Here is a 144,179-nt window from a genome sequence, read left to right on the forward strand (position 1 = left end):
TCTTGGTGACCTTCAACTGTGCAGAAATGTTTGTGCACTGGTACACTTCCCCAGATCTGTGCCTCGACACAATCCTGTCTCGGAGCTCTACGGAAAATTCCTTTGACCTCATGGCTTCGTTTTTGCTCTGACATGCACTGTCAACTGTGGGACCTTACCTAGACAGGTGTGTGCCTTTAGAAACAATTTCCAATCAATTGAATTTACCACAGGTGGACTCCAATCAAGTTGTAGAAACATCTCAATTATGATCAAGGTAAACAGGATGTACCTGAGCTCAATTTAGAGCCTTATAGCAAAAGATCTGAATAGTTTTGTAAATAAGGTATTTCTGTTTTTTATTTTTTTATACATTTGCAAACATTTCTAAAAACCTGTTTTTGCTTTGTCATTATGGGGTATTCTGTGTAGATTGCTGAAGATGTTTTATTTATTTAATCAATTTCAGGATAAAGCTGTAACGTAACAAAATGTGATAAGGTAAAGGGGTCTGAATACTTTACGAAGGCACTGTAACCGATAATAGGAGCAGAATTTTTGTAAACCTCCCACGCTTCTTCACGAGTATTCCTTTAGATTAATAACAGTATAACAGTATACCATAACAAACATATTTTTCACAAGGTCACTCCTTATTATGATTAGCATATGTTGTAGGCTATAGTTTTACATTACTTGTTCTGTTCGTGCAATGTATTTTTGTAGCTCACCTTCTTGACCCTGTAATTATGACAATACTGTACACAGAGCAAATGGACAAGATTCTAGTCAACATTCTGCTCATGGAACTTGTTTGTTTGGAGAGGATTTGAAACCAGGGGGGATGCCTAACCAAGAATTCTTTTGCTTCGCCAAGAAAACAAAATGTCAGAACCCACAAACACGCGTCCCCTTTGGTCAGTGTGTTTTCCCAAAGGATGGAGTTACAGTTGGACGGCTAGCTAATCCACGGTGGCTAGCGCCGTAGCGCAGAGAGCCAGGCCACAGGCCCAGGTCACGCGAGTTCTCAACCTTCGCCACTTCTCCTATTATCCCTCCAATGGAGCAGTTGCTGTTTCAGTCGACCGACAGAGGAAGTCTAAGGTCACGTGCCACCTTCAAACAAACACATGAATCCACAATAACATTGCTAATGTTAGCATTAGCATGGTACATGGTGTTAATTAACCTAGCATAGTCTAATGTCACCTAGCCTTAACATGGCAGTTGTTGTTGACTTGTTTTGTCTGGTTCGTTCTGTCCTTGAGTTCTGTCTGGTGGGGCTAGAGTTGTTTTGATAGGTGAAATGAAAGCATAATGTTGATTCATTAAAAAAAAGGAAAAATAAAGGCGGTCAAGTGTTTACTTCCATGGTGTTGTAGCCTACATGTCCTTGGTGTGCACTGTTTCTGAAGTGTGTGCATGTAGAGATGTATTAATGTGCTTGTGTGGGTGCATGTGTGTGCGACCAAGTCAAGCTTTATCCTTCGTAATCCATAACCAGAGCACCACTGAGGATCATCTGCAGTAGTATTCATATTCCTACATTAACTTCCTACATTTCCTCAGTTGCCTCTCTGAAAGTATTTTTACTCTCAGTTTGAAGCAAAGATGTATTTATAAACCAATAATTTCAGCAATTCCAGGTCCAACCACTACTTAAAGCTCTGAATCTCCTCCTGCCTCAATTGTTTTTTCCATATCACCCACATCCTCCCCATTTTCCTATCATTAACTTCCACTCAAGCTGAAATCGAATCAGTGAAAAATGTCGGTTTGTGTTTGTGATTACAGAGAATGGCCCATTTGTGTCTTTACACTGCCACTGTACACTGTTACCATAGTAACATTGCATTTCAGAAAGCAGGATCAATAAGCTAGCCAGCTAACTTTGATAAACACTTAATTAAACTAAAGTTGAACGTGGGTTATACAGAGTCAGTTAGGCCATGCCATGTCCATATTAATTTAATATTTCTCTGTGAACTAGGACAGATCAGGCTTTTCAGAAATGATCTGGTTAGCTTATTGGCAAATCCAGCTGTGCATTGCCCACCAAAGCCTCCCTCCCAGACACATTCTATGTTCGCTTCGAGGCAGACAATACTGAGCCATCCAGGAAGACTCTTGCTGCTCCGGGCGACCAGGTGCTTTCGCTGTCTGAGGCTGATGTGAGGATAACTCTCAAAAGAGTGAATACTTGGGACTTCCGGCGATAACAAAGCTCTAACAAGACGCGTCTGCATATCGTCCTTGAACTTTTGACATTTTTTTAAGGCATTTTGACTTAAGGCATGGTTTTAAGGCATGGTTGACCTGTTTGTTAATAGTGAGTTGGAAGTTAATATGTCTCTTTTATCACCAAAACAAATTATGCTCAATCTTGCAAAGACTCAGATGAGGCATGGAAAGGTTCCCCCTCTGTCCGCCCTTCATCAGCCTCAGTGGATGCTAGCTCGGGAAGAAGCACCAGCATGGTTCAGAATGGAGATGGACAAGGGTATAAAAAACATTGAAGAGACACTTTCTGAACGCCTCATCAAAATGTATGTTCTGGTCGATAAACTCCACGAAGACCAGAAAGTCACAAAGGGACGAGTGACAAAGTTAGAAAAATAACATGCTGACCACCATGCTGCCATCCTGGACGTCCACGAGGATGTGGATCAAAAGTACAAGATGTTGGAAGATGCCATTTATAAACACGAGGAGCAATAAATAAAAATGTTGCTCGAATTTGAGCGCATTTGTACAGGAATGGATTCCCAAAATCCTGGATCTACCCCTTCCGCGCACCCACTGGAAATTGAGAGGGCCAATCACACACCACGGAGGCGGCTGCCTGGCCAGGTTGCACCCAGGGCAATTGTCATTAAATTGCTACGGTCCCAGGACACTGTCCGCATCCTATCTGCTGCCCGAGCAAAGGGAGAGTTCAAGTACGGAGATGCCAGAATCATGACCTTTCCGGGTCTTTCATCCATACTTCACAAGAGGAGGATGGCTTTCTCCCCACTCAAGAGGCTACTGCGGCAGGCTGGCTTGGTATACGGTCTGCGCTAGACAGCGACTTTGTGGATCGAAATCAAGAATGGTGAGTGCACATTTGAGGGTGAACTCAGGACGATGCTGATTGTTTAACTTATTGTCCCTATTTCATATTTGAGGGATGATAGTTATTGTCTGGAAAAGGTTTCCATTTATTCATCGCAGCTTGATGTCTTTTTTCCTGTGCTGCTTGGGTGCGTTTGTGGTCATCACTTTTGTTGCTTGCGTGGCACACGTTTCAGGGCGCATTGGGGAATGTCGATTGGTTGACACGGCGCGGCTGGTGACCGTGAACGCATCCTCTGTGTTTTTGGGGGGTTTTAATGGAGACATGCTCATGTGGGGATAAATAGTCCGGTCATTTTTGTTTCCAATGTTTGTCACTTTTTTGTTTCCATTTTTGTTTCCATTTTTGTTTCCATTTTTGTTTCCAATGTTTGTCGCTTTGATTCACATTTTATTTTGTGACTCGACTGACAACATTTTCATGTCATAGGGAACAGTCAATGCACTTTTATGCACTATACGTATCATTTAGAATGAACCTAATTTGGGTGATGCTATGCATAACAAGTACATGTAGCTTAAAGACTGGCATCTAATGGTATGTTTTTTTTAAACTCCCTCATTTGGGGAGGGGTTTGTAATAACTATACATTTATGACACTTAACATTAGGGGTACTAAATTCCCAGTCAAGCGCAAGTGCATTCTGATTCATCTAAAGCAGCATAAGGTTGATATAGCTCTTTTTCAGGAGACACACCTGACTGACTCTGAGCCTGATAAACTGAAGAGAGAGTGGGTGGGTCAAGTGTACTGTTCATCTATCACCTCTCGGGCAAGAGGGGTGGCCATTCTCATTAATAAGCATTGCCCCTTTCAGATACAATCTCAGATTAAAGACAAAGGGGGGTAGGTTTGTGGTCATTCAAGGTTTCATTAACACTGAGCCCACAACCATTGTGAATGTGTATGGGCCTAACCATGATCCTACATTTTACCAACACATCTTACTGAAGTTAACGTGCCCTTCATCAGAGATAATAATGGCAGAGGGTTTTAACTTGGTACTGGACTCTTCCAATGATATATCTTCCTATAATAGTATCAACCTCACACAAGTAGCTAAAATGTTAAAAGATTTTAGACTCGAAGACATATGGAGATTTCACAACCAAAAGGTTAAAGAATACTAATTTTACTCCTCAGTCCATAACAGTTACTCTAGAATTGATTTATTTCTTGTTCCTGCAGGCAAGGGAAGTTTAACTACGGGTTGTAAGTATTTACCAAAACCAATATCAGATTATTCTGCCATGCCGGCTTCATTACCAGCCAGTTAACTAACCACCAGACGAGCTTCAATGCCATACAACTCTACTCCTGTGGCCTCCAACTGCTCTTACAGTTTTTTCCAACTGCTTACACAAGTTTTCAAAACGGTCTCCTTTTTTTCAAAACTCTACACACAATTCCCAAAACTGCACACACAAAATGCTAAATGCCTTACATCTCCTTCAAAATGTAACACTGCATTCAAAATGCCACAAACACATGTCAGAATGAAGCATTTGCATCAAATGGCAAACACTGCTTTCATAATACTACATTTTTGGATATACCATGTAAACACTGTTGTTCTAAATCTAAAGCTCTTTGGTCTTTCATAGGCTTATAACTACATTTCAATACAATGTTCTACAGTGAAAGTAATCGGCTGAGAGGGGTAACAAGTACACTGTAAACACCAATGCAATGTAGAAACAGAAAATATTTATTAGGCCAAACATTACTACTGTATACAGTAGCATACAACAAAACCATAAACATATGCAAACCAAAAGTATATTCTTTAGAATACAGTAAAGAACACAATTGTGTGTGTGGCCTCCCAAGGGGGCAGTACAGGAATTGGTAGGGGTGGGGGGGGCAGTCACCAGTGCTAAGCTACGCTTCATCTCTTCTCCGGCCTGAGTCTGGCCACGATACTTCGTCCACATCACAAGATAGGTTTTCTCTTGCCAAACATTGAGGGAAGAATCTTCTAGCATGGCGTATCCAACCTTGGACAGAGGCAACCTCTAGACCATATTTATAATTGCAGTTTCTTGTACATCTGTAAACAAGCATCCTCGTCCTCCATGATGTCTTTGCCTTTCCACTCTGTACAGAATTCAAACACAGTATGTGTTCAGCATAGGAACTGTAAACAATGTACAAAACAATGTAGTACAGCATGATAACCAACCTTATTCATTCAATGCAGTGCAGTAAATGGATGGCTTAGAGTTACAAATGTTTATGCAATACTATGAAGTCATACGTATTTTACAGTACATTACTCTAATGCTAAAATAGTCATTAGATAGTTGCATACCTGTTCTCATTTCTGAAGGTTCGAATTATGGACGCCACTGTAAATCGACTCAAATTGGGCTGGACTCTCAGTCCAGCCTCTCTCATGGTCAAACCGTGGTTGATCACATGATCAACAAATTTAGCCCTAATCTCATTAGAGATGCCTCTCCTTCCTTCTCTTCTTTGCCCTCATCCTCTTCCTCTCCCTCCTACTCCTCTTGCTCTCCGTCCATTGTTGAGATCCATTGTTCAAAACAGGTCATCTGACCTTTGACCTATTTATAGGCCTATACTACAGTAAAGCAGTGATTGGTTAGTCATCAGTTAAGCTATTAGTGTTTGCACATGTGAGGAGTGTGTGTGTGACCTGGTGAATAAGTGTAGCATTTTGATTGGTTGTGTTTGGAAAAGGAAAGCAAGTCACTTCCTGTTAGATTTTTGTGTTTTAGGTTGAGAATTGTGTGTAGTATTTTGAAAAAAGTGTTTTATGCAATTGACAACTGAGTCAAAGGCTGAGAAATAGCTTATGGTTTTTCACATTTGGTGTGTAGTTTTGCACTTTGAGTGAGAGGTTTCAAAAATCGTGTGACATGAAAAGATTTTGTGTGTAAGCAGTTGGAAAAAACTGTAAATGCAAGTAAAGCTAAATGCATGCTATTCAATCGATCACTGCCTGCACCTGCTCGCCCGTCCAGCATCACTACTCTGGACGGCTCTGGCGTAGAATACAAATACCTGGGTGTCTGGTTAGACTGTAAACTCTCCTTCCAGAGTCACATTAAGCATCTCCAATCCAGAATTAAATCTAGAATCAGCTTCCTATATCGCAACAAAGCATCCTTCACTCATGCTGCCAAACATACCCTCGCAAAACTGACCATCCTACCGACCCTCGACTTCGGTGATGTCATCTATAAAATAGCATCCAACACTCTACTCAACAAACTGGATGCAGTATATCACAGTGCCATCCGTTTTGTCACCAAAGCCCCATATGCTACCCACCACCGCCACCTGTATGCTCTTGTTGCGACCTGTACGCTCTCGTTGGTTGGCCTCACTTCATACTCGTCGCCAAACCCACTGGCTATAGGTTATCTACAAGTCTCTGCCAGGTAAAGCCCCGCCTTATCTCAGGTCCCTGGTCACCATAGCAGCACCCACTCGTAGCACGCGCTCCAGCAGGTATATCTCACTGGTCACCCCCAAAGCCAATTCCTCCTTTGGTCGTCTTTCCTTCCAGTTCTATGCTGCCAATGACTGGAACGAACTGCAAAAATCTCTGAAGCTGGAGACTCATATCTCCCTCACTAGCTTTAAGCACCAGCTGTCAGAGCAGCTCACAGATCACTGCACCTGCATGTAGCCCATCTGTAAACAGCCCATCTATCTACCTACCTCATCCCCATACTGTATTTATTTATTTATCTTGCTCCTTTGCACAACAGTATCTCTACTTGCAAATTCATCTTCTGTACATCTAATATTTCAGTGTTTAATTGCTGTATTGTAATTACTTCGCCACCATGGCCTATTTATTGCCTTAACATACCTCATTTGCACTCACTGTATATAGACTTTTGTTTTCTTTTGTTCTACTGTATTATTGAGTGTACGTTTTGTTTATTCCATGTGTAACTCTGCTACGCTTTATCTTGGCCAGGTCGCAGTTGCCAATGAGAACTTGTTCTCAACTAGCCTACCTGGTTAAATAAAGGTGATTTTTTTTTTAAAACACCCTCAAGAAGGTGGAGGTTTGGCACATACTAAATAATCTCACATTTGTAACATTTCTGAACACTCATATCAACATCTTTTTTTAGCACCAATAGCAACTCTGCCCCCCCCCCCCTAAAGTAGGTGTAAGATGTATAAGGCTCAAGTAGATTTGTTGGAGAAAGACATTTGAGATCTGGAAAATGAACATAGTATAACATTTGACAACTCAACTCTACAAAAAAATTGACTCAAAGCAATTGGAATATAACATGCACTTAGGAGAACAAAACAAAACTACTATGAACATGGAGATACAGCAGGAAAGTTGCTTGCTGGGAAGATAAGGCGAGATGAAGCTAGTAAGGCTATTAGTTCTATTAAAGCTGCCCAATAACACAGTTGTTCAGGGCCTTGAGGAAATTAATTTAGTCTTTAGGGAGTTTCATGAAACATTGTACAAATCTGAAGGGGATGCCCCTGCCACAATGCATGTGTTTTTGAACAAACTCAATTTACAAGCTATAACTGATGGCGATAGACAGTACTTGGAGAAAGAGATTACATCTGAGGAAGTTAGAGATTAAATTTTCAAAACTGTTGGGGGGAAATCACCAGGGTTAGATGGATTCCCTATTGAATTCTATAGATCCTTTTTACCCAAACTAATTGAGGCTCTTTGCAATATGTCTATTCATGCCATAGACACAGAAAAGCTCCCAGGCACACTTGAACAAGCACTGGTCACAGTTTTGTTAAAAACCTGGGAAAGATCATCTGCTTTGTGGGTTGAATAGACCAATATCTTTATTGAACATATAAGATTCTTGCGAAACTCGTAGCTCTTTGACTAGACAAGTTTCATCCTGATTTGGTTGGTATGGACCAAACAGGCTTTGTAAGAAACCACTCATCTCCTGATAACATCAGAAGATTAATTAATAGTATGCATTATGTAGAGAATGACCAAGAATGTGTGGTGGCGGCCTCATTTGATGCGGAAAAAGCTTTTGACTGCATAGAATGGAACTGCCTGTTTGAAGTTTTACAGATGATGAATATTGGACCTAAGTATGTAGGTCTGATTAGATTACTGTACAAATGTCCGGTAGCTCAGATCCTGACTAATGGAAACGTTTCCTCCCAGTTCTCTCTATCACGTGGCACAAGACAGGGTTGTCCCGCTAGTCCTCTCTTTTTTTCTTTGGCTATCGAGCCATTGGCGGAAGCTTTTAGAGCTCATCCATTCATCCATGGGGCTCGTATAGGTGGGCGCAGACATTTGGTCTCGCTATACGCCGATGACATTTTGCTTTACCTCACTAAACCAGAAATTTCACTCTGAGCATTAGTTGACCTCCTGAAAGAGTACGGGACCTTTTCAGGATATAAAATAAACATATGAAAGAGTATAATCATGCCTTTTAACAGGGCATTTATGCAGAACCCAATTCTAGACCAGCCGTTTCCTTGGAGACATCCGAAAATGACATATCTGGGATTGCAAATTCCTTCTGAACATATTAAGACAAATCAACTCCACTTCTCAAAAAAGGTTGGGGAAGAATTGGATAGATGACAGGATTTACCCATTTCTCTTATTGGGCGGGTCAATTCTGTAAAGATGAATATATTACCACAATTTCTGTACCTTTTTCAAACCTTGGCCTTTCCTACTCCCAAAGTTTTCTACAAACAACTTAATAGGAAGGTATTTGAAACACACAGCTTTATGCAAACCATACTCGGAAGGAGGTCTTACTCTACCTGACTTCCAGTTGTATTACTGGGAATCTCAGTTAAAGGCTGTGGCTATGGCAAGATACAACATGTTCACCCTCTTGGAGACAGATAGAGGAATAGTCTTTCCCCTGTTTCATTGGCATCTATACCTTATATTAGCCAATTATTGGGATGACATTATTCAGATCTTATCACAGGTCACTAGTATGACTACCACTAGATCCTTCCCTTATTATTTTTGGAGATGACTCTGTTCTTCCAGTTAATATTGGTAAATTGGCAGACATTGCAGCCAATAAATACACAACTGTTACCCATCCAGGACATGAAGGATCTACTCGAAATGGGGCCCGAGGAAGGAACGCAGCTTCATCAAGGAAACCCACACCCCCCAGGCCACGAGCTGTTCCTTCACTTACCGTCGGTTAGACGGCATCAAAGCATGAGGTCTGATACCAACCGTCTCCGAGACAGTTTCTATCTGCAAGCCATCAGACTGCTAAACATTTGAACTGGACAGACCACCTGCTCTGTATGTCCGCACCTTACCACACATTCACTCACTCATGCACACATCCAAACAGACATACAGTACACACACACACACACACACACACACACACACACACACACACACACACACACACACACACACACACACACATATTTGTACACTTGCCCCCCCCCTTCCCCAATACCGTTGTAAATATTGGACTATAAATTGTGCCTTCCTGTATTATACTAAAATGTATTATTCTACTGCCATTTACTTTATGTTCGTATTCTTTTCTTTTCTTATTTATTATTGTTGTTGCATTGTCGAGAAGGAACCTGCGAGTAAGAATTTTGTTGGAAAATGAATTCCATGCGTATCCCGTATATATGACTAATAACACATTCAACTTATTGATCATGGTTTGTGAGATACCTCCCTGAACCAGTGACTATCAATAAATAATCATTTGCAGTAAAAGCCCTCTACAAGATACATTGTTATGGCCCGAGGGATATTGCATTGTAATGCCAGGTTAAAAACGTACAGTAACTGTCAAAACACTACCTTCCTAAAGGATATTTTGAGTACAATGTGTTTTTAAGTTGTTTTTATGGGTGTTATTTGATTTTACTGTTTGTATTTTCATACAGTGCATCCTGATACAACATTTCCTGCCATTGTCAATGTCTGCCACAGCCTCTCTCTCTCTCTCTCTCTCTCTTTCTCTCTTTCTCTCTCTCGCTCTCTCTCACACTCTCGCTCTCTCTCTCACACTCTCGCTCTCTCTCTCACACTCCTGCTCTCTCTCTCTCGCTCTTACTTTCTCTCTGACACACACACACACACACACACACACACACACACACACACACACACACACACACACACACTCTCTCTCTTTCTCTCTCTCTCTCTTTCTCTCTCTCTCTCTTTCTCTCTCTCGCTCTCTCACACTCTCTCTCTCTCACTCTTACTTTCTCTCTGACACACACACACACACACACACACACACACACACACACACACACACACACACACACACAGTGTTGGAAAAAGTACATTTTTTTGTACATTGTTTACAGTTCCTATGCTGAACACATACTGTGTTTCAATTCTGTACAGAGTGGAAAGGCAAAGACATCATGGAGGACGAGGACGCTTGTTTACAGATGTACAAGAGACTGCAATTATAAATATGGTTTTGGCCAACAATGCAATTAGGATTCGAGATATAAGAGAGCATATCTTGAATAATGACACCATATTTAACAACATCAATGCTGTAAGCCTGTCGACCATACAACACCTCCTCCAACGGCACCGAGTGACGATGAAACAACTTTACAAGGTGCCATTTGAGAGCAACTCTGACAGAGTCAAGAATATGCAACATGACTTTGTAGAGGTATGTATGCAACACTACTTCCAGTACTTCGACATACCATATTTACTCATCTGCATATCCTTTTGTCTGTTACAGAGAGTATTGGAGCTGGATGCCCATGTAATTCGCCTGCTATATTTATGCTTTTATGGGACAATGTTAGTTTTCATCGGGCAGTTCTGGTCCAAAACTGGTTTGCCACCCAGCCACAATTTGTAGTTGCATGCGGGCATATGGTTGATTGCCATCCATATGCCCGCATGCCGCTTCTTCAGGTAATGGAGGACGCAGGTGGGGACATAGAGGTTGCCTCTGTCCAAGGTTGGATACGCCACGCTATAGGAGATACTTCCCTCGATGTTTGGCAAGAGAAAACGTATCTTGTGATGTGGATGAAGTATTGTGGCCAGACCCAGGCCGGAGAAGAGATGAAGCCCCCCTCACCAATTCCTGGACTGACCCCCCGGGACCCCACACACACAATTGTGTTCTTTACTGTATTCTAAAGAATATACTTTTGGTTTACATATGTTTATGGTTTTGTTGTATGCTACTGTATACAACAGTAATGTTTGGCCTAATAAATATTTTCTGTTTCTACATTGCATTGGTGTTTACAGTGTACTTGTTACCCCTCTCAGTAGATTACTTTCACTGTAGAACATTGTATTGAAATGTAGATATAAGCCTATGAAAGACCAAAGAGCTTTAGATTTAAAACAACAGTGTTTACATGGTATATCCAAAAATGTAGTATTATGAAAGCAGTGTTTGCCATTTGATGCAAATGCTTCATTCTGACATGTGTTTATTGCATTTTGAATGCAGTGTTACATTTTGAAGGAGATGTGAGACATTTTGCATTTTGTGTGTGCAGTTTTGGGAATTGTGTGTAGAGTTTTGAAAAAAGGAGACAGTTTTGAAAACGTGTGTAAGCAGTTGGAAAAAACTGTAAGCAAACCGTACAGTGCCATTTTCTTGTTATTTTAATTTATGGATAGCCAGGGGCACACTCCAACACTCAGACATCATTTACAAACAAAGCATTTGTGTTTAGTGAGTCCGCCAGATCAGAGGAAGACGGCATGACCAGGGATGTTCTCTTGATAAATGCGTGAAATCCATTATTTTCCTGCCATGCTAAGCATTCGAAATGTATAGAGTATTTTGGGTGTCAGGGAAAAATATATGGAGTAAACGTACATTATTTTCTTCTTTTGGAATGTAGTGGAGTAAAATATAGAAATAGTAAAGTAAAGTACAGATACCCCAAAAAACGACTTAAGTAGTACTTTAAAGTATTTTTACTTTTAAGTACTTTACACCACTGCTCACAAACACTTTCCATATTTTTTTCTCTTACTATCCCCGTGGCTTCTGGTTCGGGGGTTGCACTGACAAAACCTACATCACACTGATAGAGCTGAGCAACTGTGTGAGCCTGAGAGAGAGGAGAGAGAGAGAGAGAGAGAGAGAGAGAGAGAGAGAGAGAGAGAGAGCGAGAGCGAGAGAGAGAGAGAGAGAGAGAGAGCGGAAGTGAGAGTGGCTCAAAAGGCAGAGCAAGACCCTTGTCTCAAGCACTTCTTCTCTCTCTCTCTCCTTGAACGTACACACTTGCTCTCTACCCACCCCGCTGTCCAGCAAGTATCTAACCCACCCACCCACTTCAACCCGTCCGTCCCTCTGAGATTGACCTGCTTGCTGACTGCTGTATGAGGGACAAGAAAGCACCTAACACTGGCTGTCCAAATCTAATACTGGTAAGAAAATAAAATAGTTTTACTGTTCTGTATCAGATGGGTACTTTTGTATCACTCTGCAATCTGGTTTCTCAGGGGTTCTATGCGATTAGAGATGGGCTGACAAGAGAATGAGATGTCACTTTACACTTCACTTCAACTCCACTGTACTTGACATGCTCACGTTAGAGAGTAAGGGTAACACGTGTGCAGATGAGGAGATATGTTGTTTATTCAAGTTGGTAAAGACGGGGTTTTGTTGATTCATCGTTGTTGTCATCTTGTTTGAGTCAAACTCCCGGGCAGATGTTCATGTGTCAAGTATCTCATTGTGCGTTTCTGGAGAACAGCTTTAGCTTTGGTTCTTCCTCGCTTTGTGATGTAGCTTCCCACACTCGCTTTGTTGTTCATGTTAAATGATACCACACTAATATCACATGCGGAAAAACTCTGGGCATTCAGAGGAAAATATGATTATTGTACCTACAGTAGGTTTTTCCTTTTGTCGTTGAATTCGGAGGTGATGTTGCTTGGGACTCGGGACGGGGAGAGGGTCGAAAATTGGAAACAGACCCCACCCACCCCTGAGACTTAGTCAGTCCGCTCAGAAGAAGGGAACACAAAACAACAGTCCCACCACCAGTGTCAGAGTGTGTGTGTGCATGTGTGTGTGTTTGTGCGTGCAAGCGTGTGTGTGTGTGTGTGTGTGTGTGCATGTGTGTGTGTTTGTGCGTGCAAGCGTGTGTGTGTGTGTGTGTGTGTGTGTGTGTGTGTGTGTGTGTGTGTGTGTGTGTGTGTGTGTGTGTGTGTGTGTGTGTGTGTGTGGAGAGAGACACACATAGAAACAGAGAGAGTAGACAGGGTAAGGGGAAATTTCCTAATGGTTCGTTTTGTTTTGATCATTCTGATGTGCTACTTTCTCCCCATACGATGAATAGAGCTCGCAGAGTGAGAAGGAGGAGAGATAGCTAGGAGCGTTGAGAGTGAATTGGCCTGCTTTCATTATCTGACCAATGTATTTCCATGTGTCCCACAGCACTGATCACTGCCCTACAGGTCCCTAAGCAGGGAAAAAGAACAAATCATCTAAATGTGCTTGCAATTTGTCCATCTCATTTCCCCCCTCTCTCCCTTCCTGTCCATTGGCACACGTCTTCTTATTCCTTTGAAAAACTGCCTTTATGATAGCGACAGCGCAATTTGAAATGTCAACATACAAACATTTTCTTAGTTGTATGGCTACAAAAGCTGTCCTAGCTGTAGAGTTCGACATTTGTGTACTTTACCACTGATTGTATTTCTACGGCGTGGGACAATCTTCAGGCAACCAAAATTTGAAAACATAAAGTCATTATCAGAGACTAGATCAAAACTAGTCGTCATAAGACACAAAAAAAAACAGAGTGCAGGGCATTCCCAGATCTTGATTTCTTGATCCTCCTCATCTTGAACTTACAGTGCACCACACTTAAATCTAGTTTGATTAAAAAAAACACGACTGAACTCATGGCTCAGCCTTTTGCTCACTCTCTTGCCCAAAACACTAAAGTTCCTCTCTATTTTTAATCTTCCCAGGGCTACTCCACATATATATATAGTTGTGTATGTGTGGTTTGTTGAGCTCCTAAATCAGGAGTTTTATGCCCTTTTTGACAATAATGGTCCATAATGAGGACATTCCCAAGCTATTTTGCTCCGACTTGGAGGTGACAAACTCAAATTACAGTCCAAGGAGTTCTTGTTGGTTTGAGAGTTGAAAGCGCTTCATATAGAGGTTTAGGACTGATGTCATCTACACCTAAATAAATCTCTACTGTTAAGCAGAACAATTCGATGAATTCATATTGTAGATGTGCACTGTTTCATAGATGCTCACCATTGAAGTTATACGAGACGTAGATGAGAATATCTGTTGTAAATAACACACAAATTAAGTATTTCCATAATAGAGATGGTATCTCACTCCAGACCAACTCTTGTTGAGAGTTACAGCGTGACATCGCAAAACAGTGATATTTCACAAAATGCCCTCGGTACCTAGTTATGAAAAGTTCAAATCGGTCATATTTGCATAGTAACCACTATGATTGCACCCTGTGTTATGCTTCTTGGACCAATGGTATGAGTTCTCTGATTATTACATGAATTTGAAATTCAATCAAATGAATTTCATTTTTAGCACAGAAACCCTTTCTGTGAAATGCCAGATTGGGTAATCAGCCTCCGTTTAATTACTTATGGCCAGTATTTCTGTTGCGGTGATAAATCTTCCAGCACAGACTGTGTTTAGCCTGTGGAGGTCACTAGGTCAAGACGTCAAAAGGTCACTGTCAGACAGAAGTAGCCCATTGGGACATAACACTCTCTCTGGGACAGTAGTTGACTTTCAGTCTTAGTAGAGGAGTGACCGAGACCATAGGTCAAGTGCAGAGAGGAAATTATTGTGCATAATGGGTAAAGAGGATGTGTGATGGGTGATTTTGTTCATGGTAAGACTCCCTTGGGCTTTAGCCAATGTTGAGATTCAATGAGAAGTACTGTAGCCTCAGGGTGGTCAAATGGTTCGTTAACTGCCACCCCCTGCTGGACAAGTTGAGTCATTGCATGACTCTCAGTATATTTCTGTAACAATACAACAAAAATGGATGTTTTATTATCACATACACCAGATAGGTGCAGTGAAACGTGTTGTTTTTACAGGATCAGACATAGTAGTACTGCACCCCTGGAGTAAATTAGCGTTAAGTGCCTTGCACAGAGGCACATCTGCCGATTTTTCACCTTGTCGGCTCTGGTATTATGCAACAGCGACCTTTCGGGTTACTGGGCCCAACGCTCTAACCGCTAGGCTACCTGCTGCCCAAAATTATAACTGCAAAACTATATACCATATAATGACCAACCATCACTAGTTGTTGTTGTCACTTTGAAAGGTAGCTTTTGAAAGGGGCACAGACACTGGGTGATGGAAAGGGAGATTTGCAGGTATGTGCAAAAGGAGAAGTGGTAGCCTTTTTCGGCAGTCAGTGACCAAAAGCACCCTCTTTAGCCTCATGGATGGAATATTATTCATATTTTTCATAATTGTATCATTAATACATTTAAAAAAAATGTTTTTATACGGTTTTGTTATATTTCAGTCTTCTCTGATGTATATAGTGCAATATTGGGATGCAAACTAAAAATGAAATACATTTCAACTCTATATCTGACATGGTACAGGTGTCTTATTTTTTTAAACCCATAACCATGCCTGTGAGGTGTATAATTTTGTTTCGAAATAGATTTGTTTAAGAAACACTCTGTTTGACCCTGATTTAGCCCACTGCAGTAAAAGGTGATGCTGGATGTATGATGACTAACAACTTTTCTCAATTCTCACTTGGAGGTGGAAGGAAAACCCACTAATAGCAAGACAGACAGAAAGGGAAAATGCTGTACTGTCTATTTCTATCCATTATTCATGGCCTCCCTCGTCTTTTCAATTTGTTGTCATCAATGAGGTGTGTTCATTTGATGTCATTAATTTCAAGTTGTTGCCTGCAGAGAGCAAGACATAAGACAAGAAATGTACAATCCTTTGAGGTTACAGTACATGCGCAAACACACACACACACACACACACACATACGCGCGCGCGCACACACACACAGAGGAGTGTGTGAGGGCGTCATATCACTGCGCTTTCCAGCATCTCTGTTTCCAGTGAAACGAAGTGAGTGTGTTTTATCTGTCTTCTCTGTGGCTTAGCGTAACATAGCATCTCTACCAGGAATGGAAAGGCTGAAAGGCAACCCATTTTCGCTAGCATCTCAACACCTTCACAGTCACCACACCACTGCTAGCTAGAGACAGTCGAGTCTGAGGTTTGTTACAAGACGTTGACTAGAGTGATCTGATAGAAAACACACTACCCTGATATGAAAGGGAATTGATGTAATGGCAGAAAGAGACAGTAAATAGAATATCAGTCAATGGATTATACCATAACTATATACCCCCAAAAAGATATAAGACCTTCCAAGTGTCAAAGATAAATGTCACCACATCTTTCACATGTGCCTGGGAAAGGCTGGAACACAACAATGATCCATCACATTCATTCTCTCAGTTCTTTCACGCTTCCTGCTCTGCCTTGCCAGTGGAAAGGACAGTTTTGCTCAGTGACACACAGCAGTCATAGCTCAGCCGGTGTGTCTCACAATCAGAGAAAGAGACCGTCAGACAGACAGACAGACAGAACAGAGCAGAGCCACAGAACAGAGAGACTGAAATAAATAGATGGAGGGTGGTGAACACACCCTGTGCCCCCCACCAGAGATTGAATAACAGATGAGTGTTTGCCCAGGGATATACCCTCAGGCCTCCACCCAGTACCAGGAAATCTGTGACTGAGATAATATGACATATTCCAGGAATCATAACACTGCATGAAGCTACAGTAGGACTCCTCATAATAATAATAATCTCTATCAAATATTCTACATCTAATATTTACTTATGCCATATACATGTACATGTTGAACACTGTGATCGGTCGCAGTATGTATCTATCTATCTTTCTTTCTGTCTTTTTTTCTTTTTGGCAATCTGCCCTGTGTGTACGGTAACTTCTGTTCCCTCCATCACTGCATTGCCTGACTGCATTCCTTTCATTCCTATTGGCTTCCTGTGCCTGGGAGCGGAGCTGGCACCCCACTGGTCATAGAGCTCAGAGCTGTACATTTCAGTATTACTGAGGCATGTGTGCATGGTATCTCTCTCTCCCTCTCTGTTTCTCTCTGTACCTCTCCACCTCACTTGTCCTCCTCCCCATCTCTCTCAGCTCTACCCGTCCTCACCCACAGACACCTCAGCATTTATCTCTCTGACAGAACACAATGTGTGGTACAGGAGGGCATGGAAATGTGAGTTTCGACGGCTTACGAAGGGGGTCCTCCAGGGTTCAGTTTTAGGGCCTATTATTTTTACGCTGTATATTTATTATATTGGAAGCAATGTAAAATCTACTGAACTCCATCTGTATGGTGACAACATTCTGTAAGACACAACAGCAGTAGCAGTCTGGCCCATTTGCCACAGTCACAGCTGAACTCTTAGTTCTCACAATCCTGGTCATTCTGGGTCAGATCAGCAGCCACTCCTCAACTCACTCTCCTAGATAATAGGATTATTCCCTTTTAAATGAGACTAAACGTTCTCCATTCGGCCAAATCCACCCTATGTCTACAATATGTCGTTGAGCACGGCCCATGGAGATAACTCTAACCTGATTTGGGATGGTCAAATAGATTCAGTCAGTTCATCTTTTGGAATTGTCTGAACCAGTCTGGCACTGTTTACACTTTGGCTCTCTTCAGTTCATTTAAGGTGAAATTACAATTCCACTCAAAACAAACTGATATCAACAAGTTTATCAGAACCATAATACAACACAGCTAGTGTCTCTCTGGTACTTATGGCAAGAGTAATCAGCCAACAAGTCATGGGTATGACTGTGGGGTGGACCCAATCCTAACTTGGGATACGTGCTTGTAGCTTGAATTTAAACTCGGCACTCCCATGGATCAATACACAATTTATATTAATGTTGTGGCCCGGGGACCGTTTGCGGTCCATCCTTGATTAATTGTGGCCCCAATTTGTACTCTCATAATTTAGATTCATGTTTGATTCTTTGAAAATATGTTAGGAACATATCATTTTACATTAAGCCGTACATGATTTCAAAGCAAATGCTGTTGAGGTAAACTGCTATACAGCCACTTCCCTTCTGATGTTTGACTTCACAGAGGCACACAGCACAGACTGAAAAGGGAAAATCCTTTTGGCATACCTGCCGAACACTAAAAGTAATTGCCATTTTTTTCCCCTATTACTTCACACCGCAATGTTTTACAACTGTAAGCTGAATAGAAGGAGTTTATCCCTCTTCTTTGCTCAACAGAGAAAACATTGTGTCCAGTTTTGAATTTGCAGTGACAAGGTCATTACCTATTTTCAATCAAGTTTTGTTGGAGTGTGTTGTGTGTGTGTTTGGCACCTCATGTTTTTGTCTACTCCGGCAGGGTGAGGCTGGCACTGTACATTGTCTGCACTCATCTCGTCTCTCCCTCCCTGCCATGTTCCTTATCTTACCCTCACACTCTGAAGAGTCTGTCTATGGACACTACTGGATGTGAACATCAGGGCAGTGCACTAGTATTGTCTGTGTTTGTTTGTGGGTTTCTGTCTGTTTGTTTATTTGTGTTCATTTGCTAATTGCTACTCTACATTCATGCACATACATACAGTACAATTAACACCATATTGTTTACTATAATGCCTTTGCATGTATTTTCTACATGTCTCTTGCTGTTTGTGGTTTTTCATCGGGCACTTGCATATGCCTTTCTGTTTGTGTGTGTGAACTCGAAATCCTCTATAACAACACAATATACCACATCCTTTCTATACTCGTTATTATCCTTGCAGCAATCTCTATAGAGAAATGCAGCATTTACAGCGCGATTGAAAGTTAAAGGCAATGTTCCTGTCAGCCGAGCGGTCAATGCTGCAAATTTCGGCTCAATCTGAAATCACCTTTTACATTTCTTGGGCAGAATCTGTAAGGCCCATAACGCCTCACCGTTACAGATTGAATAAAGCCCTGCATTTCGAGTGAGCTGTTTCAATGTTATTGTGCGATTGTGTGGTCTCCACTTTTAGCTCAAATGGACATGATTCAGACAGGCTGATAAAATGGGTGCGCGCCCTCGCACACGCAAAGAGTATTTTGAGTTCAGCAGGTGGAGCCCTGAGACCGAACTGGCTCATTTTACTGTTCCTCAAAGGAGATGAACGTTAGACTAACAGATCAACTCAACAGAAACGTCGCAGAAATTATAGCTTCAACAATGCGAAAATTAGACAGATTATGTCAACACCTTTCGCTTAGTTTTTTGTTGCGCGTTTGACGAAAGGAAGTAGGCTCGTCAATTTCTTTTGGAGTTGTCAAGATATTTCATTCGCTACATTTACAGTAGCCTAATATTACAGACGGCCTACATGTATCGCAAAATTGGACCACATGTTGCTCCCCTGTTGAATTTCATTCGCTAATTAATATCAGCGTTGAAGACGTCAATAAATTAGAAAACTGTTCTCAAATTAATGTGTCAAATAGTAACCACGGAGGTAGGCTACTTATTATTTGGTCTACTCTTGAATAGTCTGTACAATATCTTTTACATTTAAAATCTTCAATTCTTCGTTTGCATTATGTTGGGAGAATTGAGGCAGAGTTTAGCGCGTGTGAAAGGTCATCACGCTTTTGCATTTACCCACGTATTTGATTAGATATTTATTGAAACAATCAATTCTCTCGCGTCATCTGGTTGCCCATCAGAAAGTGATGATGCACTTAAATGGTGCACCTCAAAACTCACTCAGTGCTGAATGTATGTTGTACTCACGATTGTTTTCCTTTACTTCCTAACAGATGGACAGATAGAATCTGGACCTCAAATAGAGACAGGCGGATTGGAAAGACGCGTTTCGACAGTGACGGGTATGATTCCATATTTCACTCATATCAAGGTTGTCTGGAAACCAGGTGTAGTGTAACCTGAGGTAGATTCAGGTGCGTCTGTAAACTAATGAAGGCTACATTTCCTGTTGAAAGGAGTGCGCTAACTGCATGGTGGTGTGGTTGTATTCTACACCATGTATTTATTGTAGGTTAAGGTTGCCTCAATTACTAGAAAAGGTGATATAGATCATTGGTAATCGTGTAATTGTGCAACTAAGGCATACGCTTGGACAGAATAGCCTTATTGTCAGTGAAGGTATTACATTTACAAGAGGCTCAAATACGACCTATAAAGTCATTGAAAAGTTTGACTCATGCAATGGGCAAAACACTTGGTTCTTTGATGTACTGTAGGCTACAGTAGTTTATGAGTATGGCTGATGTTTTGTAGCAATGGGAGAGCAGCTGTGTTTGTGTGTGCGTGTGTGTGCGTGTGTGTGCGTGCGTGTGTGTGTGTGTGTGTGCATGAGAAAATGAAAAAACCTGGACACATGAGACTAGCTCACACACACACACACACACACACACACACACACACACACACACACACACACACACACACACATACACTAGTCAGGATGAGGTCATAGTCATAGTAATGTGAGGATATAGTTACGCCAGTTTCACGTGTGCCACGCCAGAGGAATCGACACCACTCTCCGTTTGTATAGCCTTTTAGATCTCTTTCTCTCCGTCTTGTTCTCCTCTTTCCCTCTTTCTCTCCATCCCTCTCCGATAACCAACTTAGTTCATTGTGTGAGTGTACGAGCCTACCTGCCTCTCATGTCTGTCTGCATGCCTGTGTGTGTGTGCGTGCGTGCCTGCATAGATGCGCTAAAAACATTTTTAGTATCACTTTACCTGAAAGTGTCATTACACAGGGATAGTCACAGCCTCAGGCTGACTCCAGTTGTTGTGACTGCCATTTGTTTAGTTGTTGCAAGTGTTATAACAAACACAATGTAAAGGAGACTGTGATTGCGGGTTCAAGTGAAATGTTATAACCTTACCTTGGAGGTTTCTGTGCCATTGCCATGTGTGCAGGGTTTGAACTACACTTTTACTCATGGGGTGGTATCACGAAACTACAGTTTCCATAGGAAGAAGGAAAACACGATGCAAACTAAACTCTTGGGGGTGGTTTCCTGGACACAGATTAAGCCTAGTTCTGGATTTAAGAGCATGCTCGATGGGAAATCTCCATTCAAAAATCTTTTTAGACCAGGTCTGGGTTTAATCTCAGTCTGGGACACCAGCCCATAGTCCTTTAGGAACTTGCTTTATGTAACATAGTGTGTGCTATAACTTGGGGAAAGTGTGACAGTATGACAACATAGTCCATGCGACATGCATCGTGCCAAGTTGCTCATTTGGCCGAACAATGCATTATTCATGCTTATCAAATGGCTAGCTAGCCATTACCTCTTCCCCTTAACAAGAAGACCCTGCTGAAACACTGGTTGCTAGTAATTTGATATGTATCAATGAAGTGATTGTTCACTCAATAATATGCTTGTTGCTATTTTTGTGTGTGCTCAGTTGGTAGAGCATGGTGCTCGTAACATAAAGGTTGTGGGTTCGAGTCCCACGGGGGACAGTACTGGGGGGGGGGGAGTATGAAAATGTATGTACTCTGGATAAGAGCGTCTGCTAAATGACAAAAATGTCAAATGTGAACAGAATGTGTTAACATGACTATATCTTAGCAGACTCTTTGAGGTAAGCGAAGAAAGTAATATAACTTGGTTGGTACTTGGGTTAAGTGGATGTTCTGGACAGGGAATTGGCTGCTCTACCTCTGTGTATTTTTTATTTTCTACTGAAAAAACACACTTAAAAACCCCAAGTATGAGAGAGCAGTGCTGACAATATGGATAGTGTTGTGGCTGGACAGGACTAGACGTGAAGATCATGTTGTTGCCTCTTCCTGGTTTTAAACCAGCTCAGCTAACCGCACACACACTCCCTCAAAATATAGCAGTACTGCAGTGTGTGTGTGTGTTTGCATACATGCATGTGTGAGCTACCAAACTAACATCACAGTTGTCTACACAGATCGCATTTGAACCAAAAAAACATGACATGTGCACACATACAGTTGAAGTCGGGAGTTTGCATACACCTTAGCCAAATACATTTAAACTTAGTTTTTCACAATTCCTGACATTAAATCTGAGTACAAATCCCCTGTCTTAGGTCAGTTTGGATCACCACTTTATTTTAAGAATGTGAAATGTCAGAATAGTAGTAGAGAGAATGATTTATTTCAGCTTTTATTTCTTTCATCACATCCCCAGTGGGTCAGAGGTTAACATACACTCAATTAATATTTGGTAGCATTGCCTTTAAATTGATTAACTTGGGTCAAACGTTTCGGTTAGCCTTCCACAAGCTTCCCACAATAAGTTGGGTGAATTTTGGCCCATTCCTCCTGACAGAGCAACTGAGTGTAACTGAGAGTGTAACTGAGTCAGGTTTGTAGGCCTCCTTGCTCGCACACGCTTTTTCAGTTCTGCCCACACATTTTCTATGGGATTGAGGTCAGGGCTTTGTGATGGCCACTCCAGTATTTTGACTTTGCTGTCCTTAATGTCCTTAAGCCATTTTTCCACAACTTAGGAAGTATGCTTGGGGTCATTGTCCATTTGGAAGACAAATTTGCGACCAAGCTTTAACTTTCTGACTGATGTCTTGAGATGTTGCTTCAATATATCCACATAATTTCCCTCCTCGTGATGCCATCTATTTTGTGAAGTGCACAATCTCTCCTGCAGCAAAGCACCCCCACAACAAGTGCTGCGACTCCTGCATTTCACGGTTGGGATGGTGTTCTTCGGCTTGCAAGCCTCCCCCTTTTTCCTCCAAACATAACGATGGTCATTATGGCCAAACAGTTCTATTTTTGTTTCATCAGACCAGAGGCCATTTCTCCAAAAAGTACGATATTTGTCCCCATGTACAGTTACTAACCGTAGTTTGTCTTTTTTATGGTGGTTTTGGAGCAGTGGCTTCATCCTTGCTGAGCGGTGTTTCAGGTTCTGTCGATATAGGACTCATTTTACTGTGGATATAGATACTTTTGTACCTGTTTCCTCCAGCATCTTCACAAGGTCCTTTGTTGTTGTTCTGGGATTGATTTGCACTTTTCGCTCCAAAGTACGTTCATCTCTTGGAGAGCGGTATGACGGCTGCGTGGTCCCATGGTGTTTATACTTGAGTACTATTGTTTGTACAGATGAACGTGGTACTTTCAGGCGTTTGGAAATTGGTCCCAAGGATGAATCAGACTTGTGGAGGTCTACAATTTTCTTTCTAATGTCTTGGCTGATTGCTTTTGATTTTCCCATGATGTCAAGCAAAGAGGCACAGAGTTTGAAGGTAGGCCTTGAAGTACATCCACAGGTACACCTCCAATTGACTCAAATGATGTTAATTAGCCTATCAGAAACTTCTAAAGCCATGACATAATTTTCTGGATTTTTCAAGCTGTTTAAAGGCACAGTCAACTTAGTGTATGTTAACTTCTGACCCACTGGAATTGCTATACAGTGAATTCTAAGTGAAATGATCTGTCCGTAAACAATTTTTGGAAAATGACTTGTGTCATGCATAAAGTAGATGTCCTAAACAACTTGCCAAAACTATAGTTTGTTAACAAGGAATTTGTGGAGTGGTTGAAAAACCATTTTTAATGACTCCAACCTAGTGTAGGTAAACTTCCGACTTAAACTGTAACCTTATAGGCTCCCATCCTAAATTTTAATTTTTGTGTATGTTACGTTTGGTTTTATACACTAGCTTCAAACAGCTGAAAATACTATATTTTTTGGTTATTGAAAACATTTTACAGCAGTTTAGGTGGTACAATAACAAGGAACCTTGTTTTTTTCACGAAATCTGAAATTAGGCAAACTATTAGAATTTTAGCATCCAGGAAATGGAGGAGTGATTTCTGCATATCGCACCAGTGGCGGTGCCATTTAAGATGAGGGAGGATGATTATTTTTGTATGAGCATGGCCTTATTTCTATTACAGCATATTGGATGACTGTCACATCGATAGGTTTGATGATGATACTCAATTTTTTCTCTATTCCCTATATCCATCATAAGGTTGCTACAACCTAGCCTATGAATTAAAGTTTACAACATAGTTGCACAGGTTGAGAGAAATTTGAATAATCAAGGTGACAGATACACACAGCCTAAACACAGCCTACATTGTTGTCACCATATTCGAATCAAATCAAATGTGTTACATGCTCTGAATACAACAGGTGTAGACCTTATAGAGAAATGCTTACTTACAAGCCCTTAACCAACAATGCTTTTAGAAAAAAAAGTGTAGAAAATAAAAGTGACTAATAATTAATTAAACAGCAGCAGTAAAATAACAATAGCGAGGCTGTATGCAGGGTGTACCGGTACAGAGTCAATGTGCGGGGGCACCGGTTAGTCGAGGTAATTGAGGTAATCAGTACATGTAGGTAGAGTTATTAAAGTGACTATGCATAGATAATAAACAGACAGTAGCAGCAGAGTAAAGGAGCGGTCAGGGTAGCCCTTTGATTAGCTGTTCCGGAGTCTGATAGCTTGGTGATAAAAGCGGTTAAGAAGCCTCTTGGACCTAGACTTGCCGCTCTGGTACCGCTTGCCGTGCGGTGGCAGAGAGAACAGTCTATGACTAGGGTGGCTGGAGTCTTTGACAATTTTTAGGGCCTTCCTCTGACACCGCCTGGTATAGAGGTCCTGGATGACAGGAAGATTGGCCCGAGTACTGGGCTGTATGCACTACCCTCTGTAGTGCCTTGTGGTCGGAGGCCGAGCAGTTGCCATACCAGGCAGTGATGCAACCATGCTCTCGATGGTGCAGCTGTAGAACCTTTTGAGGATCTGAGGACCCATGCCAAATCTTTTCAATCTCCTGAGGGGGAATAGACTTTATCGTGCCTTCTTCACAACTGTCTTAGTGTGTTTGGACCATGATAGTTTGTTGGTGATGTGGACACCAAGGACCTTGACGCTCTCAAACCTGCTCCACTACATTTCCTGTAGTCCACAATCATCTCCTTTATCTTGATCACGTTGAGGAAGAGGTTGTTGTCCTGGCACCACACGGCCAGGTCTCTGACCTCCTCCCTATAAGGCGGTCTCGTCGTTGTCGGTGATCAGGCCTACCACTGTTGTGTGACTCCAACACATGCAGTCATGAGTGAACAGGGATTACAGGAAGGGACTTAGCAGGCACCCCTGAGGGGCCCCCGTTGAGGATCAGCGTGGCAGATGTGTTATTACCTACCCTTACCACCTGGGGGCGGCCCTTCAGGAAGTCCAGGATCCAGTTGCAGAGGGAGGTGTTTAGTCCCAGGGTCCTTAGCTTAGTGATGGGCTTTGAGGGCACTATGCTGTTGAAGTTTGAGCTGTAGTCAATGAATAGCATTTTCACATAGGTGTTCCTTTTATCCAGGTGGGAAAGGGCAGTGTTGAGTGCAGTAGAGATTTTATCATCTGTGGATCTGTTTGGGGCGGTATGCAAATTGAAGTGGGTCTAGGGTTTCTGGGAGAATGGTGTTGATGTGAGCCATTACCAGCCTTTCAAAGCACTTCATGGCGACAGACGTGAGTGCTACGGGTTAGTAGTCATTTAGACAGTTTATTTTACTGTTCTTGGACACAGGGACTATGGTGGTCTGCTTGAAACATGTGGGTATTACAGACTCAATAAAGGACAGGTTGAAAATGTCAGTGAAGACACTTGCCAGTTGGTCAGCGCATGCTCAGAGTACACATCCTGGTACTCCGTCTGGCCTTGTGAATGTTGACCTGTTTAAAGGTCTTACTCACATCGGCTACGGAGAGCATGATCACACAGTCATCTGGAACAGCGATTTCTCTCATGCATGCTTCAGTGTTACTTTCCTCGAAGCGAGCATAGATGTAACGGTTCTCTTGTGGTGAAGGAGAGTCGGACCAAAATGCGGCGTGTAGATTGCGATCCATGTTTATTAAACTGAAGCAACACAAATCTAAATACAAACACTACAAAACAATAAACGTAACGAAAACCGAAACAGCCTAATACTGGTGCACATACACACAGAACAAGGACATCAAGACACTAAGGACAATCACCCACAAAACCCAACACAAAACAGGCTACCTAAATATGGTTCCCAATCAGAGACAATGACTAACACCTGCCTCTGTTTGAGAACCATATCAGGCCAAACATAGAAATAGACAAACCAGACACACAACATAGAATGCCCACCCAGCTCACGTCCTGACCAACACTAAACAAGGAAAACACATACGAACGATGGTCAGAACGTGACAATAGAAGTTATTTAGCTCATCTGGTAGGCTCGTGTCACTAGGCAGCTCACGGCTGTGCTTCCCTTTGTAGTCTGTAATAGTTTGCAAACCCAGCCACATGCGACGAGTGTCGGTGCCAGTGTAGTACGATTCAATCTTAGTCCTGTATTGACGCTCTGCCTGTTTGATGGTTCGTCGGAGGGAATAGCGGGATTTCTTATAAGCTTCCGGTTTAGATTCCCACTCATTGAAAGCTAAAAGCTCTACCTTTTAGCTCAGTGCGGATGTTGCCTGTAATACATGGCTTCTGGTTGGGGTATGTATTATGGGATAGTCATAGCCAGCTAGCAAACATAGCATCCCTCTCTGTTTGAGCCGGGTGTTTGAGTAGGCTAAACTAGATAGCTGCATTCACTGGCTAAGTAAGTGAAGGTAAAAAAGAATTCAACAAAATATAGCTATCTCTCGCTCTCTTTCTCGCTCTCTTGATTCTCCTTTATTTTTAAATAAATACATTTGTTCAAAACTGTTAAACTGTTGTCTTTCTCTCTCTTTGACTCAACTGCTCACCACATGTTATGCACTGCAGTACTAGCTGGCTGTAGCTTATGCTTTCAGTATCTAATTCATTCTGCTTCTACACCTGCATTGCTTGCTGTTTGGGGTTTTAGGCTGGGTTTCTGTACAGCACTTTGAGATTTTGATTTGATTCTCTTATCCTTTGATTGGGTGGACCACATGTCAGTTAATGCTGCAAGAGTTCTGATAGGTTGGAGGATGTCCTCCAGAAGTTGTCATAGTTACTGTGTAAGTCTTAAGGTATGGGATGATAACCACGAGCCTCCTAGGTTTTGTATTGAAGTCAATGTACAGAAACTAGCTGTCCTCGGTCTACACCATGGTGCAACCCTGTTAAAGCTACTGTAGTCTTTCATTGCAAAACAGTGTGTTTTAATAAATTATTTAATATATTTATACCATGTTATACCAGTGTTATACCGTATCTATTGTCAAGTTAGCACAGGCATCAAGTCAATCTCATGACATTGTTATGAGCCTCTACTTCTGAGAATGTTACCTCCGTTTTTTACACTTTACACTTTTTTTACACTTGTTTTTCATAGCCCAAAACCTGGCTCTCTTGACCCTTTGAACTGCGTTTAACAATTGTGAGTCTGTTTTAGCCGTGAGAAATGTTGAGCAGCATGCTTAGGAACTGGTGGGCTTGTGACTCTCTCTCTTTCTTTTTCTCACACATCTTTCTCCTTTTCTCTATCTAATGTCTCTCTCGTCTCTCAACTATGAGTCAGCGACCCCTCACCTTAGCCCTGAGGGGATCGGCTTCGTGAAAAGACTTGACACACCCATGACTTTGACCTCTGACCTTTTGATTGATCGGCCATTGTTCCAACACAGTTACAGTGGAGTGGAGCCATTGGGAAGGATGAAGTACAAAATTAACAAAGAGAGAGAAAGAGAGATAAAGTGAAAAAGAGTTGTGAAAGAGAGAGAGAGAGAGAGAGAGAGAGAGAGGGGAAAAGAGAGGAAGACTGCTTGAAATGAGAGTGCAAGACAGTGAGTGAGTGGTGAGTGAGTGAGTGGTGAGTGAGTGAGTGAGTGAGTGAGTGAGTGAGTGAGTGAGTGAGTGAGTGAGTGAGTGAGTGAGTGAGTGAGTGAGTGAGTGAGTGAGTGGGAGAGAGAGAAAGTGCCTCTTTTGCACAAAGTGTCTTTTTGTGCCACCCAGTTAAATTGGTATAGTCAAGTAAGAGGAAGTGTTACTTTTGCGGTGGCAAAGTTAGTTGTTACTTCATCATGCTGGCTTTTGAAAATATCTGTAGTGAACTACATTTTGAAAGTAACTTTAGTATTTGTATTAAGGGTAGCTTTAGTGTAGCTTAACTTCTTCCAGGTTGAATTCATTGGTAGCTTGGTAACTATATTTTCAGAGTAGCTTCCCCAACACTGGTCATTACCTAATGTTTTCATAGGAATGTTCCAGTGACGTGCAAGGACTGTTTCCAAGAAACCATTCCCTTACTGTCAAACAGAACTTACCCAGAACGTGGTTACCATATTCTCTGAATATTCTATATTCATTTTCTAGACTCATTTCATGTGAACGTTTTAAGAACATTCCTGTGTCCAGGTTTCTAAGGGTTAAGAGAATATTCCATCAACGTCCCACCAAACATACACAGAATATGGTTGCCATGTTTTCAGTATACAAGATCTTTTTTTAAATCTTAATTTTTTAAAAATTGAACCTTTACTTAACTAGGCAATTCAGTTAAGAACTAATTCTTATTTACAATGACGGCCTAATCTGGCCAAGCCCTAACCCGGCCAAGCCCTAACCCGGCCAAGCCCTAACCTGGACAACGCTGTGCCAATTGTGCGCCGCCCTATGGGACTCCCAATCATGGCTGGTTGTGATACATCATGGAATCGAACCAGGGTCTGTAGTGACAGCTCTAGCACTGAGATGCAGTGCCTTAGACTGCTGTGCCACTCGGGAGCACTATATTAATGTTCTAGACACATTTTATGAGAACGTTTTCTGTGGACTAAGAGAATATTCCAACAATGTCCCATGAACCATTCACAGCATATGGTGGCCATGTTTCAGAATATAAGATATTAATGTTCTAGGCACGTTTCAGGAGAACGTTGCATGATCATTCATCTGTTCGGTTTCTGAAAACTAGTACCAGAAATCTTTAAAAGGAAAAAGTATCTAACAGGCGAAATGATGAACACGATCTGTTTATCTGTTGCATAGTGCACAAGTTGACTGCAGGTATTTATATAAAACGTACAAATATTCAAATGTATTAAAACAACGGTATTGACACTGTTGGAAAATCATATCGAGGGTATTTCGAAATACCCCGGGATACGGTATATACGGTATACCACCCAACCCTTATAGAATGTTCCCCTAACTAACGGAAAACTGGACACTCAAACATCTGGGGAACGTTACGGGCAACATTACAAAAATGCTCTCTTTACTTAGATTTGTTAGCTGGGTATGTTAGTACAGCATAATATGTCCATGCAATCTAATGCATACAAAGCAGCATAAATATGCATCCACTCTATGCTGCTTTGTATGCATTACATTGCATGGAAGAGCAATGCCAATCGCATGGTTTGTGTAAGTAAACATTCTCTTCCACACACCCTCCATAGGACTCCATACGAGGCTGAACATATTGACAAGCACACACACACACACACACACACACACACACACACACACACACACACACACATACACATACACACAGGACACGAGTGTGTGCATGCAATTCATGACACTATTAATACATTGACATGCATATATACCACACATGCACACACAAACACGCCATACACTCACAAAGAGACAAATGTGTGGCAAGCGGGGTGATGCTATAAATATATATATAAACAGTATATACACACACACACATACACTTGAACATATGCACACACGTGCTTTGCAGGAATATTCACAGTGACACAAGTGTTACCCAACTGGTGACACTATAAATAAACTAGCACGCCTAGTTACCTACGTATACTACTTCAACCCACACAAAGACGTGCTGTGTGCCGTAAAGAGACAAATGTGCACTATTAATACACTGGCACACACACGGACATTCATAAACACACTCGAATGACACACACAGGCATACATAGGCGTACTTAGACACACACACCCACACACTTTTTCTCACACACACACACACACACACACACACACACACACACACACACACACACACACACACACACACACACACACACACACACACACACACACACACACAGTAAGGAAGGGGATGGATTCTCCAGCTGCTTGCAAGCAGGGGGACAGAATGTCCCCAACAGCTGTGGATTCCTCCAGTAGTGAAGGAGAAGGATGGAAGGATGTAGGGAGGAAGGGATGGAGGGAGGGAAAGATGGATGGAGGGGTCCTAGGACAGTGGCTGCTTACCATTTTCAAACTACCATGCCAAACAGTGCTGACTCTGATATTTACAGCTTGGTTCAGCTTAGTTTGGCTCAATGTGTTCCAACTAATTCCATCAGAATGCCAAGTTAGACTGTTGTTATATCTGCAATTGATCTTATACAGATGTACAGTAGGATCTTGATCACCCTGTTGCAGGAGAACTTTCCATCCAAGAAATGTAATACTTGTATTCTATTTGAGGCTTAAAAAGTCTTCTAAAGTTTATAATTTCGACTTAGAAATTTCAGACTGTAGAAGCCTTTTCAAACCTCAAATAGACTACAAGATTTACATTTAATGCGTTGCAGGAAAGTTCTCTTGCAACAGGGTGATCATCCTACTGTTACTGTACAGCGGGTACAACCCCCCCCAGTTGGTTGTACCTGCTGTAAATTCATGACTGGGGCACTGAGTAGGGGGCACTGTGGGGAAGGCAGCTGCTGGGCTGTATTAAAGACTGAGCCTTGGCAACCACAACCGCTCAATCCAAAATGGCCGCTCGATGAACCCGAAATGGTCAGATAGGTGTTAGCAATATGGTGGTATGTTTAAGAGACCAACAAAAGATTTTGCTGTTACATTTATGTGGATAATATTACAAATATTTGTTGGCCTGATGTGATTAATAAGGAGCATCTAGATGCTTCACTTGATGAATTTATGAAATTGCTTCTTCCAATTATTGATAAACATGAACATGTTCAAAAAACTGACTGTTAGAACTGTTAAGTCTCCATGGATTGATGAGGAATTGAAAAACTATATGGTTGAAAGAGATGGATAATAAGTCTGGCTACACATCTGACTGGCTGACTTACTGCAAATTGAGAAATTATGTGACTAAACTCAACAAAAAGAAGAAGAAACTGTATTATGAAGCCAAAAAACTTTGGAGTACTTTAAATGACATTTTGGGCAGAAAGATCGAATCAGATGGCTTATTCATCACAAAACCATTTGATGTTGCCAATTATTTTAATGATTACTTCATTGGCAAAGTGGGAAAACCTAGGCAGGAAATGCCAACAACGAACAATGAGCCGTCATACTCATGCATAAAAACCTAATAATGAAAGAAAAGCATTGCAAGTTTGAATTTTGAAAGTTAGTGTGGGAGAGGTGGAAAACTTATTGTTATCGATCAATAATGACAAACCTCTTGGCATTAACAACTTAAATGGAAAGCTACTGAGGATGGTAGCTGACTCCATATCTACTCCTATCTGTCATATCTTTAATCTGATCCTAGAGGAATATCTTTGTCCTCAGACCTGGAGGGAAGCCAAATTCATTCTGCTACCCAAGAGTGGTAAAGGGGCCTTTACAGCAGACCCATCAGCTTGCTGTCAGCTCTTAGCAAACTGTTGGAAAAAACTGTGTTTGACCAAATAGAATGCTATTTCTCTGTAACCAAATGAACAACACACATTCAGCATGTTTATAGAGAAGGGTACGCAACATGTATTGCACTGACAGAAATGACTGATGGTTGGTTGAAAGAAATTGATAATAAGAAGATTGTGGGAGCTGTACTGTCAGATTTCAGTGCAGCCTTTGATATTATTGACCATAACCTGTTGTTGAGAAAACGTGGCTTTTCGACCTCTGCCATATCGTGGTTTCAGAGCTATATATCTAATAGAACCTAGAGGATTTTCTTTAATGGAAGCTTCTCTAATGTCAAACATGTAATGTGTGGTGTACCACAGGGCAACTCTCTAGGCCCTTTACTCTATTCTATTTTACCAATGACCTGCCACTGGCATTAAACAAAGCATGTGTGTCCATGTATGCTGATGATTCAACTATATATGCATCTGCAGCCACAGCTAATGAAGTCACTGAAACCCTTAAAGAGTTGGAGTCTGTTTTGGAATGGGTGGCCAGTAATAACCTGGTCCTGAACGACTCTAAAACTAAGAGCATTGTATTTGGTACAAATAATTCCTTCTAGACATCAGCTGAATCTGGTAATGAATGGTGTGGATGTTGAACAAGTTGAGGAGACTAAATTACTTGGTGTTACCTTAGATTGTAAACTGTCATATTCAAAATATATAGATTCAATGGTTGTAAAGATGGAGAGAGGTCTGTCCATAATAAAGAAATGCTCTGCATTTTGACACCACACTCCAAAAAGCAAGTCCTACAGGCTCTAGTTTTGTCTTATCTTGATTATTGTCCAGTCATGTGGTCGAGTGTTGCAAGGAAAGACCTAGTTAAGCTGCAGGTGACCCAGAACAGAGTGGCACGTCTTGCTTTTCATTGTAATCAGAGGACTAAAATAGATATGCCAATCTCTCTTGGCTAAGAGTTGAGGAGAGACTGACTGCATCACTTCTTCCTTTTATAAGAAACATGAATGTGTTGGAAATCCTAAAATGTTTGCACTTACGCCACCAGACATGCCACCAAATTCAAGAAAGGGTAATGTATTATATAGAGCCATTATTGCATGGAACTCTGTTCCATCTCCTATTGCTCAAATTAACAGCAAACCTGTTTTTTTAAAAAACAGATAAAGCAACACCTCACCGCACAACGCCTCACCCCCATTTGACGTAGATAGTTTGTCTGAATATATTGATATGTATGATACGTGTGCCTTTTTAAAATTGATGTAGTTCTGGGGGCGCTGTTGGAAGCCAAGAATGTAGAATGCCTTTCGCTATCGCTCCTGTGTTAGTGACCACATTTATATATTTAACCTTGCAAAATGTTATATATTTCTGTTTGGCCAGGCGTCTAAAGGGACCCCTAAACAATTCAGATCAAATTTGAGAAATGTAAGTTTGTAATGTCGTCTACCCGGCCAAAAACGGAGTCTGCAAGAGCAGGCCGCAGCAAGCCCGCACTCTCTCTTGATTCACCCCCGCCACTGGATGCTGCTAATGCCGGCCCCACGGGAACTCTGACTGTGGAGATGCTACAATCCGTGATAGGCACCCTCAAAACCGATATTTTCTGCAAAATTGACTCTCTCTCTACCAATCTCAGGTCAGAGATATCAATGGTCAAAGACAAGCTTAAAATAATCTATCGAGAGTATACAGAATAACCCCGACACACAGGGAGTGGCCTTATCGGAGCTGGAGCGAGGTTATACAGACCACAGAACTCGCATTAGCGAGCTAGAAGTTAACGTTGGCTCATTAGCAACTAGGGTGGCATACCTCGACAATAGATGCGAAGATATGGAAAGTAGAATTCGGAGGAACAACATTCATCTACTGGGAATACTGGAGGGAGTGGAGGGCCCAAGACCCACAGAGTTCATGGCCCAGCTGCTTCAGGAGCTGCCCGGTCTGGAGGAGAAACCACTGCTAGATCGTGCCCACCGCACTCTGCGTAGCCGACCCCAGGATGGAGAACCCCCGCGACCATTTGTCATCAGGGTGCAATTCTTTCACGTCCACAATGACATACTGAGGAGATCGGGAGAAGCATCTTCTCTCCTCTATAAGGATAAAAGAGTCTTGCTATTTGCGAACTACACCACAGCTGTGGCTAAGAAGCGGGCTAGCTTTGGAGCTGTGTAGCGCTAGCTACGCGCCTGCACGGGTGTGAAGTTCGGCCTCATCTACCCTGCGGTTCTGAGACTGACTTTACCGGACAGCTCCGCGCACAGATTTGAGGACCCAGCTTTAACGGCCAATTTCATCAACAAGAATGTGAAAGTGGCTGTTGTACCGCATGGTGTGGAACAAATGGTTGGTTAGTTGGTCATCGAAGGAGGCTAGTTAGCAGGCCGGCCAAGCAGACTGGTTGGCTAGCGAAGCCAACCTTGTCGGGTTTATTGACATTTGAATGTCATTCTCTTTTTTTTTTTTTTTTTTTCCCAACCCAGGTTGCAGCTCTAATGCTAATATCTGGCTGTTTTCATGGTTCAGTCGTAGTTTACTATCTGTATTACTGTTAAACCTCTCTTAACCAGGTTTTTTCCCCCATAGACTCTGCTTGGGACCAATCTATGTATATTTGGCTTACTCTGGTTAAATGGTCACACATTTCAGGCAGCACATAGTAAGAGTTATCATGCTTTGCTCTAAACTTTTTTTGTATTTAGGGTTTTGCTTACATCTCCGTTGGGGAGATGCTTCAGCAAGGGAGGGTGTGAGGGAAGGGGTTTTCCCTCTTTATTTGTATATAGTTTTCATGTGTTTTTGTGCTTCGTCGCTTGTCTTTGTTTTTTAAATTTGCACTTTTAGGTTCAACTAAGATCTTTAGTTTACATTGTACCTTGTCCTCTCTCTCTCTTAAGACATGAGTCAGCCTAGTGTAGCCCATCCTGCTGGAGGGAACGGCTTTAATTTTCTTACTTGGAACTGCAGGGGCATAAATAACCCAGTTAAACGTAGTAAGGTGCTACACCGCCTTCATCAATTGAAAGCTCACATCATCTTTCTCTAAGAAACTCATTTGAAGGTATCACAACACTCAAGTCTTAGGTGCAGATGGGTGGGTCAGGTGTTCCATTCCTCATTTCAGAGTAAGGCAAGAGGGGTGGCTATTTTACTTCATGTGATTTCAAATCCCCATGGTAGATACATAAATGTCAGTGATAAGCTGCTCAATACGAATGCACTTCTTGTTAATATTTATGCTCCTAATTGGGGCAATGGTTTTCTATACAATTCCACATATGTCTTCCCATATGTTGATCTTAACTGTTTGACTTTAACTGTTGGCTAGACCCACATTTGGAGCGATACTCCACTAAATCTACCACCTTATCAACCTCAGCTAGAGTTGTCCGAACCATTATGTCTGAATTCGAAGTCTCATGTCCCTGAAGAATGTTTAATCCATCTGGCAAATAATACTATTTTTTTTCTCACCGGTTCACCACACTTTTACACGCATAGACTACTTCCTTGTAGATGACAGGATTCTCCATTCCATATCTTCATGTTCATATGATCCAATTGTTGTATCTGACCACGCCCCTGTTGCCATGAAAGCAGTCATTCAAACTGTTGACAATCTGCGACTGCCTTGGCGGCTAAATACTCAACTGATCAGTAATGAACACGTTGTCAATTTTGTTTAAAGTCAAATCGACTTTTTCATGATTACAAATAGAATCCCAAACATCTCTGCGTCTACTCTTTGGGAAACTTTGAAAGCTTTACATCAGAGGTGAAATGATTTCCTACACCGCACATGAGAACAAACTGAAAAGGGATAGGCTATATATGTTAACATGCTGTATTTGTACATCGTCTGGGATATCATTAGACCATAGAGGGATCAATGACTCAGGCAACCATATGTCTTATTCTTTAAAAAAAATCAAAGACCCTCTTGACTGTGTATCATACCGTCCAATTAGACTGCTAAATGTTGACTATAAAATTCTAGCCAAACTTCTGGCAACGCGTCTGGAAACAGTCATCCCATCAATTATCTCTCCTTATATCAAACAGGATTTATTAAAAATAGACGTCAATATTCGATGATTATTTAATATTATATATAATCCTTTTGTCACCAATACCTCTGAAGCCATTATATCCCTGGATGTGGAGAAAGCGTTTGACTGGGTGGAATGGAAATACATTTTTTACACTCTAAATAAATTCGTCTTTGGCTCCAAATTGAGGGGATGAGACTTCTGTATTCATCCCCTCAAGCCTCTGTCAGGACCAATAACACTCAATCAGTTTGCTTCCCTTTGCAACGATCGACATGCCAGGGTTGGCCTTTATGTCCCTTACTGTTTGCCCTCGCCATAGATCCACTTGCAATAGCACTTCGCTCCAACCCCCTTATCAAAGGTATAGTCAGATACGGACACAAACACAAACTGTCTTTATATGCAGATGATTTATTATTATACACATCCAACCTTTCTGTCTCTGTTCCTGCTGCCCTTGCCACTTTCGCATCCTTCGGTCACTTATCAGGGTATAAACTGAATCTCAGTAAAAGCCAATTGATGCCGCTTAATATGGCCCAAAAAAAATGGGGGAACATGTCACAATCAGATTTCAAAACCTTTTTCAAGCCAACTTTGCTCCTCTTTTAACCTGTACTATGGATGATTTGGAACGCTGGTCTTTGTTACACCTCTACTTAGTCGCAATAATTAATTATATTAAAATGAATGCTCACCATAAATTCTTATATCTCCATCAGTGCCTTCCGATTGTGCCTTCCCAATACATTTTTCACAACGATCGATGGCCTAATACTACCCTTTATACGGGACAAAAAGCCCCCCAGGCCCAAACCAGTCGGCGGTCTAGATCTACCGGATTTCAGATTATATTATTGGGCCGCTAACCTTAGGATCATTCAGTACCTGTTGCAGAGCAGAGAGATATTCCCACCCCCAATTTGGCTCGAGATGGAGGCCATCTCATCTACACCGGCATCATTGTCTTCCCTCGCTCCCTCCTCCGTTACAGGCCCTTACTACTCCTTCACCATCAATATATGTGTCAAAACAACATTGAAGATGTGGAATCAATTTAGGCGCCACTTTGGGTTTCAGACAACCTCTTATTTGGTAGCCTCAAACCCAGCTTTTCCCCCATCTATGGTTGATGGTTGCTTTCTCAACTTGGTCTAGTCTCGGTATTAAAAGATTCAGGGATCTGTATATTAACAATACATTTTAGTACGTTTGAACAATTATCAGCTAAATTTGGTCTCCCCAGACATAATTTCTTTAGGTTCTTACAAGTCCCGAGTTACGTTCACAGCATAGATCCAGGATTCCCCACCCTTCCTGGTGAAACGCAGTTCGACACATTTTGTATCCCACTTTCTACTCAGAAAGCCACCGTGTCAATAATCTATAGTCAAATTTGCTCACTACAAACCATCTCATTAAACAATATTAAATCCTCATGGGAGGAGGAACTGGGTGAAGAAATATCTGATGAACTATGGGAAGGGGCACTCAAAAAGATGCATAGTTCTTCTATTTGCGCTCGACATGGTTTCATTCAATGCAAACTCATTCATAGGGCCCACTGGACCAAAGCAAGATTATCCAAAATTTACAAGGATGTGAACGCGAATTGTTTACGATGTAATCAGTGTCCTGCTAATCATATACACATGTTTTGGTGTTGCCCATCTCTTGTTGGTTTCTGTAAAGACATCTTTAACACACTCTCAGAATTAAGCTGCACACAGATTGAGCCAGACCCTTTTACTGCACTATTTGGGGTTTCCTTACCCACCATACAATTGACCAAAATGAATAAGGATGTAATTACCTTTGTCACTTTGTTAGCGAGACAATTCATTTTACTTAGATGGAAATCCTCTGCACCCCCTTCTCATGCTCTTTGGATTAAATCAATTTTGAATTGCATAAATTTGGAAAATATTAAAAACACGCTCAATAGGCCTGTAGACAAATTCTTTGAAATGTGGGCTCCCTTTTTTTCTTATGTTAAATGACTACATTTCCCTGCAGTTCCAGAGTGATATATATTTATATATTGGTGATGTAAGAGGCCTGGTATGTGCATACATGACATCTCGGATGTTAATGACTGTATTATCTGTGCTTGTTGACGTAAAACAACTATATCAAAAAATAAATAAATTCTTGTCCTTTAATTCTTGTATTTTTTTATGTCTGTCTCGCTCTCTGTTTTGCTTATTTTCCACCATAATTTCCACCATTTTCCACCATAATTTGCAAATAAATTCATTAAAAATCCTACAATGTGATTTTCTGGATTTTTTTCTCTCATTTTGTCTGTCATAGTTGAAGTGTACCTATGATGAAAATTACAGGCCTCTCATCTTTTTAAGTGGGAGAACTTGCACAATTGGTGGCTGACTAAATACTTTTTTGCCCCACTGTATGTATTCTGTGATAGCAGAATGCAACTCCACTAGCAACTCCACTATGCTACTTTCCGTTCACCTTCACCCAACAATAAACAATATCTTGATTGTGAGGTTGAGTTGTTAAAAATAACAGGAACGCATACACACATTCAACCAAAATAGCAGTGTCTGCTTGCCTAAATGAAAAAGAGGATGTCAATGGTGCAGACTAACTTTAGCAACAGGATGTCACTGTTTCAGTTTCTCTGTGTGTGTGTTTGTATGCATGTATGAGTATGTCTGTCTGTGTGTGTCTGTGTGTGGTGGTAGGCTGTTGCAGCAGCACCCGAAAGAGAAAAACGATGGTTGTGAAAGCTAAGATGTCAACATAGACCAGAAGTTTGCCTTGTGTCTATTTTTAGCAACAGAAAAACGGAAGTGATAACTGTTAATCATGTTAATATTATCATCGTCTTTCCCCCTATTTTTGACACCTTATGATTAAATCTTATGTGTTCCATTTACCACACCAGGGAGAAAAACAATTTGGTGTTGCACACAGGGTGTGACCAAATTTGTGCTCTGTGCTTCAAATAGGACTACGACAACATTTCACTGACTGAGCACGCTACTTTATGTGGTCGTAAGGGTAGCCTACACTTGAAGCACTTTATGAGTGATAGAGATGTCTCCTATATGTGTCTCAAAAAGCACTTCATAACAATGCGGTCATAAAGTGTCCTTAATCAATTCAAAGTAGTGCAATACAGGTATACTTTACACAGACAGCCAAGTTCTACAAAAACTCACAAGTTCTCTGATTTATAAATATGATTGGCTGTATTTCATTTCTGTGGTTGGCATTTTCATGTTGAATGCAAAATGTAGCATACATAACATAAAGTATACTGTCGATAGTTGGTGTAGTGTTTCTGAGCGACATCATGGCTGTGGTTCCATGGTAAGAACACAGCTGGTGGTTGTTTGTTGTTCACTAGAGACTTCCTGATCGTTTCCTATCAGGGCATAATTTAGAGCTGGGAGACAAACACCTTGCTAAGAAAAGACAAACTAACAAGCAGTAGTTTCAGACAGTGAGATACACAAACTAATAGTGTAATTATAGAACGCTTGTGGAAAGCAGCATGTCACCAACATTGTTGCATCCATCTGACCAGACAGAATGAAAGGCAATACATTTCTCAGTGACTCCGTGGTTGAGCAACTGCTCTCTCCTTGAGTGACAGGGGGCAGGGCTTGGCATGGTTAGCGACATAGAGCAGCATGAGAAGGAGTGAGGTTACTCAAGTAGCAAACGAGTAAACTATAAAAACGGACAGAGTTGCGTATCACATTTAACAAACCAAACATTGAAATACCGTTATAGAAGGTAAAGTCAAATTCAAGCCGGTCTGTGAATTAATACCGGTATATAGTATACCGCCCAGCCCTAGCATAAATCAGTGGACTCACGCTTTGTTTATAGTCGTCTGCTGTGTGTGTGTGTGTGTGTGTCCGACCATTTCCTCTGAAAACACACATCTCTTTATGCTGGTAATACACAGTGTTCTCATGCCTTTGGGTAATTCCTGTAGTAGCTGTTTTTGTTCTCAAGCATGAAGAGAAATGGCAACGTCAATAAATGTATCCATACTGAAGTACCACACTGAATCTTGTAGATAAAGTGCCTACTTCTTCAAATACCCAAATCGAGATGGAAAACAAACATGTACTGTAGCTGTTCACACACATAAACACACACACTCACTCATGCACACACTGATGTGAGTTCACAGAAATACCAATGTGTCTGGATGGAATAAGATCAGGTGATGCTGGTCACACCTGGGCATCCTCATCTGTCATCCTGGTTGAGTCTTACCTCACTGACATTTAAGGCAGGGTGCAAGTGACAGCCCAGAGAGAGGGGTATTTGTTTTTGGGGGAATTTTATTAGGATCCCCATTAGCTGTTGCAAAAGCAGCAGATACTCTTCCTGGGGTCCACACAAAACATGAAACATTACATAATACAGAACAGTAATAGACAAGAATAGAACTACGTAGCCTACATATCTATACAGTGGTTCCTCTTTCCTCCTAAAAGTTGCAGCATACTGCGGCACAGCTTGCATGTTGCCGCAGAATTCTATGGTAAGTTGGTGCCATTAATGCTAGTTGGCGCTAGTTTGACCACCAGAGGCCATATTTGAGAAGTATTTGATAGCCTTCAATAATGGCTGTACTAGAGAATGCGGACACGCGGGAGACCGAAGTTCAATTCCCCGATGGGGAGGCAGGAGTAGGCTGTCCTTGTAAATAAGAATTTGACTTGCTGAGTTAAATAAAGGTTACACTAAGAGCATAACTTTTCTGCACCGTCATTTTCTAATTCTAGTCTAACCAATATCCAAATGGAGATTAAGTGAAAATAAAAATCTAATTGATTTATCAAGACCAGTTCCCATGCTTGTCTCAGAGCAGCTCGAATCGGTGCTGAAATAGTTGTAGGCTTTTGCTTCAAATCCTATTGCTTCTAACTTCAATATGCTCTTTAAATAAATAAGACCTACACCACTTTTAACAGCACATTACTCAACACCAGTGAGACACCTCCAGGCTGTGTAAGGCCAAGGAGAGTGATGGAGTGTTGCATCAGATGACCCGGCCTCCAGAATCACCTGACCTCAACCTAATTGAGATTGGAATGAGATTGGAATGAGTTGGACCGCAGAGTGAAGGAAAAGCAGGCAACGAGTGCTCAGCATATGTGGGAACTCTTTCAAGACTGTTGAATAAGCATTCCACATGAAGCTGGTTGAGAGAATGCCAAGAGTGTGCAAAGCTGTCATCAAGGCAAAGGGTGGCTACTTTGAAGAATCTAACATCTAAAATATATGTTAACTTTTTTGGCTACTACATGATTCCATGTCTCCTACGGTAGACCTACAGTATATCGGAAAACATGACGTGACTCTCCACCAATAATTATATATAGAGGATTGGAGGATTCTAAATCAAAATCAAAACCTACCTCATGGGTCTCCCGGTGGCGGCCGGCACGGGTATCGAACCTGTAGCAACCCATTTTGCACTGCGGGAACCCCCATCCACTCCGGAGCCCCCATCCACAAAGTATCAAAATACAGAGAGGTGTTGGTAAAGGTATACAGTATTGTCCTTCTAATAGCCCATAATGGGTTATTATAATACTGTAAATTGTGTCCAGGTCAGAATAACCAAAACATTTCTTTATTAAAGACTGTACGAAAGAATATTGAATGAGTGAGTCATCGAGCCATGAATGGGTGAGTCACTCAGCTTTATGTAGGTGCCTGTCATCAACTTGATAATATATAACGATATTTTGGAGGTTATTTCGAAAGAGAGCGATTGTAATCTGAATGAAGGCCAAAATAATATTTGTAAAGGCCAAAACATGTATTTCTTTTTTTAGAGGGAGAGAAACGCTGGGAGAATTGTGCGCCACCCATAAAGGCCAAAATATAGCCCTGCTAATAGCCATAATGGTGCTGTACAACGTGACCATGTGTTTGAAAGAGTATTTTCCAATAAGCAACCATTTGTTTACCTTCATTAGACAACTTTGTTACAATATTTCTGTAATTCACTGATTTATTCCCATAGTAATTTGTTATGTATCCATAACTAAATAAACATCAGCATTTTGAAAGTGTATTTTTATCATTATTTTATTAACGAAAGCATAAAGATGTTGATGAAGAAATACTGTACTGCTGTTTTGAGTTAGAAATGCAACACTTCAGAGTACTTAAGCATCGAATACATCGCAGGTAGGGGGATGTTCACATCGACAGTAGCCGGGCTATAAAGAGTCTATTGTTCTGCTAATTGGGTGTTTGAAAACCGGTTTTCAAAATGCCACCAGCTGTCCATTACTACTGTAATGATGGAAACCCATCTGGGTTTCTGTCAGGGTGGAATGGAAAATATGGTGCTGTACAACGTGATGGTTGGGAGTGCAGTACTGGGCTATTTAGCTAAAGAATCCAGGGTCCTGCGAGCACACAGGAGACCTGGGTTCAATTTCCCGACAGAGTGGGCTGTCCTTGTAAATAAGAATTTGTTCTTAACTGACTTGCCTTGTTAAATAAAGGTTACACTAAGAGCATAACATTTCTACACCCTAATCTAACCAATACCCAAAAGGAGATTCAGTGAAAATAAAAATAGCATTGATTTATCAAGACCAGTTACCATGCTTATCTCAGAGCAGCTCGAAACGGTGCTGAAAAAGTAGGCTATTGCTTCTAACTTCCAAAATGCTCTTTTAATAAATATGACCTACACCACTTTTAACAGCATATTACTCAACACTAGTGAGACTCATGTTATTGGTGGAGAGTCACGTAATTTCGAAGAAATATGGCATGACTCTCCACCAATAATTACATACAGAGGATTGGAGGATATTTCTGTAATTCAGGGATATTTATTCCCATAGTAATTCGTAATGGATCCATAACTAAATAAACATCAGCATTTTGAAAGAGTATTTTTATCATTATTTTATTAATGAAGCATAAAGATGCCATTATTAGTTACATTGTTTTAGTTTGAATGTGGAGACTTGCACTAAGAACAGAACAGCAGGAATATTTCCCTAGTCGGCGCTATTATTAGTGCAAAGCCCCTTAAATATTTTGGAGATAATTTTGTTTTCAAATAATGTAAAATGAGTGAGAAAAAGGCCATTCTTGAACATGGGGTGAGACATTGTTACTAATTTGTAAATAAAACCAGTTTGTTATTTAGAATGATTTCTGTTTTTGGAGGGAGAAAAACAAAAAACCTACAGTCATCTCTTGGGTCTCCCAGTCGAGGACAGCATGGGTATTGAACCAGACTATGTAGCAACACAGCTTGCACTGCTATGCAGTGTCTTAGACCATTGCACCAGTCAGGCGCTGTACACCGTGACCGGTTGGGAGTGGGCTAAAGTACAACAGTAAGAGCAAAATAATCCTAACAAAATCAAATAAGAAAAACCTTAGTGTAACTACAGTGTTAGTAAGTAATACTGAAGTCGAGCACAATTATCAGTTTCTATTTAGGTTTATGTCGCCCATTTATTGTCAGTTAGAGACACAGTAGGACCCAAAAGCATAATCAGTGCTCTAACTCCGCCTTGCGCTGGTCTGGAGCAATGAAGCGGTGACACAGGGTACCATACAAAACCACACATTACCTCTAAGTCCCAAGGTGTAAGCTCACAACTTCTAAAGGAGGAACCACTGTACATCCACACAAACTATCTAGGTCAAATAGGGGAGAGGCGTTGTGCCATGAGGTGTTGTTTTATCTGTTTTTTGAAACCAGGTTCATTTGAGCAATAATGTGACGCAACGTTATGTGACGCAACGAGTTCCAATGCAATAATGGCTCTAAATAATACTCTATGTTTTCTTGAATTTGTTCTGGATTTGGGGACTGTGAAAAGTCCCCTGGTGGCATGTCTGGTGGAGTAAGTGTGATTGTCAGAGCTGTGTGTAAGTTGACAATGCAAGCAATTCGGGATTTTCAACACATTCATGTTTCTTATTAAAAACATTTGAATTAAAGGGGGTGATAGACGGAGAGAGAGAATGAGACATACACTCGAGATTCAGTACACTCTTACCTCTTTCAATTTCAACCTGGATCCTCTCTCTCTCTTTCATTCTCTCTGTCTCTAAAAAACGCACATGCATGTAAACACACATACAGACACAGAACCAATGTTACCCACACTTAAGACACTCCACACCGTAGCTCTCATGGCTCTTATTAGTTATTATGGCGATGTAATGAGGGTTTATTATACTAAAATGTAATAGTTATTCCAGGTGTTTCAATCTTACTTGCCCCACACCCCATTTCAAGAGTTTTCCAGATGTACTGGAATCTGTTGTTTGGTGATGGGGTTGTGTGTCATGCATATTTGACCTGCAGTAATACGTGTGTGGGTGTGTTTTCCCTCTGAAAGTACTGTTTGACTGAACCGTCTCGCAGACGTCTCTCTCTTAGTCATTTCTCCACTCGGGGGTACATATTCATAAATTGTCTCAGAGTAGGAGTGCTGATCTTGGATCAGTTTTTCCTTTCCGATCATAATGAATACAATTCCATTGACGATTGCATACTGTCATTTTGGACCAATGCTATTTGGGTAACTCTTCTACCCAGTATTATAACGCACCACGAATCTTATTAATAGGTATTTATAAGTGTATTCATACATTATAAACTGGTGGCTCATAGAAAACGATATGGTAAAGATTTAGGAACATTGTTTACTCCTACTATTCACTAATACTGTCTTAATGAACTCCTACTATTCACTAATACTGTCTTAATGAACTCCTACTATTCACTAATACTGTCTTAATGAACTCCTACTATTCACTAATACTGTCTTAATGAACTCCTACTATTCACGAATACTGTCTTAATGAACTCCTACTATTCACTAATACTGTCTTAATGAACTCCTACTGTTCACCAGGTCATAAATGGTAGTGTAAGTGTTATGAAGGTGACTCATGGACTTGTGTCACGGTAAAGAGTGCTGGACATTGTGTAGCAAGCTATACAGATAGTTCACTAAGGTTTTATGATGGAGGATTTCCATTTGTTTTGACAGTGAGCCCCTTAATCCTTACCTGTCCTACCTAGCTGAATGGGGTATGCCAGTGTTAGGACACGGGCCCTCTCTACGGGAAGTATGTGAGTAATGCTGCTGACTAATGTTTGTCATGGCATTCAGAAACCGTGGTACATTTCCATCATATTTCTCTGCTCCCACCCTGAGGGGAAAGGTGTCTCCACCCTCCATTTCTGTCCTTTCTTTCTATCTGCAGTGTTTTTAATGAATCCTTCCATACAAGGACATAGAAACTGCTTGGAGGAAGAGCCAATGTCTCAATCCTTTCGACACCTAAACATGGCTTGGTGTCAGTTGAATCAATAAACGAATCTACACTGAACAAAAATATATACGCAACATGCAACAACTTCAAAAATGTTACTGAGTTACGGTTCATATAAGAAAATCAGTCAATTGAAATGATGTCCTAATCTAGGGATTTCACATGACTGGGAATACAGATGTGCATCTGTTGGTCAAAGATACCTTAACAAAAAAGGTAGGGGCGTGGATCAGAAAACCAGTCAGTATCTGGTGTGACCACCATTTTCCTCATGCAGAGCAACACATCTCCTTTCGCATAGAGTTGTATAAGGCTGTTGATTGTAGCCTGTAGATGTTGTCCCACTCCTCTTCAATGGCTGTGAGAAGTTGCTGGATATTGTCGGGAACTGGAACACACTGTCGTACACGTCAATCCAGAGCATCCCAAACATGGTCAATGGGTGGCATGTCTGGTGAGTATGCAGGCCATGGAAGAACTGGGACATTTTCAGGATCTCGTCATGGTACCTCTGTGCATTCAAATTGCCATCGATAAAATGCAATTGGGTTTGTTGTCCGTACTTTATGCCTGCCCATACCATAACCCTACCGCCACCTTGGGGCACTCTGTTCACAACGCTGATATCAGCAAACCGTTCACTCACACGACGCCATACACAGTATCCGCCATCTGTCCGGGGCAGTTGGCCATCGAAGTGCCAATGGCCATCGAAGGTGAGCATTTACCCACTGAAGTTGGATACAACGCCGAACTGCATTGTATCCAAGGTCATGACCCTGGTGAGGACAAGGAGCATACAGATGAGCTTCCCTGAAACTGTTTCTGACAGCTTGTGCAGAAATACTTCGGTTGTGGAAACCCACAGTTTCATCAGCTGTCCGGATGGCTGGTCTCAGACGATCCCACAGGTGAAGAAGCCAGATGTGGAGGTCCTGTGCTGGGTTACTTACACGTACGTGGTGTAAGGTCGGTTGGATGTACTGCCAAATTATCTAAAACAAGAAATGGTAGCGAAAGAACATTCAATTCTCTGGCAACAGCTTTGGTGGACATTCGTGCAGTCAGCATGTCAATTGCACGCTCCCTCAAAACTTAATGAAATAGTACCCGCAAAACACCAGTCTCAACGTCAACAGTGAAGAGGCCACTCCGGGTTGCTGGCCTTCTAGGCAGAGTTCCTCTGTCCAGTGTCTGTGTACTTTTCTTTTTATTGGCCAGTCTGAGATATGACTTTTTCTTTGCAACTCTGCTTATTAGGCCAGCATCCCGGAGTCGCCTCTTCACTGTAGACGTTGAGATGGGTGTTTTGCGGGTACTTTTTAATGAAGTTGCCAGTTGAGGACTTGTGAGGTGTCTGTTTCTCAAACTAGATACTCTAATGTACTTGTCCTCTTGCTCAGTTGTGCACCGGGGCCTCCCATTGCTCTTTCTATTCTGGTTAGGGACCGTTTGCGCTGTACTGTGAAGGGAATGGTACGCAGCGCTGTACGAGATCTGCAGTTTGTTGGCAATTTCTCGCATGGCATAGCCATCATGTCTCAGAACAAGAATAGACTGACAAGTTTCAGAAGAAAGTTCTTTGTTTCTGGCCATTTTGAGCCTATAATCAAACCCCCAAATGCTGATGCTTAAGATACTCAACAAGTCTAAAGAAAGACAGTTTTAGTTCTTCTTTAATCAGGACAACAGTTTTCAGCTGTGGTAACATAATTGCAAAATGGTTTTCTAATGATCAATTAGCCTTTTAAAATTATAAACTTGGATTAGCTAACACAACGTGCCATTGGAACACAGGAGTGATGGTTGCTGATAATGGGCCTCTGTACGCCTATGTAGATATTCCATAAAAATTCAGCCGTTTCCAGCTACAATAGTCATTTACAACATAAAAAATGTCTACACTGTATTTCTGATCAATTTGATGTTATTTTAAATGGACAAAAAAATGTGCTTTTCTTTAAAAAACAAGGACATTTCTAAGTGACCCCACACTTTTGAAGGGTAGTGTATGTATGTGAAGTGTTATGTGACAAAACTGGACATTTTAGAGTGATCTTTCATTGTCCCCAGCACAAGGTGTACCTGTGTGAAAATCATGCCTTTTAATCAGCTTCTTGATATGCCACACCTATCAGCTCGATGGATTTTCTTGGCACAGGAGAAATGCTCACTAACAAGGATGTCAACAAATTTGTGCACAACATTTTAGAGAAGTAAGCTTTTTGTGCGTTTGGAAAATGTATGGGATCTTTTATTTCATGTTGTGTTGATATTTTTATTGAGTATAATATAATATGGCCCCTTTTTGTCCCGTGAATTTAGCTACCATCATGGGCAATATTTGTTGTGATTTGTCACAGTCAGGTTCTCTTCCATCATTGCACTGTACACATTATATGGTTGATTTACATGATTTATATGCCTACACTAACTACACACAAACGTGTCACTACATAACAAAAATGACACACCTGTGCTTCTGAGGGGCATATCCTTGCGTTGGTCACATAGTGGATGATGGACATCAGAGGTCACCATGTGAGGCTTTGTTGTCATGTCAGGATCTGGGGCCAATTCCTGACTAAAATAAGGAACAGCAGTTCATGAATGGTTCATGATTCGACAAGTAGTTAACTTTGATGCCCACTAAATGTTCATTCAATGACCCGTGACTCAAAATAAGTCAGAAAGACTTCTGGGACGATTGTTGCGGATCATGACACTGAGTTTGGTTTTATTGTCTCGCACTCTCTGGCTAAATTTAGCCTTGTTTCTGGTAAAAGCTCGATAGAGGTGACAAATGCATGCATATGACTCAAATGCCTTTGCCACACATTGTTCTAATCCCCTCTTCTCCCCCTCACTTCCTTAGTTCTTTCGTTATTTTGTGGCAACCTTTCTTTCTTCACTTTCTCTCTTTCCTCTCCTTTCACTGAATGCAATTTTGGGACAGTGGCCAAGTCCCTTAGAGCAGGCTGACGTGAATGAAGTACGACTGTTATTCTAAAGTCAAGTACATAATGCACACACATATGGACAGACTCTCAACACACACACTTTACATACACTGACTCACGTTATCCGACGATGACTGGCCTGTTGTAAGGACTGGACATGCCGTGCTATGCCTAGCTAGTAGATACTCTCTTACACTTGATCATCAGCCCATTGTTGATTGCCCTGGATCATCTAAATACTTGGACAAAGACCAGGTGTTGGATAGGGTTATGGTTGTTGCTATGGTGTGTGTGTGTGTGTGTGTGTGTGTGTGTGTGTGTGTGTGTGTGTGTGTGTGTGTGTGTGTGTGTGTGTGTGTGTGTGTGTGTGTGTGTGTGTGTGTGTGTGTGTGTGTGCGTGTGTGTGTGCGCGTGAGCGTGCGTGTGCGCGTGCGCGTGCGTGTGCGTGTGCGTGTGCGTGTGTGTGTGTGTGTGTGTGCGTGTGCATACCATCTTTGGTATGTTTCTAGACTATTCCATGGGGTCAGTCATCCCTTTTCAAGTGTGGCCCGGTACGGACATCAGCATGGGGGCCTCGACTGGGCGGTGATAAGAAACAACACAAAGGAATGAGAGAGAAAAAGAGAGGACAGAAAGGGAGAGCTTGAGAGTCATGGCAGGGTTTTCTATTTGGGGGATTTTGTCCCAATAGCAGGGACAGTCCGGAGACCAATTGACGTGGTTCAGTCTGGTGCTTAGAATGCAGCACCTCAGCTTCGGTTCATTCCTAGTTTACCCATTCTCCAGTCTAATTGTCCAATCTAACAAAGAAAGCCTTGGATCTTCATCACTAATAATCTCCCTCTTTCTTTTACCTCCTCTCTTCCTCCCTCCCTCCCTCCCTCCCTCCCTCCCTCCCTCCCTCCCTCCCTCCCTCCCTCCCTCCCTCTCTCCATAGTGGATGGGCTAATCCCTCGCGAGGCTTCGTCACCACTCCGGCCGGTGCGGCCCATGGACCTGCGTACCCAGGGGCTGGTGCGACCCGGGCCGGACTCAGCCATGCTGGCCCCCCACCTCCCCCCATTCCTGGGGGCCTTCTCAGCCCAGCACTGTGCCAAGTACTCCCAGCAGCTCCTGCCACAGCACATCCAGGTGAGCATCCCTTCCATAGAGATGGATAGAGAGCACACTTCCAACCTAGCCTGCTTTAAAATGTAAATAGTCCTCAACTGCGCTGTCAAAGCGGCCACAAAAGAAATCAATGGCAAAGATAGGTGTGCCCTCTTTCCATATAATCCCTCTCTTTCCATTGACTGATATCACTTCCTAAATATAGTCTTCACTGCACCCAAATGAATGGGAATGTTAATGGTTTCGTTTCAGTACGAATTTGACAGGGAGCAGAGTCGGCAGGAGAAAGAGCAGGAGAAGAGACAGGAGCTGCAGCAGCTGATGCACAAGGATAAGAGCGAGCAGAGTAAGTTACAGCGCCCCATAGCTGTGTGGAGGAAAAATGGCATGCAATAGAAATGAGTGCAACATTATCAGTATGTCATGTATAAGGATCGCTTACAGTACCATGTAAACTATGATGACCATGAATGTCTTTTTAGAAATGCAATGTATGATGACAGCAGTGCGATCTTGTAGGTAGTTTAGGTGTTTGTGCACATGGTTTTCGGTTGTTTATTTTTGAGGCCCCACTATGATTCTCAGAATGTGGTTGTCTGTAACAGAGGGAGTTCCTTTAGATTAGTCACAGTCTATTTTAACATGAAACCTAAGTCAGAAAAAGGAAACAAGTCACTTAATAATTGTAAATGTCATGTTGTTTGTTGTCTTTTACTTTCGGGAAGGAAGTGCCTACTAAAGAATGCGACCTAGCTATCTGTCAGTCACCAAATTCCTAAGAACCCGCCCTTCAAAGTTCAGCTTCAATAAATTGTCCTTGAATAACTTGCATTATCCAAGTCATAGCAGTCAGATCTGACTAGTAATTACAAGGGAAATGCCTAGCATATTTCCTCTTTATCTAATGTTGAAATCTTAGGTAGGCACATTGAGTACTCAGTCTAGTAGATTATAGATATTTGACTCAGAGTGAAACTGCTTGTCAGCTATTATACAATACAGATAAAATCAGTATATTGGAATATATTGTTTGTGTCCCTCCACTAACCCAAATAGATTGAGATTCAGTCCATTTAGAATGCTGCGCCTAGCTTTGGTTCATTTCCAGGTTCTTGTCTCTGATTGGGTGACTCTGTTGACGGACAGGTGCTGTGGCCAGTCCCCTGGTGAAACAGAAACTCAGAAGCCAAATCCTGAAGAGGAAGGAGCAGGCCGCCCTGGAGAGGACCGCCTCCAACCTCTTCAGCAGCACCACGCCCAGGGGTTACAGGTGAGAGACAAGCCAGGAAAGACGTTGATTAAAGTTTCTACAGAAATGTTGTTTTTTTTGCATTCGATTGAAAAAAAACGTTTTTTTTAAAAGTGACAGCGAGAGAGCTGTGTCCACTCGTGAAAATACACTGTTATTAGACTCCCGTGGCTTTGGTGGGAGTACCATCTTGTTCTTTTCACCTTTCCAATCTTGTCCCACAAATGATCCTCATAAGAGATGGAAGTAAGGAAGATTTACCTCTAAGACAATTTGGATAAGCCCGAGTGACTCATTAGATTAGGTGGTAGGTGAAATAAGCCTGGCTGACTGACTCACTAACTTCTATCAATAGTTGTGCCGCAGGTGAAGCATTATTTCACAATACAATATTTTATATTTTATATAATATTTTTTTATATAATATTTTTTGTCCATTTTCATCAAAATGATTGTTGTGAGGTCACCAGGACATACACAAAATTGATACAGCACAATACAACAAACACTTAACAATGATTGTTCATGGTTTTGGTGGATGACTCTCAACTGGCTGTTTAGGGAATTGGCCCCAGATCCTGACATGACCCCAAAGCCTCGCATGGTGACCCCTGATGTCCATCATCCACTATGTGACCAACGCAAGGACATGCCCCTCAGAAGAACAGGTGAGTCATTTTTTTAATGTAGTTTGTACTTTCTTTGTAGAGACATTTGTACTTTGTACAGTACAGTTAGAACAAGACAATTTCCTGTTCTCACTATGGTGTCATGAGGTGACACTATGGTGTCATGAGGTGACACTATGGTGTCATGAGGTGACACTATGGTGTCATGAGGTGACACTATGGTGTCATGAGGTGACACTATGGTGTCATGAGGTGACACTATGGTGTTATGCAGTTGACTCCTGACAATGGTTTGGGGGTCTGCCATCAATGGCGGGCTAAACTGGAGCACAGGAGTGCTGATCTAAGATCGGTTTTGCCTTTGAGTACGTCATGAATAAGATTACATGGACAGGGGGGGGTGGACCTGATCCTAGCACTCATATACTCACTTTATGAATACCGGCCCAGGTATTCCAGAGCAAATGAAGGTACTACATGCCTTTTAACACAGAGTAGGTAACGCTTGAGAAGGCAATACAGATTCATTTTAAAAGGAGCCATATCACATTACTTCCATTTGTAGTTGTCCGGTGAGTTATGCAGCTCAATGCATGTTAACACACATATACCGAACATTGATGTAGAGAGAGACAGACACAGAAAGAGACAGAGACAAAGTGGGAGTCACCAAGCCTACAAGGAAGGAAAAATAACACTAGAGAGAGAGAGAGAGAGAGAGAGAGAGAGAGACTGAGAAAGACCAAAAGCTATTACGTAACTAAAGTATGTGTAAAATGAACCACGTGTGAGAATCTCAGACATGTCTGTCTGACTGACTGGGCGTGTGAATGACGTGCGGACATAGAGGTGAATAGAGGCCAAACTTTCCACCATGCACAAATGAACTAATAGGATAGAGATAGTCCTCAATGCCATGGTCACAGAGTTGAACAATTGCAAAGGTGTGGCCTCTTTCCATTGTATGCATAAGTACTACTAAGGAGTGGTCCCTACTAAACTATGTCACCTGGAGGACTATTGCAATGCCATTATTTACCTGTGTTACCCTAGCAGCATTGGCCATTTGAGGCTACACAACCCTCTGCCTCTGTATTAAAATCCGACAACAATACCATACTGTCATGGGTGTCTTTTGTCTGTGCTAAGCCGCTGCTGATTGATCGTTTGGTTAGGCCTATTGTGGTCATTGCCAAAGTAAACATGAACCTTTTGGCACTGCTGTCAACTCTTTTGTTATTTGTTCAGCTGGGGTGTAGAAGAGCTTTTGGGTTTTGTTATGTAGAAGGGTATTGCTTTATGCTGGCATAGCACATTATGGATTTGTAGCCATTTTTAGTTTAATACTGTTGGGGTCGGTTATGGAATGGCGAAGGAGGAATTCAGATATTCGGCACAATCAACTTTTTTTTTTTTTTGTGTGTGTGTATTTGCATGTACGTGTGTGTGCGTTAATTAATGCGTGTTTGTGTGCGTCTGCGCATGTTTGCTCGTGTGTGTGTGTGTTCAGCCTCGGAGCCCATCCTGAAGGTGAAGAGTAAACTGAAGAAGCACATCAACTCCAGACAGAACCCTCTCCAACGCAAAACCAGTGCTCCCCCTACTGTCAAGCACAGAACGCCGGACACTCAGGGTAAGATAGTCCTTCCTGCCTTGTTGTGTACACCGTCTATCAAACCAACCTCTATCTCTTCCTGGTGCTGTAGCCACAGTGTCTGAGCACTTTGGCCTCGGCCTAACACTAACATTCCTGGGTCGTATTCATTAGGGCACAAAGTAGAATATATATTTTTTCTCAGCGGTAAATGTAAGCAAGCATTTCCTATTGGACAATTTCAGGTAAATGTAAACAAGCATTTCCTATTGGACAATTTCAGGTAAATATAAACAAGCATTTCCTATTGGACAATTTCAGGTAAATATAAACAAGCATTTCCTATTGGACAATTTCAGGTAAATGTAAACAAGCATTTCCTATTGGACAATTTCAGTGAGTTTACATCCCTTTGGTGCCAAATGAATATGGCCAGGGTCTTGTTGATGAAGTGATTAGTTGAATCAGGTGTGTTAGTGCTGGGCGGACTAGTGTTTGTGTACCGCCACTAACACACACACACACACATCTGTTATCCTATATGTCAGTATCTCTTTAGCTGATTGGCTATCCCTCCCTTCCATCCTGCAGACTATTCCCCCAGCAGCAGTAGCACTCCAGTGTCGGGGTGCAGCTCGCCCAATGACAGCCTCCTCTCGGATAGCCCACTTACTACCGGACTGGCCCACGAGGTGAGCCCCACTCAAACCCCCTCCACCCTTCGCAGCTCTCTCCTCCAACCCCACTGTACTTCCAAGTACAATATAAGTATATTGTAACAATGAGTAATTACAATACTGGTAACTATAAGAATAATTTCACAGTAAAAATGATCACACTAATGTTAAGTGTGACCCAGTTTATGTATATAATATGTTATTGTAATTTTTAAAAAAGAAGCTAAAACTGATTTTAATTCATGAAATCTGTTCCAAAGCATTCCCATGAATAAAAAACGAGACATAAGTGATCGTATCTCGATGTAATCAAGATATTAAATAATTGTTATTTTCAAATACAATTTATTTTTGGGCTTAGTTGTGGTGAATTTGCAGTGTACAAATGATTATAATTATGTTCCGGCCGCACGACCATCCGCTCCAACAATAATTGGCCCGCGACTGAATCTAGTTGCCTACCTCTGCAGTATAGTATGTGCCTGTTCTGCTCAACTCCCCATCTATCCAACAAGCATCAACAGAATTAACACTTCCATACCTGATTGAGCCATTTCGTACCACGCACAATGTCACACGATGTCACATTCACTACCATATTAGAACACACACTAGATACAGTATCACAGTTGCTTCAGAATCTCAGTATAAGAACAACATGAGTGTCAGGGCCAGAATTGGTTATGGATTCCCACGAAGTTTAGTGAGGTGTGTGTGTTCAGGTTTAAAATAACTTTATTAGCTGTAAATGGGGTTCAACCTGTTTCCTCCCGTGGAATTGTATTCATTTACTACAACAGATACAGTGGGGAGAAGTATTTGATACACTGCTGATTTTGCAGGTTTTCCTACTTATAAAGCATGTAGAGGTCTGTAATTTGTATCATAGGTATACTTCAACTGTGAGAGACGGAATCTAAAACAAAAATCCAGAAAATCACATTGTATAATTTTTAAGTAATTAATTTGCATTTTATTGCAAGACTTAAGTATTTGATCACCTACCAAACAGTAAGAATTCCAGCTCTCACAGACCTGTTAGTTTTTCTTTAAGAAGCCCTCCTGTTCTCCACTCATTACCTGTATTAACTGCACCTGTTGGAACTCGTTACCTGTATAAAAGACACCTGTCCACACACTCAATCAAACAGACTCCAACCTCTCCACAATGGCCAAAACCAGAGAGCTGTGTAAGAACATCAGGGATAAAATTGTAGACCTGCACAAGGCTGGGATGGGCTACAGGACAATAGGCAAGCAGCTTGGTGAGAAGGCAACAACTGTTGGTGCAATTATTAGAAAATGGAAGAAGTTCAAGATGACGGTCAATCACCCTCGGTCCGGGGCTCCATGCAAGATCTCACCTCGTGGGGCATCAATGATCATTAGGAAGGTGAGGGATCAGCCCAGAACTACATGGCAGGACCTGGTCAATGACCTGAAGAGAGCTGGGACCACAGTCTCAAAGAAAACCATTAGTAACACACTACGCCGTCATGGATTAAAATCCTGCAGCGCACGCAAGGTCCCCCTGCTCAAGCCAGCGCATGTCCAGGCCCGTCTGAAGTTTGCCAATGACCATCTGGATGATCCAGAGGAGGAATGGGAGAAGGTTATGTGGTCTGATGAGACAAAAATAGAGCTTTTTGGTCTAAACTCCACTCGCCGTGTTTGGAGGAAGAAGAAGGATGAGTACAACAAGAACACAATCCCAACCGTGAAGCATGGAGGTGGAAACATCATTCTTTGGGGATGCTTTTCTGCAAAGGGGACAGGACGACTGCACCGCATTGAGGGGAGGATGGATGGGGCCATGTATTGCGAGATCTTGGCCAACAACCTCCTTCCCTCAGTAAGAGCATTGAAGATGGGTCGTGGCTGGGTCTTCCAGCATGACAATGACCCGAAACACACTGCCAGGGCAACTAAGGAGTGGCTCCGTAAGAAGCATCTCAAGGTCCTGGAGTGGCCTAGCCAGTCTCTCCAGACCTGAAACCAACAGAAAATCTTTTTGGAGGGAGCTGAAAGTCCGTATTGCCCAGCGACAGTCCCGAAACCTGAAGGTCTGTATGGAGGAGTGGGCCAAAATCCCTGCTGCAGTGTGTGCAAACCTGGTCAAGAACTACAGGAAACATATGATCTCTGTAATTTCAAACAAAGGTTTCTGTGCCAAATATTAAGTTCTGCTTTTCTGATGTATCAAATACTTATGTCATGCAATAAAATGCAAATTAATTACTTAAAAATCATACAATGTGATTTTCTGGATTTTCCTGTTAGATTCCGTCTCTCACAGTTGAAGTGTACCTATGATAAAAATTACAAACCTCTACGTGCTTTGTAAGTAGGAAAACCTGCAAAATTGGCAGTGTATCAAATACTTGTTCTCCCCACTGTATGTAATGGGCATCAAAGATATGTCATATCCTTAAAGACTGTACATTTCAAATAAAGAGCACATTTGGGAATGTTTTAATTGAATAAGGGCTGATCGAATAACATGGTAGTACAGTTGTCCGTCTGTTTGTTCCTGTTCTCAGATTCTCTCTCTCTTTAATAGGCCAGTTTAAAACATTTGGCCACCCGACTGTACTGTACCATGACACATTACACATTAACATTGGATTAATGTTCAAATGACATGCCCTTTTCAGTTTCCAAAGATCATGTTGTAAAATGATTTTTCATCACTCAGATTTCAGCAATCTGACATTTTTTCTGCTTACACTTATACTACACACAGTAAATTCTTCAGTGTTAAATCAACACTAAAAGTGTGGACCTGTATAGACACTGGAACAGTGTTAAATTAACACACTGCCTAGTGTAAAGACTTATTTGCATATTTCCCATAGTGCCTTGCTTTCGAGTGATTTGTAGAGTTACTACCAATGACTGTATTTGTCAGTGACAAAGACATGGTTGTTGCATTCATCCATTTTCAGTCCTGTGGAGTTCACCAAGTGAGATCCAAAGCGAATATGTTAACATTAAAATTATATTCTTTAACACAATACAAAACATACAGTATTTCATAAGGCCTTATTTCAAGGGCCTAGTTTTTGTCCTGATACTCATTGTATACAGGCCACAACAGGCCTGTATACCATTATGCTGGCTTGCAAAGTGATGTGTAATTCCTATTGGAATCCAGCCAGAGTGGGGATATTCAACCTTTGGAATGACCTGCAGCTAGGGCTGTTACAGTCATGGAATTTTGGATGATGGTTATTGGCCAGCCAAATCACCCCGGTCACCATAATAAACGTTTGAATATCAACAAAAAAAAACAAAATAAAATTGAAGAGACATTTTCACCTCTCTTCCGCACCTGACTGCATGTGCTGCCATAGAAATAGAATGAATAAAACGGGCGTCCCCATTTCAAGTCTATGATGGCATAATGGGTGGACTGGTGGCTATTGCGAGTGTACCCATAGAAGCAAAGCAGGATGTCACGATCGTTGAATGAGGAGGACCAAAGCGTGGTGAGCGTACATATTCCTTTATTTCGGATGACGCTGACAAAAACAATAACCAATCAAAAACGACCGTGAAGCCTAAGGGCTATAATGCTACAAACAAAGACAACTTCCCACACCCACAGGTGGGGAAAAAGGGTACCTAAGTATGGTTCCCAATCAGAGACAACTATAGACAGCTGTCCCTGATTGAGAACCATACCTGGCCAAACACAAAGAAATAGAAAACATAGAACACAAAACATAGAATGCCCACCCCAACTCATGCCCTGACCAAACCAAAATCGAGACATAAAAAGGATCTCTTAAGGTCAGGGCGTGACACAGGAAGTGTTGATTGAGCCACATTCCATTGCATGAGCCACATCAGTTAACATCATTTGAATGAACATTCTACATTACCAAGGAAATGATTGCATCACAATACCAGGCAACCATTGCAATTGTACCCATGAGTTTACCAGTGAAATTGACAGGGTTAGAGGTTCCAAGTACGTTATATTCATTCTATTTCTATGGAGTGTCTTTTGCAAAAACACCTTGCTTGTTTCAGCAAGGAGCAACAAAGTTTCAGCACGTTTTTAAGAGTCCATGTTACCGCGGAAACGGACTCAACCACACGAAGGCCGGTTATGACTGTTAATTTATTTGTATTACAGTTTTCACAGGTTACACAGTTATACGGTAATTGTGCCAGCCCAAACCGCAATCTACATTCAGAATAACTACAAGGATTGGGAAAACTATGATATGAAACTACCTAAAGCAACTTAACTGGAACAACCATTTCAGTAACAAATGCAATATGTCCAAGTAACATATTGGATAAGTTTAGAAAATGTATGTAATTTATATTTAAGTAGCATAAGATTAATTTATCAATGTACAGGCAAAAACATAGATATTGAAACAACCCATTCTAAAAAATCAACCTGCAATAGAGCATGCTGGGAAATAGGATAATGATGGGCGTGGTTTTGGTTCAACTGTAGTAGTAACACTAGGGTTATTTTACACCAATGAGTGTTAATTAAACACTTACAGTGAAAAACCAACATTAATTAACACTGGCCAATTTGCTGTACAGTAATGAAAGTTTCAAACTATTCTAACAGACATTGAATCACGGAGGACTGAAGTTTGATACCCAGGCAGTTAGTCATTGAGGACATACTACTTAACTGAATCAAGTTCCAATGACTATAGTTGTTTGAGTCAACACCAACTTATTTCAATTGAATCAAATGAAATTGTATTTGACACATGAGCCGAATGCAATGGGTGTAGACTTTACCGTGCAGAGCTAAAAACATGATAATACAAATAAATATAGTAACACGAGGGATAAAACACACAAGAATAGAGCTCTATACAGGGAGTACCAGTACCAGATCAATGTGCAGGGGTGCAAGCTATTATAGATATGTACATGAAGGCAGGGGACTATGACCTATTGTGTCCCCTCCCTCCCTCCATCAGGCTCAGAGGTTGCTGCTCCAGGATGGCACACTGGCCCACTTCTCCTTGCCCTGCTCCACCGCCCTGCCCACCAACAGCGCCAGGCTGCCCGCCCAGGGTGACAGGGAGTCGGGTAGCCACCAGAGAGTGGCCAGGGTACTGCCCCAGGTCTACCTGCCCATGGAGGGCCTCAGTGCTGCCCAGCTGGCTCACCAACACCTCCAGCCCCTGCTCATCCTGGAGCCCTCAGTGCTGCTGCACACACAGCTAGTCACTGGTGAGAAACACACACAGATATGCACGCACGCACACACACACACACACACACACACACAATCACTCCCACTCATAGGGTACATATACTGTACACTGAGTGTACAAAACATTAGGTTCTCTTTCCATGACATAGACTGACCAGGTGAATGTGGTGAATCCAGGTGAAAGCTATGTCACTTAAATGCACTTCATTCACTGTAGATGAAGGGGAGCAGACAGGTTAAAGGAGGATTGTTAATGCTTCAGATAATTGAGACAGGGATTGTGTATGTGTGCCATTCACAATTTGAATGGGCAAGACAAAAGATTTATGTACCTTTGAATGGGGTCTGGTAGTAGGTGCCAGGCGCACCGGTTTGAGTGTGTCAAGAACTGCAACGCACGCTCAACAGTTTCTCATGTGTATCAAGAATGGTCCACCACCCAAAGGACATCCAGCCAACTTGACATGACTGTGTGGAGCATTAGTGTCAACATGGGCCAGCATCCCTGTGGATCGCTTTCGACACCTTGTAGAGTCCATGCCCAAGACAAATTGAGGCTGTTCTGAGGGCAACAAGGGGTGAAACACAATATTAGTAGTTCCTAGTGTTTAATACACTCAGTGTAGATATGTATGCATACTCACACAAACACACACGCCACACCTGCAGTCATCCTGGAGTCCTCAGGACGGCTGCACACAAAGAGAAACACACTCGGAGCGACACTGCCCTCTATTGATCGTTTGACTGAATGCCACTTATCCTACTGATCTAGGAACTTTCCCTAATCTATAATGGATCTGGTTTATCTGGGAGTGACTACACAGACCTAGCCAATCAGAACATTCCACCACACTGCCTGCTTCCTCTCTGGTCGTTTTCACAACGTTTTAGTCAAATATGATGATCCTGACCTCTCTATTTCTCTCAACCCTTTCTTTCTCCCCCCTCCCTATCGCTCTCCATGTTCACCCTCCTTGCTTGCTCTCCCTCCCCCTCGCCTCTTTCTCCCTCCCCTTCTCCCCACCTCTCTCTCCTTCAGTGCGAGGCCTGAGCCCTGGCCCGCTCCAGTACCCCTCCTCCAGACTGGAATGCCTGGCTCCCCCGGGCCCCCACAGAACCCTGGGTCGGACCCGCTCTGAGCCCCCCCTGCACTCTCACCAGCACCAGCACCAGTTAATGCAGCAGTACCACAACGCACTGCTGCTGGAGAGACTCAAACAGAACACACACCTGGGCAAGGTGAGAGAACACACCATTTTTGGACACACACATTTTAGGGACTGTTGAGCAACACACACACACACACACACACACACACACACACACACACACACACACACACACACACACACACAAGGTGATCTTAAAGAGGGGCATAGACAAAGACACACACACACCACACACGCTCTCTCTCTCTCACACACACACACACACACACACACACACACACACACACACACACACACACACACACACACACACACACACACACACACACACACACACAGTCTGATTCAGAGGGGTTGGGTTAGGGTTAGGGTTAACCCTAACCCTACAACTGACTAGGTATCCCCCTTTCCTCTTTCCTTTCTTGTACAGCTAACCTTGTGGGGACAAGCACTTCAGTCCCATTCAAAATCCTATTTTCCCTAACCCTAACCTTTACTCTTACCCTAACCTTAACCCCAACCATAACCCAAAAACCTAACCTTAACCCTAAACCTAACCCTAGCTCCTAACCCTAACCCTAAATCTAACCCTAACTCTCAACGTAATTCTGACCCTAACACTAATTCTAACCTTAACCCTAAACCCTAGAAGTAGCATTTGACCTCGATGGGAACAAATGTCCCCAGTTGGTCAAATTTTTGTTTGTCTACTATTCTTGTGTGGACTTAAACACACACACACACACACACACACACACACACACACACACACACACACACACACACACACAGCACAATACAAATTACATCTAGATACCGCATAATAGTGCTCACCAACACAAAAAGAAGAGGGAAGACTGATGCATGACCTTTAAGAGTGTGTCTGTGTCTCTCCCTCATCAGCTCATGACCAAGTCCAGTGAGAAGTCTCGTGTCACACAGATCCCCTCGAAGGACATGGACCCGGCGGAGACCGGGCCTGGGGACGGCTACCAGAGGAGGAGACAGAGTGGGACCAGTAGCACTGAGTCAATGTGGGACACAGAGTCCACCTCCTCAGGCGATTACCTAGGAGATCACACCATGGAACACACACCTCTGATGAATCAGGTACACAGACACAAACATATGCACGCAGGTACGCACACACACAAACATAGATATACACACACATATAAACACACACAAAGAGACCTATAGGTCATACATAAACACAATTCTTATAGTAGTCCCACTCTCAAATATACACTATATACAGAAGTGGATTTGGCTATTTCAGCCACACCTGTTACAAACAGGTTTACAAAATCAAGCACACCGCCATGCAATCTCCAGAGACAAACATTGGCAGTAGAATGGCCTTACTTGAAGAGCTCAGTGACTTTCAAATTTCTGCTAGAGCTGCCCCAGTCAAATGTAAGTGCTGTTATTGTGAAGTGGAAACGTCTAGGAGCAACAATGGCTCAGCCACGAAGTGGTAGGCCACACAAGCTTACAGAACGGGACCGCCGAGTTGTGAAGCGTGTAGTGCGTAAAAATCATCTGTCCTCATTTGCAATACCAGCCAACCTCTTTTGACCTCGGTGGGTCTATTTATGTAAGGGAGTGTGTACACTTATTACCATGACATTATTAACAGGGTTGCAAAACTTACTACGGAGTTCCAAACTACCTCTGGAAGCAACATCAGCACAAGAACTGTTCATCGGGAGCTCCATGAAATGGGTTTCCATGGCCGTGTAGCCGCACACAAGCCTAAGATCACCACGCACAATGCCAAGCGTTGACTGGAGCTGTGTAAATCTCGCTGCCATTGGACTTTGGAGCAGTGGAAATTCTTTCTCTGGAGTGATAATTCACGCTTCAATGCATAGTGCCAACTGTAAGGTTTGGTGGAGGAGGAATAATGATCTGGGGCTGTTTTTCATGGTTCGGGCTAGGCCCCTTAGTTCCAGTGAAGGGACATTTTTATGCTACAGCATACAATGACATTCTAGACAATTTTTTCAACTTTGTGGCAACATTTTGGGGAAGGCCCTTTCTGTTTCAGCATGACAATGCCCCTGTGCACAAAGCGAGTTCCATACCGAAGTGGTTTATCGAGATCGGTGTGGAAAAACTTGACTGGCCTGCACAGAGCCCTGACATCAACCCCATTGAGCACGTTTGGGATGGATTTTAACGCTGACTTCGAGCCAGGCCTAATCGCCCAACATCAGTGCCAACCTCACTAATGCTCTTGTGGCTGAATGGTCGCAAATCCCCGCGATAATGTTCCAACATCTAGTGGAAAGCCTTCTCAGATCAGTGGAGGCTGTTATAGCAGCAAAGGGGTGGACCAACCGCATATTAATGCCCATCATTTTGGAATGAGATGTTTGATGATCAGGTGTCCAGATACTTTTGGTCATGCATGTGCAGACCAGCTGGCTGGAGTGTTTACTGACATATTCAGTCTCTCCCTATCCCAGTCTGCTGGCCCCACTTGCTTGAAGATGTCCACCATTGTTCCTGTACCCAAGAAAGCAAAGGTAGCTGAACTAAATGACTATCGCCCCATGGCACTCACTTCTGTCATCATGAAGTGCTTTGAGAGGCTAGTTAAGTATCAAATCACTTCTACCTTACCTGACACCATAGTCCCACTTCAATTTGCATACCGCCCCAATAGAACCGCAATTGATGCAATCGCCATCGCACTGCACACTGCCCTATCCCATCTGGACAAGAGGAATACCTATGTAAGAATGCTGTTCATTGACTACAGCTCAGCCTTCAACACCATAGCACCTTCCAAGCTCATCATTAAGCTTGGGGCCCTGGGTCTGAACCCCGCCCTGTGCAACTGGGTCCTGGACTTACTGACGGGCCTCCAGGTGGTGAAGGTAGGAAATAACACCTCCATTTTTGCTTATCCTCAACACAGGGGCCCCACAAGGGTGATTGCTCAGCTCCTTCCTGTACTCCCTGTTCACCCATGACTGCGTGGCCACACACGTCTCCAACTCAATCATCAAGTTTGCAGACGACACAACAGTAGTAGGCCTAATTACCAACAATGACGAGACAGAGTAGGTGAGGGCCCTGGGGAGTGATGCCAGGAAAATAACCTCTCCCTCAACGTCAACAAAACGAAGGAGCTGATCGTGGACTTCAGGAAACAGCAGAGGGAGCAGCCCCCTTATCCACATCGATAGAACAGCAGTGGAGTAGGCGAAAAGCTTCAAGTTCCTCGGTGTACACATCACTGACAAACTGAAATGGTTCACCCACACATACAGTGTAGTGAAGAAGGCACAACAGTGCCTCTTCAACCTCAGGAGGCTGAAGAAATTCGTCTTGGCCCCGAAGATCCTCACAAACTTTTACAGATGCACAATTGAAAGTATCCTGTCGGGCTGAATCACCGCCTGGTACGGCAACCACACCGCCCGCAACCGCAGGGCTCTCCAGATGGTGGTGCGCTCTGCCCAATGCATCACCGGGTGCACACTACCTGCCCTCCAGGACACCTACAACATCCGATGTCACAGGAAGGCCAAAAAGATCATCAAGGACATCAACCACCCGAGCCACGGCCTGTTCACCCCGCTATCATCCAGAAGGCGAGGTCAGTACTTGTGCATCAAAGCTGGGACCGAGAAACTGAAAAAAGGCTTTTATTTCAAGGCCATCAGACTGTTAAATAGCCGTCACTAGCCAGCTACCACCCGGTTACTCAATTCTGCACCTTAGAGGCTGCTGTCCTATATACAGTGTACATAGGCATGGAATCACTGTTCATTTTAATAATGGAACAGAAGTCACATTAATTATGTTTAAATAATGTTTACATACTGCTTTACTAATTTTATATGCATGTACTGTATTCTATTCTACTGTCTTTTCAGTCAAAGACATTCCGACATTGCTCGTCCTAATTTATATATTTCTTAAATCCATTCTTTTACTTCTTCTTGTGTGTATTGTTGTGAATTGTTAGATATTACTGCACTGTTGGAGCTAGGAACACAAACCTTTCGCTACACTCGCAATAACATCTGCTAAATATGTGTATGTGACCAATACAATTAGTTTTGATTTGTAGCTTCAGTTCAGGCCACCTTTCTGGCTCTCCAATAGAGGGTGCCATGGCATTACGGCTCACTTTGTTAGTCATCCCTTAGTCATGGCTTTTACAAGGTGCTGTAGTTGGGCTATTTTATGTTGTTGCTAAAGTAACTCCTAATAACCTTCTGGGTAAACAAGTAAACAAACATTTAGCCTTTTAAATGTTTGTTTTTTAACTTTTCACCTACTTTTTTTCCCTCCCGCTCTCCCTCCCTTTCTATCTTTTTATCTATCCCCCCTCCCTCCAGTCATTTCGTTGGGAGCAGCCCAGGCACCTCCAGGTCCTGACAGACAGGTGTAGACAAGCGACCCACCTGGACCCCCTGGGTGTGCCCGTGGTTCTGGGCCCTGCCCACCGCCCCCTCGGTCGCGCCCAGTCCTCCCCCGCCTCCACCTCTCTACCCCCTCCTCCACGGCCCACGGACACTCCACAGTCTCTGGCCGGCCCTGGTCCGGAGACCACCGCCAAGCTACGCTTCACCACTGGTGAGAGGCACTTGGGGAGTGCTGTACGATACACAGTGCTTGTTGTATCTTGTGTACAACATACTGTATATTCAGAAGATGCTGTAGGTCCCATCCATAGAATTATTAGCACTTAATTTATTAGGATCTCTGTGGTGCCGTCTACTATCTATCTGTGTGGCTGGCTTTCTACCTATTTTGTATGGCCTCTAAACTACAGTGTGTGTCGGTGTGTGTGTAGGTCTGGTGTATGACTCTCAGATGCTGAAGCACCAGTGCACCTGTGGCGACAACAGCCGACACCCCGAGCATGCTGGAAGAATCCAAAGCATCTGGTCCAGACTTCAGGAGAGAGGCCTCAGGAACCAGTGTGAGGTAGGTACAATATAAAGCACTACACAGCAGCACATACTACATTACAATATTCTAGAGTCAGAGGGTTTGGGTTAAATGCGGAAGACACATTTCAGTTAAATGCATTCAGTTGTAAAACTGGCTAGGTATCTCCCTTTCCCTTTCTACACAACACCACAGAACTAAATATGTTGGTTGAAACTCCTGTTATGAACACTGCTGCCACCTAGGGTTACACCCCAGCACTGCACCCCCCCCCCTCCCCTTTGCTAAGGCCCAGGTTTCCAAGATCAAACTTTGTGTTTTGTTTGTCACTTTAAACAGTCCCATTGAGGTCAAAAGACCTCTTTTCCAAGGGAGGCCGGTGTGTGTACCTATGCTGTAATTTGTGTGCGTTCATGGGTGTATGTGTGCATTCGCGAGTGCGTTTGCGAGTGTATGCATGTGGACCAATGTGTGTATGCGCCTGCCTGTATGCACCTGTGTCTCGTGTGTGTGTGTGTGTGTGCGTGTGTGTGTGTGTGCGTGGTGCGCGTTGGTTAATTCTAAATGGCATGGTGTGTGTGTGTGTGTGTGTGTGTGTGTGCGCTCCTCCAGTGTATCCGGAGCAGAAAGGCAACTCTGGAGGAGCTTCAGTCCGTCCACTCTGAGAAACACGTCCTGCTGTACGGCACCAACCCACTCAACCGCCTCAAACTGGACAACCGCAAGCTGGCTGGTGCGACACGCACTCAGTCTCTCTCACACATACACCGACACACAAACATGCACGCTCATCCTCACGTGCCCACACACACACACCGCTCTGACACATCTCATTGTCAAACACTCACACTCACTTGGGCATATAGGTAATAGGTAGGGCTGTGGCGGTCACAAAATTTCGTCAGCCGATGACTGTCAAGCAAATAACTGTCGGTCTCATGGTAATTGACCGTTAATTAACATAAACACATTTAGCATCTCCTGGCGTCCACACATAGCCTACAAGCCATTTTTTTTAAAAGTTGACTAAATCCATGTAAATATAGCCTACACCTTCACAATAAATCCATAATTTATTTTAGACAGGTCTAAAGAAGCATGATAGGAAGAAAATGTAGTATATTTCAGAAGAACAGAATAGCATACTCTGAGTTGTCCTTATGTTAAGTCCTGATCTGGCTATGCCAAATGGCTCTGGGCTACACTAGTTCATATAGCAGACAAGATTTGCTTAGAATTCCGTGGCATTATTTTATATTATTTTATAGTACGAAGAATACAATTGAACAAAGCTGAATATTTTAGTATTTTTTTATTCTCCAAAGGATTTGAGGGAGTGCGCACATGCGGCTATTTTGTGTGTTGAGCGGTTAACAAAGAAACAGCTACTCCGATATGCTTCATTTAGAGTTTTTGATGTAACTTTAGTTGTTTTACATACTTTGGGCTCTATGTTTTGATTTTAGTACATTTTAAGGCTGCATGATGAGACTCTAATGATCATTTCCCAAAAAGAAGTGTAGCTTGAAAGGCAGGCTGTACACACTCCAGTAGTCTCTCATTCACAATTTGACAAGCACTTGATTGATGCCTCGAATTTCACGGTGTCATCCCCTTTGTGGCCGTAATGCACCCTAAAAAAAATCCATGCCTTTTGCGGCCCGGAGTGCTGCCTGTTGTGCCCTTCTCCCTGAGTGTGCTGCCAATCCGAAGCGTCTCTCACTCACACTGCTCTCCATCACGTGATCAGGTCTTTCTCACAGGCTACAAGTTAAGACAGACACATTGGGGGACGCAACTGCGCGCGTCCTCATCCAATTCCGAGGTGCATACTGAAGATATTAGAACCGACCACGTTTACTTTTCGTTAGCCGACGACATGAGTAGGCCTTACGAACAGCTAAAGCACGAGCCTATGTCAATCTACTATCCCCCATAGTACACAAGTCGACCTATTATATTCTGTGCGAGAAATAAATATTCCAAACATAGTCTGAGATAGTTGTGGGATGAGATAGATCCCAAGTTAATACAACCACCAGCATCAAAACACCTTTTATGTGACTGGCGCAACAGATCAGAACATTTAGCTTAAAATGTTGATAAACTATTTGTCTATTTCTTCACGTTATAAGTGCAGCAATGCACAAACGGCAGTAGGTTATAAGCGCGAATGTCCCATTAGCGGAAAACACAGGGAATTTGTTTATGCGTGTGATGCTTTTATTATGAAGGTGCATTTCTATGGTGAAAAGGATCTTCCCCAAACGTGAAACTCACACACTGCTTATATATGCCAGTTAGGCTCTACACCCCTTGTAAAGTGGATTAATGTGCTTAATTTTAAGTTTAAGTTATTTAGGCCACTTTAGTTGTGATACAAACCTTATTAAAACATATAGGCCTATGGGCTAGGCAACATGAGGTGTGCGACTATGATTTGAACAAGTCACACAAAAAAAAGCAATTTGTTTCTTATGCTGGGCATCATTCACAAGTAATAATATATAATTCACAAGTAATAATATATAATTCACAAGTGATAGGCTAATATTGTCACCGATCCGACTAATCTTGATTTAATCTTGTGATTACATAGACTATAAAATATAGGTGTGAAATTGGTTTTGATTTAGAATGGATCATTATCAAGCACCTATCTCGAAACAGGGGCAGGGGAAAAAATGCATGTCATCTATGCACTTAAATAGCGAATGGAGGATGCTTTTCCCGTGGTTTATTTTCATGCCAGCCAGGTAGGCTATGCTCCTAATTAAGCAATGTGCTTAATATTAGGAAGTTGAGAAATAAATATAGTAGGGCTAGCCTATAGAAAACTGATGGGATCCTCCTCTTTTTATTTAGCGGCCACTATTGCATAGCCTATAGAGATGTTGCGCAACATGAGCTCGTGGGCTCTCATGAAGTGTTTGATTAGATTTTCGAATGCATTTGCATTGATGTCAGAGTGATTAGATGGACAATAGAGTGCTGAGTACCAGTCAGTTAGCAAGTTTGGAAGGCTACTAATGACCAGCAGCAGCATCAGAGCTTGGAGTAGCCTAATTACCGTGACTAAACGGTAACGTGGAATTTGACTGCCTTCATGACTCGTGACCACCGGTGTGGTGGTAATACGGTCACCGCAACAGCCCTAGTAATAGCCACACATAAGTATTTTTGCACACTCATAATCACACACATGGAACTATACACATATGCATGGATCATCAAGTATTGAATGAATGTAAGATTAATGTATTGGATTTATCTCACTCTTTCAGGAATCTTATCTCAAAGGATGTTTGTGATGCTACCATGTGGAGGAGTTGGAGTGAGTTACTCAGAATAACACACGCACGCACGCACACACACACACACACACACACACACACACACACACACACACACACACACACACACACACACACACACACACACACACACACACACACACACACACACACACACACACACACAGTACAGAGGCAAACAGCTCAACAGACCCTGTAACAAACAATCAAAGAGTCATGTGAAATCTGTCCACTTATCTAATCACATTACAAAATGGCAAACATTACAAGCTTGATTATACCTCATTACACAATTAAGCTAATAGAGCGACAAATTGTGGAGGCTGTTGTTGCTGGCGGGGACACGGTCGAAACGCCAATCAGATATCAAAGGCAAAGAAGAGGTGAGAGATGAGAGGAAGAGAGGAAGATAGAGAGGAAGAAATGGGGTGGACTCTGAATCGTTCGCTTGGAGGGGTGCCTGGGGAACTGTGGTTGAGTGGTTGAGTGGAGGGGAATTTATTCAGGAGGAAGGGATGTGGGGAAAGAGAGAATCTAGACACTAAAGAAGAGGACGGAGAGAGGATGAGTGGAGAGAGGGGGAGAAGAGATAAGGAGGAAGAATGCTGCTAATATGGTGTGGATAAGGAAAGAGAAAATGCAGACACTGAAGAAGAGAGGAGTGCAGGAGGATGATGAAGATGAAAGAGAAGGGGCAGAGGAGCGTTGAAGAGTAAAAGAGAAGGAGGTAGACTGTGTATAGTCATGATGAAAAAAAACTATGTGGACACTGAAGAAGAGGATGAAGAGGGGATGAGTGGAGGAGGAAGAAGATGAGAGCAAGAGGGTGAAGAGGAGAGTAGAGGAGGGTTTGCATGGTGTTGATAAGGCGCTTGATCTGCCTGGATTTCCGGCCTTTGGTTCCTCTGGTGAGGCGAGCTGATTGAAACAAGATGGCGAAGAAAGTGATAAAAGAAATTCCTAGGATTTCATTGTTCTGTCGTGCCAAACCGCCAGAAATGTGGAGTTTTGAAACATGGAATAACAAAGGGAGGGAGAGAGAGAGAGAGAGAGAGAGAGAGAGAGAGAGAGAGAATCTGAGAACAGGAATACTCTACTACCCCCTTTACTGTCATCATCAGCAGTTAAAGTCAAGGTTGTGGTGATTTGTGTGGGTAAATGTTACCCTTGCCACTTCTATCCCCCTGACTCCCAATAAGTTATGCTACTCTTCATTTAGTTGGTTCACAGTAGAGACTTTGTAATCCAATACTGTAATAATCCAGTCCTTACCACAACCCGTCACCTCTGTTTCCTAATTCCACTGCATGACTTCCTCTTTACCTCATTGGGCTGTCACATAGTTGATATCAAGTGACACCTATTTCAACCAATGAACTTATAATGTTTCTAAACGATGACCTTGTTTCTCCTAGTGGTTTTAACTTTGATCCCGCCCCCTGGTAAATTCCTGGTTTTGCATGATTGACAGGTGGACAACGATACGATCTGGAATGAGACACACACGTCGACGGCGTCTCGCTTGGCGGCAGGCAGCGTGACGGAACTGGCGCTCAGGGTAGCACAGGGAGAGCTGAAGGTGAGACCGCCAACCGTTCCTCAGTTACACCCCCACTTAGTTATGTCAGGGCTGTAACACAACTGGTCAGAATTGTCAACAGTGTAACATACATTAATACACCTGGATATTGAAGCATAATGTCATTTCTGTTCATTATTTATGAACTTCACATGAAATTGGAATTTTAAAATTGACTTTCTATATCAGTACCATTCAGTGTATTCTGAACTGATGAACATCAAATTGTAAGATGTGCTCAGAGAGAGCCAAAGTGTAACAGATTCTATTCACATCTCACAGAATGGCTTTGCAGTGGTGAGGCCCCCTGGACACCATGCAGCCCGCTCTACCCCCTTGTAAGTACTGCACAGACGCACACACACACACACACACACACACACACACACACACACACACACACACACACACACACACACACACACACACACACACACACACACACACACACACACACACACACACAGAGCCAGGAGGTCTCTAAAATAATTTCAAAGGGTTTTCCCTACACATCAAAAGCACCGTCCAAAAGTGTGTGTTATGTGTGTGTATGGAGTCTGTGCGTTACCTGCCCAAGGCTTGTGTGCATGTGTGTGTGTGGGTGCATGTCTGTGCATCAGTCTGAAATAGAATGCATTAGAAGGCTAACCACATTCAGCTGTGTGTGCTTGCATACGTCAGCGTATGTGTGTGTGGGTGCTTGCATGCGTGAGTGGGTTCACGCGCGATAGTGTGTGTGTACTCAGCAGTGCCTGTCACTAGTAATTTATGTGTCGATAAAGACTTACTGGAGGAAAGGAGTTGGCCGGTAGATATGATCTACAGTTCACACTCGCCGAGCTTATAGCTCCTGCTGACAACACCGCTTTCAACATTCCTCTTCTCATTTTCATACATCAACTCTTTCTCTCACACCTTCTCTGTCTCACAATATCCTACGGATATTGAGTACGAGTCAGCTTACTGTAAGTGGTTTTATGCGGAGCACACTCTCTGAAATGTGCAAGGAGGGAGGTCACGAGAAATGATTTCAGGTCACGAGAAGTTATTTCACGAGATCTTATTTGGATATGCGGAGAGTATTTTCGTCTTTGTGTTTTGCTTTTGTTTCTGTTATGGTTTTCTTTTGTCTGAGATTGTCAGATGTTTACTTGCCGTGTCTTTTTACCATCATACATACATTGCCCCTTCGCCATTCAAACCAAGCCTAAATATGAGTGCATGTCCAGTGAAACAAAGCATGTTTGACCCATTGGCACTAATATCCTCACATCACCTAGTGTGTGTATTGTGAGGACATTCTCTGAGATGCCCTCACATTACATTGGGTGTCTTTTGTCACGTTATGGGGACATGACCTCCTGTCCTGATTAAGTCCATATGTGTCTTTCCAAAGGGGTTTCTGCTTCTTCAACTCCGTGGCCATCGCAGCCAAGCAGCTCCAGCACAAACTCAGCATCAGCAAGATCCTCATTGTGGACTGGGTGAGAGATGACCTCCATCACTGGTCCCCACATGGGAGCTTAACACTTGCTTACTTACACAACACACATATTGACCATACGCGTGGTGTCAACATTCACACTGATCTCTGCTTTTCACATGAGTCTGGGCCCGCCACGAGTCTGGGCGTTAACACAGACACAGACAGACACACACACACACACACGTTGGAACACATGCACACTTAAATACTACCTGGTTTGTAAAGACAAATAAGATGCAAACATCCAGAGCAAGTATGAGACTGGTCAAGCATACTACATAATTACGAGTCTGACGACCCCTTGACCTTTATCCCCAATGTGCAGGATGTTCACCATGGCAACGGTACCCAGTCAGTGTTCTACAACGACTCCAGCGTGCTGTACATCTCCCTGCATCGCTATGACAATGGCAACTTCTTCCCCGGTAGCGGTAACCCAGCCGAGGTAAGTTAGGTTGGACGATCCACCACCATGTACATCATGCTCCCCCATCAAATACATGATTGGTCTTTTCATGTGGGGGAAAAAAAGAAAACGTCTGGGCCAGCACAGAATGGATTGTGTCTGCCCAATAGTCTGAAACCCCTTTAGCGTTTGTTACTACCCACTCCATTCTCACCAAATAAGGAGGATAAAAAAAGGGGATGTTTTACCATATTCTTCATCATGGGAGGACGGTCCATTAGATGCTATGCTGGCTTGGATGTGGCTTAGCCTTAAATGGCCCCTCGACCGCCACTGAGCTGTGTGGTAAACCTCTGGGGTCTCTGTGTCCCTCGACCACAACCCTGTGTACCTATATAACACACTAAGGGGTAGCATTGATGTCATCAGGGGTACCACAGAGAAACATCAGGGTACCCGTAATCCGCTCCAGCGTCTCTTAAACATGAAAGGAATAACAGAAAGGGGGGAGATGAAGAAAGGGGATGAAGAAGAGTAGAACAATGGAGAAAGAGAAAGAGAGGGAGAGTGACTAGTTGGCAGTGGATGGCGGAGCTCATGTGTTTTGAGTTTGCCCTGTGAACATCCCGTCTACCGAGAGAGAGTCAAGTCAGACACTCTGCAATGCACATCATCCTCACACACACGAACACACGCACGAACACACACACACACACAAAGGAAATTACTGCAATTTGTTGCCAAGAGTGTGTCACTCAGAGTCCTCACTATCTCCTCACCATGACATTGAGCGATGGCGGAGGAGTTTCAAAAGCTAAATAGCCGTTAGCAGACATTTTTAAGGCTTACTCTCCTCTTAAGACCAAGGGATCAGTTAGTATGCCACCCCACAAACGTGAGGTCAAATCAGGGAGACATCCACCAGTGAAATATAGTCTCTCGTGACAGATGTTAACATTTGGTTCTGGGTGCGGAGATTATGTGAAATATAACTAGAAACTGAATATCGCCAAGTGCCGACTCAAGAATATACGTACGTCCCTGTAGTGTGTTAAAACTGGGACTTAATCTGGGTGTAGTTCTGTTGTTGCTGCGAGGGATTTATAAGCCGATTTGACAAATTGTATCAAAAATCGAAATAGTTGAGTTGATGGAGGCGTTGAATTAATGGCCAGCCGTCTTTCATTTGGAAATCGTAATCACTCCCGTATGTCATTGAAATGTGACGCGGCTTTTCCTCAATTGTAACAAATGCGCATTTTTAAACAACCATGCTGATAAGTTTGTGAACATTTGATGCAAAATATCACATGACCTTTCAACTCTCAGCACAACTTTCCATGAAGTAAGACATAACTCTCTCTCCCGCTCTGTCCAGGTTGGAGCAGGAGCAGGTGAGGGCTTCAATGTCAATGTGGCGTGGACAGGAGGCTTGGACCCTCCCATGGGCGACGCTGAATACCTGGCAGCATTCCGGTACTGTAGAGACACACACACCTAACCTACCTCCCTTTACCTCCAGCCCAATTCACATTAAAACAAAATCACAAAGATGTATATTCTAGTCAAAGCCAGGGGTGCTCGCTAATGATTCATAGGGAGTCTTACCGAACCTCTTCACTCATCCTTGAAATAACAACAGACAGCTGTGATATAACAGACATGTATGTCAGGTGTTCAGGTGTTCAGGTGTTATATTGTGGTGCGAGTTGGATGCTTGTGATGCCATCCAATCCATGGGGGAATTCATGAATGAACTGAGACCAGCGTACATTAATGAACATACTTTGCTGGTGTCAAACCATATATGAAAACATAATACATATTTTGTATGCTGAGAAACAGCCCTTTCAAATGATATGACATGCAATCGCACCACATCAATCAAATGGTAATCAGTCAAGAGAAAACACCTTTGAAAATGTGTGTCTTTTCCCAAACCGCTGCCATTTACACAAATTCCTAATGAAGATAGAGAAAAACTTAGAGCATACTGAGTCTTCCCTATTTGGTAAGGATTGATCATCTGAAATCAGAATTTAACTGGAATGACAAAATAATGCATATAATAACAATAATTGGCTTTTAACTTAAATTTCTTCTTATATACATTCCACTAGGCCTATAGCCTAATACACAAAGAGTCAGAATTAAAAGCATGCAAGAAAGGGGAAATTACCTGTCACAATCTGAGCTACTGGGTGAAGACTAGAGCTGTGTTCGAATACCCATACTAACATACTGTATACTACATACTTAATGAGTATATACAACATACTATTAGTTCATTTTAGTATATTGTAAACGATTGGTATCGTTTCAGTTGAGCATACTAGTGCTTCGCCTGTCTACCGGAAGTTGATGCTGTTGCAATGCAAACTCTTGCTAGCTTGTTAGCATGACAAATGACTAGCTAGACATTTTACGATTTTGTTTGTGTTCATAAATTCAATCTGGAGTGTCACAGTGCGCTCTGGGCGTTCGTAAATCCAGAGAGTGGACAGATTGTCCTTTTGTAAAAAAATAAATATCGGAGCATTCAGAGAGCACACTGGACAGGGTTGTAGGGTTGATCCGAGCGTTCAACGGCAGTCAAGCACCCAAGCTATCTGAGTAATGTTGGCTAGCTACTTCCAGACACAAACGAGAGAACACCTCACTCTGACCATTTTACTCCCCCTAGCAGAGCTGGTTAGGCTGTTTTCATGTTATACAGAGTGTTTGAGACTGTAACTGTGCTGCTGGCAACAATTTAATTACGCTTTTTTTGCCCATGTTTACTGACACCGGCCATATTATGTGCAAGAGTGCTCTGAAATCAGAGTAGATAGCCAGAATTAACTATGTCCATTGAAACGCACAACGACTATACCACTTAGCTAAGAATGATGTGAATAATCAAGTCAATAAATGTTGTTTAGTTAGTTAGCAGATAGTTAATATGCTTCCTGGCAAGTTCGATGTATTAGTAGCCAACTAACGTTAGGTAACTAGCTAACATGCTGGTACATACTGCAGTAATGCTATGCGGTTTGTAAGGATAACGTAGCTAACAAATTGTCAGCCAACATAACGTGTAACGTAACTTATTTGAAAAGTCATTACTTTATTACATTGCTCAACATTTTCTTAACATTTGTCATAATAAGTTAAAGCAATGAATTTGTATCCGCTCTCTAAGGACTTCGGCTGCATATTTTCCACCATTTTCTTCAATTCTTAAAATGTTGTGAAGCCACGCCCATTTCCTGAAGAATTGCATTATGGGCCCTAAAAGCACAGAAATAGTGTCCACTTCTTGTATACTTCATATTTTGGAGAATTTAGTACGGCATCTGGGAACTTTTGGCATATTAGCTATATCCATACTATGACCAATAAGCATACTACAGTTGAAGTCAGAAGTTTACATACACCTTAGCCAAATGCATTTAAACTCAGTTTTTCACAATTCCTGGCATTTAATCCTAGTAAAAATTCCCTGTTTTAGGTCAGTTAGGATCACAACTTTATTTTAAGAATGTGAAATGTCAGAATAATAGTAGAAATAATTTTTTTTTTCAGCTTTTAGTTCTTTCATCACATTCCTAGTGGGTCAGAAGATTACATACACTTAATTAGTATTTGGTAGCATTGCATTTAAATTGTTTAACTTGGGTCAAACTTTTCAGGGTAGCCTTCCACAAGCTTCCCACAATAAGTTGGGCGAATTTTGGCCCATTCGTCCTGACAGAGCTGGTGTAACTGAGTCAGGTTTTTAAGCCTCCTTGCTTGCACACGCTTTTTCAGTTCTGCCCACAAATTTTCTATGGGATTGAGGTCAGAGCTTTGTGATGGCCACTCCAATAACTTGACTTTCTTATCATTAAGCCATTTTGCCACAACTTTGTAAGTATACTTGGGGTCATTGTCCATTTGGATGAGCCAGTTGCAACCAAGCTTTAACTTCTTGACTGATGTCTTGAGATGTTCCTTCAATATATCCACATACTTTTCCTACCTCATGATGCCATCTATTTTGTGAAGTGCACCAGTCCCTCCAGCAGCAAAGCACCCCCACAACATGATGCTGCCACCCCCGTGCTTCACGGTAGGGATCCACCTTTTTCCTCCAAACATAACGATGGCCATTATGGCCAAACAGTTCTATTTTTGTTTCATCAGACCAGACCAAAAAGTACGATCTTTGTCCCCATGTGCACTTGCAAACCGTAGTCTGGCTTTTTTTATGACGGTTTTGGAGCAGTGGCTTCTTCCTTGCTGAGCGGCCTTTCAAGTTATGTCGATATAGGACTCATTTTACTGTGGATATAGATACTTTTGTACCTGTTTTCTCCAGCATCTTCACAAGGTCCTTTGCTGTTGTTCTGGGATTCATTTGCACTTTTCGCTCCAAAGTACGTTCATCTCTAGGAGACAGAACGCGTCTCCTTCCTGAGTGGTATGACGGCTGCGTGGTCCCATGGTGTTTATACTTGCGTACTATTGTTTGTACAGATGAACGTGGTACCTTCAGGAGTTTGGAAATTGCTCCTAAGGATGAACCAGACAAGGTAGGCCTTGAAATACATCCACAGGTACACCTCCAATCGACTCAAATGATGTCAATTATCCTATCAGGATCTTCTAAAGCCATGACATAATTTTCTGGAATTATTCTGGAATTTGCCAAGCTGTTTAAAGGCACAGTCAACTTAGTGTTGAAAAACTAGTTTTAAAAAATATATTTTTTTAATTTTAGCCCCTTTTCTCCCCAATTTCATGGTATCCAATTGTTGTTAGTAATTACTATCTTGTCTCATCGCTACAACTCCCGTACGGGCTCGGGAGAAATGAATGTCAAAAGCCATGCGTCCTCCGAAACACAACCCAACCAAGCCGTACTGCTTCTTAACACAGTGCGCCTCCAACCCGGAAGCCAGCCGCACCAATGTGTCGGCGGAAACACCGTGCACCTGGCTACCTTGGTTAGCGCGCACTGCGCCCGGCCCGCCACAGGAGTCGCTGGTGCGCGATGAGACAAGGATATCCCTACCGGCCAAACCCTCCCTAACCCGGACAACGCTAGGTCAATTGTGCGTCGCCCCACGGACCTCCTGGTCGCAGCTGGCTGCGACAGAGCCTGTGTACTGTCTTTTATTTATTTATTAGTATTTATTTTTAATGTAGGGTGTAGATCAGCTTTAATATTGCAGATAGATCGTAGCTTCCATTCATGTAATTGTCTGCATTATTTCCAATACCCCATATATTTTTTTGTAAATATATATATAACACACATGCACACTGTACACATACATATAAATACACACACACACACATATACAGTTTAAGTCGGAAGTTTACATACACCTAGATTGGAGTCATTAAAACAAGTTTTTCCCAGAGGTTCGATATTTGGATTTTGGAGCCCTCTTCCAGTTCAACCTATAGAAAACACAAAGGCACATCATAAGTTCAGGCAATTGTGGTCACTTTTCCAATCATGAGATGTGATATGCAAGGATAAATGTATCCTTGTTAATGTTTTTAAACATTAAGGACAATTTCATTCTGTGTTAAGAAAAGTGAGGGATGCTTTTTCCTTTCCATCCTAAACTCCTGCACTTCTATGAGAAGCATTGGAAGCTCTACAAAACATAATTGTTCGATTTAGTAATAAATACACATGAAAGGCCATTTCAACTGGGGAACACATTGCTTTTTTGGAGAAACAGCCTCATAAATGAAAGAATTTAAGGACATTATATTCATTATCCACCCTAGTGATTCAAGATGAAGGACATGCATCTCATCAGTACATTTCCATCATGTCATTCTCAACATATCCCTAATGATAGCAAAGTTACAATCTTTCCCTTTATTTACACTCTCTGTGTGATTTTTCGTTGGAGTCCTGTGTCGCCATGACTATGACAGGCTAGCTTGACTGGAGCTAACATTAGCCGATGTTAGCTTCTATGCCAATAGAGATTTATAAATGAATTAAACTTTCAAAACATCATAAAAAAGAACAACAATAATATCATTACACTCCGCTTAACTTGGTGTTTTATATCATATGCTTTATAACTCGCTCACCATGAAGATAGTTTAAAATAAATGTGTTTATCTGGTGCTTCTCTCTTCAATTTTCAGTTGGCTCTTTCAATCAACTGGCAAGAGCCACTATAGAGCGAGAGCACAAGAAGCAAGTGTTGTCAACTATTTTTCAGGGAAAATCGCTATTTGCTGTTTGTTTTGTCGCTAGAAATCGCTAGATTACGTTTTGCCAGAGCTGCGATGACATCAGCCAATTTAACTTGCTGTGGCACAGCTGCCATTAACACCATATAAACTCTTTGTGCCAAAACTCCCCAAAGACATCCTGAAAAGTAGCCAGTAAAGGGATGGGGTTTGAAAACGTGTTAAATATAGCGACAAAGTCACTAAATTGGCAACACTGCATAAACTAAGCACTAGAGCGAGCTGCTCCCTCTGTGGGCCGAAACAAGCATAACATCCCTTGACTATAAATACATGATAACAAAATGCAGAAGATTAGGCTACTGTACTATATACAGTACCTTCAGAAAATATTTATACCTCTTAACCTACTCCACATTTTGTGTGTTACAGCCTGAATTCAAAATGGATTAAATAGATTTTTTTCCTCACCCTTCGACTGTACATACAATACTCCATAATGACAAAATGAAACATGTTTTTAGAAAGGTTTGCAAATGTATTGAAAATAAAATTCAAAATTCACATCCCTGAGTCAATACTTTGTAGAAGCACATTTGGCAGTGATTACAGCTGTGAGTCTTTATTGGTAAGTTTCAAAGAAATTTCCACACCTGGATTTTGCAAAATTTGCCCATTGTTCCTTTCAAAATTCTTCAAGCTCTGTCAAATTGGTTGTTGATCATTGCTAGAAAACCATTTTCAAGTCTTGTCATAGATTTTCAAGTAGATTTCAGTCAAAACTGTAACTTGGCCACACAGGAACATTCACTGACTTCTTGGTAAGCAACTCCAGTGCACATTTGGCCTTGTGTTTTAGGTTATTGTCCTGCTGAAAATGTCTAGTGGAAAGCAAACTGAACCAGGTTTTCTTCTAGGATTTTCCTGTACTTAGCTCCATTCAGTTTATTTTTTATCCTGAAAAACTGGCCAGTCCTTTACAATTACAAGCACACACATAACATGATTTCCCCCAAACGTAACACTTTGTATTCAGGTCAAAAAGTTAATTGCTTTGCCACATGTTTTGCAATATTACTTTTGCAAACAGGATGCATGTTTGGGAGTTTTTAAATTCTGTACGGGCTTTCTTCTTTTCACTCTGACAATTAGGTTATTATTGTGGAGTAACTAGAATGTTGTTGATTCATCCTCAGATTGTTCCTATCACAGCTTTTAAACTGTAACTTTGAAAGTCACCATTGTCCTTCCTCTCCGGCAACTGAGTCAGGAAAGACGGCTGTATCTTTGTAGTGACAAGGTGTATTAATAACTTCACCATGCTCAAAGGGATATTCCATGTCTGCTCAATAGGTGCCCATATTTGTGACGCATTGGAAAACCTCCCTAGTCTTTGTGGTTGAATCTGTGTTTGATATGCACTGCTCAACTAAGCACAAGAGCAAGGGGTCCAGAGATGAGGTAGTCATTCAAAAATCATATTAAACACTATTATTGCACACCGAGTGAGTCCATACAACTAATTATGTGACTTGTTAAGCAAACGTTTACTCCTGAACTTCTTTAGACATGCCATAAAAAAGGGGTTGAATACGTATTGACTGAAGACATTTCAGCTTTTCATTTTGAATTAATTTGTTAAAAAAATTTGAAAAACATAATTCCACTTTGACATTATGGGATATTGTGTGTAGGCTAGTGACAAAAAGTATATACATGTAATCAATTTTAAATTCAGGCTGTAACACAAAATGTGGGAAACGTCAAGGGGTGTGAATACTTTCTGAGTCTCACATTCTCCCATATGTCTGGTTGGCAACACAGGGGACCCAAACATGAGCAAGAAATGGTATTACCATTTTTTCACAGCAACTATTTCCCTTTTTCTCTGATGTTACAGACAAACTTGGACCAATAATAGTAGCCTAACAATAGAGGCCTGACTTTATCAGAAACTTGCTCACAGATGTATATAAACACATCAATACCAGCCAACCTCTTTTGACCTCAGTGGGTCTATTTATGTAAGGGAGTGTGTACACATATTACTATAAAATGGGTTTCCATGGCCGAGCAGCCGCACACAAGCCTAAGATCACCATGCGCAATACCTAGCATCGGCTGGAGTGGTGTGAAGCTCACCGCCATTGGACTCTGGAGCAGTGGAAATGTGTTCTCTGGAGTGATGAATCACGCTTGGAAGTCCGACGGACTAATCTGGGTTTGGCGGATGCCGGGAGAACGCTACCTGCCCCAATGCATAGCGTCAACTGTAAAGTTTGGTGGAGGAGGAATAATGGTCCCTTAGTTCCAGTGAAGGGATATCTTAACACTACAGCATACAATGGCATTCTAGATGATTCGGTGCTTCCAACTTTGTGGCAACAGTTTGGGGAAGGCCCTTTTCTGTTTTAGCGTGACAATGCCCCCGTGCATAAAGCGAGGTCCATACAGACATGGTTTGTCGAGGTCAGTGTGGAAGAACTTGACTTGTCTGAACAGAGCCCTGAACACCTTTGGGATAAATTGGAACGCCGACTGTGAGCCAGGTGTAATAGCCCAACATCATTGCCTGACCTCACTGATGCTCGTGGCTGAATGGAAGCAAATGACAAGATCTAAATCAAATCAAATCAAACTTATTTGCCACATGCTCCGAATACAACAAGTGTCGACTTTACCATGAAATGCTTACTTACAAGCCCGTAACCAACAGTGCAGTTCAAGAAGAAGAAAATATTTACCAAGTAGACTAAAATAAAAAGTAATAATAAAAGTAACACAATAAGAATAACAATAACGAGGCTTTATACAGGGGGCACCGTCAGTGTGCAGGGGTACAGGCTAGTTGAGGTAATCTGTACATGTAGGTTGGGGCGAAGTGACTATGCATAGGTAACACACACACACAGAGAGTAGCAGCAGTGTACAAGAGGGAGGGAGGGGGTCAATGTAAATTATCCGGTGCCGATATTTATGAATTGTTCAGCAGTCAAATTACTTGTGGGTAGAAGCTGTTGAGGAGCCTTTTGGTCCTAGGGGGAAATCCTTCCCAGAAAAGGGGAGGCTGTTTTAGCAGCAAAGGGGAGAACAACTCCATATTAATGCCCATGATTCTGGAACGAGATGTTTGACGAACAGGTGTCCATATACTTTTGGTCATGTAGTGTATTGAGTACATTTTTTAAGGATTTGCGTAACTTCAAAATAAGTCATATAAAAAGTAGCTCTTCAATCCATTCAATTTGAGTTGAGACATGTTGGATCTACACATGTTTTGAGACACGGGCAATGTTATGCAATTTATTTAATTTAGGAAATATTTAAATAACAGATGCTGTATAATAAGCAGAAAAAGGCAAAGAAGCTGAACAGCAATGATGACAATGAACCACATTGTTCTTCATTGAAAAAAGCGCATTTATGCTAGGTATGCAAGAGAGCTACTAAAAACTATAAAGTAATACTATATATACTATAAAGATTTTGATTAATGATAATACTATACAAGTACTATTGAGTATTATTACAGAAAACATCTGGCAGGAAATCTTATAAAAAATATTATATAGGCAGAGAGATATTTTAGGACGCTATAAGCCCACAATAGGTTACTATAGAAACCATATAATATCCTATAGGAATACTATAGTTATTTTCTGTAAAGGGGGGCACAGAATATTCTCGTCCTAGTCCATTGTGAATTGATACTACAGTTTACTAAATAGCACAGGCTACAATAACGAGCAGCAAGCGGTGGAGTGTTGACAGTCAACATTGTTGACAGGAGCCTAGGATACTAGGCTCCTGTAAATTGTATTGCATGTGTGAGGCACATTCTCAATAAGCAAGATATAGCCTAGGCCTACCGTTGATATGGCCTTATACAGTAGGACTGAATCATTTCGATATTTTCGATTGAATGTTTCTTAGGTAAATGGACAAGAGACACTTTTTGGAAATAGGGATGGATACGAGCCGAATGGGGAATGTACTGCCGGTAGGCCTATTTTCATTATGAATAATGCCAAAGAATGTAGACCATTTAGAAACCGGTAACACTTTGTTTAAATAGTCCATCTGTAGATGCTCTACAGACTATCACTAACATTTCAGCTAACTATCTACTAACCCTAGCCCTAACCTGAACCCTTATCCTCATCCTAAATTCAACCCTAGCCCTAACATTAACCCTTGTTCTAAACCGAACCCTAAACTTAGCAAGCAGTTGCTTATTAACAGATAGTTTGTTGATAGTATGACTATCCGGACTATCCAAATAAAGTGTGACCTAGAAATATTTTATAGATAGGCTCCTTGGCTAATGCATGGCCAGGTTAAGAAATGCACGCAACTTGTTGCTGTTGAAGCAGCTTTCGCTGTAATAGGCCTAGGGCACGGGTAGCCTACTGACAACGTGTTTTTTAATCACATGAAACAGAAAACAAGCAATTGTAACAGAAAAACAACTTAAATGTTTCTAAATAGGGTCAGCGGTATCAGTCATCTTTCATACCATGATGGGCTTATGGACATGTAGCCTACATGAGGGGTTTTGCGCATATCCAAAATAATAACCGTATCTGGCTAAAATAATTTGTCCGCTCACATTTTGTGTTGGACAATGGCGCTGGCTTAACGGCTGCCGGAAATAGAGCCCATGGTGTAAATCCATGCCACTGTATGGAAGTGCGTCCCAATGTCTTTTTTTCCTGTGCACCGCACTTTCCACTTCATTCAAGCCACAGCCCCTGAATGAATAGCTGCTCGGTTTGCAGCATAATGAACTTTGAGCGTTCCTGTCAGCGGTGTTGGCTCGCCACCAGGCCGTTAAACAGTATGTGAGGTCTGTATGGTGCATACACACACCGTGGGTGGGCCAAGCTCGTCAAACTCACGATGCTAACGGATAAAGCCGTGCTGTACCGTTACAAGCTATCGGTTTCAACAGGCAGACGCTAGGCCCAATGTTTGCCCTTAGCATACTATGCTATTTGCTAACTATCTGAGAACCACTTAGGCAGTATAGTCTGTGTTGGTTCACTGGATGTATAAAAGGAAAAATGAAACTGGAAAATGTTCCTTAGTTTAAGTGAATGTTAACTAGCAACTCTACCTTCGTTTTGTGTACAGGTAGTTCCCAGTAATCTAGCAAATCTCACGTAGTTATCAATACAGGTGTTTGTTACCTAGATGTTACCTACGACAGATGTTACCTCGTAACTTAGTAACTTTTTCTACTGTAATGTTTTCTTAGCTCTCAGTACAGGTGTATGTTACCAACAACCTTTTTATTTTTATTTTTTTTACAATATCTCTCAATACAGGTAGATGTTACCTAGCAACTATCACTTAGTTTCCAGTAGCCTACATGTAGATGTTACCTAGCAACTGTTTATAGTATGCCTATAGGCTATATCCTGGTGTGGAATTGGAAAATCCTAATGTAAAATCCCAGGAGTTCACCTTTAAAACACGTATTTACATGTGAAAATGATTTCACAGCGTTCCCCCCACCGTAATCCACCAACAAACACTGTAAAGCAATATATTGTCGACTCGGTGCAAGAAAGATCTCTGTGAGTGAGCCACTTTTCAACTAGACTTCCTGTACAGCCAGACAAGATGCACCCAATTTGAAGAGTTTCTGCAATGGCCATAAATGTAGTAAGTGCAGTGACTGGTTCCATTCTTCCTGCCATCTTTCTAATTTGATTCATATTCATGATTGAGATTTCAATCTCCCAGTTAGAAGCATATGTATTGGTGCATAGACATGGACCGGTTCTGTTTATTTCACATCTTGCCATTCAGAGGGTGAGGGATCTTGGGTTGCCTCCAAAATGGCAACCTCTTCTGTATATAGTGTGTGTGTGTGTGTGTGTGCGTGTGTGTGTGTGTGTGTGTGTGTGTGTGGGGGGTGTTTAAATAGCGTGTGTCAAAGGGGAAGGGGTAGATTCTGGTTGAAAAGGATTTGAAGTGGTTTGGGGGGATTTCGGTATAATCTGGTGGATTCCTTTGGAGTTGGGGGTAAAACGTGCTGTGTGTATGTGGTACTAGGCAGGAGGGTCAGGTAAAGGGGCTGTATGTGGGGGCGTAGGGGGTCAGTGGCAGGGGTTAGAATCTGATGAGGTAGTGTTTTTTTATGGGTGGAGGTTGATATAGCCTGGTGGATTTTTGTTAAGCTTGGTGGGAGGGGGGTCGTACTTGTGAGTGTGCATTGAAGAGGAAGTGTGTGTGTTTGTTGATGTGGTTGTGTGCGGGTGTGCACAAGCATGTGTATCTGCGTGTATATGTGTGCGTGCACGTCTGTATGTATTTGTGCGTGTACACGTGCATGTACATTCATGTGTGTGTATGAGGAGGTGCACCCCCACAACACGGGCTGCAGGGTCTGGTAGTGCATGGAGGGGGGTGGCGTGGGAGGGGCATTGTTAGGGAATCCAAAGACGGCGTAATTAAGCCCAATGGATACCAGATGGCTGGCTGTCAGTGACGTGAGAAGAGGGACGAGCCCCTAATGGGAACCAGCCGCCCGCCGAAACGCTTTGAACTGGCGGCCGGAGAGAGAGAGAGAGAGAGAGAGGAAAGAGAGGGGAGAGAGAAGGAGGGAGGGAAAGAGAGAGAGAGAGGGGGAGGAGGGGAGGGACAGAAAGAGAGAGGAAGAGAGAAGGTGGAAGGAGAGAGGAGGAGGCAGGGACGGAGGGGTTGACAGAGGGGGGGATGGAGAGAGAAGGAGATGGCGGGGGAGAGAAAGAGGTAGCGAGAGGAATCACAGCATGGGCCGTGTGTGCTAGCTTAAATCACTAGCGGCAGCAGCAATGGGAGGAAGAGGAAGAAGGGAAGAGGAGGTGGAGAAGAAGAAGGGAAGTGGTCCCAGAAGATGAAAATAGAGAGTCTGTGCTGGCATCATCGACAAATACTCCCCTCTGGACATCACTCTCTCTTGGTCCTGATGGTTTTCATCTGTTTGGTAGCACTTTACATAAACTACATGCCAACAAGGGCAACTTTAACTACTTTGGTAACCACGGTAACCAGAATGTATCCTAGTAGGTACTCAAGTATTACTTGCAACTGCATATAAGATACATAAAACAATTATTACATTTCAAGGAAGAGGCCAAATGTTCTTTTTAATGAAGTTTAGTGACTGTGTTTTCACACGAAATGTTATCAAACAGAGATATGTAAATTATGTGTAACTATCATTCGGCTACATGGTATCTGTGCAACTTGATGTAATGTTTGTACATCTATTATGTGAGGCTGGAGTTAGAGCACCATGTGGTTAGCATTTCAAATTTCATCTACTTTTAATTAAAAAATGTAATATATATATATATATTAACCTTTATTTAACTATGCAAATCAGTTAAGAACAAATTCTTCAAAACAATGACGGCCTACCCCGGCCGACGCTGGCCAATTGTGCGCCGCCCTAGGGGACTCCCAATCACAGCCAGTTTGGACACAGCCTGGATTCAAACCAGGGTGTCCATTAGGGACGCCTCTAGCACTGAGATGCAGTGCTTTAGACCGCTGCACCACTCGGGACATTGTGTCACAATGGGTATGTTACCTAGGAGTTTGTTGAAACGGTTGAGGCAGTTGGACTGATCAATGGTAGCCTGGTTCTGGATTTATTTGTGCTGTTTCACAATGACCATAGGTGTTGGCAAGACCGCACAAACTGATCTGGGACCAAGTTAGATCTGTGGAACATGGGGTTTAATTTGACCATGTCTCTTCAAAATGTTACCCAAATGTGACTTGGTAGTCAGTGATTTATTTGTGAATTGCCTTGTCATGTGGTCATACACATACTGTACATCTCTCCCAACCAAAAATGTTACATCCTGCTTTACTCTTCAAGAGCATGTCATATACAGTAAGCAATAAAGCACAGCGTGTTTTGTGTGTCATGAGAGGCTAGGGTGTGAAATAGGGTTGGGCGGTATCCAGATTTTCATATCGTCATACCGTCCTTCTTTTATCTCGGGATTTATGGTATTACCGGTTTAGTACACAAGGGGGCACCAGAGAAACGAACAGACAGGCAGAGAACGGAGAGGAGGATAAAAGTCAAGGAAATCAAGATAGCAACTTTGCCTTCTCAAACACGTCAGAAACGAACACAATAGGATGCCCCGTCACCGTATTAACTCAGCTACGTACCTAGATAGCAAGTTAAACTAGGGGTCATGTTAACACATAACACATTCTGCGTTTTTCACGCCAGAAAAATATATAAAACACATAAGAAATAGTTTGCTGTGTTTTGTAAACACAGATCTAAAATGCTTCTCATTGTAATTTCTGCTCAGCATCAGACTCATTTTGTGCTTCAGCTGCACTTCTAAACTCGGATGAGAATTCACAACTGGCTTTCTATCAGCAGACAGAGCTCAAACTGATGTGTAGCTTCTTTTCTCCTGTACTTTTCTCAGTGTAGCCAGCCTATTTTTCTCTGGTAAAAATGCTAAATAAAATGTACGCAAAACATTAGGAAATGTAGCTTGCTACATTCTTTCTATGATAAGCTTAAACATTCGACATATGAAGGCCATGCATAGTTTTTGACAAAGAAAGACCTTGCTTTTTCATTGTAAGCTCATCTACTTGTCTGGTTGCCAGCCAAATAGCATTGCACTTCTTTTGTCAGCTGATGAAAATGAAGATATATTATGTAACATATTTTCTGTGAAGGAAAACTATAGTTGCACGTCCCTGATCACTCTATTGAAGCAGAAAAACACTGTTGACTTTCAATATAAAACATGACCCAATGTGACACAGCTTTACTCATCTGCTCCCGCTTTCTCCCATTGTGCTATTTACAAACAAACACGTGACTGGCTCAACTGTGCTGGTGAACTAAGTACGCTACATAACGTAAATTAATAATACTAATAATAATGTGACAGGTGAAATAAGAACGTGATCTGCTTCATCTCCTAATGAATTGCACAAGTTGACTGCAGGTATTTACTTAAAAAATAGCTACAAATATTGAAATGTATTGAAAAACTTCAAAGAAATAGTTACAACGGTATTGACGATATTGAAAAACTGTCCCGTGGCTATTTCCAAATACCCCGGTATAGAGTATATATGGTACAGTTGAAGTCGGACGTTTACATACACCGTAGCCAAATACGGTTAAACTCAGTTTTTCACAATTCCTGACATTTAATCCTAGTAAAAATTCTCTGTCTTCGGTTAGTTAGGATCATCACTTTATTTTATGAATGTGAAATATCAGAATAATAGTAGAGAGAATTATTTATTTCAGCTTTTCTTTCTTTCATCACATTCCCAGTGGGTCAGAAGTTTACATACACTCAATTAGTATTTGGTAGCATTGCCTTTAAATTGTTTAATTTGGGTCAAACGTTTCAGGGAGCCTTCCACAAGCTTCCCACAATAAGTTGGGTGAATTGTGGCCCAATCCTCCTGACAGAGCTGGTGTAACTGAGTCAGGTTCGGTGGCCTCCTTGCTCGCACACACTTTTCAGTTCTGCCCACAGATTTTCTTTGGGATTGAGGTCAGGGCTTTGTGATGGCCACTCCAATACCTTGACTTTGTGGTCCTTAGTCCATTTTGCCACAACTTTGGAAGTATGCTTGGGGTCATTGTCCATTTGGAAGACCCATTTGCGACCACGCTTTAACTTCCTGACTGATGTCTTGATGTTGCTTCAATATATCCACATACTTTTCCTACCTCATGATGCCATCTATTTTGTGAAGTGCACCAGTCCCTCCTGCAGCAAAGCACCCCCACAACATGATACTGCCACCCCCGTGCTTCACGGTTGGGATGGTGTTCTTCTGCTTGCAAGCCTCCCCCTTTTTCCTCCAAACATAACGATGGTCATTATGGCCAAACAGTTCTATTTATGTTTCATCAGACCAGAAGACAGACCAGAAAGAACGATCTTTGTCCCCATGTGCAGTTGCAAACCATAGTCTGGCTTTTTTTATGGCGGTTTTGGAGCAGTGGCTTCTTCCTTGCTGAGCAGCCTTTCATGTTATGTCGATATAGGACTCGTTTTAATGTGGATATAGATCATTTTGTACCTGTTTCCTCCAGCATCTTCACAAGGTCGTTTACTGTTCTGTGATTGATTTACACTTTTCACTCCAAAGTACGTTCATCTCTAGGAGACAGAACACGTCTCCATTCTGAGCGGTATGACGGCTGCGTGGTCCCATTGTGTTTATACTTGCGTACTATTGTTTGTACAGATGAACGTGGTACCTTCAGGCGTTTAGAAATTGCTCCCAAGGATGAATCAGACTTGTGGAGGTCTACAAAAAAAAATTCTGATGTCTTGGCTGATTTCTTTTGATTTTCCTATGATGTCAAGCAAAGAGGCACTGAGTTTGAAGGTAGGCCTTGAAGTACATGCACAGATACACCTCCAATTGACTCAAATTATATCAATTAGCCTATCAGAAACTTCTAAAGCCATGACATAATGTTCTGGAATTTTCCAAGCTGTTTAAAGGCACATTCAACTTAGTGCATGTAAACCTCTGACCCACTGGAATTGTGATACAGTGAATTATAAGTTAAATAATGTCTGTAAACACTTGTTGGAAAATTACTTGTGTCCTGCACAAAGTAGATGTCCTAACCGACTTGCCAAAACTATAGTTTTGAAAATTGTGGAGTGTTTGAAAAATTAGCTTTAATGACTCCAACCTAAGTGTATGTAAACATCTGACTTCAACTGTATACCGCCCAAGCCTGGTGTGAAATGTACAGTCAGTTAAAGGGTCAAAGTCACATATAGTATGCTATTCTCTTGTGACCCTGAAGAATCGTGTTAAGCTCTTGCTAGCAACTACATTCGTCTGTCACACAGGCTCAGAAATGACTTTCTCACGTGGATACATCCTCTCCTAATATCTAACTACTATTTTCGTGACACTTTCTATGAATACCTTGCATTATAAGCACATTTACTACGCCTAATGAGCTACGCTGTATTAGATTATTTTGAGACGATTTCGGAAAACGTACTAGTTTGAGTGCTTGACCTACAACAGCGTTGAAGACTTGAACAACTTTTTCTTGTCAATGGGGTTTAATGGTCTGATTTCTCTCTCCTGTTTGTCTCCAGGACTGTGGTGATGCCGATTGCCCACGAGTTCTCTCCTGACATGGTGCTGGTCTCATCTGGTTTCGATGCCGTCAAGGGACATCCGGCGCCGCTGGGGGGCTACAAAGTGTCGGCCAAGTGTAAGCTCACGAAACACCTCGTCAGTTCCTTACTGAATCACATGCAGTGACACGCATGCAAATAGACGTTTGAGCATACGCACACACACATTCAAAAGTTCATGCGATCACACACATTATGACATTTTTCTTGTAGTTGACAAGCATAGTTGAGACTTATTGGAAGTGTTTTTGTAAATACTAATCCTCTCCTAATATCTAACTACTTTATAACAATGCTTTATTTATTTTTTTACAGTACATACAGTATATTTATAGCTAGAGAGTTAGGGGAGTCAGAAATGTAACCGTGGTAAAATAAACTTGCTCAAATTGAGTAGCCTATGCTACAGTTTGTTTAAAGTAGTGTTCAATAATCACATGTTGGCAGCCATCTTTGATTCCTTGGTGTTTTCAAAAGGATTGATGTAGCAAGGTACTCAAATTGTTCTCTATTATTACTTTTATTCAAACGAGTTTTATCACCTGTGGGAATTTAAATACCGATCATTCAGATGGTTTATTTTCAAACCTTTACCTTTTAGCTGGCACAATAAGAATCAAGCTAGCTGTCTTTACTGGTTCACCATTGGTTTTAGCTCAGCCAATCCAAAACGGCTTGATTCGAATAGGTATAAAATACAGTGAAAATGTGATTGTGAAGGTAAATTAATACCTTACTCTACCTTCTATGGATCTTACAGGTTGAAATGAACCTTCTAAACTGTTCTAAGAGCAACCTATTTCTACCTCATCCTCACTATCTTAAGAGTTCTACTTCGTCGATCAGACGGTTCTTTATTTCACAGGGTTTATTCAGTAGTTTCGTCTGTATTTCTTCCTGACAAAGAGCAAACAGTGTCAGTCTTGGCTGATTTGATGTTTATGTCTGTGAGCAGGAAGTCGCCCCACTGTGTATGATGATGTCATATCGCTGAGTCTACTTTGTAAAAACAAGTTTTCACTTTGTCATTATGGGGCATTGTGTGTAGATGGGTGAGGGAAAAAATGAGATTTTATCCATTTTGAATTCAGGCTGTAACACAACAAAATGTGGAGTAAGTCAAGTTTTCACTTTGTCATTATCGGGTATTGTGTGTAGACAAGTGAGAAAAAAATATATTTTATCCATTTTGAATTCAAGCTCTAACACAAAAGGTGGGATAAATCAAGTGGTATACAGTGTCTTCAGAAAGTATTCATACCCCTTGACTTATTCCATGTTCAAAATGAACAAAAAATTGATAAAATAGTTTTTTTCTCACACAATACCCCATAATGACAAAGTGAAAACTTGTTTTAGAAATTTGAGCAAATTTACAGAAAATGAAATACAGAAATATCTCATTTACATAATTATTCACACCTCTGAGTCAATACATGTTAGAATCACCTTTGGCAGCAATTACAGCTGTGCATCTTTATGGGTAAGTCACTGAAAAGCTTTGCACACCTGGATTGTACAATTTTTTACAATTATTTTCAAAATTCTTCAAGTTCTGTCAAATTGATTGTTAATCATTGCTAGACAGCCATTTTAAAGTCTTGCCATAGATTTTTAAGCAGATTTAAGTCAAAACTGTAACTATGCCACTCAGAAACATTCACGCTTCTTGGTAAGCAACTCCAGTGTAGATTTGGCCTTGTGTTTTAGGTTATTGTCCTGCTGAAAATTGAATTAATTTCCCGGTGTATGGTGGAAAGCAGACTGAACCAGGTTTTCCTTTAGGAATTTGCCTGTGCTTATCTTCATTCCGTTTCTGTTTTATCCTGAAAAACTCCCCAGTCCTTAATGATTACAAGCATATCCATAACTTGATGCAGCCACCACAATGCTTGAAAACATGGAGAGTGGTACTTAATAATGTGTTGTATTGGATTTCCCCAAAACATAACACTTTGTATTCAGGACAAAAAGTTAATTGCTTTGCCACATTTTTTGCAATATTACTTTAGTGCCATGTCGGAAACAGGACACATGTTTAAGAATATTTTATATTGTGTTCAGGCATCCTTCGTTTCACTCTGTCAATTAGGTTAGTATCGTGGAGTAACTACAATGCTGTTGATCCATCCTCAGTTTTCTCCTATCACAGCCCTTATACTGTAACTGTTTTAAAATCACCATTGGCTTCATAGTGAAATCAATGAGCGGTTTCCTTTCTTTTCCGGCAAAGGCGTTAGGAAGGCCCCTGTTACTTTGTAGTGACTGGTTGTATTGATACACCATCAAAGTGTAATCAATAACTTCACCATGCTCAAAGGACTATTACAGTTCTCTCTTCTTTTTTTTACCCATCTACCAATTGGTGCCCTTCTTAGAGAGGCATTGGAAAACTGCCCTGGTCTTTGTGGTTGAATCTGTGTTTGAAATTCACTGCTCGACCGAGGGACCATACAGATAATTGTATGTGTGGGGTACATACTGTAGATGACCTAGTTATTCAAAAATCATGTTAAACACTATTGTTGCACAGAGTCCATGCAACTTATTATGTGACTTGTTAAGCAAAGGGGTTGAATGCTTATTGACTCAAGACATTTCAGCTTTTCATTTTTTATTAATTCATAAAAATGTGTAAAAACATAATTCCACTTATGTGGTATTGTGTGTAGGCCAGTGACATACAATCTCAATGGAATACATTTTAAATTCAGGCTGTAACACAACAAAATGTGGAAAAAGTCGAGGGGTGTGAATACAGAACTTTCTGAAGGCACTGTACCTTTAAAAAAAACAGCACATTTCAGCATTACAGCTCTTTTCCTCAGGGTTCTCACACATCCTGTGTGTGTGCTTGGCAATATGGAGAAGGGGCTTTTTGTATCAACAATTTTATCCATGCATCTGTGAACTTTGGAATGTTTTAATCCTTTTCATTTTAATGTGTGAATTCTAATAAAGTGTATAAATGTATCTCTCCCTCAGGTTTTGGCTTCTTGACACATCAGCTGATGGGGCTGGCGGGGGGCCGGGTTGTCATGGCCCTGGAGGGGGGTCACGACCTCACAGCCATCTGCGATGCGTCGGAGGCCTGCGTCCGCATCCTGCTGGGCACTCAGGTCAGTAGACACAGATCTAAGACCAGCTTAACCCTCTGTAAATTCTAACCCGAGCCATAAGGGGGAAAAACACAATGCTGACCTTCGATCAGCATCTAGGGCAGTGATGGGTAGTCTTAAGGCATTCTTGTGCTTCCCAGCCGAAACAGTTCAGAAGAGTTCGTGCATACATTGTGATGACATTTTGTGACGTTTCTGTTAGTTTTGGACTTCGGGTAAGGTTTTTTTTGGCTGTTCGGGGACACCACATTTTTTCTCGAGGCCAGCTAAAGTTCAAGAGTCGAAGTGTACGCCCTTTTGTCTGTGATTGGTCAACTGTAGGGATTCTTCAATAAAGTCTTTGTTTTCATTCAACGTTTTTATTCGACTCGTTTTTATGCACGTTTTCATTGAGAAATGCTGCACCAATCTCAGTCAGATGTAAAATTGTGCGACTAAGATCTCGTCTGCAAAAATCGTCAAAATTAATGATAGATACCTTGAGTTATCGTAGATTAATTCTGAGTATTTTGAGAAAGTGGCTACGGCTTCTCAAAATGGCCAAAGAGTACTATTGCCATTTTTTTCTTGTTTTTCAAGCTAATGTCTTTTAATGGCAGTATGCGAGCACACTCTTTCGGTTCGTCTAGCCAACTTTGGCTAGCTGCCAGCTGAACTGAAAGGTGCTGATGCCTTTACCCTGCGGGAGGATGTTGCCCCTTTGGCAGATCTTACCCCTCCCTAAATCCTAACCATAACCATTAGGGAAAACAGAACATTGCTGACCTTATATTATTGTCTAGGGCAGTGTTGGGTAGTCTTACCCTGTTGTGGGTTCAGGCTTTTGCTCTAGCCATGCAGTGCCAGCAACACACCTGTTGGCAGGGGAGGCATAATATGTCCTTAGAGGGATATAAGGTCTTTCACTTTAGTACATCACACCCACCGCTTTTGTGTGTGTATGTGTGTGTGTGCGTGTCGCGTGCTATGTTTGTGCGTGCAACGCGTATGTGTGTTTGAGTGCCTGTCTCTGTGTGTGTGTGATGTTTTACTCCAATGATTGACGTCCCCCCTGTCTTCCTCTGTGTGTGTTCCCTTCCAGGTGGAGCCCCTGTCTCAAGCTGTTCTGGAGAGGAGACCCTGTCGCAACGCTGTCCTCTCTCTACAGCGAGTCATACAGGCCCAGGGTAAACATCTGATGATAAACACTATCTACTTTCTCTCTCATTATCATTGTCTTACTGTCTTCATCACTCTTCCCTCTGCCAATCTGTCTTTCACTCTAGAGTATCTTCCCTCTATCTCAGTCTCTCTCTCTTTCTTACACCATCTCAGTCTCTCTCTCTTTCTTACACCATCTCAGTCTCTCTCTCTTTCTTACACCATCTCAGTCTCTCGCTTGCAGTGTTTTTATTTTCACTTCTCTTTCTCTCCCTCTCTCCCCATCTTCTTTTCTCTCGGTCTTCCTTTACTTCTCTTACTCTGCACGTCCCTCTCTCTCGTTGTTTTTCTTCAAGCCTTCCCTGTACACCTCTCTTGTTCCGTCCACTCTTTCCCGCATCTCTTCCATCTCTACCACTCCAGCCTCGGTCATTCTATTTATTTTATCCCTCTATCTGTAGTACCTCCTCTCCCCATCTATCTTGCTGTCATTTCTCTCTCTGACCACCTCACTCTCCATCCATCCCTTTCTCCTGCCTTCATCCCTCCTTCCTTCTCATTCTTTCCTTCCCTCTCTTCTCTCTCTCTCTCTCTCTCTCTCTCACACACACACACACACACACACACACACACACACACACACACACACACACACACACACACACACACACACACACACACACACACACACACACACACACACACACACACACACACACACACACACACAGAGAGAGAGCCTTCCTGGCTCCAATTAACTTCAAACACTTCTTTGGCACACGACCTTCACAACATCCCCTCTTGATTGCGCACAAATGTTATCCCAATCCAATTAGATTAATACAAAATATTTGCAAAGCCACAAGAATGTTAAGCCCCTTCATTTAGGCAGAGGGTGAAATATATGTGTGGTGAATACTGGGAACACACACATGCGTGCACACACACAAACACACTATCGCCCCCTCTCTCTCTCTTACACACACATCACACACACCAAGGCTCTTCAACACACAAATATCCAATGATTTATTTTCCTTCCGCCATGTGTCAAGAGACACACGCATGTCCTAAACGAAAAGAGCTTGAGAAGATGAGAAGTATGAACCCATATTGATTTATGCTAATGTCAGAATCACACATGCAACTCAAAATATTGTATAAATCAAGCTTGTTCTGCAGATGGGATTGATGGCATGTGAATGTGGCATAATGTGTGTTTTTGTGATATGCTGAATTAAAATGGCCGTATTGATCCTCTATTCCGACCACACACAGACAAGTATTACTGTAGCTGCAATATTGCTTAATAGAATACAGTTCACACATTTCAAAGACAGTACTCGCCACGGAGGCAACATGAAACCCAACCCCCCCCCCAAAAAATCTCTCTCACTCTCTCTTGCCCTCTCTCTCTCTCCATCTCTCTCACTCTCTCTTGCCCTCTCTCTTGCCATCTCTCTCTCTCTCTCCATCTCTCTCACTCTTGCTCTCTATTTCTCTCCCTCTCTATCCAGGTGAGTACTGGCGGTCGTTGAAGGCAGTGGCCCACACAGTGGATCAGTCCTACCTGCAAGCCCAGGGACAGAGTCTGAGACGGAACTCAGAGGACCACAACAACACAGTGTCCGCCATGGCCTCTCTCTCCATGGCTAGCCTCACCACAGACAGGTAACAGTACTAGTGCTGAGCGATTTGTGCTTTTATTTGAGCTCGGTTCGTCTTCAGTTTGATCACTTATTTGAAATAGTCACGGTTGTCGATTTCGTTAAAAAAAGAAAGAAAAGTGGACATTAAATGCACTGTGCATTTGGTTTTGTTCTGATTTATCACTAGAGAAACTGCGCATCGATCTCACCAAAATAATAATCATAATGGTGTTTTAAAAACTCTGCATTCTAAAAACATCAAACAAGACCAGGCCAACAAAAGCACTGACACCATGTAGTAACAGCACTGACAACATGTAGTAACAGCACTGACACAATGTCATCTCATATAATTTCAAGATAATATAATATCATGTGAAGTGATAACGTGAAATGATATTAAAAGGGATGGTTCACTCAAGACGTCCAAACAGACAGGTAACATCACTGACTCCCTGTAGTCACATATGATATCAATATAATATAATGAAATATTAAGTGAAGTGTGATGACATGAAATTATAGTTAAAGGGATGGTTCAATCCAAATTCAAATGTGGGCTTCTTTTTTCGACCTAAGTGCAAATGTAGGTTATTTAGTTACTCTCAGCAGCCTCAGCAGCCTCTGCCTAGCATTGTCTTTCCTGGACTGAAAGGAAAATCATCAGTGAACCACCCCTTTAAAAAAAATATGTATTCAATTAAAACATCGCCTTACTACATTTCAAATATTAGGCCCTCAGCTGTCAGCTGCATATCACCATACTGCTTTTGATTAGTGCTATTTTCCAACACTAATCCCTATGGCTTTTGAACCAGAAGATAAATCAATTAGTGTTCTAATTTCTATGGAAGAGAGTGTGAGAAAACAAAAACACATTCATATATCTCAAGGTATAGCATTCCGTTTGCCCATTAGCTATACCACGCCCTGACAAAAGACACAACATTGACACCGCCACCTCTCTCCCTTTTAAAACCTGATTCAAACAGGTGTTGTCTTCAAACATATGCATCACATCTATTTGCTTAAAGGTACTTGCATCCGTATTCTCTAGAACTATTTGCCACATCTGTATCCTGTGGAAATATACAACATTTAACGCTGTATCTATATGTATCTAAATCTATTCTCTCCTCTCTCCCTGCTATTCAGGACACACAGAGATGAACTCATGGAGGGGGACTGTGACTCCATGTAGACAAGTGCACTTTCTAATAAACCTATCACACAGACAAACACACTGTCATCCACTGTCATCCACTCGGCGCTGCTTCACTTGACCAGAATCCACTGCCTCCAGTTGTCACTATACGGACCACATTCTGACCTCAATAGTCAAACTGACTAGTGTACGCCTCACACACTCCTACACCTCATCGGAACACAGTACTACTGGCCTTACTAAGACCACTCGCCTGCTTCGACCGCAACTTAACCACACACTGAGAAGACATCCCATTAACAGGGTGAAGGAGGACCAAGAGGAAGGACAATGAACACTTGTGTTCTTGACATGCCACTCCGTGCCTTTCCGGGTGTGTTACTTCTCCATTACCATGTAACATTGCGAATTGTGAGGACACAGAAGGAGAGGAGCACCAGACCTGAGCAGAAACTGGAAGGGTGAAATATACACCCTTACTCCAAACCGCTTTCAAACACCACTGGGGAGGTTACGACTTGACTTGTATCATGAAGTGACTTGACAAAGACCAGCTAGACAGCTGGCTGTAAACAGAGTCTCTCTGGGGAAGAGGACAACTTTTTGTTGCCTTGGTCACAGGTTACCGCGGAGCATCGCCAGGCCGAATCACAAAAGGAAGTAGGAAGTTGTCCCACGTCCCCACAGGAAGTCACTATGAAGGAAAACAGACATTGGACACTCACCAGGGGACACCTAAAACGCATCTTGTTCCGATGATGTCATTCGTATTTATGCGTCGCCAACAAAATGAAGAAAAAGAGAGAGGAGACTGAGAATTTTGTTCAGACTTTTTTTGCACTGTGCATTTTGTCATGTGAACCAAGGAGAGAATGACAGTATAGACCCCATTGAAGCTCTCCTGGGATTGGTGATAAAAAAACATATGAATGATCATACTTGTGTTTTTAAGCTGATTGAATTATTGTAAGTTTTATCAATTGCATATTGTATTGCAAATGTCAATACATAATGGTCATATTTTTTTATCATCACATAAACGAACCCTATGATTCAGGTGCACGGATACCTGTGCAAAGCATATGCCCCTTTTCCCTTCCAGTCTCCAAAGTGGCCTTTTGGGTGGTGGTATAATTTCCCCCCCAAACAATATTTTTTTTTTTTTTAAATTGTGGTTCAGAACCTACTGCCCGCAAGTCGTCGTGACGTCGTCAAGTTCGCCACCCCACACCCCCGTCCATTGGTTGTGTCAACCCACACCCCCGTCCATTGGTTGTGTCAACCCACACGCCCGTCCATTGGTTGTGTCAACCCACACCCCGTCCATTGGTTGTGTCAACCCACACCCCGTCCATTGGTTGTGTCAACCCACACCCCCGTCCATTGGTTGTGTCAACCCACACCCCGTCCATTGGTTGTGTCAACCCACACCCCCGTCCATTGGTTGTGTCAACCCACACGCCCGGTTGTACCAGTTCCCAGTCTGCCATGTACAGAAATGTAACAATACTACTGGCCCTACTATGCTCAAAAATGTAAACGTTTTCACAACAGAGGCATTTGGTACGTTAGGAATTGAATTAAGATATGAATTATTAGTATTATTTTTTTTGGTGGGGGGTGCCATTTTTGGGGGGGGGGAACACCTGCCCCCTGAAAGGTCTGAGCATGGCCCTGATAGGTTTTATAGTTGTTTTCCTTCTATAGGAGAAAAAAACATGCAAAGTGAAGGTGAGTCTTTTTTAACACTCCCTTTCAGACAGCAGTTGTTATTAGGAATGAATCATATGATCAGTGAGACAACTCAATCAGGAAACACAGACAGTCGGCTCAAACGTTCCAAAGCTGTTTCAGCCAATTACACACACCGCCATACTGAACGGAGAAGTCCTACTCAATGCTTGACCACACACAAAATAAATGTTTATGGATGTCAAATCAAAATCAAATCAAAATGTATTGGTCACGTACACAGATTTGCAGGTGTTATAACAGGTGCAGCGAAATGCTTATTCACTACAGCCACAATAACATCTTCTAAATATGTGTATGTGATCAATAACATTTGATTTGATTTGACTAGCTCCAACAGTGCAGTAGAATGTCATACAAATACAATACAAATATACAAATAATCCAAACAAGAAATAAAGAAATGACAGAACGAGAACACACAATATCCCATAATGACGAAACAAAAACAGTTATTTAGACATTTTTGCAAATGTATAAAAAAACGAACTAACTGAAATATCACATTTACATATGTTTTCAGACCCTTTACTCAGTACTTTGTTAAAGCACATTTGGCAGTGATTAAATCCTTGAGTCTTCTTGGGTATGACACTACAAGCTTGCCACACCTGTATTTTGGGAGTTTCTCCCATTCTTCTCTGCAGATCCTCTCAAGCTCTGTCAGGTTGGATGGGAAGCGTCACTGCACAGCTATCTTCAGGTCTCTCCAGAGATGTTCGATTGGGTTCAAGTCCGGCCACTCAAAGACATTCAGAGACTTGTCACGAAGCCACTGCTTCGTTGTCTTGGCTGTGTGCTTCGGGTCGTTGTCCTGCTAGAAGGTGAACCTTCACCCCAGTCTGAGGTCCCGAGCACTCTGGAGCAGGTTTTCATCAAGGATCTCTCTGTACTTTGCTCTGTTCATCTTTCCCTCGATCCTGATTAGTCTCCCAGTCCCTGCCACTGAAGAACACCCCCCCCAGCATGATGCTGCCACCACCATTCTTTACTGTAGGGATGATGCCAGGTTTCCTCCAGACTTGACAATTGGCATTTAGGTCAAAGAGTTCAATCTTTGTTTAGTCAGACCAGAGAATCTTGTTTCTCATGGTCTGGGAGACCTTTAGGTGCCTTTTGGCAAACTCCAACTCTGTCAGAGCTCCAATTGAATTTACCACAGGTGGAATCCGAACAAGTAGAAACATCAAGGATGATCAATGGAAACAGGGCTCAATTTCGAGTCTCATAGCAAAGGGTCTGAATATTATGTAAATAAAGTATTTAGTTTTTTTTGTTTTTATACATTTGCAAAAAATTATAAACAAATTTCTTTCCCGCTTTGTCATTATGGTGTATTGTGTGTAGATTGATGAGGAAAATGTTTATTTAATCCATTTTAGGATAAGGCTGTAACGCAATAAAATGTGGAAAAAGTCAAGGGGTCTAAATAGTTTCCGAATGCACTGTACATGGGGCATTAGTCTCAAGGTGCAGGGTAGAGTACTGGGCAGGTAGCCGGCTAGTGATGGCTGTTCAACAGTCTGATGGCCTGGTGATAGAAGCTGTTTTTCAGACTCTCGGTACTGTCTCTGTCTGTTAGATGGTAGCAGAGTGAACAGACGGTGACTCAGGTGGCTGAAGTCCTTGATGATCTCTTTGGCCTTCCTCTGATACTGAGTGTTGTAAATGTCCTGGAGTGCAGACAGCGTGGCTCTGGTTATGCGTTGGGCTGACTGCATCAACCTCTGGAGAGCCATGGAGTTGAGGGCGGTGCAGGTGCCATACCAGGCGGTTATGCACCGCGACAGAATGCTCTCAGTGGTGTATCTGTAGAAGTGGTGATTTTCTTCAGCCGCCTGAGATTGAAGAGGCGCGGTTGCGCCTTATTCACTATGGTGTCGGTGTGGTGGGACCATTTCAGGTCCTCAGTGATGTGCATGCCAAAATCGTTTGACCCTCTCAAAGCTTTTGACCCTCTCAAATGCAGCCCCGTCGATGTGGATGGAGGTGTGCTCCCTCTTCTGTCTCTTATAGTCCACGATCAGCTCCTTTGTTTTTTTTTACATTGAGGGAGAGGTTATTTTCTTGGAGGGCACTAATGGTGTTGAAAGCAGAGATAAACAACATTCTCACATAGGTATTCCTCTTGTTCACGTGGGATAGGGCGGTGTGCAGTGCAACGGTGAGCGCATCATCCGTGGATCTTTTTAGGGTGGTATGCAAATTGTAATGATGATGACAGAGGTGAGTGCTATGGGGCGATAGTCATTTAGTTCAGTTATCTTAGTTTGCTTGGGTACAGGAACAATGGTGGACATCTTGAAGCAAATGGGGACAACAGACTTGGATAGCGAGTGGTTGAATATGTCTGTAAACACTCCAGCCAGCTGGTCTGTTATGCACTGAGGACGCAGATTGGTATGCTGTCTGGGCTGGCAGCTTGCGAGGGTTAACATAAAGTTAAAAAATATATATATTATAATAATGGTGCTGGGTTTAACGCAGATTATTAAAACAGTTGAATGGACTTCAGATCAGTTACTATAAATGAGTTGTTTAACTATGGATGGCACTTAAAAGTTGTATGTAGACAACACCGGACTCACAAAAAAGAAATGCACTTACGATGTCTTAAGTATTGGAATTGTGCTTTAGTAAAATGACCTATTTTTTACGTGTAGTCCACTCTGGCGATGCCTTTTTTTAAATTGTTTTTCTGTTGTGATTTCACAAAGACCAGTGTTTTAACATGTGGATTGATTGACATGCCTGCTCTATTTTATATATCTATAGGCTGTATTTCTTGATACTTGCTTTTCTACAAATCTAAAAGACAGGTGAACTAGGATTTGTTCTCATCTGAAACCACTCTATTTACAAAAACAGTCAATGATTTTTGTTCCTGGACCAAAGTGCTGTTGGACAGTTAGCATTTAGCCGTCGGAGTTAGCTTGTTGAGCTAGTTGACTTTCCATGTAGAACAATTGGACACAGGTTGAGAGAAATAAAAGCCTAAAAGTCTTATGGGAACATTATGCCAGTCGTGGACTGGTAGGGCCTCTGAGCATAACTTCAAAGATTCTTGTGAATTCCTGATAGTAATTGTATCTAAACAGAGATTTTGCAGCTAAATATCACCAAAGAAGGATTTAAAAACTGCTTTACATTTCTTGTTGGCCCTTTCCATGAGATAAAGATGTAATAGATTTATATGTTGCCCTTTTAATTCCTTTGCAGTGCTGTGCTTATGTATTGTGTTTTATGAAAATCTGATGGTGCTACAGGTTAATTTGAACTATCATGTTATAGTTTATAATGGTGCTGTATAATATACATTATACAACCAAGACCTTACACTCTTAGAAAAAGGGTTCCGAAAGGGTTATTCGGTTGTCCCCATAGGATAACTATTTTTGATTCCAGATAGAACCCTTTTTGGTTCCAGGTAGAACCCTTTTGGGTTCAATGTAGGACCCTCTGTGGAAATGGTTCTACATGGAACCCAAAAAGGTTCTACCTGAAACCAAAAAGGTTTCTTCAAAGACTTCTCCTATGGGGACAGCCTTTTAGGTTCTAGATAGGACCTTTTTTTAAAGAGTGTACTTGACAAGACCCTGCAATATATGTATGATATTAATGACATTGACAATGTGAAAATGACATCATTGAGAATGAAATAATACATTTACCTATGATCAAGTAGAACAAAATGGCCACCACAAATACATTCTTGATATCTTTTTCAGAAAGGTCCTATTTCATATTTTATTGTGGTTTATTTCCGGTTTAATTCAATTCTTCTGAGAATATTTGTGTTCTGTAAATGTAAATCTGTTTTTTGAGAATCAACAATCCCTTTAATTGTCTTAATATGAATTATTGCTCTTCCGTTGGTTATTGATGTTGTCGATAGCTACTGAGACCAAAATACAGACATCCTGTGCTTTGAATTATACTGACAAACCTATAGAAAGGAAGCTTTATTGAACTGAATCTTAATTTAGAAAACAAGCCAAGTAGGGATTTGTTTCTCACTGTTTGTCTTTATTGGTTTGTACTTGTACAGTAAAAAATAATGTTGTGTTTTGTTTTTTTTCTATATTTTTTTCTATAAACTGTTTTCCTCAATAAAAGGGTAATTAAAGTTCTCAACGTAGTTTTTTTCTGAAGTGTATATTTTGTATCCTTTCAATAATGTTTGAAATATTGGGCAATATTTTACTTACACCAAGCACTCAGCTATTTCGGTAATGTAAAAACACATGACTTGGTAATGTAACACATTTTGACAAAAATCTTGGATCCTGCCTTGCTTTGTCCAAATACAAAGGGTATTGCTATCCACTTCTTTTGTATCTTGTTTTATAAGATATAACATATAAGACATTGTCTTGTCTATCCATGTACTCTTTGTTATGCATACTACACTCTCAATATGTGCACTGTGTTAGACAAGTTTCTATGAGACAGAAAGATGCAACATGTCTTTGAAAATGGGCTTTTTCCAGACTATTTCAGTGGTATTTTATTAAAACAGCATTTATTATTATTTTCCACAGGAGCTCATGTAATGAAAAGCTGGAGACAAAAAAATCTAAGAGAACCACAGCTGAGCATTAGGATGAAAAAATATTGACAAACTACATTTTCTGGCGACAGTATATCAGATAACATTGCCGTGACCTAACAATACCCAGTAGCACAAAATCTGAATTTATCAAATGTTTTTAAAAAGTACATGGCACTGTTTTCCATTCTTAATACATTTACTGATAGGGTATTGCAGTAAGTACTATGCACAATCTTAAAGAGAAATCCTGAGGAATTACTAAACTTACAATATTCAAACTATATTTTCCTCTCGTCTTGCATTTAAAACTACTAGACCGTCACTTGCACAAAGTACAACAAAATGTTATCTGTTACTCTTTATGTAATGTACTATTTCATTGTTGTTTTGCATATTACGTTTTTTCATACTTAAATCCTACAGACAAGTAACAATATATCAGAAAGACATGAGTGGAATCTATCCACTATGTCTATGTCTAATCTATCCATAATCTGTGCATGCTACAAAACTGTGTGCATTACTCATGTATTACAGGTTGCCTGCATAGATTATTGCTTAATTACTCTAATATAAAGTCATTATAATGTAATATGCATATGCACATGCTAAATCCATTCGCTGTGAAGGGAAATAATGCAACACAGAGAAAAACATGTACAAGGCAACAGAAATCAAGCCGATTAGTTTATACAACTGCTGAAAATGTGCGTCGGGCTTCTTTGGCTTTTCCTACCTATACATTTGAGGTTGAAAAGCCTAAAGCTTATAAGCATCTTTGCTGTAAACATTCGTTGGGCTGGGACCACCAGCTATCGATTACTCTGGCATCCTTATGACGATCATCACTGCAATTATCACGATCATAAGTCATCTCAGTGGTCAAAAGAATCTTCCTCTTTTAAAGAGTCTTTTGAAGTGGCATAAAGGGACAGGGAAAGGGCCGATGCGTTGGACGTTTTTAACGTACAGAAAGTTCATCATGTGACCCTTAAGTATCCTCCTCACTTCAGTTCCGAAGTTTGTCACATACTGTATGTTGGCATTATCATACTGTCTGTCAGGCTGCACAAGGAGAGTCGACTGGATATCTGTCCTTAAACCGAAGCATGTGTCCGGTCCAATGCCCATGTCTGTGGGGCAGGGCTTCCAAAGAAGGGGAGATAAGGGTATAGCGGGGGGAACTACTGGTTCGACAGGAACAGACCTTTTAAAGAGAGGGAGATGAGTCCATCCATTTGGCGTCCTTCCTAAAAAAAAAAAGGGAAAGAAAAATAGACTGCGTCAACAACAGTTTCTATCTTGGTTTTAGCGTTTTATACCTCATATCTCAGCCTAATTCAACCACACAACCTGATGCAAAAAGCTTATTTTGAAAAGAAACCGACATGGATGTGTACATTTTGTCGGTATAGGAAAATAATATCTGAGAGCGAAAATCCGCAGAGAAGTCGTTAATGTGTCGTGCGTGCAAGTCGTTGTCCCAAACAAACACATAAACCGGGCAAACAAAGCTAATTCTTCTCACATAGTGTAAAAAAAAAAAAAAAAAAAAGCCAACATCGCTAAACTTCTGCTATTTCTCTTGTTTAACAAGCAAATATTCCATCTGGAGTGTTCCCAATTGTCTGTAATTACAGTGTTTCTTTTCATGCTGAGAGAGAAAGATAAGAGAGAAAGGGAAGAGGGACAAAGACAAGAGAGAGAAAGCTGTCCAGTAAGCATGTGTGTTTGTGGGTGTCCTCTTTCAGATGGCTGTGCTTACGTCCTAATGCACTAATTGCCAGGAATGACTTGTTTTCTCGGTATACCAAATGGGGGTACGCTACAGCAGCAAATAACAAGTTGTGTGATCTTAGCGTCACTTTGAACAAAAGTACAGTAGATCCCATTCTTCTGCCTGCATTTGGGCAGAGTAACAATAGCTATCCTATCGAGCCTCCTTGGCATTTGTGTATCTCCCTTTCTCCCAAAATGAAAAGTTAAGTGCGGCTGATTTACAAAGGAGCAACTGATGCAGTTTTTAGGCACAAACATGCACACACACTTTGCATAGGAGCATTTTAGTCTTCCTACGCCGCATTGACCTCATCTGCAACGCCTCTTAAGGCAGAGGCCTACTCATGTTAAACCTGTGTGTACAACAACTTCAAAGGGATAGTTCGGTGATATTGCATCATTTAGATCTGTGTTTCCTATCTAAATATGCAATTTCGCTGAGCTATACCTTTAACACATGGATGATGTATATTGTTTTGTTGCCTATTGCCTGACATGGACTGTAACACTGTATTGATAATAGATTGAGAGCTATATCATACCTCCCTTTGCATTAGACCAATATCTTAACATGGCCTATTGTTTCTACACACGCCCACTTGGTTTGTGCTCTGCTCCTGCATACGTGTCGAACCCAAAGTGTATAACTCAGGGGCGCACTACGTACACTACATACGCACTACAGCTGTTGGAACAGCCCAGCCCATGCACACACATCCATCCATCCACACAGCACCTGCTCTAGCATCAGCTCAAAGTTCAAACCCCTAAAAATAAAGATGAGTATCAGAAGCCCACAACTCTTGGAACCACCGGCCTGTTTGCAAGGCTCTGAAGCTCTTAAAAAAAGCAGATGTGCCGCAGAGGACCTATAACAGCTGGTTTGAGATCAGATCCAACGTGAAAATGGAAACCCCAAAACACATGCACATGTTACTTTGGACTGGTCCAAGATCAGTCCAAAGGAACTGCAACCAACTCAAACACATGCAGAGCCAGAGGTTCTGGCAGAGGGAAGAACAGTGACAGCCCTTTAATTGGAGGATAAACAGAGTGGAGCACTGCGTGTTGTTGCCAGGTTAAACACAGCAGTCTATTCTAAATCACAGCTACACACACACACACACACACACACACACACACACACACACATACACATACATACACACACACACACACACATTTTTACACACATATACACACATGCATACAGCCAGTAACACGCATATCCGCTTAAATACACACCACATGCTACACACACACATGCAACCAACAACACGCACATCCTCATAAAACAGCCACACAAATGCACCCAAGATGCACCACTCACATAAACACACAGCTTATCCGAACACTTGTTGCACACAAAAAAATATGCTTCGTGCACACACTGGGAGCATACTGTGAACGTACACAAATACGCACACGCACGTTTCGTTTAGGAAGGAATTTCTATTTGTTTTCCACTTTATTCTTCTTTGTCCCCGATATGTTAAAAGCAGAATCAATTACAACCATTTAAGGTCTTCCTTATACTGACACTGTCCATTTCAGTTGTCCATTTCAGTTTATTTAACTGTCCACAGGTGAGTGGATAATGTTAGAATGCAGAACAGTAGGTAATGACTATGCTTCTCTTCAAGGACATTCTCATCCACGTGTCGGGTTCGGGGTTCCAACCACAGTGGTTGAACTCTCAAAGTCTAGCGTTTGAGACCGTTGAGGATTTTATAGTAATGTAAGGGGAACACCTGGAGACTGCACATGGACCAGAAGTCCTCACAAGGATAGTAAAACAAGGACAATTCTGAAAAGTGGGGACATTTCCTTGTGTCCCCACAAGGAAAACGGCTATTTTAGGGTTAGGGGTTAGGGTTACAATTAAGGTTAGGGTTATAATTAAGGTTAGGATTAGGAGTTAGGGCACTATTACACAACTGATTCAAATAATGAACTCATCATCAAGCTTGGATTATGTGAATCAGCTGTGTAGTGCGAGGGCAACAACCAAAGCATGCACCCCTTGGGGTCCCCAGGACCAAGTTTGGGAAACGCTGGGTTAGGGTCAGGGGTTACATTGAGGGTTCTTGCTCTAAAGCTTTGCCTTTCCTGTGCTGCTCTCCCTTGACAGCCTAGTCCAGGTTTACATGAGTTTGGTTTTTGACGGATTACCAACAGTTTGGCTTCTGATGGATTACCCCTGCTCTCTGCACCGCATCATCCTTTCTTTAGCTCGTCATTCTTTCCTACCTCTCCCTTTTCATCCTGTCTTCCTGGTTATCTGATAGGCTTTTCAGTTAGCCCACACTCATCTTTTATCTTTTAATTAACGCTTATCTTGTAGCTTCTTATCTCCGTTCAGAAGAGTGAGTGTCCGCCAATTCCGCAAAGTTTACTTTGTGATTTTTCAAGAGACTGAGAGGAAAGGCAGATAACAAAGTCAGATAATATCGAAGAAATGGCATGCACTCACGCACATGTATGTATGTACACACACACACACACAAACAGACATGCACATGTAAACACACAAGTACATACATACCAGTGTATAGGCTACACACAGTGATACACAAACACACCAAAACTCCATGTAAACAAGCACACACGCGCACACACACACACACACACACACACACACACACACATATATACATTGGCTCGCGCGCACACACACCATCAAACTCTCCCTTGGCAAATACACCTTCCTAATGCCTCACAACTGTTTCCAATCTAAAGGTTCCTGCTTGTCTGGGACCCGGCAGGGCCTGATTGCACGACACTGGATACAAGATCCTGGAGGAGAAAGGGCAAGGCTGCAGGGGAGAAAAGGAGAGAGAGAGAGGGACAGAGATCTGCTTTTTCTCTTTCCTTCCCTTTCCCTCTCTTTATTTCGCCTGATATACCTGTGCAGGATCCCGGTTTCTGTTTCCTCTGGTCTAGTCTGCCTGAGGTATGTTAGATAAGGCTCTGGATAAAAATACTTAAAAAGTACAACAATTTTGTTAAGACTGTGTCCATGGTAAAAAAAAAAACGAACACATTCAACGATCATTGATGTACTTAACAATTTTTCGTTGTTGAAAATGTTATATGATATTATATATATATATATATATATATATATATATATATATATATATATATATATATATATATATATATATATATATATATATATATTTGCGCAATTAAAGTGTTATATTGTCACTATAACAATAGTTAGATTTTCAGCTAGTGGGCTACTGGTATTTATTATGTAAAACAGAAAATTATAGTCAGGCATTCTCTTTTCTTATCTTAAGAGTACACCAAGACAGATAGCTAAATATTTATGTCAAAAGTGTAAAATGATTCAGAGTTATGCTAATCTGTTACATATTACAGTAACATCTTTCATTAAAATGCTTTTTTCATGAAATACAACATTTTGTAGCAACAATATTTGTGTATCTTAAATATTATTGTTTTAATGTTTAGCCAATTTGATTGATAATACATTCTATGATAAAAGGAGACAATTATTATACTATAATTACTGTATATAAATAATTTGATATTTGATCATTTGATAAAATATTTTTTTATGTTTGTCATCTTGTCAAAATTGTCAAACTGCACACCATATGTTGAAATAAAAATTAGAAGGCAAATGTAATATTCTATATTGTAATTATGATCCCACATTACTAGGTGTTATAATTTGTCATTTAGACTAGTATACAAATACTCTTATTTCATCATTTGTCATTTTGTTTGAACTATGTTGTTAATTTGTATGATGTTAAAAAATATATACATTTTTTAAAAGTTATACAATAGGTACCAACACACAGAGATGTGCATGCACTCACGCACAACTGCAGTGGACATGTGACATTTATCAAATACATTTACCCACTGATCGATTAGGATTAGGCTATACCTTTTTACCTATTGCGCACATTTTGCCATATTAAATTAAAAACATGCACTATTTCCTACTCATTCCCACTTACCATTTAATGTAACTAAACTTGAATCAAAACAAATAAAAACAGCCTTCCTTAGAGTTAGATGCAAATCAATACCTGAACATTACAGAAAACTCGCTTTTCTAAACATGCTGGAGTCGGAAATCCTCATTTGTTTGGCAATGTTTACTAAGGTTAGCTTGCTAACGATGCTGCATTGTGAATCACCCCAAGGGCCACTTGGTTGGTTAAATGTAATTAGAAAAGGCATATTTACATTACTTCGATGCACAAATATGTCAGATGTGTCCACTTTTCTAACCGGTGTATTGAATGATAACACATGCTCTCATCATTGTTGTCATTCATGTTCATTAAAAAAAAAACGTCAAAGTCAAGGTATAACCTCATGGTAAATCTGAAAAAAATATATATAATAACAGCGCACAGATTCAACGATGCTCCTGCCAAGGTTTTAACAATATACTTAAGATACTTTTGGGAAACCACAGACCTGGCTGTTTGGCCATATGTGACACTGTGTGTGTGTGTGTGTGTGTGTGTGTGTGTGTGTGTGTGTGTGTGTGTGTGTTTGTGTGTGTGTTTTTTATACATACCTGCAGGGGTGCACCGTAGACGCTTGTGGAGTTAGGGGCTACATTGTCAGGGGGCATTTGAGGCGGAAGGGGAGGGGCAAGGTCGAATGGTGAATGGGTATGGTGGGAGTGATAGGGCAATGGATAGGTGAGTGACACATTGGAACAGAATGGGTAAAAAGGTTGGGAAGTGAACAGTGACTCTGGGTTGTGGTTAGAAGGAGGGGCAGAGATAATGGCTTAAAGGAGGACAGAGATGGTGGCTTTAGGGGTTACATCGATAGTGGGTTAGGGGTTACAAGAGGGGGCAGAGATAGTGGCTTAGGTGGAGGACAGAGATAGTGGGGTTAGGACAGAACAGGACGGGTAGAGCAGGACAGATAGGGGACACTAGTGGCTGGCTGACATGGCCCAGGCGCCCTCCATCCTCCAGACGGAAAAGGCATAGCTGAGCCGTTCGTGGGCCAAGTAGTTGCAGCTGGCCAGCTTGGCGTCCATCTCATCACTCTGCAGTACCTGGTAGAGGAAGTCGATGTAGCGCGACGCTAGCTTCAGGATCTGAATCTTGCTCAGCTTGTCCGATGGCAGCGTGGGAATGATCTTACGCAGCGAGGCGAAGGCGTCGTTCAGCGACTGCGTACGCTGGCGCTCGCGCACGTTGGCGATCACTCGCTGCGTGTGCAGGTCCTCGAAGGGCTCGCCGCCCGAACCTAAGCCGAGGCCGCTGGAGCCCAGCGAGGAAGGGGCCACACACACCACCGCCATGGGGGAGTTCTGTTGCTTCTTCTGCCGCTTGGGCCCCGACGGAACCAGGCTGTTGGGGCTCCCGCTGACAATGGCCCTCTCCTCGGCCCGACCCAGATTGTCTTTCTTGTGGTACGGCACCCGCTTTCGGCCCCCTGTTTGCCCGCTCTTCTTGGAGCCCCTCTCCAGCTCCTCCTCGCTGGCCCCCAGCCCCCCCTCGGGGGAGTTGGCACAGGACACCTCCTCGCGCATCTCCTCCTCCCTCTTAGGACCACCGTCCTTCTTCCCCTTCCGAGGCAGGGTGGTTTTTGCACTTTATTTCTCTCTTTCCCTGTCTTTTCTCTTCTTCAGATAGCCGTGTGGGACAACCGCTATCCCAGGAAGTTCTGATAGAGAGTCAAAGGCCTAGAAGTCTTCTTCCTCCAGTGAAACCAAGAAGAATGAGGCTGATACACTTCACGCTTCTAATCTGCAATCTGTTGAAGATCCATAGGTTTTGGCTTTACTCCCAGTCAAAACTTCTGTCTCTCCCTGTGTCTCTTTGCTGAATTCCTCACCTACAGTTTCCCATCTCCTCAACCTGCATGCAGAACAACAACAAACCATCTGCTTTGCTGGGCTAACTCCTGTTCCTTTATACTCGCCCGCATACTCTGGGCCTGCGGGCAGCTGCGATTGGACAGCACCGGCTTCTTTGGGTGTGGTTTGGAAGCAGGAAGTGAGCTTGAGGTTGGTGGATGGCTTAAAAGGGGGTAAGTAGCCTTCTCAGCCAATTGCGAGAGGCCTTGTTAAAAGCTGCTGAAGTTGTCCACGTCTTTATAGGTTCCAGATTTCTGCGGCTGGAGCACTCCTGGCTTTCTCCTGCACCCGCTTGTCTGTTTGTCTCTTGTCTCTCTTCTCATCAATTAATTACATGCTTTGAGACTCATAGGTCTGTGATGCACTTCAACTTCTAAGACATGAAACATTTTCTTTGTTGATTAAGGGGGACGATAAAAGCCATTGTGTTAGTATTGCATGAATATGCTGACATGTGAATGCTTTGGTATGTGAAGATTAAGTCGATGTAATACCTAAAACTAAGTTTACACTGAAAACATTTGATGCATGATATCTCAAGGACCACAGTTTTCTATATAAAGATATAGGATTAAGTGTTTATTATTTATTAAGTGTGTCAAAGTGATCTCCCTAATATTCGTGTGCCATAGTTAATATCTATCACATGATACTATAAAAACACATCCCTCGAGCCAAGGGTCACTCTTCAGTGCCAGTCGGGGAAAATAACATGTGGATTAATATCTTTAGACGGATTTTCACAAACACTGATCTTGCGTTTCTGTTTACAAAAATACCTAAATAGACATTTCACCATGACAGCTCACACAAGCTTAAAAAAAACACCACTGTGATTATTATTTGAAAAGTCCTGAACAGTCATTGTGAAAATACTGAGTGGGCGGGAGCTTGCCTCGACTGACAGCTCTTTGAAATGTCAAGCAACTTGGATGCAGTGAGCAGTCTTGCAGTAAAATCATCTCAAGCAAATGTGGTGGTACACAAAGCAACTAAAAAAACATTGAAATTGCATCAATTATACGTAGGTTTTCTTCATCTCCCATTTAGCATGTCTCTTGTGATGCGGTTCATAGCAACACTGACGGATGTGTTGACTTGACAACAGCGTCTGAGTTTTGAAAGTCCCTTCCCCCCCTTTGTTCCATGCTGTCTGAAGACCTAGCTAGCCTGTAACTATCTAACACCAGACACAGATGAACGCTCAAACATATAAGTATCTTTGCCATCGATGAATAGGGTCAATTTGAATTATATTTGTTGACTCCCTTACAGTCAAATTTTGTCATGAGTAGAGTAGCTATTTAGCTATTTAAACCGCGCCCCTCTGCAAATACGCCTTCTCCGATGTTGGTTACAAGGCGGTACTTATTTGAATTAGGTAAGATAATTTAATGTTAACATTGGTGTATTAAAATGAGAGTTAATTAAGGTGATGTCACCTTGTCACCTTAATTGTGAATCTAAGTGTTTGAAATGGGGGAGGAGACCAGTAACTTTATGATCAAACTTTATCAATGTAGAAGCAACAGTCATTTTTCATACTTTGGTCTTCATACTTTGATCTGGTTTCCTTCAAGTATTATCCAATTTCATTAAACATGATTTTGCCTGTTCATGACCTTTAAACCTTAATACCATACTGCCACAGAGAATTTACATTTTCTCAGTATAAAAATGGAAAATATGCCACACAACCTAGTAAATCAAAAGTACATTAAGATCAGTCAATATATGAATTTCTAAATAACTTTTCAAAACAGACAGGTAAATCTATCGTATTAATGTTCCCATCATTATCCCTTAGAAATAGAATAACTAGAATGGGTGTCTCCATTTAAATCATTCGATCGCCATGTATTATCCACTGCAAACACTATATGGGAGAGATGTAGCCATGGGGATGGCCCAGCTCTGACCCTGTCTAAGCTCTGACCCTGTGACCACTAAGGTGAGAGGGCTGCTAATTATGCCATCCATGCCCTCTGGCGGAGTAGACACATGTTCTCTCTCCACACCAGTAACCCAGGGGAACACACATCTGGGCTTGCAGGGCCACACCACAAGGAACAACACACACACTCATACAAATGCACGTAGAAACGCACGCACACACACATAGAATTGTCAATATGTCAAGGATATATATCTACTGAAACTAAAACAAATAGGATGACTATTTTCTGTATACTGCTTTTTCTTTGGGGGGGTGGGGGGTGGCAGGTAGCCTAGTGGTTAAGGCGTTGGGCCAGTAACCGAAAGGTTGCTGGATTGAATCCCAAAGCTGACAAGGTAAATATCTGTCGTTCTGCCTCTGAACAAAGCAGTTAACCCACTGTTCCCCAGTAGGCCGTCATTCGAAAATAAAAATGTGTTCTTAACTGACTTGCCTAGTTAATAAAGAAAGGTTAAATATATATATTTTTTTAATTACATAATATGACAATAATATGCATTAAAACCAACTGTTGCATAGGTTTACCGTTTCATGCATGACAGTGTTGTTACACATCCGTAAAAGGTGCAATCCTTAAGATTTCCCATTTCAAATACTTTAACATTACTCTCGATTTCTGCAAGAGTCAAACTTATAAATGTGTAACATTAGCTTAGAACAGCTGTCTTATATCATAATACAAAAGTAATTCTTACCGGGGATGAGAAATAAAGAATACGTAACATTGTCTATAGTTACAGCTGTTGACAGCAAAAAGTGAATGAGAAAGAACCTTCCATTTCAAATCTTGACAATGAACATAGTTTGTGGATTTCAAATGTATCAGTAGACATGAATAGTTACTTCTAGTAATTTATATGAATTGTCATTTTAGGTTATGACATATGTTATATTTGTCTTATGACAGCTTTATAGCAGGACTTGAAGAAAGATAGAGAATTTGTGAGGGGGGTTTTGGAGAGGGGTTAGTGAACTCTGTGATTGCAAAGGGCACGTTTAATTTGGGCCTATTGAAGAGAGCTGGGATCAACTCCACTCAACTTCCATCAACTCAGAATAGGAATTCCAGCAGCTAAGGTAGCGAAGGGGAGGTAACACTGTGCTTTAGCATGTAGGTATACTGCATTATGCTGCAGTTAAAATGCAATGTAAGACTTGTTAAGATCAGGTATGGCCCCCCTTATAATGTCTTATAATAATCTCATATTGATCCTGACTATATACTAGCCAATTTCAGTCTGTTGAAATGTTGACATGTAATCTGACATAGTCTTATTACAAGAGATTATAAAAGGTTTATACATGCTAATACTGCATTGTTGCCAAAGTGAACTTCACATTGGAATTGTAACAGGTCTTATTTACACAACGGGCCCTTTAACATGTTTAACCAAAATTCCCAGGTCAATTCCCTGAAGACAGTGGATTTGTGAAGAGGGACACGTAGCCCATTGTTGTGTTGGGCCGTCCAGGGCTAACCTTGGGGTTGCTTACCTTAGCAGAGCATGCCTCCATGCCACCATCATGGAAAGAATGAGCGAACGACAGCCTAACAGGAACAGCATGGAAACGCACACCCCTCGCGCAGAACAGAGGGGAAAAGAAAGAGAGGGACAGAGAATGGGAGAGGAATAAAGGAAGGGAAAAGAGAGAAGAAAGAAAGAAAGGAGGGGAAGAGAAAAAAGAAAGGCCAGTCCAAACAGAACCAGATGCAGGAGTGTGGAGGGCCGTTTGATCTCCGTCCTCATAGGCTGATTGATGTTGCACATTTCATTTCCTTGTCAGAGTCTCTACATAATGTTTCACTAAACACTCCGGCCCGTTTCTCTTTGGACTTTTATTTTCGGGGGGTAATAACGAACCTCTCCTGTAGGTGCAAATAGACTGCACTATATCAAAAGGGATATACAGTGGGGTCTGAAATTATTGACACCCTTGATAAAGATGAGCAATAATGACTGCATAAAACAAAGCATTCAAATACTGAGCTATAATGTATGCTCAAGAAAATTGGGAAATTATATTATTTTATACTAATACAATTACTCAGAGAAAGAGATTTTGTTTAACAAGTAATACATTTTTTTATTGACACCCCTAAATATTCTTATAAATATAGACATGCTAACCTCTCACCATTATCTAATAATAACATGAGAGGTTAGCATGTCTTGGGGGTATGATCTTTGACCCTCTGTAATTTCTCACTCATCATTATTCACAATTCATTCAGGAATATCTGTAATCATGGTAGCATCCATATTAATGTAGAAGTGTTTAGAAACATTATATTCCTATTTACAATAAAAGTGACTCCAAAATACATTATTTATAATGAATTTCTATTGGACACAAAATAATCTGAAACACAACCAAAACAAAAAGCAAATTCCTCCAACAAGTTTGTAGAGTTTGTTGGCTAGTTTACTCATAATCTTTAAGGGTGTCAATCATTTTGACCGCCACCTTTTTGAAAAAATCTATTTATCTGAGCAATTGTGTGAGTGTAAAATAATATTTATTTTTTGCATACAATTTACCTCAGTATAAGAAGTATTTATTTTCAAACAATTTCGGCCCCCACTGTATATAGAGATAGCTTCGATATCAAAGAGGAGCACAGGCAATCGTAATGTCCACTTTAAGTTTGGCACATATGGTTCAGTCCGAACTGATCCATAGTACTGAAATACTGTACTGAGGAATGCGTATGTTGAATGAGGACAGACTTTTGAAGTTTTTAAGCAACGAAGAAAAAAACTTTTCTTAAACCCATAATACTGTCAATTCAATTACTGCCTTCCTGTAAAGTTCTTAGAAAATGTTGAGGAGAGACAACTGATCGATGGCATGTGGACCTTCTATCATAATATGTAAGCATTGAGTAATGTAGTTCCCGTTGAAAATGAGTCAGAGAATATACTCTTCACCAAACTTCTCACCTTAAAAGTTCGCTCGCCCCATTCCCCCTACCCATCCCTCCTACCGCTACTGCTCCATCCCTCCTCTGGAGCCCATGGGACACAAGCAGACATCTGGGACCCATTTCCCCCTGTAGAGCAGGACATCCTGTGGGGTATCGACTTAGAGGGGGTGGGTGGAGAGTGAGGGTGCATGGCGGTGAAGGACGGGGGTGGTGAACAGAGGAGGAACGGTAATGTATATAGATATAGACTATAAGTAGTGATGAGGGGTTGAGGGCTTTGAAGCTGGGAGAGAGGCAGGTCTGGGGCACTTTTATTCACTTCAACAGCCAGCAAAATAGATTTTTCCTCCACTTTTCTTTTTGATGGCTAATGAAATGAAATCAATGTATTCTTATGGCAAATCTGGTCCTTTGAAAACACACACACACACACAGTTTGTCGCTGTGCCGCATGTGTGTGTGTGGACAGAGCAAGGCAGCACCAACAAAAAAAATCCTGCTTTAAAAGCGGGGGTTTTTCTCCACTTCTGCGTGCTAACCTGTGTTATTACAGTTTGCCTGAGACTTATCTCTCTATATTAGGCTATAATTTATAAAAATATTTAGCACTTAAGCTTCCCTTAAATGTCCCTGCTTTCATGTGTAATTTAGCCAATATCCTGCGCTGGCTCTGATTACAGTGTTTAAGTCCCAGGGTCCATCCATGGCACATTACAAACAGTCCCAGCGGATTTCACAGCCAAGCAGAACTATATAGAGCACGTTAGGCTAGGCTAGGCTAGCATAGCTCACTCCAAATCACAGCCAAGCAGAACTATGTAGTGAACGCTAGCCTTAGCTAGATTAGCATTGCTAACTCCTTTCACACTTGTCACAAAATGACCGTAGACTGAACAAGTGCCCTATCACTACTTGACGCACAGCACATTAAGCCAGCTAGCGTTGCCCATTGGTATTAATATGCAGAAAATCTAGATTTAGAACAAGGTTTACGCAGGTTTCTATCTTGACGGTGTGACAAAACCAGTGCTGGGCCCTTGTAAGAAATGTCCCGTCATCTGATAGATGGGAATGTCTCTGGATGGTCCATCCAACTGAGGCAATCTTAGATCACAGACATTACAGTGGAGGGGGGTGATTGGATAGTGATCTATTGCTACCCCTCAAGGAGTCGGAATGCATTGATGAGTGAGTGGGTGGATCACACTGCACCAACTGGGCATGAGGAGAATTCATTTCAATCCGAACACATCGAACGCATTAGAGTAAACCCAGAAGATGTCTCTGACCAGGCCCTGTGTATCACCATTCGTAGAACAGAGCAATTGCATTAGAAATATCAACATGACTCTGTAGCTAGCTTCAAAGCGTAATACTTTTAAAGTCAAATCAATCCCCCTTTTCCATTAGATTAGATTACCTTACGAAAGTTATGTTCGGCTACGTGTTCTGGTACTGGTTCTCCCTATGAAGCCACTTCAAACGCCTGCCCCTGCCATGGCATATCCCTTTGTGCTCAGAACGGCAAAAAAATGTGTCTCCTAAAATGTTTCAGATGCAAGGTTCTGTGGTCCATGGGCGAAGCAGCACAGAAAACAAAAGAGTCGGAGAGGCAAACATTGATTGAACCTGAAGGTCGGCCATCCTACTGTACTGCTGCCAAGTGAAGGGGTTAATCACCTGATGTTACTTATAAAGAAAGGGGGGAGAGAGAGAGAGAGAGAGAGAGAGAGAGATGGTTTAGCAGTAAAAGAGAGGAAGAAGAAAGAGAGTGGGGAAAAGGGAAAAGAAGCCAAAGGTCCAGAGACATATGTTTCAGTTTGTAAATAAAACAGTAAATTGCAATGGATATTGCTTAAATATCTGTGGGCTTTGTACTGCATTTTGCGGAAGTTCCTCGGAAATCATTCCGAAACTGCCTTCTCCAAAATGCCAAAGCGCCTTTTTAATGTCAAAGCAGCCATCTGGTTCTCTACTAAATCAAGATGTTCGCTTTTCATTCACGTATTTTTTTTTTTTAGTACTTTCTTTTTTATAAATACTCATGAACCAAAGTATGTTTGGGGCTGAATGGGTATTTTCCTAATAGCCGTTTTTTCCTGTATGCAAAGTGCAACAATGGATATCGATGTCACACAGATGTAGGCTTACTTTAAATACAGATAAACTTCAAAATGTGTTCACCTTCTATAGAACGCAGTATACTTATGTACTTATGGCATCATGTGGATATGGCCTTATAAATGCTATACGACCTCCTATATACATGTTACCATATGATGAAGTTGTATAAGAACAAGAAAAGGTGAACAGGTAAAGCCTACTGTGACTGTCCCATCTGAACTGTACTATAACGAAGAGTTAATCACTTAACTTTATGCATAGGTCATATGCGGCCCATCAATATTTTAGGTACAATTGCTGTTTGGCATTTACCAATATATTTGAAGTATGTCTGACAAAATGAATATATCATTTGAATATATAAAATAAAAAAATATCAAATATCAGACTATTAAAAATGATTTTAATACATTTGATTAAGATGTGGTGTTGAAAAGATAAAGGTTTTACTTTTACCATTATTTTTTTCCAACAGGAAATTTGAAATATTCCTGCATTTTTCAAGTTTCCTTTTCTTTTTCAATTTCATTATTTCTGCCAGTTAAGTCTCAGATAACTTCCTTCCTTGATTTTGCTGGAAAGGAGTCCCCCCCCCTTCCCTTCCCTTTACATACCACACAAAGACACACACATTTTACTGCCTACAGTATAAACTTAATAGGACGGTCTTTTGGTCCAACCCCTACAACTTGTTCAATGGAAAGTAATGAGGATTGTTTTTCAGTGTCTTAATGTAAAATGTTATAACAAGCAAGATAAAAAATAAAAAAAATTGTTGCTATGGCTACTTAACCACAACATTGCAATTACCTTTATACAACGTGACTCTGAGGGCTTGCAAACAAACCAATGTAATGCAATAAATATATAAGTACCAACAAGAATGCTGTTAAAACAAAAGAGTAGAATGAGGGAAGTAGGATGAGGGCAGCACAATGGTCTCATATAAAGGATCAAAGTTGGAAGATACTTAATTAAATAATCGGTCGAGCTCTGTGCTAGCTTCACTCACACTGCTATCCTATTATGGTAATGTCATGTTTTTTTTAAACTATATTAAAAAAGCTATTGGCAATCTATCAGAATTTGCATCTGTTGCGTCAATCACCTCAACAGAGGTAACCAACATGTAATTTCCATATTTTTTCATATGAACTTCAAAGTCCCATACACATGTCTAAACCAAATCATACACCAAAACTCCTTGCATCCTCCAAACTCCCCTTTGAGGGGGAAAAATAAAAATGTGGATGGATTTGAATAATTGCCTAACTTCAAAGCGTAGGTTATTGCCCGAGCGTTTACTGTTGCCTGCAGTGCTATAGGGTGTTTTCTTTTATAATGTGGGCTGAGTGAGTTGGAAAATGGCTGCCTCCTTCTCAGTGTAAATCCCACTCTAATGCTGAGGTCTGTTTCTACACGGCTGACCTGGCTAAATAAAAACAACAATGTTTCCTTCCCTCAAAATAAAAACACACGGGGCTCCCCAGACACTCTAACCCTCGTCCCCTCATAGAATCCATCTGAGAAACATTACCATGGTAACTGTACTACAACCACAAAAATACACACAGGTGCTAAATTTGGGGTTTGTAGGTGGCAGAAGTAAATACATTTTTATTAGTCCATAATATGAGTGACACTTTACTTTTACTTTAGCACTGGGTAACAGCCTGCAGGTATATACCATCTTGCAGGTATAATGCTTTATAACTTGTTATAACCATGTATTAGCCTTTATAATGTCATTTAATAAGGTTTGTCCATGAGAAGTCCTATAATGCATCTGATTTACACAAAATATACAAATGAATGTGGACACCCCTTCAAATAAATGGATTCGGCTATTTCAGCCACACCCGTTGCTGACAGGTGTATAAAATTGAGCACAGAGCCTTGCAATCTCCATAGACTATCATTGGCAGTAGAATGGCCTTACTGAAGAGCTCGGTGACTATAAACGTGGCACCGTCATAGGATGCCATCTTTCCAACAAGTAAGTTTGTCAGATTTCTGCCCTGATAGAGCTGCCCCGCTCAACTCTAAGCTCTGTTATTGTGAAGTGGAAACATCTAGGAGCAACAAGGGCTCAGCAGTGAAGTGAAGTGGTAGGCCACACAAGCTCACAGAACGGGACCGCCGAGTGCTGAAGCGCATAAAAATCATCTGTGCTCTGTTGTGCTCAGCTGCAACACTCACTACAGAGTTCCAAACTGCCATCGGAAGCAACATCAGCACAATAACTGTTCGTCGACAGCGTAATGAAATGGGTTTCCATGGCTGAGTAGCCTAACATCACCATGCGCAATGCCAAGCGTCGGCTGGAGTAGTGTAAAGCTCGCCGCCATTGGACTCTGGAGAACTGGAAACGTATTCTCTGGAGTGATGAATCACACTTCACCATCTGGCAGTCCAACAGACAAATCTGGGTTTCGCGGATGCTAGGAGATCGCTACCTGCCCGAATGCATAGTGCCAACAGTAAAGTTTGGTGGAGGAGGTAAAATAGTCTGGGGCTGTTTTTTATGGTTCGGGCTAGGCCCCTTTGTTCCAGTGAAGGGAAATCTTAATGCTACAGCATACAATGATATTCTAGATGATTCTGTGTTTCCAACTTTGTGTTTGTCGAGATCGGTGTGCAAGAACTTGACTGGCCTGCAGAGCCCTGACCTCAACCCCGTCAAACACCTTTGGGATGAATTGGAACACTGACTGCAAGCCAGGCCTAATCGGCCAACATCAGTGCCCAGCCTCCCTAATGCTTGTGGCTGAATGGAAGCAAGCCACTGCAGCAATGTTCCAACTTCGAGGTGGAAAGCCTTCCCAGAAGAGTGGAGGGTGTTATAGCAGCAAAATATTAATGCCCATGATTTTGGAATGAGATGTTCGACGAACAGGTGTCCATATCCTTTATGTCATGTAGTGTGTGTTGTGTCCAAACATTAAGGTGATAGAACCCAATCCCCCCCTTCAATTCAACCCCTTCCCTGGGTGCACCCCAGCAACAGTGCAATCACTTCCTCCACAATGTAGTTAAGCTAAGCCTTTCCATCAAAGCATTATGTCTACTAGTAAAACAAATTCAAAAGAACTATAAAAATCTAATTAGTCTATGGCCACTATGCCCAAGGCCTAGTACACACACCGGTTGTACAAACAATGTACAACACAAAGTTACAACTGTTGTGTATGAATTTGTGCGAGATGTACTACACTCCCAGTGTAATGCACACGGCTGTCATAAAATTATACTTTATTAATATGGCTCTCAAACAGACATACATACAAGTGGATATACACAATGTTATGTTTCTTTATAGTACAATATGATACATGTGGTAGCCCACAGAGAAGCAAACAGATGTCAAGGGAAAAAAGGTAGAGCACAATCAAATTAATCTCCATAAGCAGCAGTATGATGATGGTGAATAACGTTTGCGAGCTAAAGCGAAGGCACAGCAATGACACAAATTCCACAAAAGGAGCTCCCTCCTTTGAGCGTTCTCCGTTCAAATAAGACGAGGCAGTTGGGTTTCCATTGGCAACTTGTGAAAAAAAGGCAGTTGTTCTAACATTCTGTGACGGTAGTGCAATCCTTCTTCATATAATCTCTTCAAAAACTATGTGGGGGATGTTTTGAAATAGTGTCGAACACTGACAGGTGTAACGCTATAAGACATTATACAGGTCTCACTTCCAAAGCATTATAACTGTTGAGACATGATAATCTAAATGTAGTTGCTTCAGCACATACACTGACTTCGAAGTGACTAAAAGTTCACACATCGATAACACAGATCAAAACGGTCATCCTAAAAATAAAAAAAGGATAGGATTTCCCCAAACAGGCCTGTGACGTGTCCTTTTGTTGTGTATAATGCATGTTTTTTATGTGTGCATATAAACTTTGCTCTGTTTTCTAACAACTTTCTAAATGAGTGGGATGTTTTACCAACAGACATTTGATCGACTGACTCCCCCTTGTGGCAAGAGAATGGAAACGAATTCTATCATAACCACATCAATTATATATCTTGTTAAGAATATGTTCCTCGGTACATAAGCACAGGAAGATGTAGAGCAGGGTTGTTAAACTCATTCCACAAATGGCCTAGTGTCTGCAGGTTTTGGGGTTTTCCTTTCAATTAAAACAGAGGCAACCAGGTGAAAGGAGTTTTTTTTACTAATTAGTGACCTTCATCAATCAAGTACAAGGGAGGAACGAAAACCCGCAGACACTAGGCCCTCCGTGGAATGAGTTTTCACACGTGATGTACACAATTAACAAGGATTACCCACAAAGTCACCAAAAAGAAGATTCAAATCCCATAAAAAGGGAGATATTGACTCTAAAAAGATGTGTCGAAGACATACAAGAGGAGCCCAGACAGTGTCACATACATACACATGGGAACAGCCAAATCCAGAAAAGGCTTAACATAGGGATGAACTTGTGGATAGACTGGCCTAGCAGGGGTTGAGAATACCCTGTTTACAGATATAGAAAGAGAGAGAGGGGGGTCTAACCGAGAAGGTGCGGGCATGGACAGCGGTCCAGGTACTAATTCTCCCATTAACACAGACAACACAGGTTGCGTTCCGAGTCACTACACTTCTCCCCAAAGTGTGTACTCGTTCACTCTCCCCACGTGGATTAATAAGCAAGCGATTGGTGGAAGACATCTGGTGTATGTGCAGCTACCCCACGCCTTTCAGATCAACCCTCATCCTCATCATAACTACTTGGCTTCACCAACCCCTCAAATCTTCACTCCCTCCCTTCTCCCCTAGTTAGCACCCTCAGGTTAGGAGCCCTGCTAGTTAGTCTTCCATAGACCTCCATTGGGTGGGGGGCTGTTCAAGGGCCCTCATCAAAAGTCACTGAGGATGCTGACGTCGGCAAACTCCTTGCGGTAGCGGTGGGAATAGAGAGCCAGCAGGAAGGACCACTTTAGAGTCATGAAGCTCCACACGGCCGAAAGAAACAAGCTCCTCGGGTCAGTCATGGCTGGGGACCACAAGATACGACAGACATGAGAGACTTGCAGACTCAGAGAAAAAGCCATGGTTGGCACACTGTTACACAATTCATTGAGTCAGGTGCTTCTCAACAAAAGTTCCTGTAGGAAAAGTGACCAAAGCTTCAGGCTCATAGCATACACAAGGGCAAGGATCTCACATTGAATAACCCCATGGAGTCATGTGATGCCAGAGCAAACAATCTCTGGCAAGCAGACATTTTGTGTGGAAATAGATTTCATCATATGTACATGCCCTAACAGATTAAGACATGTAATACTAAATTACTAAAATACATCCTAATGCACAACAAGAAAAAAGGTACAATGGATGAAACAGAGGACGGGAAGGGAAGCAAATGGCGGAAGAGACGTAGCCATTTGTGAATGAACAGAGCAAGTGAAGGGGAGAGGAGGAGAAGCAAATTAGGATGAAAGGAGGAATAAATGAATGAATGAATGAATGAATGAATGAATGAATGAATGAGAGAAGGGGGAGGGGTGTGTGAAACTCACACTCTTTGTTGGTAATGGCAAGGGAGAGGAAGGTGATGAAAGCCACCACGGCCAGCAGGGAGAAGACGACTCCGATGAAGAGGAAGAATTTGAGGCCCTTCAGCCAGGTGCGCCAGTAGTCCTGCAGGTACATGATGTGGGTGATGAGGGCCCAGAGCGCCAGCACACCTGAGGGAGAAAGACACAAGCCATTCACAAACCCTACACTAAGTCAATTACTGACATGAGACAAGCACGTGTAACTATCACAAGTATTTGCACAGCATAGGATTGAACTGTATTTGAAAAAGCATTGGGAGGGTGAGGGGTTCTCTCAAGTCAAGAGATGCCTTTGCTTGTCTAACTACAATCTTGAGCTTTAGGTCCTGTTGGTATAGACTATGTCAGTGTGTGGCTCAGTTGGTAGCGGCATGGCTCTTGCAACGCCAGGGTTGTGGGTTCGATTCCCACGGTGGACCAGTACGAAAGAAAAAAGATAAGTATGAAAATGTATTAACTCACTACTGTAAGTTGCTCTGGATGAGAGCGTCTGCTAAATGACATGTACATTTTAGCGGTGAACAATGTAATATTTTGTTGTGTCATTGTCTCAAATCACACTGTTCTGTCACTCACTCCTCCATGTTCCTCTTTTACTGTTTCATAACCACACACCACATTTGGGTCTGGACCATAGCACTAGTGTATAGCACTATCCTTCATGAATCCACTTTCACCGCATCTTACACAATATTAGGCTAAAATGGTCTTCACTAGTCGACCATGCTAGACAGGACAAAGTGGCAATGTCAAGGAACGTATGGAAAAAGAGCCTAAATCATCCCCTACTCTGACGCTCATTTTGAATATGGGCCCAAAACTAATGAGCAAGTAGCCTACATAAACTTTAGTTTTTTTCTTCAGGGTTGGTTGTTAAAACAGTGTTTGAGGTTGGAAAGTACCCGACTTGCTTCCTTTCAAGCATGGTCAGATAGTGAGTGGAGCTGAGCCACAGTTCCCCACCCTTCTACTGAAGTGTGCACTTGCACACATCCTGTCGTGGCTCTAACAATGGTTGAAATTCCCTCTAGCCAATGCTTAGGGCTAAATCAATCCAATGCTTTTAAAATTCATGACGGGAGTTTTTTGGGGAAGTGTAGAGAATCGGGATGCAGCCAAGCTAGTAAGTGCAATTGACCCTCATGAGTCATTTCTAGAGGGAATAGGCTTATTCGGCTGTGTCAATCTGCCATGCTGACCCCACTCATTTCCCCATCTCATGGTCTCTAGAATCATATGACTAACCAAGCACATGCCACGAAAAACCCTAGCAAAAATTGCACCCTTATTGATTCTCTCTGTATTGGCACAGGCATCACATGCTGTTATCACAACTCCACAACAAAGATATGGATTTGGCCTTGATAAGAACATCAGTGACAGTGCACTTTATAAAAAAGTCATTCTCATTCATGTTAAAAAATAGCAAGACATGCACTGTCAGTTAAATTGACCTACAACACTAAATATGCAAATGTAGCTACTGTTCTGTTTGCCAATAGGCCTACAGCAGAGAGGTGAGAGGAAAGTCACACAGATATCAGCTTGCTGACCTGAGAGGACAAAGTTCACAGCCATAAATGCACCACTTGTTACCTAGTGCAGTGGTTCCCAAAATGTGCAGGGCGAGGGTTCCTTTTTTTTGAAGGAACTCAGTCCAGCTTTCAATTTACTCTTGAAAGTTGTAACAGTAGAAAGCACAAGGCGCAATTACGAAATTAGGTAGTGCATCAGTTATTGCATACCTTAGAGAGATATTTATAACTTGTCAGAAATGTCCAGATCAACTAGCCCATGTCAGCTAAAAATTATCTGCACCCCATGATAAAAATGTGTTCCCCATTGCTGGAAGGTGGGCCTGCATGAAAAAGTTTGGGAACCCCTGACCTAGTGGGCCATTATATAACACATAAATAATACTTTAAAGTCACTTCATGCAAATACTAGGCCTAAGCAATTCAGTAACTTTCTAAAGTAACGTTTTTTCTACATGGTTGTTAACTAGGCGTTGAGTAGATTATGTTCAATGCGCAAGACAAGTATTACTTTATGGTAGGTTCAGGCTTCCACTCTAGACCAGCAAATTATAATGGTGATGCTGAGAACTTCAAATGGGATGAGTAGCAGGACACGTGTGCTAAATGCATCTGAAGAAACGTATCAAAAGCTTTCAGTCCCAATAAGCAGTGTACGCAGAAATAACACACCGTTTGAGTTGACACCAGACCGTTTTTTGGCCAGTGTGGTTGAAGCATCAGGAAGATCCAGAATTCCAGGTTAACCAAGCTGGTAATATAGAATGCATAAAGCTGAAAATGCGTTGGAAAGACGAAAGTAGACAGTGCTGGATATACACCTATTAATTGTTTTACTGGGTAATACAGTTATCCTAGATATTACATAGGTCTTATACCATGAATGTTACTACATTTTTTGCCAAAGTTGTAACGTTAGCTACCGTTTTAGAGATCATGGAGCCAGCGTGGTGTATAGCCATGTAACGTTAGCTATTCTTTGAAGTTGCTTGAAGTTGAACAGTCCAACTTTTCTAGAATGCCTGGGGTAAAACGTTTAGGACTTTAGGTAGAACGTTTAGAAATTTGAAAAGGCAAATTAAAGTGGGCTTCTGACAATTTGTCACTCTAAAATCGTGTAACAGTACTGTATGAGATGGGTAGCCTACTGTGGCAATGTTCAGCTCATGCGAGTCCAATGGACAGGTAAATCCTTAAAATACTGCAGTGTATACTGTTACATATTATCCACAAAATAAACAATTGTTTACATTCTTGCTAATACTTGTCTTTACCTGATAATCCTCCCATTGCAGCTGTCCATGGTTGGTTGTACGCGATGTTCCACACGAGAAACGCTGAGAATCCCATAAGCATGCCAAAAGAGGCATACCCGATACTGATGTACGTCTTATTGAACCCCATTGGGGACAGGTGACACGCTACAAGTAGAATGGGGGAAACGATAACTTCAACGTTTAAAAACAAGTGCCTTATTTTGAGAAACTCACCTCTGTTCGACTCAAGCTAGCTAAACAGATGATTATAGTTCTCCTAGCAGCAGGATATTATGCTGCCAACACGATCGCGGACTGTTTCAAAATAAAAGCCCCCTGCAAGACATGCTATTGGGAATATCTTATTTTTTGCACTGGTGTGTATTCATGGATGCCAAGGGAACCCAGGTATGACCAATAAATTATTTTAAAATTGTTAATTTAAAAAAAATCTTTCGTCTCTCTGCGTTTTCATAATTTTCCATCAATTCGCAATTGGCTGAATCTCACTGGAGAAATCATCTGAGTGAGGGAAACAGCGCCCCTCTGACTCAGTATGTGTAGCCCATGTATCTGATACTGTCTGGAACAAAAGAGTATGACATGTTGCTGCTGTAGCGTTTGATTGATTGATACCAGCAAGCACTTGGCCTTCCTTGATAAAACAATTATAAAATAATTATCCAATCAGCGTTGAACTGAGCTCAACTGTGGGTTCTCCTAGTGCAGAAAAATGTCCCCCAATGGAGGCCAGTTTGGATTTGGCTTCACACCAATTAAATGACACCATGAGAAATTTGTCAGAAAAACGTGTCCGTTTCTGGTTCACTTGTGGTGATGTCTTGCAATAGCTAGCTTGTTAAATCGGGAATTTCCTAAACCATGGATGGAGATGGGGATTTGGACTTGTTGTTTTGAATTAATTCTCTGTACAGGCCAATGATTATGACGGCGATTCTGATCTAACCATAAATTAATATATTGTGCCACTGGCCTGAGACGATTAAAGTTCAATATGTAGCCTAGATGTAACCTAGTAGGCTCACGTTAACTAGCTAGCTAACGTAGCTTCTTTTTTTGTTGCCCATGCGAGGAAGTTAGGCTAGCAAGCATTTTTGATAGGTAGCCTATGAAAACAAAAACGAAAAGCGTATGGAGCCATAGACCGTTTTGCCAACATGAAAGAGAGGAGGACGGCATTGGCGTTCAACTAGTCTACAAGTAGTCCCCAAAATTATTATTTTTTTAACTTGCATGCGCGCGCACGCAATAAATAAGTACCATGGACAACCACATGATATTTAGCAACATTGATTGGACTAAATTGTTTTTGGTATCTTTAAGTTTGTTTTCAATGTATTAAACTAAGCATATATAGCTTTGTTGATTTGATGATGTTTAAATGTTTAAGTTGAAATGAAGCTGGAGTAGCCGAGGCAGTGCTCCCGTTGTCTTTGTGCTGACTTGTGGTAACTCCGTGGTTCTAAATCAGTAGTTGTTTAGTAAACTGTTGAAAACATTAACTTGCTTGACCATGCTGCATATAACTGTATGTTCACTGCAATATTTGCTTTGTGGACTTCACAGGACAGATGTTCCTCTCTGGTTTTGTGATGAAACAAATGTACGTGTAGTTTTTTGTGTGACTGTTGTCTATTTGTTGTCACTGCCTTATTGTATATCACAGTGGCGTATGAATTAATGGGTTATAGAGCAAACAACGCAAATATATGCATCATCAGTTCCTCTTGTCATGTTAGCCATTGCATACCTTAGAGAGCTATTTATAACTTGTCAGAAATGTCCTGATCAACTAGCCCATGTCAGCTAAAGTATAGTTTAAAAAAAATTGAATTAGCCCATAGATTTTGTTGTATTTTTTTGTCACTCAAATATCACATGAATACACATTAGATATTGCAAACTATATGGAAATACAAAAAAAAGCTTTAAAACTGCTAAATTGTCTTTGCACCCATGACAATTGTGTAGAATTGCAGTAAATAAGCTTTAAACCTACAAAATGCTCTCCACCAACAAGAGGGGTGTGAAGAGTTTGTGTTATGAACAGTGCTTGTGCCCATAGAAACAGACGTTGTGCGTGTGCACGGGTTGTTCCTCAATGCTGGAAGGGGGGGCCACGAGTGAAAAAGTTTGGGAACCCCTATATTTAAGAAATACACTTTCAATAATACAAACATATGTTATTCAATAGTCTACAAAACTTAAATTGGTTTATTGAGCTGGGCAACGGGTTTAATACAGAGTGCTGGTGACTCCTTACTCCATCCACTCCATTCACTGCAATGCAATACACTGTATATGGGATACTTTTTGGGTTGTAGAGAAAAACTTGACTACCTGTCTCATATAAACTGGGGTGAGAAATACTCAGTAAGGTCTCTACTAACCAAATATGTGTCGTTTTGGCGGGGGATGTGTCATACGTATCCAGCAGCACTTCGTTCTCCACCCCCTCCATAGCCCCAATGCAATACATTGTAATAGACTTTGCCATTTAATTGTTGTCGCCATATTTGCTTGTAGAGCGAAAAATGTTCTCAGCTAAAGTGAGGTGGGAAATACTCAGTAGGGTCTCTACTAACCAGGTATGGTTCGTTTTTGAGGGGGACGGTCAGGGCCCTAATCAATTCAAGGCATTTTGGCATGTGGTGTAGAGAACATTTGGAAGTTTTCTCTTTTGAACGAGTTATCTAAATGTCAATGTTTTTAAATGATGGCCTTTATTTTGAAGGTTTCATCATTACCATAAACTGTCATCATCCTTTGTGCTGCAGACAGAATACTAGCTTGTGCATGCTAGTATAAAAACGTCTGAATGACAATACATGTAGCTGTAAAGGCGACAACAATTAAATGGCAAAGTTGAAACATATATAGCCTTTTATATATATAAAAGGCTACACGACATGAACAGTGTGTCCTATTTGTAAAACAAAAAAAACATTTTCTCAACAATGTTGTTATCTAATATTTACAGCCAATAATGTGTCAAAGAAATCCTCACGCCAGATATAGGCAGTGTTGCCAACTCCTCAGTAAGGAAAATAGCTATTGGCTCTCCTAAAAGTTGCTAAATGACGTAATCGCCTAATTTGCATAGTTGACCATGTGAATGTAATTGTGATGGTCGCTGTAGGAGAGAGAAATAACATCGTGGGAGAGACAAAAAGTGAGTAAAAACACCCTAAATATGTTTAGAACTACAAATTAACTTTCTTCTGTCGATTCTTGTTTTTTTAAATGTCACAATTCCAACCCTCCTCTTTTATCTGGGCTTGGGACCGGCACAAATTACCCAAAATAGACACTATGGCGTTACTTCGTTTTTAATAAAAAAAATAAAAAAAATGTTATTTTTTTTTCGTTTTCTTAATTTGGTTTGGTTTTTAACCTTATGGTCCACTTAAGAGCCTACAATAACACCAGAAAAAGTCGCTAGATTTGTCGCTAGTCGCTTTTAATTTTTTTTTAATTGTCGCTAGAGGGATCTGAATACTCGCTAAATATAACGACAAAGTCGCTAAGTTGGCAACATTGGATATAGGTGTCATGCTCGAGCGACTGCGGAATCATGAGAAACAGCTCCTACTGTGGTCTTGGAAGACTTCTGTGATATTCTTGCAAAGCAGCAGGCAAAATATATAACATTTCCACATCAACAAATAGGGGAGGACCATCCTCAGTGAATTTCAGAAAAAATGTAAATAGTGAGACACGAAAAAAGTTCTCATTTTTTTAGATAAAACGACTAAATATATTCACGTCACCAAATAATTGATTTAAACACACTGGTTTGCAGTGAAGGATCTACGGTAGCCTCAACAGCACTCTCTAGGGTAGCACCATGGTGTAGCCGGATGACAGCTAGTTTCTGTCCTCCTCTTGGTACATTGACTTCAATACAAAACCTAGGAGGCTCGTTAGGGTTGAAAATTTTCCCGGTATTTTACAAATGTTCCATCTTGAGAATAAATCACTTTTCTCCCAGGTAACCCGATATTTCCCGCCAAAACGGGAAGTGTCATTCAAAAGCATTATAAAGCATATAAATAGGCCTATGTCTTTATTTGATTAGAGCTTTGATTGAATATGCAAACCTGATGCTACCTGAGCCTGATGAGCCCTACATTAAAAACATTTAATGAGCCCAAGCCCCAAAAAGCCCAGAGGATTGTGCCTTTAGCCAATACACATGATATAGGCTACTGCCATTATGCACGACATAAAAACATTAAAGCCCATAGATGTAGCTAGCTATATGCTCTCTTCACTAAATACATAAAATGAGCTCAAGTAGGCTAATATTTTTGACTGTGAACTGTATTACTGTATTGTATTATACGGACTGGAATTCCAAAATTGTTCAAACCACGATTAAGCAGGGAGAAAACATGCGATTCTGGTGCAGCACATGGCCTACAAAGTTACAAGTATAGGCTAGCGAATTTGATTTTAATCTAGAAATGTAATAGAACCTATTTGTATAATCAGTAGGCTGACACACCTTTCATAATATTTCCACTAATGTTATTAGCCTACCTCTTTCTCTCTCTACTGTTGCTTCATTCAGTGAATTAAGTTTTGTTGTCCTTATCTTCATCATTCTAAGGACATCCTTGAAGAATATAATTAGATGCAGAAGGCTTTCACTTCTCTTCACGAAGATTGGTTATGGGTCTGAATAAATAACTGCTATAGCCTACCGCCATTGCGCGTTCGCTATTCTTTCAACCTACCAACTTCTATTGGCTACTGTATTTAACATTTAGCTTGCGTCCCTCTTTGAATAGTCTATTTAAGCAATAAGGCACCTTGTGGGTGTGGTATATGGCCAATATACCACAGCTAAGGGCTGTTCTTATGCACAACACAATGCAGAGTGCCTAGATACAGCCCTTAGCCTTGGTGTATTGGCCATATACCACAAACCCCTGAGGTGCCTTATTGCTATAATAAACTGGTTACCAATGTTTTGTCATACCGGTGTTATACGATCTCATATACCACAGTTTTCAGCCAATCAGCAGTCAGGGCTTGAACCACCCAGTTTATAATGGTAAATTAGATGCGCATTCTGTCTTTATATTACTGTAGCATAGGCAATTCTGTAGCAAATGTAGGCCTACCTGTCACAAGAAAAAATTTACCATGATGAGATGATAGGTCTACATGCATTGTGAACTGCGCTCTATACTGAGATGGGCTGTCTGTCCCCACCCTGAGCGTTGATTCATCATGCAGAGGCTGTAGAGAAGCCAGATTTAGACATTGCATATCATTTAACAGTTCCATTTCACGCCATGCTGTTCATATAAATAATTAAAATTGACTGGTTTCTCACAGTTATTTATCCCGGGAAAAGGGTGTGGTTTTGGTTGGTAGATCTCGGTAACTGGGTCCCGCCATTCTACCCTAATTCACACTCCTGAGTCAATAATTTGTCGAAGCACCTTTGGCAGCAATTACAACTGAGTCTTTCTGGGTAAGTCTCTAAGAGCTTCCCACACCTGGATTGTGCAACATTTGCCTATTATTAATTTTAACAATTCTCAAAGCTCTGTCAAATTGGTTGTTGATAATTTTCAGGTCTTGCCACCTTTTCAAGCAGACGTAATTCAAAACTAACTCCGCTACTCAGGAACATCCCCCAGTCCTTAACGATTACAAGCATACGCTTAACATCATGCAGCCACCACTATGTTTGAAAATATGGAGTGGTACTCAGTAATGTGTTGGATTTGCCCCAAACATAACATTTTGTATTTTTGCTGTACTACGTTATTGCCTTGTTGCAAACGGGATGCATGTTTTGGAATATTTTTTTATTGTGTACAGGCTTCCTTCTTTTCATTCTGTCAATTAGGTTAGTATTGTGGAGTAACTATGTTGTTGATCCATCCTCAGTTTTCTCCTATCCCAGCCATTAAACTAGTTAAGTAAAGGTTAATAAAAAAGCTGTAACTGTTTTAAAGTCACCATTGGCCTCATGATGAAATCCCTGAGCGGTTTCCTTCCTTTCCTGCAACTGAGTTAGGAAGGACATCTGTATCTTTGTAGTGACTGGGTGTATTTATACACCATCCAAAGTGTAATTAATAAGTTAGCCATGCTCAAAGGGATATTCAACGTCAGCTTTTTTTTCTTTTTTTTTTTTACCTGTCTACCAATAGGTGTCCTCCTTCGCTTGGCATTGAAAAACATCCCTGGTTGAATCTGTGTTTGAAATTCACTACTCGACTGAGGGACATTACAGATAATTGTATGTGTGGGGTACACACATACCTGGTTAAATAAAGGTGAAATAAAAAAATAGATCAGGTAGTCATTCAAAAATCCTGTTAAACACTTAGTGAGTCCATGCAATTTATTATGTTGCAATGATTTCAAGTCTGTATGTAGGCAGCAGCCTCACTGTGTTAGTGATGGCTTTAACAGTCTGATGGCCTTGAGATAGAAGTTATTTTTCAGTCTCTTGGTCCCAGCTTTGATGCACCTGTACTGACCTCGCCTTCTGGATGGTAGCGGGGTGGACAGGCAGTGGCTCGGGTGGTTGTTGTCCTTGATGTATCTTCCTGTAACATCAGGTGTTGTAGGTGTTCTAGAGGGCAGGAAGTTTGCCCCCAGTGATGCATTATGCAGACCGCACCACCCTCTGGAGAGCCCTGTGGTTATGGGCGGTGCAGTTGCCGTACCAGGCGCTGATGCAGCCCGACAGGATGCTCTCAATTGTGCTTCTGTAAACGTTTGGGAGGGTTTTAGATGACATGCCAATTTTCTTCAGCCGCCTCAGGTTGTAAAGGCGCTGTTGTGTCTTCACCACACTGTCTGTGTTCATGGACCATTTCAGTTTGTTGGTGATATGTCCACCAAGGAACTTAAAACTTTCCACCTACTCCACTGCTGTCCCGTCGATGTGGATAGTGGGGTGCTCCCTTTGCTGTTTCCTGAAGTCCACGATCATCTCTTTTGTTTTCCTGACACCACACTCCGAGGGCCCTCACCTCCTCCCTGTAGGCTGTCTTGTCGTTGTTGGTAATCAAGCCTACCACTGTAGACTTGTCGTCTGCAAACTTGATGATTGAGTTGGAGGCGTGTATGGCCACACAGTCATGGGTGAACAGGAAGTACAGGAGGGGGCTGAGCATGCACCCTTGTGGGGCCCCATGGTTGACGATCAACGGAGTGCAGATGTTGTTTCCTACCTTCACCACCTGGGGGTGGCCCATCAGGAAGTCCAGGACCAGGTGCGCAGGGCGGGGTCGAGACCCAGGATCTCAAGTTTAATGATGAGTTTGAAGGGTACTATGGTGTTGAATGCTGAGCTGGAGTCAATGAACAGCATTCTTACATAGGTATTCCTCTTGTCCAGATGGGATAGGGCAGTGTGCAGTGTGATGGCGATTGTATCGTCTGTGGACCTATTGGGGCGGTAAGCAAATCGGAGTTGGTCTAGGGTGGCAGGTAGGGTAGAGGTGATATGATCCTTGACTAGTCTCTCAAAGCACTTCATGATGCCGTCTGGGCGAGCAGCCTTTGCGAGGGTTAACACGTTTAAATGTTTTACTCACATTGGCCACGGAGAAGGAGAGCCCACAGTCTTTGGTAGCGGGCCACGTCGGTTGGACTGTATTGTCCTCAAAGTGCGTAAAGAAGTCGTTTAATTTATCTGGAAGCAAGACGTCGACGTCCGCGACGGGGCTGGTTTTCTTTTTGTAATCCATGATTGTCTATATGCTCTGCAACATACATCTCGTGTTTGAGCCGTTCAATTGCAACTCCACTTTCTCTATACTGACGCTTTGCTTATTTGATTGCCTTGCTGAGGGAATAACTAGACTGTTTGTATTCGGCCATGTTTCCAGTTGCCTTGCCATGATTAAATACGGTGGTACGTGCTTTCAGTTTTGCGCGAATGCTGCCATCAATCTACAGTTTCTGTTTAGGGAAGGTTTTAATAGTCACAGTGGGTACAACATCTCCAATGCACTTCCTAATAAACTCACTCACTGAGTCATTGTATGCGTCAATGTTATTGTCTGAGGCTACCCGGAACATATCCCAGTCCATGTGATCGAAGCAATCTTGAAGTGTGGAATGCGATTGGTCAGACCAGCGTTGGATAGACCTAAGCACCAGTGCTTCCTGTTTTAGTTTCTGCCTATAGGAGGGGAGCAACAAGATGGAGTCATGGTCAGATTTGCCAATAGGAGGGCAGGGGAGGGCCTTGTATGCATTGCGGGAAGTTAGAGTAGCAATGGTTGAGCGCGTTAATCGCTCCTCTACTGCAATCGATATGCTGTTAGAATTTAGGTAGCCTTGTTCTCAAATTAGCTTTGTTAAAATCCCAGCTACAATAAATGCATCCTCAGGATGTATGGTTTCCAGTTGCATAAAGTCCAGTGAAGTTCCTTGATGGCCATCTTGGTATCCGCTTGCGGGGGGATATACATGGCTGTGACGATAAATGAGAGTTCTCTTGGGAGATAATACGGTCGACATTTGATTGTGAGGAATTCTAGGTCAGGTGAACAAAAGGACTTGAGATCTTGTATGTTGTTACAATTACACCATGAGTCATTCATCATGAAACATACTCTTCTTCGGCACAATGCACTGAAAATCCCGTTAGCTGTATGGACTCCGACAGCATGTCCCAGCTAGCCATGTTTCCGTGAAACAGAGTATGTTACAATCCTGGATTTCTCTTTGGAAATCAACTCTTGCTCCGATTTCGTCGATTTTGTTAACTAGGGACTGGACATTAGCGAGTAATATACTCTGAAGCGGTCGGTGGTGTGCGCGCCTCCAAAGCCTCACTATAAGACCGCTCCGGCACCCTCACCCGCTTCGGGTTCATTGTATTGATCACAACGAACTTGGTTTAGGGTAGTCCAGTTATTTCTCTAAGCTCAGGTTTCCTTACTAGCTACCTAGTTTAGTAGTTCAACTATTTAACCAGTTATTCATATCATGACACTGTATTTGTTTTATTATTGTTATTAAAAAGAAATCTGGTTATGCAACATTTTGAATTTAATGCACTAAATATTGTATCTCTAAAAGCCAGGGGTTTCTGAAACAGCTAAAAGAAAATCACTTTTTTAATTTTGTAAACACTGATGCAGATTTCATTCTACTCCAGTAGATGCACTCATGTGATTCAGAATCTAGTTTTTGGAAATCGCAATGGGGAAATGTTTATTGTAGTCACGGGTCTACTCATTCAGCTGGTACTATGATATTGCTTCATAAGTTTAGAGGTTATATTTCAGAGTCTTGTGTGTCCAAAGATGGGTTATATTGATCTCCAAACTAGACAATGCTTGTTTTATTATATGCAATGTGTATGGGTACAATTCTCAAACCTCAAATAAGACTTTCTTTTTGGATCTTGCTGATAAGCTTACTGAGCTGCAAAACAAGTATACAAATGCATGGCTTGTAATAGCTGGAGACTTGAATGAAACACCTGATAACTCTTTAGATTGATTTCCACCTAGAATAGCTCAAAGAATAGTGACATCTTCACTTCTTTTTGCAGTAAACTGACAGTGGTTTATACATGGCATTTCTTTAATACCCACTTTAATGAATACACCTGGTGTATTAGGTCAATGATGGTCAGATCCAGAATTGATCTGTTTCTCATTTCTCCCCCACTTTTACAGTATGTACAAGAAGTAAGTCATAACCATGCTCCTTTCACTGATCATAAAAGTATATTTTTAAAGTTAGAATGTTCTGAAGAATCCATTCGAGGACACTGGAAATGTAATAATTCACTCCTAAATTATCCAGACTTTAACAAAAGCGTAAATAACTTGATCATAGACTCATTTAACTCAACTGATTTTAGAACCAAAGCATGGAAGTAACTGGGAAATATTTAAATTCAAAGTAAGATCTATCACCATTACACGCAGTAAGGAACTAAAGAGGCAAACATTTTTGAAAGAAGATGAGCTTATGAATAAATTGAATGTTCTTTTAGAAAAGGATACCCATTCAGCAGTGGAAGAAACTGAGAGACTGGAATCTCAAATATAATATAACTAGATCAAATGTACATTGATTTAGCTAAAGTGACCTTGATTAGATCTAGAGCAAAATGGGTTGAGGAGGTTGAGAAAAACACAAGCAATTATTTTGCTCTTCAAAAAAGGAACTACAAGAGAAAATCTTTCTACCTTAAGTATTGATAATACCTTGTGTAAAGATCCAATAAATTTATTTAACCCTTATTTAACGAGTCAAGTCAGTTAAGAACAAATTCTTATTTACAATGACTGCCTACCCCTAACAACGCTGGGCCAATTGTGCGCCACCCTATGGGACTCCCAGTCACAGCCGGTTGTGATACAGCCTGGAATCAAACCAGGGTCTGTAGTGAAACCTCTAGCACTGAGATGCAGTGCCTTAGACCGCAGCACCACTCGGGTGCCTAAAATACAGTGCCTTGCGAAAGTATTCGGCCCCCTTGAACTTTGCGACCTTTTGCCACATTTCAGGCTTCAAACATAAACATATAAAACTATTTTTTTGTGAAGAATCAACAACAAGTGGGACACAATCATGAAGTGGAACGACATTTATTGGATATTTCAAACTTTTTTAACAGATCAAAAACTGAAAAATTGGCTGTGCAAAATTATTCAGCCCCTTTACTTTCAGTGCAGCAAACTCTCTCCAGAACTGTGATAGTCTATTTTTCAGTTTTTGATCTGTTAAAAAAGTTTGAAATATCCAATAAATGTCGTTCCACTTCATGATTGTGTCCCACTTGTTGTTGATTCTTCACAAAAAAATACAGTTTTATATCTTTATGTTTGAAGCCTGAAATGTGGCAAAAGGTCGCAAAGTTCAAGGGGGCCGAATACTTTCGCAAGGCACTGTATATATATCGCCACATGGAGTGAACTGTGTAGGTCAGCCATAGTAGTAGTGCGCACCTGGAGCAAATTACGGTTTTGTGGTTTGCTCAAGGGCACATTGACATATTTTTTTCACCCTGCCAGCTCAGGTATTCAAACCGGCAACCTTTTGTTTACTGGCCAAACACTCTAACCGCTAGGCTACCTACCACCCTAAGATCATCTCTAGCTGTGTGTATTCTTTCTATGAAAATCTATATAAATCTAATTTTAATGGGATTGAATGTGAACATTTTATGAAAAATGTCCATGGTCATGTTCCAATTAGTTCTGATGAGTTGAAGTCCATATGTGAAGATGAGTTTCTATAGTAGAGATTAGAGATGCGCTTAAATCTATGAAGGGCAAAGCACCTGGAACAGATAGATTTTCTGTTTAATTTTATTTACACTTTTGGGAACATTTAGAGAAACCAGTATTCAACATGTTCCAAGAATGCCTAGCTAATACCCTGACTACACCGCTCGCGTCGCATGCGTTACAAAATAAATGTAGAAATCTATGTTATTCAATTATTGCACCCACACTGCTCGCGTGTGTCAACGAGCGTCTACGTTGCCAAGGGCTAAAGTAGAAGTCCTTTCTATTTCTGATGCAGATCGCGCTGCAAGTCCTGCCTCTCCCATCTCCTCATTGGTTTATAGAAGCAGGCACCCACGTGCCATCTCCTCATTGGTTATACCCATGTGGGTGATTGGAAGATGAACTGTGTTGCCTCTCGTTGTGGTAATTCTATGAAAGTTTAGATGCCAATCACCATATAAGTTCAAAGATGAAAACGCCTGGAAGGAGGAGAGATGACCAGAAACGATTCGGTTGACCGTTTTATGTGTGGATTAATTGTCGGAGTAGAGGACCTTGTGCATTTCAGGTAAAATAACAACTCAATGTTTATATCCCAGGACAAATTATCTAGCAATAGCAAGCTAGCCAAGTAGGACAAATTAGCTAGCAAGTGCAAGCTAACTAACTAAATTGCCATAATGTTTAATGCTTTTCGACCTGTCCCCAAATTAATGTAATTGGTTCGGAGTTTGTTTTGATATTTTAACCTGCGTGTCGTGATCGCGTTTGGTGTAGGGGGACAAAATAGATTTACGCATGATGGCGCACACTCGCAGCCGGTTTGGGTTCTGTGTAAGGGTGAGATGATTACTACCATGAAACAAGGGGTTATTTCCTTAATACCAAAACCTGATAAAGATCCCTTTTCATAGATAATTGGAGACCTATTGCATTATTAAATACAGATTATAAATTGATAACTTTAGCATATGCTAATAGACTTAAAAGCGGCCAAAACCCCCTTATTAATGAAATAGTTTTAGACTTGATTGATTACACTGATTTAATTGACTCAGAGGCTATTGTTTTATTCCTCCACTTTTTTAAAGCATTTGATACAATTGAACACACATGACTAATACACTTTTGTACACTTTTGGTTTCGGGACTAGCTTTGTCTCTGTAATCAATATGTTTTATGAAGATATTAATAGTTCTATTATGATTAATCATAACACATCTAAAGTATTTGATATTCACCGTAGTGTATGCCAGGGTTGCCCCATTTCAGCCTTCTTATTCCTTTTAGTTGTATAATTACTATCTATTAAGATTTTAAACAACCCTGAATTAAAAGGTATTTCAATATTTGGAAAGAAATACAAATATCTCAATTAGCAGACAATACAGCTCTGTTTCTAAAAGACAAGGATCGGGTTGCTTTTGCAGTTAATATTATCAAATCATTCTCTTCTGCTTCATCCATACCTAACTCAAATACCAATCTGTGGGTGCAAATGGCGCAAAACCATATTATCTGTCAACATCTCAATTTCTCTCAAGAGATAAAAAAAAAATCCATCTTTAATAACTGTCTCCAGCGTGACATCTCTATTATTGGAAGGGTTTTATTGTCCAAAGAAGAGGGTCTGTCATGTTTTGTCTACCCTGCTCTATCCCTATTTGTAGCTATCAAACCAGCAAGGATATCAACAAAACTTTCTTAGACTTTATATGGAAAAATAAACAACACAAACTTAAGAAGTCTGTAATATCAACAAAGAGCTAATGGTGGGCTTGAAGTACTAGACTTCATTGATATCAACAATACGTTTAAAGTAAACTTTATTCAAAGATGTATGCTTAGCTCTAAATATATATGGTACTTCATTCCCTGTCATATTTGTATGAAATTGGGTGGTCTTCAATTTTTGTGGATGTATTCTCCAGCAAAATTACCCATCAAATTTCATTGACAAGCCCTTTTAGCCTGGAAACTATGTCATGTCCACAACTTCACCCCTCACAAGGCACTTCTGTGGAACAACAAAGATATTGTTGTTAAATACAAGTCTTTTGTTCTTCCTTAAATGGTTTGAAAGAAATGTTATAGTTGTGCTTGATTTATTTGATAAAGGAAATATACTCTCTTAGAGAGAGTTCTTAGAAACATATAACTTCCCAATACATTATACAGAATTTATTTTTATACGCAAAGCAATACCTTCAGGACTTACTCAATTAATTAAATCTCATTTGTGTTTTGGAGAACATGTCAAGATAGATGCACAATTTATGTTAGAAGGTTGCCCCCTACTGGATAAGAAATGTAATAATACATTCTTAAGAATGCAAGAACAAGATCTCTCCTAGAGGGAACTTCTTCTGGAATAATTGAATGGAAGAAAGCTTGGTTTCTCCCTCATAAATTTTGTATATAAGTTAAATAAATTCACTTTAAAATCTTGTACAAAATATACCCTTGTAATAACGTGTCCAAATTCATGGACTTAGAGGAAATATGCCTTTTCTGTGATAAAGAAGGGGGAACTATTATACACTTTATTGGAGTGAGGTAAGTATCTACATTTTTTATTTAATTAACAAGACCCATGTATTTACAATGAAATATGGCAAATGTTATTATTCATATTAAAACAAAACCACTGAATTAGTTGTTAATTTCTTAATTCTCTCTGGTAAATGTTATATATATACAAAAACAAATATTTGAAATCTGTGCAATAGATTTTTACTTGAAATCCAAGATTTGATCAAATCTCGAGAATGAATCAATAACAAAAAAATGCATTCTTAAACTCTATCATAGGTTTGTACATTTGTAACCCCTGACCTTATTTTATTGATTTTATTGTAGGTCATTTCACTTTTGAAACTCAATTTATCTGTAGTGGTTTTAATATTTTACTTTAATGTTATTTTATATTTCTTCAGAGAAAATATACGTGTAGTGATGACCTATGTTTTTTTTGTTATTGTATTGTAATTTGAAAACGTATGGCAGTTTGAAATAGATATTCTTTGTGGAATCGATCTCCGTTGTCCTGCCTGCTCACAGGAGATGCTTGCTATATCAGTGAATGGAAATCACAATGAATAACACTTCCAGAAATCTGGAAATCTGTTTGTACTACCTTCTTATGTGTTGATATTTTGTTCAGGGTATAAGTGATTTGTTTTTTTGCTTTATCCAAACCCCTCAGAGGTTGGAGCAACATTGTCAGATGTCTGGTACTTGAACCAGCAACCCACCTCTCTAACCTCTAAGCTACCTGCCACCTTTGATGTATAATTTTGTGATGTCATCTTGCAGTCTGACTCTAATTTAGTTCTGAGAAGGTCTTCTACGACAGTGTCTTCCAGGCGAAAGGCATGTCCATAAAAAGTACAAGCGTGTAATTATTCTCTTACAGTTTCTATAACATAGCTTTATGTTAATCTCTGCACTTCACTGTGATTATTATGTTGTAGACACCAGGCAAAGGAATGTGTGGCACATCAGAGTGGACAGCGGCCAAAGAGTCGTCAAAAAAATTATCTGCTAAAGATAAGGGCCTTGAGATAGCAGTTTGCCAACATGGCATGCTCCTCAAGGTCCTCAACATGTGCAGATGTGAAATATATGCCTACGCAGTGTACTTGCAGAAGGAGTTGTGTTCTGTTGGCACGGTGGGCTTCTTCTGCTGCGATGTTGCATGCAAATACTGGCCATATTTGCAGAAGTCATGCAGGCATGCCCAGAGTTGGAGGAGCTTCTAAAAATGCACCCTCTCCATCATGCATGCGAAGGCGCATACCTCTTGTGAGGTATGCAGAAAGGATATTGTAAAGACTTTTAAAATAATAGAATACATTATTTTTTTAATGTATTTTTCATTATGGGATTATAGCTCAAATGGGGAGGCCACAATCAGCCTGGTACCAGCAACACAACCAGAGAAGGAAGTCAAGCAGGATGTCAATGATGCTGTGCTTCAGGAGTGAGTTGCTGAGGTGCAGCAGTGGCCTGAAGGTAGAACAATTCATGTTTCGCTGTCTCTCTACTTCAGAATTTCATTGATGTCAGTGGAGTCATGTTTGTAACTTGCCCTTTGTTTGAGGACTCTGATGAAGATGATGAAGATAGTCCTATTGCTGAGACCTCAGGTGACGACTATGCTTTCTGAAATCATACACCACCCCTGTCTCTTTCTCTCTGTCTCTCTCTCCAGCAGGAGAGGTAAAATGCCGCCACCACCTGCTTCAGGAGCAGCCTGGTCTCCTGAGGTTGACACCTGACCCCTCACCTCTGAACCTATCCAGGGAAATATGATTTGCCTGATGACACTCTAGTTGAAATTTCGGCACATTTGTTGCCATGTTTCCTCACCTCCATTTCTTCCGGTCCTAGACTATGGCGACATCATCATCAATTCAGAAATTGATCTGAGGACCTCTTTACTGAGGAATGTGGTTGTTCTACATGATTGTTTGTATTTTCTATGCTGCTGTGATTTATGTGTAATTGTGAGTTGCAAAAGAGTCTTTGGTCTCAATGGGCCTGGTAAAATAAATGAAGTAAAGGTCTTAATAAACATTCATTAAGCACTAACAGCTCTGTGTCTGTGTTTCAATCGATTACATACAGTGGTTGCTCCACTAAAAGTTTTGCAATTATGCTGCAGGACTTAAGAGGTCATTTGTGGTTTAGTACGGTACCCGGTGTCACTACTTTATTGCTCCAGGCCACAGCAAGGGGGAGTTAGAGCACTGATTATGCTTTTGGGTCCCAATGTGCTGCAGTGTCTCTGTAGTACTGTAGCCTACTCCCGACCAGTCATGTTGTACACCGCCTTAGTGGTGCAAAAGATGCTGGTTCATTACGTGTGTCGGCCTCAACTGGGAGAACCATTAGAAGACTAGGTTTTTGGTTTCTCTCCGTCTAAAAATATAAATAAATAATTCTAAAAAACAAACTCGCTTTATTTACAAATGTCTCACACCATGTTCAAGAGTGGCCTTTTTCCTCGCTCATTTTACGTTATTTGAAAACGAAATCATCTCCAAAATATTATTTATTTTATTATTTATGTTATTTTTTAAACAAAGTGATTGTTATTATTACCATTATTAATTTTGAATGATATGATGGTGTGGTCCCATGGTGTTTATACTTGCGTACTATTGTTTGTAAGATGAACGTGGTACCTTCAGTCATTTGGAAATTGCTCCCAAGGATGAACCAGACTTGTGGAGGTCTACAATTTTTTTTATCTGAGGTCTTGGCTGATTTCTTTAGATTTTCCCATGATGTCAAGCAAAGAGACACTGAGTTTGAAGGTAGGCCTTGATATACATCCACAGGTTCACCAATTGACTCAAATTATGTCCATTTTCCTGTCAGAAGCTTCTAAAGCCATGACATAATTTTCTGGAATATTCTAAGCTGTTTAAAGGCACAGTCAAGTTAGTGTATGTAAACCTCCGAGCCACTGGAATTGTGATCGAGTGAATGATAAATTAATCTGTCTGTAAACAATTGTTGGGAAAATGACTTGTGTCATGCACAAAGTAGATGTCCTAACCAACTTGCCAAAACTATAGTTTGTTAATTAACAAGAAACTTTTGGAGTGGTTGAAAATTGAGTTTTAATGACTCCAACCTAAGTGTATGTAAACCTACAACTGTATTGGTCATATTGGTCATGGCTCCCGAATGGCACGCAATGGGATTGCCTTGCATTTCTCCAGCTGTATCCACTGAAATAGTGGTGGGCGTGAGGTTCAAGGCACGAGGGCAGGGGGCACCGGATGTGCCGCAGAAGATGGACCTAGCCCATGGGGAAGGAAGGGGGAGGGGGGACCAACACTTTAAGGGGCATTGCACTAATAATGGCGCTGATTAGGGAAACGTTCCCGCTGTTCTTAGTGCCAGTCTGCTCGTTCAAACTAAAACAATGTAACAAATAATGGTGTGAAAAATGCCCCTTAGATATGAATTTGAAAGGACGATATTATTAAATATTAAAGCATTAGACCTCTCACTTAAGGTGTCACTCAAACGTTACACTTAAATCTGAACTGAATTTTACGAAAAATACATGAAAGGCACACATTTGTAAATCCCAAACTCTAAAAATAATTGGAAAGGTAGCTACAAATGATTTGTGACATGGTGGTTACAATAAAAAAATGTAAACAAGATGCTGTGTTTTTATTTACAGTAGTGATGGACAGCTGGTGGCAATTTGAAAACAGGTTTTCAGTCACCTTGTAGCCATATTAGCAGGAAAATAGACTCTTTATAGCCTGGCTACTATAGATGTGAAAGTCACACCTTACCAGTACTCCTCACCCTGCCCCAAACTCCACCCTTAATACAGTTACCATTCAAAAACAAGCTTTTTATCTAAACACAAATGACATTGCGACTAAAGAGAACAGACGACATGGACATTGTTTTCATCAAGCCAGCTTCTTTCTAATGTGCTACCTGTTCCAGGGTTAGGACCATAACCACGAGAGGACTTGAAAATGAGCCGGAGCTGAGCGGATCACCAAAACTAAAGGTATCTTGGTTTCAGTACATTTTCTTGAAAAAAATATGTATATAGCCTATCAATGTGTAGGCATACTGTGCAATATAATTAAATAAAGGTTCAATAAAAAATAAAAATGATTGTGTACTAAAGATGTGAATGTGTTTTTGCAGACCATACAACCATGCCAACAACCATCCATGGAGATCAGTGGACAAAGGGCTGGATAATGGGCCGCACCGAAAAAAAAACGCATGGTTGCCAAGAAAGCGATTCGTTTTGCTAGATTCTTAAAATGTGTACACAGCTGTTGTGTGTTGGAGTCACTTTTAATTCTTAATTGATCTACCGTTTCTATCATAAGCCACTGTAATCGATGGGGGCTCAGGGCTGTACCATTCTGCTCATCTGATGAAGGTGCACATGGATCAGATTCAAACTTTGAAGACCGAGATCAAGTCATTGAAGGCAGACCAGCAGTAAGAGAAACATTATCTGAGGGCAGAGATACGGGTGACAGCTGATTCATTGGTCCAGAGCCAGGCTGCATTGGCAAAGAGTCAGGCAGAGAATGATGCGTTGAAGAGGGCGAGGAACGAGATGGAGTCACAATCCATGCCAGACACACCTGTGAGCTCTGGAACTCCACCTCCGACAGGCATAGTCAACATACCTGACGGGTTCATCAGGCTACAGTACTAAGTACCATTACAGGCTATTAGCAGGACCATATACCTTTACAAACACCTCTCTGTATTTTGAAACTTTGTGGATGGGGCCTCCCGAGTGGTGCAGTGCAAAATGCATTGCTACAGATGCAGGTTCAATACCTGTGCTGGCTGCCACTGGGAAACCCATGAGGTAGTTTAGGGTTTTAATTTAGAATCCTCCAATCCTCTATATGTAATTATTGGCGGAGAGTCACGTAATATTTTTTGATATGCTGTAGGCAACATGAGTCTCACTAGTTTTGAATAATGTGCTGTTAGAAGCAATAGCCTACAACTCTTTTAGCACCGTTTAAAGCTGCTCTGAGACAAGCATGGAGACTGGTCTTGATAAATCAATGAGATTTTTATTTTAACTGAATCTCAATTTGGGTATTGGTTAGACTACACTTATACAGTTAGGGTGTAGAAATGTTATGCTCTTAGTGTAACCTTTATTTAACTAGGCAAATCAGTTAAGAACTCTTTTCTCCCCATCAGAGAATTGAACCCCGGTCTCCCACGTGCCCACACTACAGCTGAATAGCC

At 41.5% G+C, this 144,179-nt stretch overlaps 3 protein-coding genes and 2 long non-coding RNA genes across 6 annotated transcripts; 3 read left to right on the forward strand and 2 right to left on the reverse strand.

The window, feature by feature from the left end:
- The first annotated feature begins 12,291 nt into the window (after window positions 1-12,291).
- On the forward strand, window positions 12,292-96,613 carry LOC112267729 (histone deacetylase 7). Of its 2 annotated transcripts, none has more exons than XM_042300488.1 (25): window positions 12,292-12,486; window positions 19,946-20,014; window positions 48,994-49,187; window positions 49,419-49,512; window positions 50,313-50,436; window positions 50,977-51,083; window positions 52,555-52,677; window positions 53,230-53,330; window positions 58,277-58,532; window positions 59,558-59,757; window positions 60,591-60,797; window positions 64,046-64,283; window positions 64,504-64,637; window positions 65,214-65,334; window positions 67,886-67,935; window positions 69,387-69,494; window positions 69,777-69,832; window positions 70,891-70,978; window positions 71,306-71,425; window positions 72,765-72,862; window positions 88,705-88,823; window positions 91,732-91,865; window positions 92,947-93,031; window positions 94,523-94,676; window positions 95,810-96,613. In XM_042300488.1, the coding sequence occupies exons 3-25, from the start codon at window positions 49,047-49,049 to the stop codon at window positions 95,853-95,855; spliced, it is 2,904 nt and encodes a 967-aa protein (XP_042156422.1). In that variant the 5' UTR covers window positions 12,292-12,486; window positions 19,946-20,014; window positions 48,994-49,046; the 3' UTR covers window positions 95,856-96,613. The 2 variants fall into 2 exon arrangements, with proteins under 2 accessions (XP_042156422.1, XP_042156423.1); XM_042300489.1 differs by lacking the exon at window positions 12,292-12,486 and adding an exon at window positions 19,290-19,641.
- Window positions 96,614-102,047: 5,434 nt separating this feature from the next.
- On the reverse strand, window positions 102,048-109,824 carry LOC112246197 (twist-related protein 2-like). The gene is made up of 2 exons (XM_042300490.1): window positions 108,473-109,824; window positions 102,048-103,373 (listed from the first exon to the last, which is right to left on the reverse strand). The coding sequence occupies exon 1, from the start codon at window positions 109,445-109,447 to the stop codon at window positions 108,842-108,844; it is 606 nt and encodes a 201-aa protein (XP_042156424.1). The 5' UTR covers window positions 109,448-109,824; the 3' UTR covers window positions 102,048-103,373; window positions 108,473-108,841.
- A 10,192-nt stretch (window positions 109,825-120,016) lies between these two features.
- LOC112267708 (heme transporter hrg1-A) lies at window positions 120,017-125,427 on the reverse strand. Its single transcript, XM_024445886.2, has 3 exons — window positions 125,163-125,427; window positions 122,315-122,482; window positions 120,017-121,788 (listed from the first exon to the last, which is right to left on the reverse strand). The coding sequence occupies exons 1-3, from the start codon at window positions 125,290-125,292 to the stop codon at window positions 121,652-121,654; spliced, it is 435 nt and encodes a 144-aa protein (XP_024301654.1). The 5' UTR covers window positions 125,293-125,427; the 3' UTR covers window positions 120,017-121,651.
- Window positions 125,428-128,220: 2,793 nt separating this feature from the next.
- LOC112223079 lies at window positions 128,221-140,998 on the forward strand. Its single transcript, XR_002949236.2, has 3 exons — window positions 128,221-128,337; window positions 140,296-140,417; window positions 140,617-140,998. It is a non-coding gene; the product is annotated as an uncharacterized LOC112223079 (long non-coding RNA).
- Window positions 140,999-142,886: 1,888 nt separating this feature from the next.
- On the forward strand, window positions 142,887-143,232 carry LOC121840776. Its single transcript, XR_006079911.1, has 2 exons — window positions 142,887-142,953; window positions 143,097-143,232. It is a non-coding gene; the product is annotated as an uncharacterized LOC121840776 (long non-coding RNA).
- The last annotated feature ends 947 nt before the right edge of the window (window positions 143,233-144,179 follow it).

This window comes from Oncorhynchus tshawytscha, linkage group LG02, assembly GCF_018296145.1.
Source record: "Oncorhynchus tshawytscha isolate Ot180627B linkage group LG02, Otsh_v2.0, whole genome shotgun sequence".
Classification (NCBI taxonomy): domain Eukaryota; kingdom Metazoa; phylum Chordata; class Actinopteri; order Salmoniformes; family Salmonidae; genus Oncorhynchus; species Oncorhynchus tshawytscha.

Excerpts from the sequence above, each read along its gene's own strand:
- LOC112246197 (XM_042300490.1), bottom strand. The coding sequence starts at position 109,447 with ATGCGCGAGGAGGTGTCCTGTGCCAACTCCCCCGAGGGGGGGCTGGGG.
- LOC112267729 (XM_042300488.1), top strand. The coding sequence starts at position 49,047 with ATGGACCTGCGTACCCAGGGGCTGGTGCGACCCGGGCCGGACTCAGCC. Across the intron at positions 49,188-49,418 it reads TCCTGCCACAGCACATCCAG|TACGAATTTGACAGGGAGCA; the intron begins GTGAGCATCCCT and ends GTTTCGTTTCAG. Across the intron at positions 71,426-72,764 it reads GTAGCGGTAACCCAGCCGAG|GTTGGAGCAGGAGCAGGTGA; the intron begins GTAAGTTAGGTT and ends CGCTCTGTCCAG.
- LOC112267708 (XM_024445886.2), bottom strand. The coding sequence starts at position 125,292 with ATGGGGTTCAATAAGACGTACATCAGTATCGGGTATGCCTCTTTTGGC. Across the intron at positions 122,483-125,162 it reads TGCAATGGGAGGATTATCAG|GTGTGCTGGCGCTCTGGGCC; the intron begins GTAAAGACAAGT and ends TTTCTCCCTCAG. Across the intron at positions 121,789-122,314 it reads TGCCATTACCAACAAAGAGT|CCATGACTGACCCGAGGAGC; the intron begins GTGAGTTTCACA and ends TGTGGTCCCCAG.